This window comes from Antechinus flavipes, chromosome 1 (genome assembly GCF_016432865.1).
Source record: "Antechinus flavipes isolate AdamAnt ecotype Samford, QLD, Australia chromosome 1, AdamAnt_v2, whole genome shotgun sequence".
Classification (NCBI taxonomy): Eukaryota; Metazoa; Chordata; class Mammalia; order Dasyuromorphia; family Dasyuridae; genus Antechinus; species Antechinus flavipes.
The window spans coordinates 448,713,230-448,857,408 of NC_067398.1; the positions used below are offsets into that span (position 1 = coordinate 448,713,230).

Here is a 144,179-nt window from a genome sequence, read left to right on the forward strand (position 1 = left end):
ACATAAGTTCAAACTGATTTTGACATTTACTTTGCCATATTGAGTAAATCATTTAACTTCTCAATCTCAGTCTCTTTATCTACATGATAGAAAGACAATACTTATAACACTAACCTTTTAGTCTTACTATGAGGAAAATACTTTGAAAGCCTTATTGTGTGTTGTGTGTGTGTGTGTGTGTGTGTATCTATATATAGAGAGAGATGTTTAATCCATATGAGATTTATATATGCACATATAAGAAATATAGAACTATATGCAAATATATATGCATATCTAGAAAAATGGTTATAGTATAATATTGTACTATAAGCTATTTACTATGTACTAAAATATGTGGAATGCAAATATAAGCAAAAATATAGTTCCTGACCTCAAGGAAGTAGAAGGCATAGAACGTGTATACAGATATATGATAATAAAAGGAAGTGATAGTGGAAAACATATTTATATATATATATATATGTATATGATTGTGGTTATATAGAGATCTAGAGAACTATATATAGATATAATTGCAAAAGCATCCATATATATATATATATATAACCATATAGGTGCATATATATGTGTATATTTTATATGTGTATATATGAATTTTTATCATTTGATTCCTCTACCACTTTCTAGTTTATATTATTGTATAGCTGTGCATATTGTATGCCCCTAATAGATGGTTACAATTGTATCATTTTTCACATTTTCATTCCCAGTGTGTAATACAAAGAAAATTATCATTATTCCTCGGAGAAATTTAATTGAAGTAAATATTCAACCAAACAAAGAAGCTGAAAGAGTCCAGAAACCATCATGATTGCCAAATTTCTGATTTTCTTACCAGAGAACATGACAATCAGATATCAGCATAAAGTGGAAACTCTTTTTGTAAAATTTTAGAGAGGAAAATGATGGAAGATATTGAATAGAAGAGAATCACAAAACATCAAAAGCAGACGATAAAGTCTCTAAAAAGCTTTGTATGAGACATAATTAAGCAGATAGATCATCATTAGAGCAGCTGTAACTGGAATTAGAAGAAGCACAGCAAATAGACACAAAATGGAGCAGATATGCCAACATTTCTATGATAATCTTTTCTCATCACTGATGACAGTAGAACTACCAAACCTGTATTCTATCACCTCAGTACATGCCTCAGTATACGTGTTGTATGAAATGACATTGGAACAGAAGACGATGTGAATTGGAAGAGTGATTATATTCAGGCAATATCATGTAGAAGTCCATGCTGGAAATGACACAATTTTAAAAGCATTCAATTTTTTTTGTTTTAATTTTTTATTTTTTAAAGCTGCTTATTTTCAAAGCATATGCATAGTTTTCAACATTCATCCTTGCAAAATCCTGTGTTCGAAAATTTTCTCTCCCTGTCTTTCCCTCCTCCCTTCCCTGGACAACAAGTAATCCAGTAACAACTACAATTCTTCTATACATATTTCCACAATTATCATGCTGCACAAGAAAAATCAGATAAAAAAATGAGAAAGAAAAGAAAATGCAAGCAAACAACAAAAAAGGTGAAAATACTATGTTGTGATCCACACCCAGTCTCCACAGTTCTCTCTCTGGGTGCAGATGACTCTCTCCTTCATGAGATCATTGGAACTGGCCTGAATCACTCTGCTGTTGAAAAGAGCCATGTCATCAGAACTGATCATTGTATAATCTTGTTGCTGTGCATAATGTTCTACTCACTTCACATAGCATCAGCTAATGTAAGTCTCTCCAGATCTTTCTGTAATCATCCTGCTGATTGTTTCTTATAGAACAATAATATTCCATAACATTCATATACCATAACTTATTCAGTCATACTCCAACTGATGGGCATCCACTCAGTTTCCAGTTTCTTGCCACTACAGAAAAGGCTGCTACAAACATTTTTGCACATGTGAATCTTTCCCCCCTTTTTATGATCTTTTTGGGATACAGGTCCAGTAGAGACACTGCTAGATCAAAAAGCACTCTATTTTTAAAGAGATTTCAAATAGAGGAAAATTCTAAAGGAATCTAACCATTGTAGAAAATGTTGCCAGTATAAAAAACGATCAAGAAAATTTCAACAGTTACTGTTCTAAATGCATTTTTCTTATCTTTAGAAAGTATGAAAATAAAACTAATGCATTAACATTATACTTGGAAACAAGCATTTATTAGTCAATAATACATGCCAGATATTTTTTGAATGTTTTACAGATATTGTCTCATTTGATTCTCACAACAACCCTGGGAAGTAGGTACCATTATTATCACAATTTTGGAGCTGAAGAAACTAAAGGAAAAAGAGGTTAGGATATTGTCCAAGATCACATAGCTAATAAAAGTGATTGAGGCCGTACTGGAACTTTGATCCCCTTGATTCCAGGTCTAGTACTCTATCCATTGTGCTACTGAGTTTTTTGTAGACTATCTCCCATAGTAGACAGCATTTTCATAGTCATTCAGACATATCAAGATAATCAGATCTTTCTGTGTCAATTATTTATTCGTTTTTTTAAAAAAACATTTGATGCAAATTAAGACAACTTGGAAGTACCATTTCACACCTCTCAAACTGATTAAGATGATAGGAAAAGAGAATGATAAATGTTGGAGAGGCTGTGGGAAAACTGGGACATTAATACATTGTTCATGGAGGATCCAACCATCCTGGAGAGCAATTTGGAACTATGCCCAAAGGTTTATAAAACTTTTGATCCAGCGGTGTCTCTATTGGGTCTATATCCCAAAGAGATCATAAAAGAGGGGAAAGGACCCAAGTGTGCAAAAATCTTTATAGCAGCTCTTTTTGAAGTGGCAAGGAATGGCTGAATAAGTTATGAATGTGAATGTAATGGAATATTATTGTTCTATAAGAAATGATGAGTCAGTTGATTTTAGAAAAGCCTGGAAAGACTTATGTGAACTGATGCTGGTTGAGGTAAGCAGAACGAAGAGAATATCATACACAATATCAGTAAGATTATGTAATGATCAACTATGATAGACTTAGCTCTTCTCAGCAATACAATGATTCAATACAATTCCAAAAACTTGGGATAAAAAGTGCTACCTACATCCAAAGAAAGAACCATGGAGACTAAATGTGAACTAAAACACTGTATTTTTACCTTTTTTATTTGTTTTTCTTCCTCATGTGTTTTTTCCCTTTTGGTCTCTTTTTTCCCCCCTAAAGCTATTGGGGTTAAATGATTTGCCCAGAGTCACACAGCTAGGAAGTATTAAGTGTCTAAGACCAGATTTGAACTCAGGTCTTCCTGACTTCAGGGCTGGTGTTTATCTACTGTGCCACCAAGCTGCCTCCCGGTCTCATTTTTCTTGCACAATGTGACAAATATGGAAATATGTTTAAAAGGATTGCATTTATTTAACTTAGATCAGATTGCTTGATGTCTTAGAGAAGGAGAAAAATTTGGAACACAAAGACTTACAAAAATAAGTGTTGAAAATATCTTTACATGTGTTTGGAAAAATAATATATTAAAAAAGCTTTTGACTCTATAGAACACTACACATATGTAAAGATCATATAAGATTCTAGCACATATAAATACATATATGAATGTCTATATCATTTCTGAATAATTTTTGTTCAATTATAGGCATCAAGCAAGGTATAAGACAAACAAATGCTTAACAAAATTATTTTCCAGTATCATAGGCAATGTCTTGTGCAAAGTACAAATAAGAGTGATTCTCTATAAATTTTGGGCAAGATAGGATGTTGCCAGATGCTCCAGTTTTCAGACAATAGATCATACCAACCCAGAACTCTTCAGGACCTACTCAGTGAGATTTGTGATTACAATTACAAGTACAATTTATAATTACAAGGTTTGGTTGGCAATTCACAGAAAAAAATGATACAAAAGGATATTTATTGCACATTATCCAAATTATGACATTAATATTTGTGTTAATTCTTCATAGAATCTGAGTCACAGATTTGATTTGAGACTACCAAATTTATCTCTTCACAGCTTGTACCTAAACAGAAAAAATTTCCAGTGAAATCCTTAAACAATGCTCCTGATAATTGATTATCCAGTTTCTATTTGAGGGGCTCCATTATAAGTGGCCCACTTCTTCCTAAAGAAACTTCATCCTACTTTTGAACAGATCCAATTAGTGGGAAATTTTTCCTTACATCAAACCAAATACTACCTGGAAGTTGTTAGGTTATTTTTCTAACAAAGCTATTTAGCTAAAAATGATAGAATATCTCAGTCTCAGAAAATCTAAATTATAGATGCAAATACATGGAATATATAATTAGCTTCAACATATTAATAATGGTTAGAAATGACACAAAAGATATGCTCAAGATATGTATGACTGATGGACTTGTAGCTGTGAAATATTCAAAAGAACAAAAAGAAAGAGTAAAATAGATTTTCTTTAGAGGGTGTATGGAAAGATAAATTCAAGTAAGAAAGGAATGATATGGGATGGACAAACTAATATCTTCTCTTGGCAGGGAATACCCACTTCAAAGACAACATGGGTACACTGAATTATCAAAGTCTTATTACCCAAATGTTGCCAAACTTTGATGGGAAGATCAGAACTTAGCAAGAAACTTGGTTCTTATGTACCAAGAAACAGGGGAGAAAGGGAGGGAAGTAAGTGTTTTCAAAAGATAATGTTAGAAATCAAAAAATAAAAAGATGATATAATTCAGAAAAGCTGATAATAGAGACTATTATGGACACGCGCTAAAATTCAAGTTCTGTGTAATATAACTTACTGATGTAAATATATTTGCTTCTGCCTTATACCTAGCAATACACAATAAGAACTTGCCTTCCATACATGTTAATTTTTTTTAAATTCAGCTCAGCTCTAACATCAATATTAAAGGATATGATCAGATATTGAAAAGGGCAACAGCTGGGAAAAGAATAACTCATAGTTAAGAAACAGGAAAGGGCTGATTAATCACATAAGGAGAGTAGTAGAGGAAATAATTCTACCACTTGAAGTCTAATGGGACTGCTCTATGGGCATAGCACTGGATCCAAGAGAGAGAGTGCTCACTTTCTTACTAGAAGTTAACAAAAGGTAAAGGACATCTTTTTTGGCTTTGGGTTCCAGAGTTTAATCTACTTTCTAGTAGATTACATTACTTAATTCTACCTGCCTAGGATCATTTTAAATTCTCCAGTACCCCAGTTTTAAGATCATGAAGGGGGAAAATATCTTTAATCAAATTCTGAAATTTTTTTCTGGGAAACAATGTAATAATATTTTTAAAAATTGGATTTTTAAAAGATCGTACTACTATTTCCTGGCCTGATATATTTGTTCTAACAGTAAATATTTATGATCTCAGTATTCACTTGAGACTGAAGTTAGCTCACAGTGAAGGATTATATTTTCCAAACAAATGAAACAAATGGGACTTTGGGAAGAAAATTCCAAAACTAGCAATGATTCAGTGAATCACACCCTTTGACTTGACCATTTTTTACTTGCATGTGCAAAACCTCTGATCTCAAAGACTTCTATTTCTGACTATCTTTGTTTTTAAAATAGGTGGATTGCTAAAGAGTAAATAGATATTCATAAGAAAATATGAAGGAAATGAGGGGTGGGGGAAAAGTAAAGTTCAGAAAAGGAGAATGTTTGAAGTCTCCCCATCTTGATGCCATCAGTTAAATCCCTTTTGAGAACAAACAAAAATGAACTGTGTGTGTTTGTGCAAGTTAGGGCCTTGGGTGGGGTTTACTGGTGTGGAGGTGGAGGTGTGGAATGCTCTCCTGTGACAGATAATACATCTCAACTCTACTTTGAAGTTGACCTGAATGATCCTTTCATCGAGTCTTCAATATTACTGTGGCTATAATTTAAGCTTGAAACAGGAACAAAGTGGTTTGGTTTTTTTCCCCCTCCTTATTGAATAAATCCTCTGTTGGGAAACCAAATTTCTCCTCATTGCAAATGCTTTTCTCCTCAATTCCCCTTGTGTGTTGCAATTATCTATCCACAGTAACTCATCTACAATTTCTACAGTATATCTACTTTAGGCAAACAAGAGTGAATAGATAGAAATAACTGTTGTTTAAACAACAACCCTGATATTTCTTTAAAGGCCCACACCAAAAGAGATAATAGCTTTGGAAAATATTTCCAAAGATAAACAAAGTTCAAATAATGTAATCCCAGTACATGTATGCCTAGCTTGAATTCTTATTATTCTTTTTTTCCCCCTGAGGCAATTGGGGTTAAATGACTGGACCAGGGTCATAAGCTAGGAAATTTTAAGTGTCTGAGGCTGGCTCAGGTTCTTCTGATTTCAGGACTGGTTCTCTATCCACTGTGCTATCTAGTTGCCCCCTTGAATTCATATTATTCCTTCCTCTGTTTGATTACTCCTTCCAAGTTTTCTTATAAAATTTTGGACCTATTAACTGCAGCATGATTTATATTTTGCAAGAAGGGAGATAAGTATAGTTTGTATCAGCTAAATATAGCACAATCAGTTGTTTTTTTGTTTGTAGATATTCATAATAAAGGTAGAAATGTGGAGCAGGGCTGATGGATGCAGCTGTGGATCGGTTCTGATGGTCCTGCTTGCTTCCTTTTGTTTGTCTCTAAACTTAATTTGCACGACAAAGTAGGAGGTTCTTGAGAGTGAGGAGACTCAGAAGATAAAACGAATAATAATTCATAATTTAAAAAAATCTGTACAAATGAAAACAATGTAGCTAAAAAAAGAAACAAGTAATTGGGAGAAAATATGGCAACAAATTTCTCTGTTAAATGTCTTAGTTCAAAGATATGTAAGAAATTGATTCAAATTTCTAAGAATAAGATCCATTTCCCTTTGAACAAATGAACACAAGATATAAAAAGGCAGTTCTCAAAAGAAGATATCCAAGCTATCATCAGAAACAAACAAAAAAATGCTTCAAATCATTAATTATTAAATTAAATGAAAATGAAAATAACTTCAAGGTTTTCTACTTATATTCTTCACATTGTCAAATATGAATAAAGGAAACTGACAAATGTTGAAGGAGTTACAGGAGAAAGACGCATTATGCAATGTTGGTGGAGTTGCATTTTGGTCTACTCATTTTGGAAAACAGTTTGGAACTATTTCTCAGTAATTACTATATTGTACATACCTTTTGACCCAGCATTACCACTACTAAGCCTATACTTAAAAGATATTTTTAAAAAGGTAAAAGGGCAAATAATCTACAAAAATATAAAGAACTGAAAACTAAGGGTATTTATCAATTAGCGAATGACCAAACAAATTATGGTATATGAATGTAATAAATATTAATTTCATTATAAGAAATGACAAATGAGATGAGTCCACAGATATCTTGGAAGGATTGTATGAAATGATATACAGTGAAGTGAGCAGAATCAGAATGATTTACACTATAACAGTAAGATTGTAAAGGCAAACAACTTTAAGACTTAAGATCTCTATTAAATGTAATGACTGACCAAGATTCCAGAGGATTATTAATGATCCATGCTACCTATCTTCTGACAGTGATGGATTCAAGATACCTAATGAAACTTTTTTTTACTTTTTTTACACATGGACAAAATAGGAATTTGTTTTTCTTGAATATTGTTGCAAAAATTTTGATTTTCTTTTAAATTTGAGAAGCAAAAGAGAAAATAATTGCTGGATAATTGAAAAATAAAGTAAAATAAAAAATTGAATAAGGTGAGTCACATCACATTAGTTGCCATATAATTATGGTTGCCATATAATTAAATCCAGGCAAGGATTTAACAGAAGATAAAGGGAATTTTGTAACCTTAAATCAATAATTGATCTGGACCAAAGATTTTGAGTCTGTACTAGAAGAAAGATTATCTAAAAAATAAATTTAATCTTAGCCTGCAGCATTCTGCTACCTTTTATTGGTTTCCTGACTGGATATTATGGCTTGTAACTTTTGGCTATGCCAAAATATAGCTGAAGTTTTCATCTTTCTTTCTCTTCTTCCTCTTTCTTCTTTTGGTGATGCTATTGAGGTTAAGTAGCTTGTCCAGGATCACACAGCTAGTAAGTGTTAAGTGTCTGAAGTTAAATTTGAACTCAGGTCAGGCCAGTACTTTATCTACTGCTCCATCTAGCTGCTCCTGAAGTTCTCTCCTAGGGGAAAGCTTTCTAGCTACGATATGTTAGTAGACAGTAAGAAAGTAGTTCATGGCTCTGAAGAAGCCAAATAGGTGAAGCCCAGAAAATATCAGCAGAAAAAAGCTTGACAATCTTGTTAACACTAGAGACATCCAACAGAAATAACACAAAGTAAAGAAAAGGAAAACTAATAGAGAGAAAAGTCATCTTGCTATAACTGAAGGACATTGGCAAATATGCAATGTGGAAGGTATGAATTGCTTTGGACATTTATGTCCAAATGCCTTGTGGACTTTTGCTGTGTACCTCTTCATTCATTTTCCCTTTGTGTTTATCCTTTCACATTAGTGATATAATACCCTATAGAAGAATATAGATCCCATGAATGCATGGGGAATCTTTTCTTATACTTGATTTGTTATGCTGTTTGTCTAAATTTCTTTTTCATTGAATTAATACATCTGATTGTTTGTTAAAACTGAACACATCAGCATGGGCCTATAAATAATGATGTTGAGTGGGTGCTGCTGATCTACGGAGTGTTTTGGTAACTTTTGTAGGAGTCCAAGCATGAATGGAATTAGTTCCACTGATTACTACCTTTTTTTTTTTTTTCTATTTCATGAAAGGGAATTATGGTAAAGTGATTTAGAGGATGATGGGCTCAAAGTTTTGGGCAAAGCTAGAGTGATTCTGGCAAAGGCTCTCCCTGTTTCTTTTACTCCTCCCCCTCATCTGCTTTCAGTGTCTCAAATGTTCAAATTAGCTATTTTGAAGGGAACAGTATTAAAGGGATGCAAATAGCAAAATATAGATGATATCTAATATTAGATAAAATGTTAAATCATAATCAGCCATGACTAGCTTACTTTGAATAGTATATTCATTCCTCAGGACACAGGACAATAGATAGAAATAGAACAGAAGACAGATAAATTTGAAGTTGACAGAAAAAGAACAAAATCCTGTGTAGGTGGCACTTTTTATGGGTAACTGTATCTGTGGTTCCTTCACTAGATTAATGGGAATCTAAAGAGCTTGAAGTACATAAAAAGGGATAGAGGAATGCTAAATACAGATTACTCTTCTGCATAATTTTGCTTGGAGCTTGGGTAATGTGGGGATCAAAATCATCCCACTTACAACAAAAGAGGCTAAGGCAGAGCTCTGAGCCAATGACATTTTATTAAAGGGTCTTCTTTAATGAAATGAAACTCAGATCTTCCCCATTATCTAAGATGCCTCCTCTTTCTAGGGCTCTATTTTTATAGGGCTAGTTTTCCAGTCATTCTGGAACAGCTATATCAAATACAGAATAATTCCACTGATTGACATGTGATGCATAAGTTAGAATAAGCAAAATAATAAAGCAGCAGAATCACAAGTTGGGTGAAGTAAAGAATATTTCCACACAAGATGGATAGGCTTCTTCTTAGGTTGGGCAAGAGGAAATGGTACAAGCTATCATAGTCAATGACCTAAATAGTCATAAGATGGTTATCTACTCCTCTTGGACAAGAGATTGGTCCAGAGGTACAAAAATATTTGGAGGGGATTTCTATGTAGTTGTCATCTCTTGCCACACTGGACTTGGTCACTATGAAAAGGAAAAACAAGGGTGGAGAGCCTTTAGTTAACTTCTTATAGTTAAGCAAGGGAACTTAGAATCTCTTTCTCACAGCTCTAGAGCCTTATACACAGAACTTTAATATGATTCTATCAAATTGATTAATATTGATTGGAATAGAGTAGGGGACAATAATTCATTATTTCTTATAGTAGAGTGACATAGACTTTGAGATGATTCAATCTTGGCAATGATTATGAAATTATTCTCTATTGTCCAAAGATAATGGTTCCCAACTTATGTTCTATGAACTCATCCAAAGACTGCAGAGATTTTGCAAAAGCTTCAGAAATATATACGTAATTCAATAAATAGAACAAAAGACAAAAAACCCCCACAACCCTGAAACCAAGGAAAAACATCTAAATATGAAAAAAATCATAGGTATGTAAGAAAGGTTTGATATCCAAGCAGAAAAAGGAATAAATTTCTGAAGACTGAATAAAAATGCATCAGACCTATTTATATTAATATTGGTCAAGTAAATGCAATTTGCATATTAAATAAAATATAATTTCATTAAAAATTGTTTATGTCTTCACAATAGCTCTTTGTATTTATATATTCTCTTAATCAATGAATACAACTACTGTTTATAGGAATTTGTAAAACAATGTTCAGATCACTTTCCCCACCCCAAAAGAATAATTTAATGAACTTGGTTAAAAAAGCAGGTGACTCTTTAGTCTTATGAGTACAAAGTATATATTAAAATAATATAACCTCAACTTAATGATGAAAATCCATTTAAGTAGAAATGATAAGAAATTACCTACCAGGAGAATATTAAAACCCTAAATGGATGACTGGCTATATTGAAGTTTATGAAGGATGTCCATCTGACAGATGAAATAATGTGTCAGCAGTTTATTGGTTGGATGATTACACTAACTGTATTTTAAATTGATGAGGCTTAAATTGCAACATTTGGAGCAAGATGAGATAGTTATTCATTCCTAAAGGGGGTAAGCTTGTGTCACCTAAGGTCAAAGGTATTCATCACTTTTTTAAAAATACCCAAACCATCAATTAAATCAAATTAATCAACAGCAGAGTAGATTGAGGCCTTGAGGAAGATACCTCAAAACTCCTTTCATGTGATCATTCCTCGCCAATCATTTCCCCTTCCCCCACTTTTATATTGCATCTTATGCCCAGAAAGTTCTTGCTACCTTGTTGAGTAAATTATCACTCTCTCATTATTTAAAATGCTTCTGAAATTTCACCCTACTAAAATGGCTCAGTGGACTCTATGAAAAAAGCCACTGTTTACTTTCCTATTCCCCTTAAATATCCTCACCATATATGTAGTGGTATTCACTTTTTATGTAGACCCTCAAACACTTTTAAAGTTATTTGGATATGACATAAGCTTATAAAAGTTAATATTAAACAATAAAAGATATAATAGAAGACTGGGGGCAGTGTTAGGAAGACCTGAATTCAAGTGCTATTTCTGAAACATCTTAACTGTGAGTTTGAACAGGTCACTTAATTTTTCAGTATCCTTAGGAAACTTCTAAAATTGTAAGCTGAAAAAAAGTTTGATTTGAATTGCTATATGGAGATCTCTGCATTGACAAATCATTTCTCCCCATAAAAGACTCCAAAAATGTAAATATTAGTTGTAACATATTTCAAAATTTCAAGGATACATGATTTTATTAGAGAAAAAAAGGTGGGGGAGAGAGAGACAAGAGTGAAGGAGATACACACAGAGAGTGAATGAGAGAGATAGTGAGAAAGAAAGATACACACAGAGATAGAGAGACATACATAGAGAGATAGAGTGTGAGACATATGGAAACAAAGATACAGAGACAGAGACACACAGAAAGATAAAACACAAACACAGAGAGAGGGGAGGAGGAAAAGAGAAAAAGACAGAGACAGAAAGACAGAGACAGAGAAAGAAAAAAAAACACATAGAGACACAGACACACACACACACACACACAGAGAGAGAAACAGAGAGAGAGAAAGAGAAAGAGAGACAGAGAGAGAGAAACTGAGAGACAGAGAGAGAGAGAGAGTGAGAGACATATGAAAACAAAGATACAGAGACAGAGACACATAGAAAGATACAAACACAAACACAGAGAGAGGGGGGAGGAGGAAAAGAGAAAAAGAGAGAGACACAGAGAGAAACACACACACACACACACACACACACACACACACACACATACACACACAGAAACCGAGAGAGAGACAGAGAGACAGAGAGAGAGAGACAGCGAGACAGTGAGATAGAGACAGAGACAGAGAGATAGAGACAGAGAATAAGCTCCTAGAACATGTAGGGCTCTCCTCAGTTTTAGGGACCTGGGGAATGACTGGAAATTACTCTCTCATCCTCAAGTGAGACACAAATTTCATAGGTTAAAAAAAATCTTCCATGATTCCCTTTAGTATTATGAATGCTCTAAAAAGAGATCCAGACAAATGTCTTCAGGTGTTCTTTCCACAAAGGCAGAGTCAGGAAATGAAATGTTACGAGTGATGAAGAGTAAGAAGGCCCATTGGCCCACATCAGTTCTATCGCTGTCATAATGTGGGGAGTGTCTTTTAAGTTCTTTATTTAGAGGTATACAGAGTTTGCAGTGCTTGGGGGGCCCATGAAAGGAGGTCTATCAAGGGTGTTTCTTAATTTGTAACGTTAAAAGAGTGCATAATTGAAAGATTTGACTTGGGGGCTTAGAATTTGACTTTTCAGCACTGCTTAAGTCAATCATTTCATTAACAAGCATTATTTAAATTCCTACTATGTACCAGGCACTGGGATAGGCACTGGGTCAGTTGTTTATCTAGGATTACAAGTTTCCATGGGACTCAGGGCTGTGTTTATGCAGCTTTCATTGTCCCACAATGCAGAAATTTCAAAGTCTTTGAGGCTAAGAATGGTCTCATTTTAAGTCTGATGAAAACAAGGAAAAAGCATCAGAAATTGGTTGAACTTTTTTTTTTTTTAACCACACTTGTGATCTCATTAGTATAGAGAAGAAATTTCCAAACTTTTCCCACTCAGGTCTATACACACACACACACACACACACACACACACACGTATATAAATCAACCATTGCTGATAATACATTATAATTTTGTGATCCCCACATTCAGTTACATGATAATATATGGGATCACAAACCACAGTTTTAAGAAGCTGGGGATAAAGAAGTCCTAGAAGAAGAAATCTCCATCAAAAGGTCAGTACCTGTTCTGAAACTTAAAGCATTAATTATCTTTGAACTTGAAATATTAAAATTTCAACATAAATTAAAATCAAGATAAGAAATCTAATAACTTCAAAGAGGAACTAGTTATAATACAGTAATAAATTCAATAGAAAATCAGGATTAGAAACATGCAAGAATTTAAGGAATTCTGTGAATGGAAAAACTGACATCTGGTATCTGGCTCTTTTTTTTTTTTTTTTTTTTTTTTAAATAGCTTAACTGTGGCCTATACCTCAGAATTAAGTTGATATTAATACAAAAAAGTTCTTGCTTACTTGTGGCTGATCACAAAGTTGGCACTGATAATACAAGCAAATAGAGGTCCTGCTCCACATGGAGTGGAAGAAAGTGTTTGCATCTTTGTATATTCCCATTATTGAGGCCAAAGTCATCTTAGATACATAACTGCTGAGCTTTGCTACAAAACTGCATTCACACCCACCTAGAACTCCCATGCAAAGCCACAGATGCACTTCCCACTTCTTTCTTAGAACTGAATAGAATGTGAACATTCCTGCCCCTTGGAGGCCCATTTCCTCCATGACTGCAATGTAATTCTTTACAGGGCTTTTTATGCTCCCCCAGAGAAATTTCCTGGGTCACATTGGGAATTTCACACGTAGGAAGAGAACCCAGAGTACAGTGTACTATAAAGATCTATTTTGTGGATCAGAGGCATCATTTTGCCCTAAAAAAATGCAAATTGTATAACTTTTAAAAATGTCATCCAGATGTCATTAAAAAAATATACAGCTTCTAATTCCATTGCACTCAGGATCAGTGGGGCCAGATTTTTATCTTCACTGAAAGACCAGTCTTGGCACTTCCATAACCTTACCCATTGTAGATTTTTTATGAGGAAATTAGACATATATTTTGTTATTGTACCTTGCTGGCTAAATTCCATTTTGTGACCAAGATTTATTCAGTATTCTGGTATGACTCTTTATGCATCCATGTAAGGTAAACTGTGTGATTTCAACTTTTATCTTTATCTCTAAATTTCACCCTAATCCATTTCTCTCTGAAGAAATTTTCAGTCTCTCCACAAATCCTGGCCAGGTAAAGCTATCTCTGTCACATTATAAAGTTACTTGCAAATATCTATAAAGATAAAAGGGGGAAAATGTAAAATCATATCCAGCTTGTGTGTTGCTATAATTTACTGCATCCTAAGCAGACCAAAAGAATTTTAAGAGCTGGAAAACATTCTCCAGCAAAGTCTTACTCTGATGGCTCATGATGACATGTATTCTTGGATTCTTGAAGGCAACAATTTATTCTAATAAGTTGGAAAGACAGACTTTCCTGATAATAACCTATGTTTGCTGTCTGAGAGCCAGCATAAAGGTTCATGGCCAGAAATTTGACCATTGGGTGGTCAACATTTTTTAGTAAAGATGACATGTGAAATAAAGGGGGATAGAGTACCCTTCTACTTCTACAGTAACAGTGGTGGAGGTAGGGGCAGAAGTCACAAATAGAACAAAGTTCTTATATCATCAATGAATATCAATTTAATTGTCAGTCTTCCTATAATTCTTTATCCAATGATCAACAAAATTTTAATTCAAGACCCCACTCTACAGCAGTAAGTGAACCACATTCAAATCGACATTTTCCCTGTAAATGAAATAAAAATATAAAAAAAGTTAAATAGGATAAAAACTTGAGTAGCTTTGGAATCATTCAAAGGCACCAAGAAATAGAATTTCAAGAGAAGTTGAAGTAATGGGTGTAATCAAGGGAACCTTTGCCTCCCCATTGGCTCAGGCAATGAGGAGAGTAAATTCTAGAAGATGAAGCTTCTCCTTCATGTTTTACTAAATGAATGACTTTTTTCTTAATTGATGGTAATTCTGTTCTTAAGTAGCCACCTAGAAACAATTCAGGGTTTGCCAGGTCATCCTAATGTACCAAGTATTTCAGCACCAAGTTAGCACATGTGAACCACATGTGCAGACCAAGATATATGTTATTAGAAAGGGCCAAGCTCTAGGCATGCTTTATGGGGAGTACTTTAACCAGAGCCAATGTGGGAGACTATTGATTCTTCCTGATTATACACATTACATTGGTTATCTCACAGTGCAGTGCTCACAGTGAGTATAAACATGCAGACCACCATGAAAACAATTGCAGTTTTTCTGCCAACATTCATTGCTGAGGATAAAGTAGAGAAATTATATGAAGAATTTAATAAGATCTTTCAAATTAAGTCCTTGCTACTCAGTAATTTTAATATGAAAGTGAATACAGAGAAGGATGATGAAAACTGGAAAATGTGGTTCAGAATAAAAAACCGAGAGTATTCAAAGGACTATGGACCATCCAGAGGACCTCATCTCTACATAGTATGACTGTTTTCTTCAAGATGACTCAGGATTCACTAAACTTCGCAAGCATCAAATCATATATTTACATTTTTACATGAGATTATATTTTAAAAAGCAGTAAGTGGCTCACTAGTGGAACAGAATTCACTTCAGAGTGAATTATATGCAGTCTGCACTGGTTAAAAAAAAGAGCCAGAATAAGTACAAATGTAACTCTTGTTTGAAGAAATTTCATACTGCACCCGTTTTTCTCCTGCATTTTCCAGATTTATAGGTTACATAGAGAAAAGGCAATAAAAACACATTGTCTGCATTGTTGATGGAACTATGAAATGATTCAACCATTCTTGATGGCAATTTGGAACTATGCTTAAAGGACTATAAAATTGTGCATATCTTTTGATCCAGCAGTGTTGCTACTGAGTCTGTATCTCAAAGAAATTATAAAAGAAGGAAAAGGACCCACACATATAAAATTGTTTTTTAACATCAGTGGCAAGGAATTAGAAATTGAATGGATACCCATCAGTTGGGGAATGGCTGAATAAGTCATGGTATAAGAATGTAATGGAATATTATTTTTCTATTTGAAATTATGAGAAGGCTGATTTCAGAAAAGCCTGGAAAGACTTGTATGAACTGATTCTGAGTGAGGAAATCAGAATAAAAAAAATTGCACACAGATATTGCCTAAAGAGATGACTTTAGAGCCAAGAAAATATGGGTTCAAGTCCTGCCTGTGGTATATACTGTCTTTGTAACCATGGGAAATTTGCTTAACATTAATAATGCCTTTCAACCTTCAAAATTATATGACCATCAACTGTAATGGGCTTGGCTCTTCTCAACAATGCAGTGATTCAAGGTACTTCCAATAGACTTGTGATGGAAAGTACTATGCACATCCAGAGAGAGAAAAAACTATGGAAACTGAATATGGATCAAAGGAGAGTATTTTTACTTTTGTTGTTGGTGGCTTTTTTTTTCTTTCTCGTGTCTTTTTCCCTTTTGGTCTGGGATTTTTCTTGCACAACATGTCAAATATAGACATATGTTTAAAAGAATTGTACGTATTTAAACTATATCAGATTACTTGTCTTACGGAAAGGGGAGGAAAAAAAGGAAGGGAGAAAAATTTGGAATACAAAATCTTACAGAAATGAAAGTTGAAAACTATCTATACATGAGTTTGTAAAATAAAATAATATTAAAAATTAAAAAAAAACATTATCTTTAGAGATGACTTCAGACCAAGAAAATATGGGTTCAAGTCCTACCTGTGGAATATTTTGTCTTTATAACCCTAGGCAAACTATTTAATATTAGTGACCCCAATCAACTTTTAAAAACTGTAAGTTGCAGAGAAGGCCCTAACTTGTGGAGACTCCTCATTTGGAAATTTCCTAAACAAATGAAATCACATGTTTACTCCTCTCCTTCTTAGGTCCCAGGGACAAAAATGCAAAGCTGAAATAGTTTCTGGAGCGGCTTGGTCCTATTCATCTACTAAAAAGACTTTTTTTGAGTGCATCTACAATTTACTGTCCATTTTCCTTCCACTTTTACCATTAAACAAAGGGGCAGGATGCAGAAGCCAGAAGGGAATTAGAACAACAGACTGTGAGCCTTGATGATGATTATTTATTTTTGGTCATTTGGCTGCCAGAGAAGTGGTAGGTTCTTCCTCACTGGAAATTTCAAACAGAGACTTAATGGAAATGTTAAAGTGGAGATTCCATTTCAGCTATAGGATAGTCTTGATGACTGCTGATTATACCTTCTATAAAATCCCATGATTGTTTGAAGAACCTAAGAGTCTTGAAAAAGTCACTGCCAATGCTTTTGAAAGTCTGAAGCTTCAATTCTTCCCAAGTCCTCTTCTATATGCTGGCTAATTGCTTTAGACTGAATTCCAAATGGTCTACTGGATATAGTAATTTTTCCTCTCTCCTCCCCATTAAAGATTTTTGGGCCGAGGCTGGATGACAATTAATAGGGATATTACATTGGAAATTTAGAGCTTTCTCCAAAGCTAAGGATCACCCCCCCCCTTCACACTTTATTGAGAAAATAGAGGTAAATTGCTATAAGCTTTTTCTCTCTTCTTTATCTCACAATTTCCTGATACCACCACTCATCCTTTCCCTACTTATTCCAGGGTCTGATGAAGAGGTGGTCTTTCTCACCAAGGATAAATCCTCTTCACATATTCTTGATTCCAATGAAACTGAAAATGAAAGCTGTCATTTCCCAGTTTTATGGTGATGTTCTACCATTTTGGGCAAGTTCCTTTGAATCACAGAATCCACTTCACATCCCTCAAAGTGGTCTGTATACAAGCACAGATATTCTGGTAATCTTTATCTAATTACCAGATTACCAAGGATGGATAACTTCTAAGGAAATTTGAATCATAGTCTGTTAGATGGAAAAACCTATTCTTTTCTTCAGGGTTGCTGAGGGAAATGATGTCATTCCACTTTTGAATGTCATCAATCTCATATAAAATTATAAGAATTATCCAAATGAATCTGATGCATGATTCAACTTAGTCCTTTCATAGAGGAGAATATAGATTTGCATTAATATTGACCTCAAAAGTTGTAGGATATAGTTCTCCTCCACCCAAAAAAATCAATTTAAATTTATTTCATTTGTCAAGGATGTGTATTTCACCAAAGTATCTAAATATGTCTATATTTTAAAAAGTTTATTTACAATATATTATCTCTCTCTCTTTTTCAGGTATGAAATAGCAATCTGCTGCTACCATCCTTGCTGCTACAGCTGCTCTAGTAGCAGACACCCACTGTTCTGTTCCCAGGAAGGGGGCAAGATACCAGCTGCCTTTTGAGAGGCACTGTAGCATAGGAATAAGGTTAAGAATAAGATAAGGCATTGTAGCATAGAAAACAAGACCAGCGTGTGTTGGGCTCATTCTAGACTCAAACTCACCAGGGAGCTATAAGTTGATGGCTGGTAGGTGGGTAGAATACTGCCTTTTTTGGAAAGAGTTTCAAAGATGTACTACCTGTGATGGTAAGTAGTATTAAGTAAAAATCTACACTACAATTTAATTCAATAAACATTTAGTAAAGAACCTACTATGATTTTCAATATAGAGACATATACTAATTTGTTTGTTTGCTTATTTATTTTCTATACATTTTTCCTCTAAATTCAATAGTATTTTTTTTATACATAAAGATGGTTTTCAACATTCATCACTGAAAGACATTGAGTTCCAAATTCTCTTCTCCTTCCCTCCCCACCTCCAACCTCCCCAATCTGATATAGGTTATGCACGTATTTATCATAAGATAATTTTTTTCCTTTCAATTTTAGGAGATAAGGGGAGGAGCTAGGAATAGGATAACATCCTATCCCCAAAAAAGGGAGAAAAAAGAAAAAGGGTGTTTAAAGTATTTTTAACACAAAGAAGAGGATAGAAGGAAGTCTAGAAAAAAATCACACAGGATAATTCTGAAAGTTACATGTTGAATTTATTATTTAAAAGTAAGATATACAAAGACATAATTTCATTACAATCCTGTTTAGGTAGGCCTATGTATATATAATGTTCATTATATTTAATATTTGATTAAGTTTAGCATAAAAATTATTCATACTTAGGTACCCATTATATGCCAAATAGAATTTCAGGCAGTGCGAATACAAAGTCAAAATCAAATTCCTTGTTCTAAAGGAGCTTCTATTCTATTGAATTTCATTTGTCTTACAATAAGGCCATGTGCTATGGAAAGCATAGAAAAGAATAGGCTAAGAAGTCTGGGTTTTAGCCCCAGCTTTGTCATTAGCTAGTGCCATGACTTTGACCATGTTTCTTAACTCCTTTATGTCTTGTGCTTTGTTTTGTTTAATCTGCAAAATGGAATGCTTCCTTTCTTCAACTCTCCCTTTTAGACTCTATAGTTTCCTTTTATGGATCAGATCAGATGTCACCTGCTTCAACACCTGTGTGTGTGTGTGTGTGTGTGTGTGTGTGTGTGTGTGTGAGAGAGAGAGAGAGAGAGAGAGAGAGAGAGAGAGAGAGAGAGAGAGAGAGAGAGAGAGAGAGAAAGAGAAAGAGGTTCTAATCAAAGGCTGGAGAGGGATAGGTCCTACAGGGAGTTTTGGTCTGAGATTAAGAACACCAAGTTTAGTCTTGTAGGAAAGACTAACCCCCAAAAGAGTCAGGCTTTCCCTCAAACTCTATAACTCATTGTCTCCCCTCTAGAGTTCCAGGAAAATATTAAGCAAAGATATGGTCCATGTCTAAAGTCTAAGAGAGACTTTCTAGAATGGTATTCATTGTACAAAGTAATAGGACAGCTTGTACAAGTATAGGACAGCTATTTATTTCTCTGTACAGATGGAATGCTTAAAATGAAGCACACATTAATATAGCAAACATGGAACAGTAACCCATAACTCCTGTTATACTCTTTTGAGAGGTAAAGATAACTTTGTAGGAGTGCAGAATAGACATTTCACTTTCATTTCTGATGTCTTTTTTTGGAGGTTTACAAGTCTGAAATCTGACAAGCCAAGGCATAGCTTTGGTTTTCTTAGTCTTTAAGGTAGTTATCTCTTCCAAGAAATTATTTTGGAAATCACCCCCTGCTCAGCAACCAATATTCAGCTCAAGGAAACCTCAACTGCTAAATTCACAAAGTAGCTGCCAGGATTGGAGGCTTCCATCTCTCAAAATCTCTGTTTGGTCACTTTGCTTAGTGGAAAAAACACAAGGTGAAAGAGACAATCAAGGCCTTGATATCCAGTTTGAGGCTTGTATAAGCAAACACATGTTCTCACTTTCACATGTCTAGTAGCCATTGCTTCTAGATCAGAAAGAACCCTTAGGTAGAGCAGTGGATAGAGTATTGTAGAGGGCCAGAACTCTGGAGAAATATACTTGAAACAAGGGTACTTACAACAAGGTGTTAACTCAGTGGAATTGATGAGATAATGGTTCTCTAGTTTACATATATCTAGTATGATATAATGATATAATCACTCTAAATTGCATATAATTGCTGTAATGATTTAATTGTAATAGGATATTTAAGGGCTGAGAAAATTGGGAACAGGGTCAGTCAGAGTGAACAGATTAGGAAGGAGACAGACTGTGAAGGAGACAATTAAAGACTTTACACTCTATTCCTGTCTATCCTCGTGGTGACTATCCTGCTGAGACCAAGATCTTTCTGGAGGACCTCCAGTAAGCTAGCCTGAACATTACCAGCCCTGAAGTTAGGAGAACCTGAGTTCAAATCTGATCTCAGACACTTAACATTTCCTAGTTGTGTGACCCTGGGCAAGTCACTTAATCCCAATTGCCTCAGCAAAAACCAAACAAATAACCCCCCCCAAAACAACAACAACAAACAAACAAACAAAACCCAGAAAGAACCCCCCTCCTTTCTTACTGGAATTTCAAGGGAAAGCTCTGCTTCAATGTGTTTCAATAATGAGAGTTCCTCAAAGGAAACATAAAGCCATCCCTCCTTGATCCCTAAATCCCATCAAAAGACCTAAAGCTCACAGGTAGCTTTTCTCAACTAATCCTAATCTTCTTCAACTCAGCCACAGATTATGGGAGCATGAGGACCAACAAATTGCTGCTGGTGGCATATATCCTTTAGAAAGATTACAGACCCTGTGGTCCACCAGAATTGAGTCAATATACAAGCTCAGCCCTATTATCCTGTACAACTGCATATATTCCCTTTGCTGTTAGGCATGGTTTATCTCTGTTTTCAATGTAATACAAAATTTAATATATAGCATTAAAGCTGAAAGAGTTCTTAAAGATCTGATCCAGTGATGTCTAAATCAAATAGAAATATATTCCTTATGCTGCATATTGACTGAGAACACCACAATTGTGCTTTTATTTATTTTGTTAAATTTTTTTTCAATTACATTTTAATCTGGTATGGCAGCACTGGAAGTTTTGCAGCAAGAGACATGATGAATTTGGCATGATGAATTTGGCATCTCTGATTTAGTCTAATTATTTTACAGATAAAGAAACTGAAGCCCAGGCAGGGAAAATCACTTGCCCAAGATCATACAGTGAACAAATATGAATCCAGCTCCACACTGCCATTAGTTAACTTCAATTCTGAGTTATCAAATGGGCTAATTATGAAAATTTACCTGGAAAACCATAAAGTAGTATTCAAATGCATCAAATTATTAGATCAGGATTAAGGTATTTGGAGTCACATCATTAGTGGCTCTTCTCTCCATGGTTGTCTTCTTCAAAGAAACAAATCTTTACAAGGAGTTTCTTTTATGGAGCAAGTCACACTCCCTTATTCAGTCATTGGAATTAGTCTCTCTTCTTCAATTTTCTTGTCTTCAATTTGCTTCAAAACATAGAATACAAAGTGTCTAATTGTTATATTAAACTGCATATACTGTTTCCAGCAAGGATGTGAACTCTATGATTTGAAATGTCAGTTGTCCTGCTGACTTTGCCTGTTCCTGCAGAAACTGCTTTTTTTGCTAGTGGCTACTAGGAGTGGTTAATCTTGATGTTTGCTATAGAGTACAAGCTTTAACATGAGTTTAATATGAGCTTCACTGTTTCTTACCAAACAAACTCTTTTATTTTATCTCTTTAAAATAGTGTTCATTTATTTTTGTCTAAAAATTTAAAATGTTTGAGAACATCCACATTTCAGATGTAAAGAAAAAGAGTGGTTTTTCTTTCATTTGTTTCTGGGTCAATATTGGATAGGACCATCTAAATAATTTACCTTCTGAGGGTAAATATAGAAAATTTGGCCATAGTAGAGTTCTCTCTCTCTCTCTCTCTCTCTCTCTCTCTCTGTGTGTGTGTGTGTGTGTGTGTGTGTGTGTTGAGGGGAGGTGTCTTTCTCTTAGTTTATGTGGTGGTGAAATGGTATGCATATTTCAATCTATTGAAGTACATCTACTAAAACCCTTAGCTCATTTTTTTCCACTTAACTTTATCACTTCTTTGACACAATTTTCCAAACCTACATTGAAGTTAATTCATGAAATAAATTCACCAGTGTTGCATCTTCCTTTGGAATTTTTCCAGATTCCAAGGTGTTCTGCAGAGCAAGGAACCTTTTGGAAGGTGTGGAGGAAAAACTGCATTTGTGTTTGTCATCAGACAGTCTCTCATATAAAAAATGGCTTATGGATATAACATATGGTGTTATTAAAGTTCTTATTTGGGAGTGTATTATGGAAATGAGAATTAATAATTACTTTTTTTTGAAGTTTTCATATGAATCATATACGCCATGGGAGAAGTTTTAAAAAAGATAAAATTATTAGATTAGATAGAAATAAAGCATTTAATAAGTGCTTATTATATGCCAGACACTGTGCTATCCCTGAAAATACAAATACAAACAAAAAGATACTCCCTGATCTCAAGAAGTTGACATTCTTATGTGGGAAGACAATATATAAAAGCAAGCAGAAAAGGGATTGGAACAAAGTGGAGAAATATAGTCAGGGCTGAAATAGATTACAAGTGAGCATGGCTAAAGTGGATACTTCCTCAAAGGAGATTTCAGAGGAGGAATTCTTCAGTTGGAGAAAGAGACTACAAGAGTGGACAAGAGTTATTTGAGGGATGGGGGTGTCAAGGACAATCAGATTTGGAGCTGGATTAAAGTAATTTATCCTGGAAACCTCATTGTTCAGTCACTCAAAGAAATAAATCCCCCTGAATCATAGGATTCAGGGGGTATAAGAGAGCTTAGAGGCCATCAAGTAAAATGAGCTTCCTCCACCCCATTTTTACAACAGATGAGGAAACTAAGACACAGAGATATATGATTTTCTTAGAGTATATAATCTTTTGCCACTCTAATAGTAATTCCCTGAGGCAAAATTTGAATCTATCTTCTGACTTTGAGGCCAGTACCATGCAGATTTTTCAGCCCATTGATTTCTTTTTTATTTTTTCTTTCTTTTTTTAATTTAAATTTTATTTTATTTAATAATAACTTTGTATTGACAGAATCCATGCCAGGGTAATTTTTTACAACATTATCCCTTGCACTTGCTTATGTTTCGTTTTTTCCCCTCCCTCCCTCCACCCCCCCCCCCCAAGATGGCAAGCAGTCCTATATATGTTAAGTATGTTGCAGTATATCCTAGATATAATACATATTTGCAGAACCGAACAGTTCTCCTGTTGCACAGCAGCCCATTGATTTCAAAGGGAATTCTGCTTGGATAAAAAGTATGGAATCAATCTGCAAACTAAAGTTTATTCATCAGGATTTATGGGTGAAGAAATCATGTGTCTGAAATTTTCTGGGACAGTTCTGATTTCAATAAATGAAAGCATGCTATGAAAAAGGTTTTGTAAAAGCCTTATCTTTCTATAATATCTATATTCTTATAAGATATGAATATCATATCAAGTTATGTGCCTAATTTTAGATCTGATAGTCTAACTGCTATATTCTTAGGGTATAATACAATTTATCAGTAGAAGAATATTCCCATGATGCAGTCTATTCACCTTCACCTGCTGGCATTCCTCAATGCCCAGCTAATATGACGCTCACTGTACCACTTCAATTATCTTTCTCATTTGTTTGGAGAGAATTATTCTTCATGTCATCATATATTTCCATCTTTTTCCATATACCTTCTTAAAGGAGAAATGATATATTTCATTTCATCTTTGTATCCCCTGCACCAAGACAGAACTTGATATATAGTAGGTGCTTAATAAGTACTTATTGGATTGGATTGGAATGGAGGAGAGGGAAGTCACTTAATTTATAATATGAAGAATTCATTACATTTTATTTTGGTGCATTTTATTGATGCTTTTCTTTAGAAATGAAAGTGCTACTGAAAAAAAAAAAAAGCTTCTCTTGAAGAAATTAATTGGGTAGCAGCATCTCCACAACCAGAAACTTTGTGGATTCAGTTTTACACAAGAACCCATATAGTCAGCTTATTGAGAGAAGTTAAACCGAATGGAATCTTGCACAATTTCAGGTCTAGTATCTTTTTTGGTTAGTATGAGGAGCTGGGAAATGCGTTCTATGCATGCATAGTTGAATTGTTGTGGGAGAGAAAGTTTATCTAAAAAACTATTCTATTTTTTAAAGTTTCATTAGATATGGAAAATCTACTTGGAAATCGACTTCAGACACAAAGAGGAACTAACTTTTCTCTTTTATTCACCCACTCATTGAATCACAGTCATTCATTCCGGTTTCTGCTATCAAATTTTGCTCCAAAGTTTGAAGGAAGTTCCACACCCCATTCCACCTATCCACACCCCTAGCTCACACACCTCGCTCTGGCTTCCAACTCTCCGTACAACCTTCCTAAAGTGACTGTCTGGGCAGATCTTGTGCTCCAGAGCATTCGTGAACTTAGCTCCCAGATATAGGGAATTCGTGAATGGGGGCGGGCTGGGAACCTCCGGTTTTCATAACTGGTAGCGGTAATTCCTGATACTTCTCCGCATCCGGGTCCCCATTAATCCTGAACATTCAGAGCTGGTTTTAACAATTTTGAATAGATCCTTGCTAAAGACGCCAGAGTCTACAGGTGCTTGTGGACCGCCACTACTGGCCTGGATTCCACTAGGGAACTGCTCTCCCGGCTCTTTCTCCGATCTTTTCTCCTATCCATTCCCCTCCCCGAGCTGGGATTTTCTTATCTTCGGGTTAGTGCACTCCCTACCCTGAGGGACAGCCCAAATTGAGAATAGAGAAGGGCGGAAGGAGAACACCGGGGGAAAGCGGCTTTCTGGCCCCTTCCTTGCTAAGGGTAGTAAAGTAAGGAAGAGAGGGAGATGAAAGGCCGGCTGTTGCCCCAGAGGGGCGAGGCGCTGGGAAAAGGGCGAAATTGGCGTCCCTCTTCCTAACCCGGGAAGCGCTCCGGCGGGGTGCCCCCCTCGGGCAGAAACCCCCTTCCCCCCTCCTCCCCCCGGTCTGTTGTCCAAATGCAAAAGGCTCAGGCTGTGAGGTCTCCAGAAAGCCAAGGGCAGCGGCAGATGGGGAGGGACTGCGTCCGAGAAGGGCGGGGGCTGGCAGGAGGGGCGCGCCTTGCCTCTCTGGCGGTTTGGGGGCCGCCTCCTCCACGCTCTTCGCAGAGGAGCCCGCTCACTCTCCCAGGGGACCAAGTCAAGTCACCGTCGCTGTCTCTTTTGGCACCGTTACCATGGCTGTTTCCTTCTGGCGGGGAGAAGCCTTCGCGATGCAGACCCTTCCGAGTGCCCTTTGGATGGCACTTTGGGGGTTAGCGCGCCTTTGGGCTGGGGCCCAAGCGGGCTGTTCAGAAGTGGGGCGGTGCTGCCCTGGGCGGGACCCCACCTGCTTCGGCCGGGGCTGGAGGCTGGACAGGGTTTATGGGACGTGCTATTGTGATCAAGCGTGTCGGCTCACTGGGGACTGCTGCTTCGACTACTCCAGGGCGTGCCCAGGTAGGGAGGTGGGCGAAATCTGGACAGGAGTGTGATGCGACTGAACAGGGCAGCCCGCACCCCGGGAGCGTTAGTCTTTCCACTCTCCCCAAGGTGGACATGGTGTGCCCCCATTTGACCCTTTCAAGGCTGGCAATCTCGCAGCTCTGCCTTAAGTTTTGCAGAGCTGCCAGCGCTGGGGCCCTTCTCCTTAGAGGCCAAAAGAATTCTCGGATGTGACTCAGGCTCAGATGAGAGCCCGGGCAGCGCTTTTTTGGAGAAATTCCATGCAACCACTTGGGGAGAAGTTAGTGACCACCTGGTGGGGCAATAGTCCAGTAGAACTTTCTGGGGTGATGGTTTGGAGGGCTTGGAGCCAGAGGACAGTGGAGGGAGGAACAGTAGGAGAGGTGATAAGAATTAAAAAAAAAAATCCTGCCTACATAGGAACACCTGGCTGGCTTTTGTAGGTGTAGCATCATTCTCCTAAAGATTTTCTTTCTTCAAATATCCCCAGTAGGTACCTGCCCGAGAAATACAGAGGGTGGGAAGTTCTCTTTTCAATCAGAATAGATTTAGAGCTGGAAGGAATCTTAAAGGTCACCTATTGCTTAGACTATACTAGAGTCAGTATGGTGAGGGAAAAGGATGCTAGAAGGGAGTTATGAGATACAGGCAGGCATTCAGAATGAAATAGCTCTTCCACTAACATTTTACTGTGATATCATGGGCAAATTATTTTTTGAGCCTCAGCTTCCTTAACCTAAAAAAAAAAGGACAAAATACTTTCAAGACCTATCTCTCAAGAGCTATTTAAATGTAACATAATTCATAGCAATAGCCAGTTTGTTATATTCTAAGTGGAGTCACATTTAAAATACTTTTCATCTTATTCCCGTTGAATTAAAAAAGTAATATAATTGATGACACTTTTCCTCTGAAAATGAGGAGTTGAACTAGACTTTTGAGGTTCCTTCCAGCTCTAGTCCTATGGTTCTATAAATCATTAACCTGCGATGAGCCACACCACTTTTCTGGGTTGTACTGGCCTAGTACACACCTCACAATGCAATGCAGGAATGTAGATTGGAGGAGATGAGGCATGGTTTCCCACTGTCTTACTTTTCCCCTTTCCCTTCCTCCCAAGCAGGCAAGAATCAGGTTCAACATCTACCTCATGTCATTAAGTAATTCACTGAACTTATCTACTATGTGCAAAGTAGGATTCTAACTAGGTTTTAGGTGGTTATATGATAGGCTGTAGGCTCCACTCTCAAAGGCTTTATGGCCAAATAGGGAAACATACACGAATATCATCACACAAGAAAGAAAGGTAAAAGCAAAGGAGAGTTCTAGTCAAAATGCTCTAAGAAATTTGAAGCTTGAAAGACTTCCTGGAAGAGGTATTTTGAGGTATATTCTTAAAGGAAAAAAAGAATTTCAATACACAGAAGAGTAATATGTTCCAGAAATGCAGAATAGCCCCAAAAGGGAGAATAGGAAGGGAACAGAAAAAAATCTCAGAGAGGAGCTTAAAAGTTAACATTGTTAAACTATATATATATATATATATATATATATATATATACATATACACATATATGAAACTCAAAAGTTTCATATATAATCCCATTTCCTGTTTTTTGTTTGTATATGAAAACATTCATGTACATTGATATTTAAAATCTAATTGAAAATAATAATAATAATAAGTACTAGGCAATGTGATGACAAGCACTTGACAAATATGTCATTTGATTTTCACAGCAACCCTGGGAGGTAGGTGAAATTATTACCCCCATTTTATAGTTGAGGAAACTGAGTCAAACATGCTGGGCCCTGTGAGAAGTGCTTTACAAATATCATCTCATTTTATCCTCACAGCAACCTTGTGTGAGGAACATCATTTCAGAGTTAAGAAAAGTGAATCAAACTGAGGTTAGAAGACTTTTCCAGCATCACAGAGTTAGTAATTGTCTGAGACCACATTTGAACTTGGGTCTTCCTGATGTCAGACCCAAGGCTCTCTCCACTACACAATCTAACTGCTTCTGATAAGTGATCTTCTTGCTCAAAATACAGGTTGCAAGAGTAAAATTATAAATGGCAAGGGAAAAAATGACATTCTTTCTGGTTTACTATTTTGGAAATTAACGGTTCTCAGAAAAGTGTCAATAGGAGTAGAAGTAAACACTGTTGTGATATAATACCCTGATGTATATTTTACCAATTCCTACACTTGATTCATCTTCCAGATTTCCCCATTTCTGTTGAGTATATCATGATTCTTCCAGTCATCCGGATTTGAAACCTTGGAATTATCTTTGACTCTTTCCTTCCCTTCCCTTTTCATATCCAATCAATTGTTAAGTCTTATCAGTTCTACCTCCATACTATCTCTTGGGTCTATTCTTTTTACTTATATGATTATTGTTCTAATTCAGTCATCTTGCATTAGGATTGTTGCAATGAACTACAATTTGATTCCTCCTGGTTTTAGGTTCTAACCAATCTACCACACAACTGTCAAATTAATATTCCTCAGGTACAGTTAAGACTATGTCATCCCCTTGCTCAAGAAGTTTCAAGGGTTCTCTTTTGCTTCTACAATAAAATTAAATCTCTTCACCTTGATATTTAAAATTACCCCTTCTTCATTATGTTTCCATTTATCTTTCCAGATGTATTTCATATTATTCCTCTTTCACATACTCTGTTTTCCAGTCATCAGTGATCTCTTTGCTGAATTCAATATTTCATCTCTTATTTCTGTATCTTTACATAAGGTGACCCCATTGTCCACAACTATATTTTAACCATTATCTCTTAGAATTCTTAGCTTTCATGGCTCATAGGATCATAAATTAGAATTGGGAAAAAGTTTAGATTCTACTTTGTCCAGCTTCCTCATTAAACAGATGAGGAATTGAGGCAAATAAAGATTGACTTGTCCAGCATCTCATAACTAATAAATGTTGGAGGTAGAATGTCAATCCCTGATTTCTGGTTCCCATACCCCAAATCCTGCCTACCACAGCTCAGTCCAAGTGCCATCTCCTGTATAAGGGATTTCCTGAACCAACAGGTTCAAGTTGTTTTTAATGTTCTAACGATTTAAGATTATCCTGTATTTACTGATATACATCTTGTCTCCTGCCTCCTCCTAATTCCTCCCAAAGCAGAATGTAAATTCATTGAGGACTTGCTTGTTTTTATTTTTGTTTTTGCTTTGTATCTTGTGGCTACCACAGTGCCTTGCAAATAGTAAATATTTAATGCTTGTTGAAGTGAATGGTTTTGATGGAGCTTGACGCATATTCAGCTATTTCTCCTTAGTCATCTATTTTATCTGTTTCTTTTTTGGAAGTGTAATTAGATAGTGGCTATCTCAGGCAGATTCCTGAATCTGTGAATTTTGCAGATTCAAAATCAAAGGAAACCATTCAATTAAATAACATCAGTAATCAGAGAAGAAAAAGTAACCTCAAAAATCTCATGATTGTAGTTTGAGATTTTGCCATACAAATTCAAAAGATCAGTTTTTTTTTCAAGTATCAAAATTCTATGGGCAATTAATTCATTTTAAGATCAATGCACAAAATGATGTATATTTCCTTTAGTTACTTTCATAACTCAGGAAAATAGAGAAGAAAGCTATGTTCATGGAAGGGAGTTCGAAGTTCTACAATGGGAGTTATACTCTTCTCTATTTTCTTTTGCCACTGACCTAAAACTGACCCCTAAGGAAATCTGCCTTTTTTTCAGCTGGATGTTTGCAAGTTTTCCTTTCCTTAATTCAACAATGAAAAATTCAGGGTTAAAGGATTTACTAAAGAATTAATGAAACTAACTGAAAAAAAAAGTAATGTGAAAAAGTATTGAACTATGGTATGTTAAAGAAATAATCTTTGATTTAATCCATCTAATTCTATTTTGGTTGAATAAAAGGAAAGAAGATTTAATTGACAGCTGAAATTGAGGGGAGCAGAAGTGTGATTACCTTGTAGAGAGGATCATATTTAGGCTGAAGAGAGAAGATATGAGAAAGTCTTTGAAAATGAGGCTTTAGGTTTCAGTTCAATTCACCTAACATTAATATTTGTGTAGGGCTATGTTTGGTGTTAGGGATACCAAGGAAAAAAAAACCAGAACCTTCCACTGGGCAAAAATAACATTCACATGGATATTTTAATGCGAAATATATATGGTGTAAATTAATTTTGGTGGAAACACAGACAACTAGTGGGATAGGTCTTGGTGGGAGGTAGACATTCCAAGAAGTAGAGGTGAAGAGGGAGAGAACTTAGTTAAGGAAGCTGTTTTTGGCTTGCTAAAGAGAAATTCTTTACAAGAATCTAGTTACAGAACTCCCACCGTCTCCATATGGTTAACATACAATCCTCATTTTAAGTCTAGGAAGGTGGAAAAGTTAGAACAAAGAGCAAACTCACAATTCCCAATTTCAGTGTAGAACTTTGAGATAAGTAGTAAAGGAGATGACCCTGCCATCTGGAAGTACTCAAATAAACTCAAGTTCTTAGAGAAAAAATTCCTAACAACTCTATGCAGGAGAAAATTCTTATTAGTGGTGGATAAGAGGAAAGCAAGCCAGAAAAGGGATATGTATTTTCTAGGATTTTTGTTTTAAGCATATCCAGAATCCCTAAACATTCTCTCTTAATATTTTCAAGTGTTTCAGAAATCTTTGTTGACTTGAAGAGAAAAAGAAAAGAAAGTAGATTTTAGAAGACTTTAAAATAATTTTTTCTTAAACTTGACTGTTATATGAACATTTTCAAATAAAAAAAGAACCAAAAGAGGATTGCAGTTGACACTGCTAAGCTACTATACACAGCTTGGGTTTTTGAAAGTATACTTCAACTTTAACATGGTTGTACCATCACTTCCCTTTCTGTTTCCCCTTCTGAGAAAACAGACATTTAGGAAGATTTCTCATCAGCATGTTCTCTGGATGCACAGATAAAAGACTCACTATGGCTTTTCTGATGAAGGTCATCAGGAAGATGGTAATTGTAGAGTACTGATTTGCCTACATTGATTTATATTTTTCATTATGGCTTTAGATAGTATACATAAGTAATATTGTATAGTATGCAACAGAATACCTGGATAGAAAGAATATAGATGAGGAGTCTGGGAAATGGATCAGAAGCCTGAAAAAGAAGGATGCTATAGTAATGATAGGGGACTCCACTTATCTGTATATCTGGAGGTCTCTATCTGCCAAAAGCACAGCTAATGATTTCTTGACTCATCTTAATGATCATTTATCCATCATAGGAGTTAGAAAAAGAAATAGCTATTTTGCCTTGATTTCATCTATGAGGAAATGGTTGCTAAAGTGGAAATGACAAAAGCTTGGGGGTAATGAGTGGGAAGTGGCCATTTTATCTTAGAATTTGTAAAACAGAACAAGAGGAAATTTGAGCAAAGTTTGATATCCACCTTACATGTTTGGACAGCAGTCATCAGAACTTTTAGAGAAAGGATAGTTAGATCCCATGGATTAAAACTATAGAGTTAACTATAGAGTTAAAACTATAAGCCCAGGAGGGATGGGTTAGAGATTTCAAGAATCAAATTCTGAAGATACAAAGAAGAACAATTCTGATGTGGAGGATAGAGGAAACCAGTTTAAAAACATTGAAGATGAACAATTTAAAATTGTAAAGGTCATATAGGAAAAAAAAACAAAGGGAATGGAAAATGAAGACAAAAGGGTGGCATAGTGTCAGGAACTTTAAAGATGAAGAAGTGCTGTTGTTGAGTTGTGTCCAACTCTTCATGGCCTATTTGGAGTTTTCTTGTCAAAGAAACTAGAGTGACTTGTCATTTTCTTCTCAAGCTTATTTTATAGATCAGGAAACTGAGGCCAGTAGGGTAGGTCTTAGTATTAATTTAAGTTGAATTTGAACTCAAGACTTCCTTACTCCTGATCTGGAGTTCTATTCACTTAGCAACCCTAAGAGATTCCCTAAAAGAGGTAAATTCAAAAAAAGAGACATATTTATTTATTGGTATATTGGGGACAAGAGAAGATTAAAAAATCATAGGACAGCATGCAAATTGGGGATAGATTAGATAATGAATGATGGGACAATGGAAAGAAAGTTGAGCTATTTCTGCTCCTTTTCTATCTATTTTTGCTGTTAAGAAGAATAATTTTTGGACTGGAAAGGACAGAACAACAACAACAAAATGGCTAGTAAAGAGTTGAAACTCAAGATAGTAAAAGTACCTATCTGCTTTTGAAGGTTTGTCAACAGGGAAGCACATCCCAGGTACTAAAAGAACTAGTGGGTGTGATTATTGAATAATGATATTTGAACAATTATGAATAATGGGAAAAAGACTGCAGGACTGGTAAAAGGTAAAGGTTGTACCAATTTTTAAAAAGAAGAGAATGAAGCCATTGAGATTTAGATCAGTGGACTTCACTTTTGATTTCTTGTAAAATTCTAGCATATGATAAATGACTGTCTAGGAAAAGGAAACTAGCATCATAAAAAATTAGCATCACTTCAGCAAGAACAGGTGAGGAGACTGACTTCATTTTCTTTGTGGACATTGTAGTTGTCATGATAAAGTTGTTGGTGTAGACGTAGTTTATATAGATTTTAATAAGGAATTTGAAGATGTTTCTCACATTGATGGGATACAAGAAGTCATGAAGGTGGGGGAGTTGTCTGGAAAGAATTCACAGACTTAGACCATCTTCCAGGCAAGGGGAAAAAAAAAGCTTTATTATGATACCATAAGGTAAGCAAAGTTCCCAAGCAGAATTCACAATTTATAAGGGGAAAGATGGAATCTTTTATAATAAAGGACTCAAGCAAAGTATCCTGGAGTTTACGTTTATAGTTTGGTCTCCCGATTGTATATAGTAAATGTGGGCTTTAGTTCTAGGTAACTCTATTTGTACAAGGTGATCCTGTCAGTATTTAATCCTTGTGGTTAAAATAGAGGTCAGGATTTCTTAAACTTTTTCAATTTGTGATTCCTTTTTGTCTGAGAAATTTTTATGTAATCCTGGGTATATAGATATATAAAATAGGCATCCAAATCAAGCATTTATTGATAATAAATCATAATTTCACAACTCTCATTCAGTTATGAGATTGCATATGGGATCATGAATCACAGTTTAAGAAGCTGGGGGTTAGAATATAGTTGGATGAATTTGGATATGATTGGATACTTGGACCCAGTCATTAATTCCCACTGTCAGTTTAGACATATCTCTAGAGTAGAACAACTCAAGTATTTTTACCTGGTCTTGTGTTGTTAATTTTTTTTTAAATTAATAACTTAGAAGAAGATAGCATGGATTTACAGAATTTGCATGACACAAAATTAAGAGCAATAGTTAACTCCTGAATTAGATGAGAAAAACTCTCCAAAGACTTCAATAGGAATACAATATAATAATAATGATAATTATTATTATAACAGTAATAATAATAATAATAATAGAAGGCCCTCAAGACATTTTATCTAGAGAAATAGAATATAGTTTTGCACCTGTTTTTACAAATGAATTTGATTAGTTCAATGTGGAAGAGGCAGGGTTAGAAATCAGATTGTCTGAAAAACAGCTGGTGTTTTTAGTGGATGGAAATCACAATGTAAATCAGCATTGGGAGAGCTCAGCTCCAACCAATAATGCTACTGAAAATCATCTTGGTTAAGCCTCTTCTTGAGTATTATATTCAGTTTTGGGAGATATATTCGAGGGATGACATTGAGAAGCTAGAGAGTTTACAGAGTAATGATAAAATTCCTGAGATCATATGCTATCAGGATTGAATGAAAGTTAGAAGAAAATGAGGAGTATTGGCTTCAGGTGGAAAAGGAATTAGATTTGTTCATCCTCCAGGGCAGAGGGGAGCAAAAGGTTGGAAGTTACAAAGGGGACATATTTAATTGTTAATTCAATTCAATCAGCATTTATTAAGCATCTACTATGTACCAGGCTACTACACACTAGGCTTAGGGATAAAAAAATGAAAACAATTTTGTTTTCAGGGCAGCTGGATGGAGTGCCAGCTCAGGAGTCAGAAAGACTTATTTTGCTAAGTTTAAATCTGGCCTCAGACATTTACTAGCTGTGTGGCTCTAGGGAAGTCAAACCTGTTTGCCTCAGTTTCCTCATCCATAAAAATGAGCTAGAGTAAGAAATGACAAACCACTCCAGCCTCTTTGCCAAGAAAATTCCAATTGGGTTGGAGGGGATGTGGGAAAACTAGGACACTTATACATTGTTGATGGAGTTGTAAACTGATTCAACCATTCTGGAGAGCAATTTGGAACTATGCCCAAAGGACTATAAAACTGCATATCCTTTGAGCCAGCAGGGTTTCTAATGCGATTATTAAGAAGGGAAAGGGATCCACATATGCAAAAATGTTTGTGGCAGCCCTTTTTTATAGTGGCAAAAAACTGGAAACTGAGTGGATGCCCATTAGTTGAGTATGGCTGAATAAATTTTAGGATTTGAATGTTATGGAATATTATAAGAAATGATAATCAGGATGATTTTAGAGAGACCTGGAAAGACTTACATGAACTGATGCTAAGATGCTAAGTGAGCAGAATCAGGAGATTATTGTACATGGCAACAACAAGATTATGTGATGATCAATTCTGATGACATGTCTCTTTTCAGCAATGAGATGATTCAGGCCAGTTCCAATGGTTTTGTGAAGGAGAGAGACATCTGCACTCAGCGTGAATTACAACCTAGAATTTTCAATCTTTTTGTTGTTCTTTGCTTGCATTTTGTTGTCTTTCTCATTTTATTTTCCTTTCTGATCTTATTTTTGTTGTGCAGAATGGTAAGAGAGGGAAAAATTTGGAATACAAGGTTTTACAAGGGTGAATGTTGAAAATTATCCATTTATATGTTTTGAAAATAAAAAGTTTTAATAAAAAAAAAGAAAACTTCAGTTGGGGTCATGAAGAGCTGTACACTTCTAAATAACAATCCCTATCCTCAAAGAGCTTATATTTTTCTGGGGGAGGAAATATTACCAAAGATAAGTAACTATAAAATATATGTAAACATAAGGTAATTTGGGGGGCTTGATAGAGAGAACAACTGTGGAAATTAGGAAAGGTTTTAAGTAGGGGGAACTAGAATTGACCATTTTTTTAAAATAACTTTTTATTGATAGAACTCATGCCAGGGTAATTTTTTACAACATTATCCCTTGCATTCACTTCTGTTCTGATTTTTCCCCTCTCTTCCTCCACCCCCTCCCCCAGATGGCAAGCAAATCCTTTACATGTTGAATAGGTTACAGTATATCCTGGACACAATATACGTGTGCAGAACCGAACAGTTTTCTTGTTGCACAGGGAGAATTGGATTCAGAAGGTATAAATAATCTGGGAAGAAAAACACAAATGCAAGCAGTTTATATTCATCTCCCAGTGTTCTTTCTTTGGGTGTAGCTGCTTCTGCCCATCTTTGATCAATTGAAACTGAATTAGCTCTCTTTATCGAAGAAATCCACTTCCATCAGACTACATCCTCAAACAGTATCATTGTTGAGGTATATAATGATCTCCTGGTTCTGCTCATTTCACTTAGCATCAGTTCATGTAAGTCTCACCAGTCCTCTCTGTATTCATCCTGCTGGTCATTCCTTACAGAACAATAATATTCCATAACGTTCATATACCACAATTTACTCAACCATTCTCCAATTGATGGGCATCCATTCATTTTGCAGCTTCTAGCCACTACAAACAGGGCTGCCACAAACATTTTGGCACATACAGGTCCCTTTCCTTTCTTTACTATCTCTTTGGGGTATAAGCCCAGTAGAAACACTGCTGGATCAAAGGGTATGCACAGTTTGATAACTTTTTGAGCATAGTTCCAAATTGCTCTCCAGAATGGCTGAATGTGTTCGCAATTCCACCAACAATGTATCAGTGTCTCTGTTTTCTCACATCCCCTCCAACATAGAATTGACCATTGAAAGAAACTAGGGTTTCTAGAGGCAGAGGTGAGGAGAGAGGTCATCCCAGGCATGAGGGATAGATGGCATAGGTGCAGGACGTGAAGGGGGAAATGAATTACCTTGTATGGAGAACATCAAATGAGACCATTGGACTTGTAGTTAGAGTACTTGGAGTTGACAGGAGGGATAGAGTGGGGAGGAAGAATAATGGAAATGTGTCTGGAAAGATAGTTTGGAGCCACAATGTGAAAGGTTTTAAATGCTAAATGTATTATTTTCTAAGAGACAATAGGGAGTCACCAAACCTTCTTGAGCAGAAGAATGTCACAATCAAACTTGTGTTTTACAGAAGTATCAATATGCTATCTATGTGGAAGATGTATTGGAAAGGGTGAGGTCAGGAAAAAATACTGAGTAGAATTAGGAAGGTGTTGCAATAGTCTAAGTGAAAGATTGTAGGTTTCTAAACAATGGTGATGGCCATGTGAGTGAAGAGAAATTTTGGACATAGAATTTACAAGGGATGCATTGCAAGGGAATGCAAGGGAAAACTTCCTAACAAGGTAAACTCTCCCAAATGCAGAATGGCTCCTTTTCAGGAGAGACCTTTAAGGAAACGATGTATAATTATTTATATAGCACTTAGTAGGGAGAGTTCTGTTCTAGGAGTCTCTGAATGCTTCCCACTCTGAGATTGGGGAATTTATGAGTCTGGATCTACTCAGTTAGGTAGTCTGAAGTCAGGAAAACCTGAGTTCAAGTTTTGAACACTTGGTAGCTCTAGCTAGCTTTTATCTGCCTTAATTTGTTCAATGATAAAGCAGGGCTATAATAGCATGTCTGTCCCAGAGTCCTGAGGACCAGATGAGAGAAGATTTGTAAAGTGCTTAGCACAGTGCCTAGCACTTAGTAAGTGCTTAAGAAATATTTCTTTACTTCCTTTCCTTCCTATGATCTAGCCAAGGAGAAAAGAAACAGGGATAAGTCTGATTTGGGAGAATCAACCCAAAAGTCCTGGTTTTACTGAAGGGGAAATTGAGCCTTTGAGAGAGTGAAGTGTCTTATTCAAGGTCTTGTAGCTAGTAAATGGCAGAATCAAGATGGTAACTCAGGTCTTATCACACCAGAGCGAAGCTCCCTGGCTTTGGGGTTTGTTTTGCTTCTGTTTTTTTCTTTTCCTACTTGATCTTTTCTCAAACAGGTGTTTCTCCCTTCCTCAAACATATGGAGAGGGCTGTGTGTGTGTATGTGTGCTCACGCACGTGTGCCGCATGGTTGTGCACTGCTAGTTGAGATTTTTATTTTCATTTGCAACTTTGCAGCATTGCAACTTTGGAGCGTTTAAAAAAATCAACCTCTCCTACAAAATAACTTGCCTTTATTTCTGAAAACTCTATCTTAAAAAAAGTCTCACAAATATTTTTTATTTGAATTTGCAGTTTTTGAGAATGCAATCAGTCAGCCTTTAGTATTATAGACCAGAAGAGAGACTTGCTCTGAACCCAACTGGCACCTTCATGTCTGGGCTTTTAAGTGAACTCAACATTTATACAATAATTCATAATGTCAATTTATAATTTTTCTTAGTCATTCTGCCCAATAAGTCTTAGTGGTAACTCATCATTATTAATTATAGCCTAATTTACTTAGACAATAGAACCAAAGTTAAGGAAGTCAACGTGGAAGGTAAGGCTTATTTTGTAGGCTATGTGACCACACATTTCTGAATGCAGAACACAATGGTATGAATTCTCCTATTTCAGGTCCAACAAATTACTATCTAAAGAAAAGGCAGAAAATTGTTCATTTGCTCCTGATCATAGTTGGGAGAAACAGAAGAATAAAATAATAATAGATCATATTTCTCTAGTACTGTGTTTTACTTTCCTCACAACAAGCCTGTGAGGTGTGGCAAGTCAGCGATCTGTATAGTTTGAAGGAGCATCATTGATTCTGAGAATCATTCAGAATATCAGAAGGTTTTGAACTCAGGATGCTTTGATTTGAAGGTTTTTCCCTGTTGCAAATAGAGCTGACTTGAAAACAACTGGGGCAGAAAAAAAGTAATGGTCTTATTTAGTCTAGTTCTTAGCAATATTTGCTTTTAGTAGGAGTTTAATAAATGGTTTACCTTTTTGCATGTTTTTGTCTAAGTAGATCCTTTATTATCTGCTGATAAGGCATTTCTTATATCTTCCTAATTCTTCTTTCCTTTGGTACTTTCCTTCCTTTATTATCCCTGATAAATTAGAAAAGCCTTGAGGGCAACTAGATGGCCACAATGGTTAAGGCACCAGTTCTGAAGTCAAAAGGACTTGAGTTCAAATGTGCCTCAGAAACTTAACACTTCCTAGTTGTGTGACCCTGGGCAAGTTAAGTGACTATTACATACACACATATACACACACACACAAAATTAGTTTAAAAAAAAAGAAAGGAAGTAAGAAAGAAGGAAGGAAGGAAGGAAGAAGAAAAAAAGAAAAGAAAAAGAAAGAGTCGGGTTTGGAGTCAAAAGATTTGATTTCAAATCCCAACTCTGCTACCACCCTTGCTCTTCAGTAAGTCTTAACCTATTTAGGTCTTAGTTTTCTCATCTTTAAAATGAAGCATTGGACTAGATTATTTCTTCAATAGGTAGCTTTCAACCTTAAATCAATCCAATAAACTTTACTCTCCCTAGTCTTTACAATTTTTTTAAAATGCTGAATGATTAAAGTTTATTTATCATTAAATTCTTCATACTCTTAAAGGCACTAAATCTTCTTTATCTTTTTTGAAGTGAAATCCATAGGTGAATAGCAACTTCATTTCTTCTTTTATTTTTTCCTCAATTTCCCTCAAGGCTCAAAAGGGGTACATGCCCTTCCTGGAATTTTATCTCTTCCTTCTACTGGAAGAGATTGTTCTCATTTCAGGCTTGTCATAGAACTTCGGATCTCTACTTGTTATTGAACATATTTTACCTTATGTCCTAATTTCCCCTCTTCTGTGTGTGTGTGTGTGTTCATTTTATTCCACTGGAAAACTGTTAAGTTCCTGTTGTCCAGGACTATTCGCATTTGCTCTTTTTATTCCTATTGCTGAACATAATACCTTGCACCAAGTTACCACTTAACAGATATTGACTGAAATGAATTTTTATAAAAACTGGTGTTTGCTTTTCAATATTTGTTTAATCTATAATCTTGACTTTTAGCAAAGTAACCTAAATTCCTAGGATAGCCCAAAGGGATCAAATTTTAACTGAGTTTTCAGAAACTTTGACATTGCAGTTAAGTTGTAGTGATGACTATTCAGAATATTATGGAACAGCAGAATGTTTTATCAGGTTTCATTTGTAACTAGTGAAAAAAAATGGATACAAAAAATGCTGAATTTTAAGAGAACTGTTGGAGAAATTTGTGGAGATATGAGTTAAATTAAATGGAATAAGCATCAAAGGAAAAGAGCATTGAACAATAATGCATCAGTTTTAAAATGAGATGGTTGTCATGCAGCTGTAATTATGTATGATCCTTATTTAATATTCAATGTAGCTAGAATTTCTATTCTTTCTCTCTAGCTCCTCCCCCAAAACTAGTCCTTATTTAGCAAAAACAAATTGCAGTCAAAATAATCAAAAACACAAAAATAAATCAAGAATAAATCATTTTATTTTATTATATGCAGAAAGGGAACAAACATTGTATACAAATCTTTCAACTTGATGTTTTCGGGATTACCTTTTTATTTGTAACTATTTTCAGATGAATATATTCAACTTGTATCTCCCTTAAATCTCCCAAATAACTGTATTTCAAAGTCCTCAAACTCTTTGATGGGTCTTTTAAAGTTGTGGATTTTAAACAAAACAGGAAGCCTCATTCTGCCAAGCTCAAATCTGAACCAATAGTAATAATGATAGAAAACACTAACTTGCAGCTTAGATAGCCTTTTCATTCAGGGACTTTAAATAGCTTTGAAACAATCAGATGAAATAAACTAAAATTTAAATATGAGCCAAATTTTTTGAAGGAGTTTAGGATCTTAAATATACTCAAAAAGCTATTTTCATTTTCATTTTATCTGGGAACTTATCCCATGTGCCTTTGTAATAAAAATGGTAGGCTGAGGGAAAAGAAAAAGAATGGTGAAGATCTAGAGAATTTTTTAACTTTGAAAGATTTAAGTTGGAGAATAAAGTGAGAGAAGATGAAGTTGAATTTGTTCCTCAGGGTGCCAATGATAAGTAAAGGGAGTGATGGTTTTCATGTTGAGGACTCCCAAGTAGATGCAACAAGAAAGTGGAAGAACTGAAATTCTTGATTCTGGAAAATATGGTGAAAAGGAAGAGTTGTATAGTGAGGTCTTTGAAGTAGGTGTTGATTTTCTTTCTGCCAGGGCCAAGTAGTTGTTATCTGTTCACAAAGTTCAGGTTGGCCTCCCTCCCAGAACATTTGTCTACTTTCTAGGTTATCAGGAAAATGAAGTGTTCCTTGAAAATACCAGAATGTGAGAGGTCATTTGGTAAGGGAAGAGATAAATAGTGATAGTTAGTGATTCCATGCTCCAAAATAGTTCTTTGCCAAGGATCTCCCTAAATATCCCATTGTATAGACATTCACTCCCCAGACATAGTGCTTCATATACATGAAAGTAATAGCTTTCGAAGTATAAGATAGGAGAGGCTTGGCTAGACTGCAGTTTACATGAAATAAGAATGAACACTGCAGATTTAGTAATGATGTGACATTCAAAAAAATAATAGCAATCTTTGCTTTGCAAGTCTTAAAACACTGTATAACTGATAGTGACCATTATTGCTGTTGTCATCATCATTGTCATTATTATTGTCCTTTATCTCATTCCAAATCCTGAAGGAATTAAATCTAAAAACTAATGAGACCTCTTACTCTTACTTAGATCTCAAACTTCCTTGGAAATGAGAAGATTGAGATATAGCACACTAAATGATGAAATTGAGTATAAGCATCAAATGATGACTTTGAAGAGAACAATTGGCACCAAATGTTGGGATTTGATCATGTGACAAAATCAGTGTTCTTGTTCTTTGGCAAAAGAGAAATTTGGTAAATTACTTATGAGAAGCTACAGATAAAAGAAAAGGTAAAATATACACCAGGAGTAGTAAATATGAAATAGATTTAGGAGAGCATATAGGTAGTAAAGAAAGGTGTTTTTTTGTTTTTTTTTAAATTAATGATGGAAAAGACAAGTTTCCTAGTAGAACTCACAATTAACCAGGAGAAAGGAATACATCATGAGATGGGAGAATTCCATTGACTGGCAGGAATTCTAAAAGAGTTAGTTAGCTGTAATAAGAGACATGGGGAAAGGATGAGTGGAAAAATACCGTGGAGTATGGGGGAGGGATGAGGAAAAAAAACACCATCCCAAGGGGTTTCAGACTCAAAGGGGCTTCAACAAAGATGGCCATGGACAGATTTACAAGGGAAATTTAACTTCTGGGCATTTGATACTTGGTCAGATATAGTAAGGTGGGGTTAGCCATGATCTCTACTGGGATTAGGATTGTAAAATTGAATTTCCCTTCCTTCAATGCCCTTCCTTACTAACCTCAGGGAGTAATTTTATCAGTACTTCAGGCTTTCTCTATCAACCTCAAATAGCAATCCTTTACCTCATCAAAAAGTCTTATCTTCGGCAGACAAAATCCACAGGCATTTCTAAAAGTCAAGGTTGTAGTCTGAGATTCTTGTTATGTATGAAGAAAGCTCTGGACTAGGAAGGCATGGGTATTCATGTTTGGGCTATGCTAATAACTTTGTGATCTCACTGACTCTCAGTTTTCTCATCTGTAAAATGAGGGAGTCATACTAAATAATCTCTAAGGTTTTTTCAGCTCCATATAGTTTTAGCGATGGGAATTTTGGACAACTTGTGGACTGAACCAGCTTATTCTCAGGAATTATTAAAAATAGCCCATCCAGTTCCTATTGTCAATCATGGTGGGAACTCAAGTTTTCCCAGACTATCTTGATTAGCATATTTGAGACAGCCTTGATGGAAACTCAGTTTTCTCAGACTGTCTTTAAGACAGTCTCAACATCTCAGTTTACACCCTTGTTACTCCCTAGATTCCATCTTTATTTCCCCCTTTTCCCCTGAGACCTTAAAAACTGTCTTCTGAAAGAAAATTACTCAAATAACCTATGACTGCCTTGCTTAGTTCTGGTTAGTTTGAACCCATGTGCTATTCACATATTTCTGTGGTGGGCTCTATGTCATGGTTGCTCCATGTTACATACCAAATCTAATGTTCTTTTGCAATTATGCTCTCCCAAATCTATTTTATATTTCTACTTCATATTACTACTTCTGGTACCTTTATTATCACTTCATTACTTCTCAGTGATAGGTACTGAGTATTCTGGGTCGGCCCTACTCTTGGATAGGTTTTCTTCAATTTATTTGATACATATTAAGGTGGGACCTTTTCTAGGACCCCAATGGATCCCAAAATCCATTTTGGAGTTTTGAGAAAAGGGCTTCTGAAAGTTCATCATCTATCATTAATGAAAAGAGCAGGTTTACCAAGCTGGTGCATTGTGATATTCTGATATCTAGTATGTATTGCAATATTAGACAACCATAGTTCCTGAAAGTAATTGTAGAGGGAAGATAAATTGAAACAATCTGAAGATTTGTACGTTACCTTTTCAGTTGGATATCAGTTAAAAACAAATTTAGATGCTTAACTACATTATAAAAGATGGGGTGTAAGCATGATCCACTGGAGAAGTTCTCTACTGTAAATGTTATATCATTTTACTTTTTAGCTCGCCCATGCATTGTGGGAGAATGGAGTTCCTGGAGCAGTTGTGCAGATCAATGTAAACCTGCAACACGTGTGCGGAGACGTTATGTGCATCAGGAACCTCAGAATGGTGGGGAGGCTTGCCCACACCTTGAAGAGAAAGCTGGCTGTCTGGAATACACAACTTCCCATGGACAGGATTGTGGGCATTCATATGGTATTTTTGTTTGTCATTGCTTTCTTCCTATAATAGTACTCTTTATTATTTCATATAAAAATTTAAAAAATTCATATTTCAAAAAAATTATTTATTGTTGTCAGAAAAAGGGAAAATCCTCCTGGGCAAGGTAGGGAAATGGGGAGGAGAAAAGAGGAATGGGGTGTTGACATTTACATATGGGAGGCATTCTAAAAATGTGCTTCTGAGAATTCCATAGGTTTCACCAGACTGGTCATGATAACAACCCCCATGCTTAAGGAATGATAGACTAGTCAATGTCTTCCTCCCCACCAATTTCTCTCACATAGTCTATTAGACATATTTCTTCAAGTTTTCTGACCCATTTATGCAGAATAACAGAAAAATCAATCATACTACATACAGTGATGCAATGATGCCCCCAAATGGCTTGTGCTGTTATCATAAGCTATAGTGTTTAAGACTAATTTTGATGACAAAGTACATAGCACAAAGTATGGCAATTTTTCATATGAGGAAACAGGCTGACTCTGCATCTCACTTTGTAATAAAAATAAATGTAGCACATAATAAACATTTATAAAGTGTCTAATATGTTTCAGGCACCATGATACATTTTCATAGGAATATTTTCTCCATTTTGAAAATACAGACATAAGGGAAATTTTCCTTTAAATGGTATGAAAACACTATAAATAACAAAGCCTTATTTTAATTATAAGGGTAGCAATACCAAGATCATAATTACATAGTCTATATTCTTAGCAACCTGAAAGATAGTTGGCTGGAAAAAAGGAGAGAATTGAAAACTGAGGGTTCAGAATTAGTGAGTTCTTGCACAGTGTCTCTTTTGAAAAAGGGAAGGGATAAATGGGCTTTTTAGGAAATATCAGTTTATTCCTTTAAAGCATATTTTTCATTCTCTGAATTAAAAAAAAAGCCTAGCCTTTGGCTGCTACAATGAACTGGACAATTAAAGCTTTTGTTTGTAAATCCTTTAATAAGAACCCACGGTATGGTCCTATGATACAATGCATTACTACTGTTATGGCTTTCTTTACCACTGGGCACAGGAAATGCATAGAAATTCTAGATTTAGTGCTGGCAATATATTTAGAGATGATCGAATCTCATCTCCTCCTTTTACAGTGGAATAAACTGATACCCATGGAAATACAGTGTTTAAAATGAAATTAATTCTTTCTCCCATCTTTTCCCCCTTCTCCCTTGCTTAATATTATACAGGGCAACACCTTCCTCGTAGTCCCTTGATATCCAACCTAAATGTTATCCTGGACTCTTCAACGTCTCTCACAACCATCCAACCCATTCTTCCCCTGCCATCCAAGTTGTTGCCAATGCCTGTTGAATTCACCTTTGCAATATCTCTTTAATATGCTTCTTTCTCTCCTTTGATACTACCTTTATTTTAGTTCAGGCCTCCATCATCTTATGTCTGCACTGTTGCAATAGTTTGCAGGTGAATCTGTCTGCTTCAAGTTTTCCCACTTAAATACATCCTCCATTTAGCCAACAAAAGTAATTTACCTGAAGTTTAGGTCCAATCATGTTACCCCCTACTCAGTAAACTCTTTATTGCCTGTAGGGTCAAATACAAAATGTTCTATTTGGCATTCAAAATCCATTGCAACCTAGTCCCCTCCTACCTCTCTTGTCTTATACCTTTCCTATCATGTACACTGTGACACTGGCATCCTGGCTTGTACCTAACAAGATACTCCATCTCTTGGTTCTGGGCATTCTTTGTAGCTGTTCCCTATATCTAGAATGCTCTCCCTCTTCAAATGACTACTTACCTCCCTTGCTTCCTTCAAGTCTCAGCCAAAATTCTGCCTTCTAGAGGAAGTCTTTCCTAACCCCAGTTAATTCCAACACCTGTTCTCTAGCGATTATATCCTGAATATAGTTTGCTTTGTTCTTTTTTGCTTGTATGTTGTAATTCCTATTTGATTGTAAGCTCTTTGAGGGCAGGAGTTGTCTTTTGCTCCTTTTGTATCCCCAGCACTTAAGATAGTTCCTAGAACATATTAGGTACTTAATAAATGTTTATTTATTGATTGCCTAAGAGAGCGCAGCTAGTAAATGGCCTTGATGGAAAATGAACTCAGGTCTTCAGATTTTAAATCAAATGACCTTTTTTATTCCTCCACCTTTAAGAACATATATGATGCTCACACATCTAAATCAGATACAACTATTTCAGAGTATGCTGTGAAATGTGTGTCAAAGGCAGCAGAAAAAATTATAAAAAAAAATACACATTGGCTGGCTAGATAGAAGGAATTTGTCCCAAGGCCTATTCCACTTTTTTTGTTCCTATACTTGCTCTTACCTCCTAGCATTCCTTGTTTCTGGTTCTCAGATTCCCATTGCCCTCCTTTGCCCTCTGATTCTCCAGAGGGCTATAATATGGCACCCTGCCTAGACTGCCTTTCTCATTAGTGCTCTTCCTCTTCTTCTTTCCCTAAGATGGAAGAAAAGCAATCTGGTTAGCTGATTGAAGTGCCTTATGCTAAGGACAGGGTTAACTTTTAAGGAAGTTTTTGTACTTTATTTTATTTTACAATTTTATTTATTTAGTTTAATATACATTGCTTTATGAATCATTTTGGAAGAGAAAAATCAGAACAAAAGGGAAAAACCATGGGAAAAGAAAAATAACAGAAAAAAGAAGTGAACACAGCATGTGTTGATTTACATTCAATCTTTATAGTTTTTTTTCTGGATGCAGATAGCATTTTTTGTCCAAAGTTTGTTGGAATTGCTTTGGATCACTGAACCACTGAGAAGGACCAAGTTTTTCATAATTGATCATCATACATTCTTGATGTTATTGTGTACAATGTATTGCTAGTTCTACTCACTTCACTCAGCATCAGTTCATGTAAATCTTTTCAGGCCTTTCTAAAATCAGCTTGTTAATCATTTTTTAATCGAACAATAATATTCCTTTATCTTCACATACCACAGCTTATTCAGTCATTCCCCAATTGATGGGCATCTACTTCTTTTTTTTTGCTGAGACAATTGGGGTTAAGTGATGTGCTTAGGGTCACACAGCTAGGAAGTGTTAAGTGATTGAGACCAGATTTGAACTCAGGTCTTCCTGAATTCAGGGCTGGTGCTCTATTCACTGTACCACCTAGCTGCCCCCATCTACTTATTTTCTAATTTTTTCTTACTATAAGAGGGAGTTGTTATAAACATTTTTGCACATGTGGGTTCTTTTCCCTCCTTTATGATTTCCTTGGGATACAGACCCAGTAGTGGCACTACTGTGTCAAAAGGTACACATAATTTAATAGCCCTTTGGACATAGTTCCACATTGCTCTCCAGAATGGTTGAATCATTTTACAACTCTACCAATGATGCATTAGTGTCCCAATTTTCCCACCTCCCTTCCAACATTTATCATTATCTTTTCCTGTCATCTTAGCCAACCTGGAAGGTGTGAGATGGTATCTCAGTGTTGATTAATTTGCATTTCTCTATATATCTAAGTCAATAGTGATTTAAAGCATTTTTTCATTTGTCTACAGATGGCTTTAATTTTGTCATCTGAAAATTGTCCATTTGTATCCTTTGACCATTTATCAATTGGGAAATGACTTGTATTCTTATAAATTTGATGTAGTTCTTTATATATTTTAGAAATGAGACCTTTATAAGGAATACTGGTTGTAAAGATTTTTTCCACAACTTTGTACATCCCTTTTAATCTTGTTTCTGTTGGTTTTGTTTGTATAAAAACAGGTTAGATAGAAGGCATCTGAATGATGAGAAGGAGAAAGGGAGAAGAGAGAACTCTCAATGAAAGGCCTCAATATTTTTTATCAGTAAAATAGGAGTCAATGTTCTCAGCTCAGAAGCTAGGGTGGCTAGATAAGTAGATCATGGGAAATGAAGAAATTGAGGAACTGGGAAATTAGGGTTTCAGTAAATGAAGAGAAGTATCTTGGAAATCTGTAAACAAAAGCTTCCAGGATATTAGTGCTCTTTCACTCCTTACCTAGGAGGAACAAAGGACATCAACTTGGTACTCAACTTCTGCAGTTTTGTTGGTTCTAGGGCTAATCAGTCAACAATCATTTTAATAAGGGATTATTATGTTTAAGGCACTATGTTCATTGCTGAGGATACAAAAAAGGGGCAAAAACCAGTGTTCTCAAGGAGCTTATCTCTTTATGGATGAGGAAATACCTAGATAGATAAAAAATATGACAGATTAGTTCCTATCCCTTTTATTATGGTTAGGATATTATTAAGAATTATGATACTTTAGGATGCTTTGATTTCTTGACCTTCCTCTAATCTTCAGAGTTCTTTATTCGCATCAACAAACACATACTTTTGCTTTTAAATTTTGCTTTAAGAATCTTAAAAACTTTAATGATACTCCTTAAGATATTGGAAGTATTTAGAAATACCCAATTGGGGCAGAACCACAGTAACAATCATTGTATCTAAGGTCTCTAGTAGAACAGCTAGATCCATTCTGTATCTGTAGTAAGAATAATGAATCCACCAAAATAGTCACATTGAAATTTGTTCTATTTAATTGTATTAAAATATGCTCATCGATTTCAATCCAATGAAAATATGTCATAGAAATTGTGGTAGTATGACTACTTCAGGGGATAAATTATTCTCACTAATCAGGACTTGTTTTTATTAGTTGGGATAAATCAATAATCCAATCAAAAAGAATGTACTATTTGTTATGTGCCAGGCAGTGTACTGAGCAAAAAATAGCAAAAATAGTCCCTTCTCTGAAGAAACTCCTTTTCTAATGCAGGAGACAAAATGTAGATAACTAGGTACGTACATATATATGTGTAAGACATGCAGAATTGAAAGAAGATCATTTGGAGAAGTTTCTTGACTCTAGTATGACAAGGAAAAATCTAATAGACTAGTGACCTGGAAGGGGCTTTTGACATCATCTAATCCAATGCCTTTTTCATAAATAAAAAAGTGAAGTTCTGAGAAGTCACATGTTCAGAGCTTAAACTTAAGCTCTTATAGCTAATAAATTAGGGGAGACAGTTTGAACTCAGATTTTTTTTATTTGCATGTCTCATTTTCCCACCCACTGTGTCATGAAACTTCCAAGATTCATAGATTTTAGAGTTGGATGGAATTTTAGAAATCTCCTAACCTAACCATCTCATTTTGCAGATGAAGTAATTAAATCCACCAAAGGTAAAGTGATTTGCTTTATTTTGTGAAATCAGTTAATGACAGAACCAGCACGAGAACCCAGATTTTCAGACTTCCTGTCTAATATAGATTTCCTTAGCTCTTATAGTTTGCTAATTCCCTCAGATTGCATGTAAAGAAGGACTTATTTTTTTTTGAAGATCTCATTCCTCTTCTCCTTTTCCCCTGCCTCATATTGTTACCACAAGTTAATGATTCACAGTCCTGATAAATTCAATTGGGGCAGAAAAAGAACCTCACCCTGACACTGTACCACACACAACTTTCTTCTTCTTCCTGCATACCTCCTTGCTTGTCACATTCCAGAACACTTTAAGTTCATATTTCTTAAAGATATCTCTATTAGCATCCATCATTTATACTAAAACAGTATTAGTGAATTCCAATATTGGAGAGCTTCAGTTTAAATAAGATTAAGATTAGAACATTTGGGGCAAGTTGTATTTTCCCTTTCTATTGTATGTTGTGCTTTATAAACTTCAGGTTACCAGGTGGATATTAACTTTTATATTTCCATTTGTCTTCTGTTTCCATATTATTTTTGTAGACCATTTATGAATAATTAGCTTTTGTGCTCAAAGAGCACCAAAAACTTCAAAATAAATTTATTTTACTGTAATTTTGTAAGTAAAATATATATTACATATTTTAACAATTGTAGTTTTTTTTGCAAAATAATAATAGATTGTTGCACATCCCTCAAAAAAGAAATTATTCAACAAATAATTAAGTATATTATCTATGAATGCTAATGGTCACTAGCACAGAGAAATATGGAATAGTAGAAAAGGATTTCTAAAATAAAATGATAAGCTTATTTGTTGTTTTTTAAGTAAAATAGGATAAACTATAATAATTATAATCAATGTGGAACTGTCTCTCTCTTGGAAGCCTGGTCTTTCCACAAAATCAGAGGAACTAAAACTTTGGAGAAATCTTAGTGGTTTTTATCTGGTTACGTTGGACTTGGGGGTGAGGAAATAATCAAACTGGTAAGTCATAGCTGCCTAGTTTCCAAATTTTACAATTATACTTAGGTGATAAATAATGATAATGAATCAAAGGAGTGGAGGATCCAGAGCTGAAAAAATTTTTTAGGGATCATTTAACCTTACCCCCTCATTTTTCAGAGGCAGAAACTGATATCTATAGAGGTGAAATATGTTACTCAAGTCACACAAGTGACTGAGTAGAGTCAAGTTTTATATCTAGTTTTCTTTCCATTATACCATGATAAGTTATTAGATGTACATTTTATAGTCTCAGATCCTGTAACCTTCTCTAGTGAAAGTTTTTTATTTCCCTTTTTTATTTTCTTACATATTATATATTATAGCAGGATGGATATTTCCTTGCATATTATATATTATAGCAGGATGGATAGAAAGGACTTATATATTACATATTATAGATATGAATGGATGGATAGATAGGACTTGAATTTGGATAGCCTGCCCCCTTTCTGTGAATGGCTACCATGTCCTCCTGGGCTGAATCTAACTAATCTAAGTGATTCTTGCTTCTAAGCTGCTGAATAAGAGCAATTTATTTAAAGATTTGTATGAACTTGTCAACCACTCATTAGAAGGCATTGTACTTTAAAAAAATATCAAAATAAATCTAGGTAACATGGAAAAATTCATGGGCCACTTGTATTTTTTATGCTTTTTTCTCAAAAGTATTTCATTTTTTCAAATGCATATAAAGATTCAACATTTATTTTTGTAAGATTTTGTGTTCCAAATTTTTTCTCTTTCCCTCCCTTTCTTCCCCCACCCTCCAAGAAGGCAATAATATGATATAGCTTTTACATCTTGGTCACTTTTAATATGATGCATGTTTTTAGTAGTTGATTATTCCCCTCCTTCCCCATTTAAGCTAATAAAAACATGATCATTCAAGTAACTAGAAATGGAGAAATAATTATGAACACAAAATCCTTTAGGTGTGCTTGTTATTGGAGGCCACATCTCAAATGAAAGAAGAAAGAATGTCAGTGTAGAACAGCTTTAGACAGCTAGATCTTTAGCATATATTTATGGATATGTACACATATATAGACATGAATATATATATATATGTATATGTCTAATATATGTATGTGATATATATATATATATATATATTTGTTATATATGTAAGTATAAATGAGGAGTGGAAATGATAGAGGGGACAGTCTGCTGGAGAAGAAGGGAAGAAATAAGATCATCTATAGGAAGGCATTTAGGTGATGGGAAGATAGAAAAGAAAGGAAGGAAAATTTAAAAAGGATGTAGAAGAAAACCTCTTAACTTAGGTATCATTCCTGACTCTTCATTCTCTCATCCCTTATATCCAATCATGTACCAAATCTTTCTGATTCTTTATTCTAACATCTTTTCTTTATGCCTCTTTTTTTCTGGCAATGTAACAAACTTGGATCAGGCCCTCATTACAAACACCTGGATTATTACAACACACTACTACAAGATTGGTCATGTTGCCCCAAGTCTTTCCCCATTTCAGTCTATCCTTCAATCAGTCATCAAACTGATCTTCTGAAAGCAGGCTTGACCATGTTATCCCACTCCTCCTTCCCAACTCATTCAATAAATTTCAGTGGCTCCTTATTTTTTGTACATAATTATTTAAATGTCATCTCTCTCATTAAAGCGTAAATTCTTTGAAGATATGAACTGTTTTTGTATTTATTTCTATACCCACACTTAGCATGGTTTCTGGTACATAATAAGTGCTTAATCAGTATTCATTAACTTGACCTATCTCCTTTTAAACATATCCCTTTTGTACTTGACGTTGTGTTTCTCCTCTTTTCTTTTTCCCTTTATAGTATATTTTATTTTTGAGGCTGGATTTCTCTATCTTTCCTAGACTGGAAGTGCAGAAACCACTTATAAATCCAAAACCAATGCTAATCATCATGGAAAATACCTGGGCTAGTTTGCCCCTATTTACTTAGACATCTCAATTTCTTTCTCCTCATAGTTATTCCATTCAGGGATTGGCTATAATGCTTTTAGACTTAGTTCAGACACAGTCTGCATTAATTCTACTATAGCTTAGAACTCCTGAACTCAAGTAATCCACTAAACTTAGACTTCCCAGTAATATGGACTAATATGGGTCATCCTACTTTGAAGTCATTGAAGGATGTCCTTTCTTCCCATAAAGTATGTGTGCAAACTTCTCTTAAATATAACTAAGGAGATATTTCCTCTTATCTTCTCATAATCAAGCTTGATGGTCATGGGAAACTTAGAACTTTTTAAGATATGTGTCACAAAGCCAAAGAGCTGGAAATGCTACTGAAAGTATTTTATTTTTTTTAGATTGTATGTTTTAATATGATACTCTCCTTTGCAGTTCCTGCTTTTATCACTACCTCTGCATATAACAAGGAAAGAAAAAGACAAGTGGTATCTCCACAGTGGTCTGCAGATACAGAGGATGCTGGGTAATTATGCTTTTGATTTAAAATTTGAAGGTTGAGTATTGGATCAGTAATAAAAGAGACAATCCTGTGCACATAAGCACAATCTAAGTTGGGTAATTGAATTTCCTTTTTATCTACTTGTATTATGCTTTCATTCTTTCTGAATTTAGTATCTCTACCACCACCATCATAGAGTAGGGAATATATGTTTTCTTCCTAGTTTTACAAATGCCATAAAAATTAAATTAGGTTTGAATTCTGAGTTGTTTGGAGCAAGGTTCTCTATAAAAATGAAATTGCAGGATCATATAGTTAGAACTGTATGACCTTAGATCATCTAGTCCAATCTCTTCACTTTATGGAAGAAGAAAATGAGACCTAGAGTGGTGATTTGCTCAAGGTGGTACAGATAATAATGATTATATCACTTTCAGAATTAGTGCAACGTGATATAATAGAAAAAAAGCTGGAATTGATATTGGGAATTCTCAACTCCTTACTTATTAGCTGTATCACAATAGGCAAATTATTTAAATTCTTATATCCTTAGGTTGTTCATCTATAAAATAGGGAAAATGATATTTATTTTCTCTATCCACCTAACAAGATGACTTAATACGAACTTACAACATTATTGATATGTATAGCATCTAGGTAGGTTTTACAGACCAAAGCTTCTTAAATTGTGGGTCACATAACTGAATATGAGGGTGATGAAAAATTTAGCAACAGTAAAAGGTATCAAATATTCTACTTATATCTCTTTATATAAATATATATTATATTATTATATATATCATATATATGATATAAAATATTTATATCTATAAAAAATAAATAATTCATCTTAGTATGCAAATTTGCTCTCATTTTCAATAAATAGAAAAATTATGTTTACTAAAGAATTATATTAAAATAAATTTCTTTATGATTTATTATTAGTAAATATTTGATTTGTCTAAGAAGTCCTGCTGTACTGCTCTTTTTATAGTGTCAAGGAACTAGAAATTGCTATAGATAACAGCATAACCTCTGCTAAGTGTAAATACTGTAAATACTTCAGATTTGTATAATGTTACCCATAGACAAAAGAAACTAAAATTTCTTCTTAAACATGATTTAAGAACTGTGTCCAGGAAATAAGATATTAGGTTTTCTGCTTTGTAGGAGTAAGTGAATCATGGATTAGGAAGAGAAAAGATGATAAGGATCAATCAATCAAATAAGCCACCAATCTAAAAATGGAGAGATCACCAAAAAAACTGCTTATTTTACTACATTTTCCAAATATGAAATATTATGATGGTACTAAAAGTTGTATGTGTAATATTTTGTACTTGGATGAGCAGTTCTGAAAAAGGCTTGGCAAGTCCATCTTCACCCAACTCTCACCTGTGTCTTCAAGAAGTTGTAACATGCATAGCAGCCACACCCCAGTAAAAGTGTCATGGAAGATGGGTTAAACTAGCTTGAGACCTCAGATCTGTTGGTGAATAAGAGAGACTTCCTTCATTGAAATGTGTGAATGAAGGGCGCTAAAGCAGATGCTGTGGAGCACTTAGATTTTGGTGCTACATTGAAGATATCCAAGTAATCTACTGCATCTTGGACCATTGCCAGTTGTCTTAATTTTTGTCCTGTCACTGGACTTTGATGACTTTGGAAGAGAGTGAGCCTGATGACTTTGTGTAGCTCTACTTCACTTAAATCTAATTCACAGGCAAGTCAAGATATCACTCCATGAGGTCATTGGACAAACATCAATTTTATTACTTAATAAAGCACTTTCCTCATAACAATCCTATAGGACAGATAATCCTAAGAGTTAGAGGTGGTCTCCCCCTTTTTTTGATAAAGAAACTGAGAATGAGAAAACTTAAGTGCCCAAAGTGTTGGGGCTTGGTTTCTGGTTGTTTTTGAGGCTGACAATAAAAAACTTCTTATTAACAGGGTGCTTCCAAGGAGTAGAACAGGTACAAAATTGGGTCCGATGCTTCTGATGCCAAGTTAGACATGCTTTCTTGTTATGCTATAATTACTTTGGGGAATTGTATCCTTAAAGTTCCCTATGAGTCTACTATAGCTTATGCAATTGTTTTTAACTTTTTTCTCTTGTAGATATTGTATGGAGTTCAAGACAGAGTCCTTGACTCATTATTGTGCTATGGAAAATCGTCCTCTGACCCGCTGGATGCAGTACCTTCGAGAGGGTTATACTGTGTGTGTAGATTGCCAACCTCCAGCCATGAATACTGTGAATCTACGTTGTTCTGGAGATGGTCTGGATTCTGATGGGTAAGAGAGGTAGATTAGTTTGTACAAGAAAGTATTCTGTTACAGAGTAGAATAATCTTTTGCCCCATCTACCACCTTATTTATGATAAAAAATTTTTTGATATGGAGAGTTCTATTTTCTTTCTCAATGAGAAAGATATAATGTATCTTTATATAGACAGAGTAACAATACTCTGTAACAATATATATCAAGTCCTGAACACTGTATATTATATAAAAGCAGAGATCCTGCTTTCTCTGTTTTTTAAAATTTTATTTTATTTTCAATGAATAAAAATCCATTTTCTCTTCCTCACACTATCTCACTCTATTGAAAAAGAAAGAAAAGCAAAAAAGTAAGTAAAAATATGCACAATGAAGCAAAAGAAATTTCTGCATTGGCCATGTGCAAATATATATATATATATATATATATATATATATATATCTCAATATCAAAAAGAATCTTGCATTCATCACTTGTAAGGAAGTGGGTTGCATGTTTTACGATGAATCCTCTGGAATTGTGGTTAATCATTTCAATGATTAGAGTTTTTATGTCTTTCAAAATTGTTTATTTTTACAATGTTGCTTTATGTATCTAAATAGATATCTCTGTCTATGTTTGTATAGATAGAGATATAGTTCTAGTTTTGCTCAATTGACTATCAGTTCATACAAGTCTTTTCAGGTTTCTCTAAAACTGTCTCCTTTTATCACTTCTTAGAGCACAGTTCACATTCATATAACCATAATTTGTTCAACCATTCCTTCATTGATGAGAACCTCCTTAGTTTCAAGTTCTTAGCCAGTAAGAAAAGTGCTATTTTAAATGCTTTTACTTACATAGGTCCTTTTTCTCTTTCTTTGATCCATTTTGGGTACAGATATAGTAGTGGTATGTCTGGGTCAAAGGATATGCACAAATGTTTTCAAGAGTGGCTGGGAGCAGCTAGATGGCATAGTGGATAGCATGCCAGTCCCCAAATCAGGAGAATCCGAGTTTAAATCTGGTCTTAGACACTTAACACTCACTATCTCTGTGATCCCGGTAAGTCACTTAATCCCAAAAAAAAGAAAAAAAAAAAGAAGGGCTGGGACCACCTCTCAGCTCCTGTACCAATTCATTATTCTTAGTTGTCAGTTTTGCAAATCTAATAGATATGAAGGAACTCCATAACAATTCTAATACGCAATTCTTTTAATTATAATGTCTTGCAGCATTATTTATATGGTTATAGTTTTAAGTTTCTTCACTTGAGTTCCATCTCTTCATAATCTTTGATGATTTATCAGTTGGGTAATGACTCCTGTTCTTATAAATTTGAACCAGTTCTCTCTGTAGCTTAAAAATGAGATCTTTGTCAGAGAAGTTTGCTTTCCACTCTTTCCTCATCTAATTTTAGTTGCTTTGGTTTTGTGAAAACAGCCTTTTAATTTTTTTTGCAGTCAAAATAGTTTATTTTCCATTCTTGTGTACACTTTTCCCTTTTTGGATTATGAACTCTTTCCTCATCATCATATCTGAAAAAAATTATTGCTACCTTGATCCTCTAATTTGTTTATGATGTCATCTTTTATATCTAAGTCATATACCCATTTGTATCTTATCTTCATATATAGATGAAGTTTATCTATATCTATTTTATCTATCTAGTTTATACAAAACTGCTTTGTAGTTTTTGTAGGAGTTTTTGTTGAGTATTGAGATCTTGCTTTAATATTTGGGATCTTTGGGTTTATCAAATATAAGATTACTGGGTTTATTTTTTTCTGTATATCATATACCTAATGTATTTCACTAATTGACCTTTCTATTTTCTAATCAGTATTAAATCAAGCCATCTAGGTGGTGCATTGGATAGAGTGTCAGGCTTGAGTTAAGAAGACTGATTTTTTTTTCTGAGTTCAAATCTGGCCTCAGGCAATTACTAGCTATGTGAATTTGGATAAGCTACATAATCTTATTTACTTAAATTTCTCAACTGTAAGATAGGTTGAATAAGTATCTTTGACAAGAAAACCTCAAATAGGATTATGGAGAGTCCAACATGACTACATAACAATCAAATGTTTTTGATCATTACTACTTTGTAACATAGTTTGAGATCTGTTCTGCTAGATCCTATTCCTTTTCACTTCATTCATGATTTCTCTTAAGATTCTTGAGCTTTTATTTCTCCAGATGAATTTCATTATTTTTTTTTTTTACCTCTGTGAAGTAAACTTTTGGTAGTTTGGTATGGCCCCAAATAAGTAAATAAATTTAGATAGTGCTGTCATTTATTATATTGTGTTGGTCTATCCACAAGTAATTAATATTTCTCCAATTATTTGTGTCTGCATTTGTATTTAAAATGTTTTGAAGTTGTATTCAAATAGTTCTTATATATATATATCTCAGCAGGTTGGCTTCCAAATATTTTGTATAATCTATAGTTATTTTAAACAGAATTCATCTTTTTTTTTTTTATGCCTAATGATTTTACTGGTAATTACAGAAATGTTGATGATTTATATGGGTGTATTTATGTTCTAAAACATTGTTTTATTTAGTTATTTAATAGACTTATCATCTGCAAAAAGTGATAATTTTTTCTCTCTTTGCCTATGCTTATTCTTTTGTTCTTATTGCTAAGCTAGCTTTTCTAGCACAATGATAAACAGGAATAATGATAATTGATATCTTTGCTTTTACTGCTGACTTTATTAAAAAGACTTTTAATATTTTTATTGTATATAATGCTGGCTCACAATTTTAGATAGATAGTACTTGTTATGGTTTTTAATTTAAATTTTATTTTTTATAATAATAAAATTTTATTTTTATAATATTTTATTTTTCAAAATACATGCAAAGATAATTTTCAGCGTTCACCCTTGCAAGACCTTGTGTTCCAAAGAAAACTTTTCCCCTCCCTTTCCACCTCCCCCTCCCCTAGACATCAAGTAATCTAAAATAGATTATACACATTTCCATACTGCATAAGAAAAATAAGATCAAAAGGCAAAAAAAGGAGAAAGAAAAAACCAAACAAGCAAACAGCAACAACAAAAAGGTGAAGATATTATATTATGATTCACATTCAGTTTCCATAGTCCTCTCCATGGATGCAGATGGCTTGCTCCATCAGCCATTGGAATTGGCCAAATCACCCCATTATTGGAAAGAACCAAATTCATCACTGTTGATCATCACATAACTTTGTTGTTGCTGTGTAGTACTTGTTATGTTAAAGAAAATTTTGTTTACTTCTTTACTTTTTATTTTTTCAAAATAGGAATGGGTATTACATATTTTCAAGTTTTTTCTGCCTTGATTGAGATAATCATATGATTCTTGTGGTTTGAAAAAATAGGAAAAGAAGGGACATACTACCAATTTTTTCTATGTTATAAACATCATTTAAATACACAACTCAGAGAGATTAAAAATAAAAAAGAAAATTATAAAATTATGTTCCTAATGAATATTGATGGATAAGATATTAACAAGGATATCATAACAATGTGTCCCAAAGATTACACACACACACACACACACACACACACACACACACACACACACAGAGGAGAGATACAGAGATAGAGAGAGAAGGAGAAGAGAGAGAGATAGAGAGAGAAGAAGAAGAGAGACAGAGGAGATAAGAGAGAGAGAGAGAGAGAGAGAGAGAGAGAGAGAGAGAGAGAGAAGAGAGAGAGAGAGAGAGAGAGAGAGAATTGTAAACATAGTTGGTAGAAGTAGCTAAGTGGTACAGTGTCCTGGAATCTGGAAGATTCATCTTCTTTAATTCAAATCTGGCCTTAGGCACTCATTATATGACCCTGGCAAGTCATTAAGCATGTTTGCTCAGTTTTCTCATTTGTAAAATGAAGTGGGGAAAGAAATGGCAAACTAGTCCAACATCTTTTCCAAGAAAACTCCAAATGGAGTTCCAAAGGATGGAACATGACTGAAAAACTGAACAATAGTATCAACATAGTAGACTGTATCAATAACAAGAGCCACAAAATCACCTAATTATGCCAAGATATAACCAAGCAAATGGCTTGCTTAATACAGAAATAAATTGTTCTTTAAATGTTTGATAGAATTTACTTGTAATTTAATCTGATCCTGGTATTTATTTCATCCTCTGGAAGATGATTTATGATTTGTTTAATGTCTTTTCCTCTGAGATTGGTTTAAAGTCCTTTATCCTTTATTGTTGAATATGGGCTTTTAAATATTTTTGTAAATTCTCATATATTTCATTTAGATTGTCATATTTATTGGTATATAATTGGGTAAATAATTTTTAATGATTTTTTTGTGAATTTTTAAAATTTTTGATATTGATAATTTAAGTTTCTTCTTTCTTTTTTAAAAAAAATCTAATCTGCTAAAAATGCATATCTATTTTTTTAAGCTCCAAGTTTTAGTTATTAATTAAATGTGCTTAAATTTTTTTGCTTTTGATTTTGTCAATTTCTTTTTTGATTTCCTGGATTATTATATAATATATTATATCATTATATAATTACTGCCAACTAACTAAAAACTCCAGTTAAACACCAAAATAGCAATCCAGACTTTCTCTACCACATGCCAGGGGCCTTGGTCTCTCCTCTGCTCTCCTCTTCCCCAGCTTCACTTTATATGTCATTATTCTGCATTAGACTATAAGCTTATTTGCATTTGTTCCCCATATGCTTTCTATTGACAAGTCTTCTTGTTTTTATCTTCACAATATCTTATCCTCTTTTCATCACTTACATAACTCCTGCTCTAGTGTAGGCCTTAATTACTTCATGCTTGGACAGTTGCAGAAACTTTCTGCTCTTTCTTACTACTCTAGTACATATTGCACTTGGTGAGCAAAGTGATTTTTGTAAAGTCCAGTTCTGAACATGTCAACCTCCCTCCCCACCCAATAAATTCCAGTTGTTCTCTATTACTTTCAGGATCAAATATAAATCCTCTCACTGCCTTTTTTCTTCCCTCTTTTACCATTTTCTTAAATGTTACTCTTCTCCATCCTGTTACAATGATCTTTTTGCTGTTCTTCACACATGACTGTATTTTCTGATTCTGGGTCATTTCATTGATTCCCGTGACTAGATATTCTCCCTCTTTGCCTGCACCTCCTAGCTTCCTTTAAGACTCAAACCAAATCTTGTTTTCTGCCAGTCCTTTCCCTCTTGCTCAGTGCCTTGCACTAAGGTTATTTTTCATGTATGCTGTGTGTGTATAAACACATTTATGTTGTATGTTGTCTCTTGAGCTCCCTAAGGGTAGGGGTTATGTTTTTGTCTTTCTTTGTATACTTTGTATTTAGCATAGTACCAGGTACATTTTTTTAAGTGGTGTCTGATCTGACCTATTTGGGTTTTCTTGGCAAAGATACTATAATGGTTTGCCATTTCCTTCAGAAGCTCATTTGACAGATGATGAGGAAATTGAGGCAGGCAGGGTTAAGTAATTTGACCAGTGTCTGGGCCAGATTTGAACTCAGGAAAATGAGTCTTTTTGACTTCAGATTTGGCACTCAATTCACTATCACCTAGTTATCTGGCACACAGTCAGTACCTAATAAATGCTTACTAATTGATGTAGATAGTTTTAGAACAAGTAGAACTCTGTAGGAAAAAGGTCAGATGTGACAGATGTTGAGTTGGTGAGACCAAGAAGACTGGCAAGAGGGAGTGAGAGAGTGAAGAATCCAGGGTGATTCCTAGAAGAATGACAATGTGATGACAGAATTATATGTTATGAGAAAGGATGGCTTTTGGGGGAATAATAATGAGTTTTGTTTTGGGCATGTGAGTTTGAGATGTGTATGTGATTTTCAAATAGAAATGTCCAGCTTATAGCTGGGGCTGTAGAACTCAAATTCAGGAGAAAAAAATGGGAAGTGGATAGATTCTTCTCTGGTCTCCCTAACTTTTCACTGATCATCTCCCAAGCTTAGAACACTTTTCCTCCTTTATTATGAATCTAGCATTTCCTTCAAGACTCAGTTACAAAGCTGGAGGCTTTTCTTGGTCACTCCTATGCTTAAATCTTTTCCTTCTAACTTTCCTTTTGATTACTTTTCTTTTTGTCTGAAGGTATCAGAAAAATATATTATATTATAATGGGGACAAATATTTATCTATATGTACATATGTATATATATACATATATTTGCATATATATGTATGTGTATGTATATATACATATATGTGTATGTATTTTTGTATATGCATGTGTCTATATACAGAGATAGAGAGACAGAGACAGACAGAAACAGACACGTGGAAAGAGATAGAGACACAGAGACAGAGAGGAGACAGAGACACACATAGAATACAGAGAGAGAGAGAGAGAGAGAGAAGAGAGAGAGAGAGAGAGAGAGAGAGAGAGAGAGAGAAAGATAGACAGGGACACAGACACAAAGTGACAGAAAGGCAGAGAAAGAGAAAGAGAGACACATAGAGAGAGAGACAAAAAAGAGTGCACTAGCTTATAATGGAGTGATTCACTTATTCCTGCAAAATATAACAAATTTTTCTGCTAGGAGGCAACAGTAGGTTTGACTGGTTTGGGAAGAATAGAGTGCTTAAAAATAGCCATTGCAGAGACCTTATCCCAAGTCTCTAAAACTGGAAGTGATATGGTTGATGCAGACACCAGATGATGGTAGGCAGCAAATATTAAGGTTTGGTCATGTGAAGAATTCATATTAGGACAATAGTTTAAAAAACCTGAACCTGCCTAACATTTTATCATTCTGGCAAGTTAATCCAGTACTTTCTACTCTTAACCAGTGCTATATCTGATAAATTTTTCAAAATCACAGAGACCTGAATCAGTACTTGGCCTCAGATGACAGAGTCAGGTAGAACTAGTTTTTTTAAAAAATGGATTAAAAAGCATTTTTAAAGCATGGTGTGAACCCTCCCAAGTTCTTTTAGTCAATTATTATTTCTACATTGTTGTTTTATTCAATAACTTGAATTAAATTTTAGTAGGCACTTGAGCCTAGAGGCCTCAATATAAGTTTTCTACATAAATTAAAAATATTAAAGCAACTCACAAAATGGACAGATATACATAGGGAATCTGTTTCAAATAGATATTATATTTAGATTTAATATGTTTTTTAGAATGTCTCATTTGCATTTGTGGTTCAAATGAATTTTAAATAAATTTTAATTTGACTCTTATTCATAAAATATCCTAGCTTCTGGCTGAGGAACTGAGGAGCTAGCGACTTTTAAAAAATTTATATTTTTAATAATCTGGTTTTTTCATTACTCACACTTTTATTACGAAATTATAGTATTATAAGGGAACCTGACATCATTTAGCTCAGAACTTATGTAATTTAACACTATGGGAAATAACAAACCTTTTCCCCTTCATAGATCATTTCATACTTTCTAATTAAGGGAATAATTGAAAATTTGCATTACAGATTGAGAAGTATTTTCTGGGTAGACAATTTGGTAGAGTGATAGATTGATGGCCCTGGAATCAGAGGACCTGAGTTCAAAACAGTGTGTGTGACTGAGCAAGTCACTTAAAATTCTGTTTGCTTCAGTTCCTAAAATGAGCTGAAGAAGAAAATGTCAAACCATTCCAGTATCTTTCCCAAGAAAACCTTAAAAGGTATCGTGAAGAGTCAGACATGACTAAAAAATAACTAAAATGATAGTTGATAATAATTGAACAATTGCACAGGATGTTTTTTTTGTGGGAATGAAAAGGGAAGGGAAGGCAGAGATCCTGATCTGTCGTTTCTTTATCATAAAGAATTCAAAGTATGGAAATTCTCACCACCAATGTAGATCAAGAATTCATCTGCAGTGTATATGCTTAAATGATGTGGTAGGGGCCATGAGAAGTTAAATGGTTTGTCCAGAGTCACAGAGTTAGTATGTTGGAAATAAGATCTGAACTCTAAACAGTAGTCTCTCTCTTATACTATAATGCTTCTCACTGTTGTGAAGAACCTTTGTTTTCCAAAGGCAATTCAATTCATTTTCTTCTTTTCTCTGCAATTCTAGCACAAGCTCATTGTTTATTTACAGTGTTTTAACAAAATGTATCTTTTTGTAAACAACTTCTATGTTTTGACCCTCCAAAGGCTTATCATAGTGTAAGCAGTAGGCATTCCTCATTCATTTTTTCCTGTGTAAATGTGTGAATGAATGAACTTTTGAATGATCATGGATCTCATTTGGGAAGCTCTGCAATATTACTAGGGCTCAGTGAAATCATCTCAATGCCATTTGTAACCAGCGGTATCTGGAGGGCCTTGTCTGACAATTCTTCATTTTTGGACTATGCACTGGACATCCACCATGTTAGTGTTTAGAACTTTGGCCCAGCACTTGCCTCTCTGTTTTATGCCTTAACTTAACATTGGTAATGGAGAAGGGATGAGTAATTGAGCCTTGTCAAGGAGAAAATATGACTCAGCACAGTCATGACATTTCGGTTAATGAAGTTTGTTTATTGATCTGAGAGCCAGGGTTTATATATTCTCTGTGCTAGTGTTGCAATAACACCAGATGTCTCTAAGTTACTTAGTGTACATTCCATTGTTACATTTTTGCTAGATATTATCATTAAACAGTAACTAGCAATAACAATCTGTGTATTGCAATATAATCATAAATCATCTAGTTTGTGATGCCTTGTTCCTGTTCCATGCATTCATCACCAAACTTATTTTGAATTTATACCAAACATTTTCCTGATGCTTACTTGTTCACCCTGAAAATGGGAGACACTGTGTTAGGAGAAAGTCTTGAGATGATACTTGGCTCTAGTGATAAAAAAAATAGCTCCTGTTCTCAGAGCAAGGAGGAGATAGATAATCTATATCTATCTGTCTATCTAAAATAACAATGAGAAGAACTTTTATAGTAGGGGGGAATAATAACAATACATTATATATTTTTATATAACTCTTTACATTTCGATATCTTCACAATAATCTGCTGAGGTAGGTATTATTATTATACCTGCATTTTATAGATGAATAAATTGCCGCAGAGAAATATTGTTATGCTTAGGGTCACATAGCTAGTAAGTTCTGTTCTTTACTATGCTACTTCGTTGCATTATTCAAGATCAAGAAAGAACTGCGTAGATGGCAGCGTTAGATATGACATTTGAAGGAAGAAAGGTGATTCAAAGAGGCACAGGTGAAGAGGAAGTGTATTTAAGGCATGGGAGATAGCCAGGTCAAAGATATGGAATTTGGACATAAAATATCATATGTGAGGAACAGAAAGTGATTTTAATTGGACTACAGGATAAAAGTGGGAGACAAATTGGAAAAGTAAATTGGGGCCAGATTATATTTTAAAGCCAGAGGAGTTTATATTGAATCTTAAAGGCAGTCAGAAGATAGAGGGATATATATATATATGTATATATATTTTTGTATATATATAAATATATATTATATATATAACAGTAAACTAATACAGAATGAAGGGAGCAGAATCAGTTGAACAATTTGTGAAGTTAATATTAAAAGTATCAAGTATATCAAATGACATTTTTGTTATTTTATGTATTTAAATTGAACGCATTATAATTTTATTTTACTTTGAAATAAAAATGTTCATCTTATCTGTTTTTTGCTTATAAATATTAAAAAATTCAATATGGCAATTGATGTGATTTGATACTTCTAGGTATTCTTAAATTCTGGTCTTTTTATATTTAAAAAAAGTAAATTAAAATCATATTTGAAAATGTTAGGAATTGTAATCATAATGATTAACCCACAATTTCTGAGGACTCATGATAAAACAGACTATTTATTTCCTAATAGAGAAGTAATAAATTCAGTGTAGATTGAACTACATAAATGCATATTTATTGTTGTTGCTATTGTTCTTCAGAACAGCCCAAAGAAGGAAATTCTTTTGTTTCACTCTACATGTTTATAATTGGGATTTTGCTTTTCTTTTTTTCTTAATGGGAGAGAGGAGTAAGTGGAAGAGAAGACAGATCTTTTATTTGAAAAAAAATTAAGTAAAGTGAAGATAATACAGAATAACTTTCGTTAGTAAAGTAATTGACAAGACTAGACCTCTCCTTTAGAAAATCACTTTGGGAATTGTGTGACGGATTGATTGAAAAAGGAAGAAACTTGAGGCTGGGAGACTAAAAAGGAGGTTATTGTAGTTGTCTGGGCAAGAAATGCTAAGAGCCTGAATGAAAGTGGTAGCCAGGTGATGTGGAAGGGAGAAAGATGATGATAGGAATGATAAGAGCTGGCAACTAATGAGAGATGAGAACTGAGAAAGAATGAGTAGTTGAGCATAATGTCAAGGATGCATGGTTCCTGATGTTCTTGGTCACTTTTTTTCCAAGGTAATAAGATTCACTTTGATATCCTTTCCCACTTTATTAGAAAACTTGATCAGTCAGTCAGGAATTTCTTAAGTGTCTACTATCTGATAAGAATTATTCCACTAAGTAGGGATAAAAAGAGAAAAGCAAAATGACCTCTGCCTTCAAAGAGTTTCCATTCTCATTTAAGTTAACATGTACATATGCTGGCATATACAAATTCAGATATAAAATATCTCTCCGAGCAAATACAAAGCGTAACCTTGTATGGCAGGACACTTACAGAGGAGGTTGGAGGAGCGTGGGATGGCTAGAAAAGACCTCATGGAAGAGATGAAGCTTGAGCCTAGCAGTCTTGAAGGGAACTGGACATTCCAGGAAGTAAAGAGAACATTCCAACATGAATGACAGCCAATGTGAAAGCAAGGAGACAGGCGATAAAATGCTATGTGTAAGCAACACTAAATGGACTTGTAAGGTTGGACTGTAGAACGTATTCCCTAGAATGGAAGTCATGAGTGAGACACCTCAATGGAACCAGGTTATGAAGAATTGTAAATGCTAAGCCGAAGAATTTAGATTCAGTCCTACAGATAATAAGAAGACACTGGAGTGATGCAATGAAACTTAGACTGTAGGAAAGTCATTTCACTAGTTATATGGAGAATGAATTAGTGTGGAAAGACTTTGGGCTAGGAGACTGTTACAATTTTATAGATGAAAGATGTTGAAGGCCAGAACAAATGAGTGGCCATTTGACAAAAGATGAAGGACAGGGAAGATATCATAAAGAAAGAAATAACAAGATTTGGTAATGGTTTAAAAATGGGTGGTTATTTGAGGAAGTGAAGAGTTTAGAATGACACAGAAAATGACAAAATTGCATTGTTAGCTTCACTTTTTCTTAGTCCTTATTCTTCTTGACATCTATTATTTTTCACACTATTGTTCACTGTCATCTCTTTGATATTTTCTTTTCTCTAGGTTTTCAGGACATCTGGCTTTCCTCCCCTGCTTTTTAGTATCTTTTACTGGATCTTCATGCCTGGTAACCATGGATGTCCCACAGTTCTCTGTCCTGGGCTCTTCACTCTTTTCCCTCTATACTGTTTCACTTGGTGATGTTATTAGCTCCCATGGTTTCAATATCATCTCTATACTGATTACTTTCCAATCCAGCCCTAAAATCTCTACTCGCCTCCAATTTCAAATTTCCAGTTACCTCTTTTTTAGATGTCTTTAACTGGATGTTCTCTAGATATCTTATATACAACATACCCAAAATTGAACTAATTATCTTTCTCCCCAAATCCTGCCTCCACTTCTAAACTTCTAGATTACTGTCAAAGGCACCTCCATCCCCCTAGTCCTTCATGCTTGAAACCTCTCAATCCATCATACTTGCTGCAAACAATCTATTGTAAAGGCCTATCATTTTCACCTTCTCAACATCTCTCAAATCCATGCCCTTGTCTCCTTTAATACTGCCATCATTCTAGTTACAGCCCTCATCTTCTTACTAATGTAATGCTGGTTGATCTATTCAGTTAGAAGTGATTTTTCCTTTTTTTAAATTTTATTTTTTTACATCTTTATTTTATTTTTAAAAGCTTTATTTTCAAAACAGATGCATATAGTTTTCAACATTTGCCCTTCAAAACCTTATGTTCCAAATTTTTTATCGCCCCCCCTTCCTCTCACCTTTTCCCCTAGACAGCAAGTAATTCAATATATTAAAATGTTCATTTTTCTATACATATTTCCATAATTATCTTGCTGCACAAGAAAAAGCAGATCAAAAAAGAAAAAAGAGAAAGAAAACAAAATTTAAGCAAACAACAACAGAAAATTGAAAATACTATGTTGTGATCTATACACAGTACTCTCTCTGGTTGTGAATGGTTTTCTCCATCTCAAGACCATGGGAACTGGCTTATAATAAGTGATTTTTCTTAACACACAAATCTGACTATGTTACCACCTCATTCAATAAACTCTATTGGCTCCATTAAAAGTCCAGAGCTAAATATAAAATTCTCTGGTGTTCAAAGACTCCCATAACTTAGCTTTCTGGTCATTTTACATCTTATGCCTCACCATGTACTTTTTGACCCAGTGACACTGGCATCTTTATATTTATGAATGCTATTTCTATTTCTTAATTTAGTACATCCAGGACTGTGATGCTATACTTTGATGTAGGGACTTTAGCATCTTAAGTGGGAAAAGAATTTGTTATAAAACTCTTCACCTATCTTTTCTCTATCTACATCTTTGCAAGCTCTTATATCTTTAAATGCCTTCATGATAATTTGTTTAATTGTGTCTTTTGCCAAGCTTATTTCTCTGTCCCATACTTTTTTCCTGTTTTATGAGATGGTATTACTCAAAGCCTTTCATCATCAGTCCATGTAAACTTGTACATGGAAATATGTTTATTATATTTATTAAAAATATGTTTATATCCTAATTCATTATTGCCCTTGGATACCATGTCTCTTTCTCAATAAGATCAAACCTTCACTGGTTAAAGCAGTTTCCAAGTTGTTTTTTTCCCTTATTATGGCCATTAATGTACACTAGTAAAATGTCTGTATGAAATTGTTTTAATTGGTATTGGTGTCTATATATATATTGCCACCTTTAAGCACCAATAAATTTTTTAAATAGGTGAAGTTGGAGGTGTTTTTAATTTATATTTATAGATTTTTGCTCATTTTCATTCTAGTTTTGCAATTATTTTGGTTTTTGTTCTAAAATCTGACTGCACTGTTAACTCAGGAATAGTTTCCATATCAGTAACAAGTAGTTTCTGTCTTTTAAAAGATAATTGGACCCAATATTTGTAATAATATTCAGTGTTCACAATGTCCAACACCTCTTACTTCTTGAAATATTCATGAATTATACCTCCTTCCTGTAATTAGAGATGGGAGAAACTCTGGGATAGGAAAAAAGTATATATTGCTAGATCAAGACAAGTATCAACTGTTTTTAGTGAAATGCATTTTTTTTTTGTTCTTCCAAATCTTTTGGATAAAATTAGCTGGATAGGCAAAGAAGATATATAAAAATTAATGTGAAGTAAGAAAAGGTATTGATGAAATGAAGAAAATTAAAGTATAATATATAAACATATTAACTTATCTTGATCTTTAGGCATTAAACATTTTCTAACTTTTAAAAAACTTTAATATAGTCCCCAATTCGTATCTTTTCTGTGAGGTCATTGATTATAAAAGTATTTGTTCATGTCATTTATAGGGAATTTTAGCAAATTCTTTATAAAATTTCTCTTTCTTTCCCTAAATTTGACCAAGTCAAAGTGCAGGTATTATTTTCATATCCTTAATCCTAGATAGACTACTTCTTTTAATGAAGTTTATGGTAGTCAGTTTGCATTATTGTCTCATATTTAATTTACGATCCACTAAAACTCCAGATTTTTTTTTTTTCATCCAAAACTGCTGTCTACCATACTTTCTTCATTGGCACTGTGTATGGAACACTGATATTAAAGTTAGGGAAACCCGAATCCAAGTCCTGCCTCAGGCAACTTATTAACTGTGAAATTCTTAAGCAAGATGCTTATCTTCTCTCAAGTTCCTCATTTGTGAAATGAAGTAATACTTATTTTACAAGGTTGTTGTGAGGATCAAATAGGATAATGCAGCACTTCACAAATCTTAAATAAATAACTACATATTGTTAGCTATTATTATTAGCAATAGGGTCTGGACCTGTAAATTCATTGGTATAGAGAATTCCCAGTTGAAGAAATTCTATTAATGAAACTTTTTAAAGCGATACCTGGAATACTGTGGTTAAGTGATTTGTTCAAGGTCATAGAGTTGGCACATGTCAGAGAAAAAGACTTGAACTCTAGTGTTGGCATTGAGCCCAACTCTACTGTGTTATGATGCTGATTATCATCATTATTTTATTCTTGATTACTCATAAAGTTATTTTAAAAACTCAAATTAGGAATTTTTTCAGCCCAAATATATGGACATGTGGGATGGGCTATTGAAGTTTATTGTTACATTTGTCCAGTGTACTTAAAAATATCATACATTAAACACTGCTTTCAGAACTGTCCAGCTTATCTCTATTTCTCTCTGTTCTCCTGTTTTTATTTAAAAATGTTTAAATGGTTTATCTTTTCTTTTTAGAGAGGGATTTCACAATTGCCACACTATTTTCCCTTCTGATCACCCTCATCCCCATTAAAACCAACCAACCAAACCAACAAACCAAAGTAACTGTGTAGATTAAAATAAATCCACAGGCTAGCTAGGTCCAAAATTTGTCTTTCTCTCTTGATACTTAAGAGTCGAATCTTTCTTTATATGTAAATTGGGTAAGCAAAATGCTTGATCAGGAGATTCATTGAAACGTACTTCTTCATTGCTTTAATCAGTTCTTAAATCTTTCAAAGTTGTTTTTCTTTACAAGGTTGCCATTATATAAAATTTCCTGCCAATTCTGTTTACTTCACTCTATATCACTTCCTACTTCCCAGGATTTTCTTGAAATCATCTTTCTTCATTAAAGTGAAAATTCATTATATTCATATACTTTTTTCAGCCCTTCGCCAAATAATTAGAAACCCTCTTAGTTTCCACTTATTTTCCTTTTCATTTTAATCATCCCTTTAGAATAAAATTTATTTTGTTTGCAACTATTATCTTTCCCTCTTCAAAACCTCCTGCCCCACCATCTTCTCTTATTTCCTCCTTTGGGTTTGATATATTTTTATACTTTATTTGTATTTCTGTGTTCAATCCAAATTTGTCAGATTCAGGTAAGAGTGAAGTCCCTCTGATGCCCACTCTTCCCAACTTCTTTCATGTCTTTTCTCAGGTCTGTACTGCTGAAGTAGCCATGGAATTTAACAGCCCCATGGCTATCTGAAGAGCCTTTTTTAAAGGACTGCATTGTTCACTGCCTAGCATGAGAAAAGGGCTAGAGAAGGTGCCCTAAAAGTTGTTTGCTTCATCCAACTTTGGCTGGCTTGCCATGGCAGGTGGGGATCCCATCTTGTGATCAAAAACACACAAAAAATGTACAAAAACTTTTGCAAAGATAATTCCACTCATCACTGGTACATGGAATGTGTGTACATACACCATGGACAATAATAGAAGTCAGTACACCTTAATGACAAAACAGTTCTTGTGAAAGAACTCAGCAGATAATGTATCCAAATAGTAGCTCTGAGTTAAACAAGGCTGGCAAATGAAGTCCAGTTACCCAAATGGGAGCTGCACACATGTTTTTGGGTATGGTCACAGTGAAAGGGAGTATTATGAAGATGGTCTAGATTTTGCAATCAAAACTAATCTAGTCAACAAGCTTGTATGTCTACCAAGAGAAGTAATGACAGACTCATGAAAATAGATTGCCACTTGCAGGAAAGTGCCATGCTACCAAAATCAATGCATATGCTTCCACCATGACAAACCTGAATGAAGTTAAAGAAAAAAATTTATGAAGCTCTAGAAACTCTATTATCAATGTACCTAAAGAGGAAAAGCTTATAATTCTAGGTGGCTTTAATGCAAGAGTCGGCACAGACTATCAGAGAGTCTTTTAGAGGAATGGAGTCTGTTTTCTGTTTAATAAATGCAACAAAATGTCATGGATTCACTATCACAGCAAACATTGGCATTTAATAGTTTATGTCACTGTAAGGAGAAGAGATAGATAGGAAGTGAGAGTGACAAAGGCAGTGTGTGGTGCAGAGTGCTGGATTGATTAAGCTTAAATATTTGCATTCAACTAAAGTGGTAGTTCCAAGACACAAGAAGACTTAATGCCAACAGATTAGAGGGATTTTCCACAAGTTGTTAACTTGGAGCAAAGTTGAGTCAACACATAATTGGCAACAGTGAAAGAAAATGAGTGGGCAACTTTCAGAGATTTGGTGCACAGTATTGCATTTATTCATCTGGGCCAGAACAAACATCTAGATTAGTTTGTGAATGATGGGGAAATTCAGAAGCTGCTGAATGAAAAATGAAAATTCCACAGAACTTACCAGCAGAAGAATTCATCTATCTCTAATAAAGCAGCGTTTAACTCCATCAAAAGTAAAGTATATATGAAGCTTAGAGAGATGCAAAATTCACTAAGAAGGCAGCTGAAATTCAGTTTTATGCTGGCAATAACAATCCAAAGTGCTTTTATGATGCCCTGAAAGGTACTTATGACCCAAAGACCTATGGTGTACCTCAGTAGCTCAGTTCTGATGGAACCACACTGATTATCTGATAAGGAAACGATATGGGTGAGCTAGCTGAATACTTCCATGGTGTTCTTAACAGACTACCATCAGTCAATGCTAAAGTTACTGACTGTATAGCTCAGGTTGAAGTCAATCCTTCTCTAGCCAAATTTCCATGTGAAAAAGATATTCTGAATGATATTTGCCTCTTCTTGGTGCTGGTTTTATTCCAGGTGAGCTTTACAACAGGGGGGGGGTCCTCTGCTCACACAAAAGCTGACTAAAATTTCTTGGTTTATATGGCAAGAGGTCATCCCCCAGGAGTTCAAGGATGCCTCTATTGTCCATCAATACAAAGGTAAAGGAAGCAGGTAGTCCTGTGATAATTATGGGGTGTGTGTCTTTCTCAATCATTGCTGGCAGGATTCTTGACAGAGTCCTCCTTAATAGGTTGATTAAAGGATGAATCTGGAAGATGGTCATCTACCCAAGGGCCAGTGTGACTTCAGAAAGGGCCAAGGAATGATTGATATGGTGTGAGCTGCCCCTCCAACTCCAGAAGAAATGCCAGGAACAGAACAGGGTTCTATATACAACATTCATCGATCTGACCAAGGCCTTGGATACTGCCAGTCATGAGGCACTGGGGGGAAATTATGGCAAAATCTGGATGCTCAGATAAGTTCATCTGTATGGCATGATGTCAGTCTCATGATGGCATGTTTACCAGGTTCTGCATAATGGGCAATACTCTTGCATTTCCCCTGTCACCAATGAAATGAAGTAGGGATGTAGTAGGCTTGCTCCCACGCTTTTTGGCATGTTGTTCTCAGCAATGCTGTCAGATTCCTTCAGTGAGGATGAAAGCAGTATCACTATCAACTACCACACTGATGGTAAATTATTAAACTTGGAAAGACTAAAAGCCAAGACTAAAGTGGAGGAAAAGTTGGTTCGTGGATGTCTATGAAATCTGGACATTATAAAGGTGTCCTGCCTGGAAATTAAACTGTTTCCTTTTGATTGGTTTAGAAGACTCAGAAGATCACCTGGCAAGATAAGTTACCAGACACCGAGGTCTTTATCAAGCTAAACTGCCAAGCATTCAAACTCTACTGCAGGGAACACAACTCCAATGTGCTGGCCATATTATTCAGATGCCAAACACACTTGCCTAAGACTTTTCTAGAGAACTCATGCAAGGCAAACATTTATATGGTACTACAAGGAAATTCTCAAGGTCTCTCTCTGAAGAACTTTGGAATCAATTGCACAACCAAGCAACATGGTATACCTTCATCAAACAGGTGCTGTACTCTGTGAGCAAAGCAGAATTTCAGTAGCTCAGAAGAAATAGATGTGCAAATTTGGAGACATTTCCACTCCAAATATTCATGTGGACTCTTTGTGCCTGACCTGTGCTAGAACCTCTTCCAAGCTCATATTGGTCTACTCAGTCAAACACACTGTACCTTGCGTAGTAATATAATTTTAGTCTTTGAGAAGGAAGAATAATCAACCAACCAATCTCCCGTCTGAGTTCTGTAAGTTCTTGCCGAGTTTAATTCTGAGAACGATAGATTGCTGCTTGACTCAGCCATTTGGGACCTGCTGGTTCAGTGACAAAACAGAAATCTTCTTTTTGGCCTAGAAATATTATCCTGGTTATTGTTTTGTAAGCTTTAGACAGGCCTGAAAGCTGGAACGAAGACTCTGCTCTCCTCCTGAGTTCTGAGCTGTACCACTGCTGCTTGGCTCAGTTCACTTTGAATCTGTGACCAGGTACTTCATAGTGAGCAACAAAGCTGCTACTTGGCCTCTTTTCCTTTTTGAAGTGCTCTTCTTGTCCTGGTACACAGCTTTATCTAGCAGTGGGGTATTTCCCCACATACAGCTTCTGGAAAGATACCTTCCCCAGTATCTGGTTTCCATATAGAGATCTGGACTGGAAAAAATGACTCATGGATTTCTCCATCAGATTTTGGTTTGATCTATTTTTGACATTCTTTTATATCCTTAATATTTTTTTTGGGGGGAGGGGAGGATTGTTCACCATGTTCTTGTTACTCTACCATCTTGGTTCCATCTCTTTGGCAGTGTTTTATTTCAATATTTCCTACTATATATAGTAAATTACACTACTTTTGTGATTTTCTGGACTCAAATTCCTTTCCTTTTGCATGCTGTATTTTTTTGATGTGGATTTGGCTGGCATTCCTGAGGCTTTTTCTTTTGGGATTTTTCAAAGGAAGAAAAAGGTATAGTCTTTCTATTTTTCCATTTTGGTTTCTAGTTACAATAGAGTTGGATAATTTTGTCATTTATTTCTTAAAATACAATGTCCAGGCTCTCATTAAAAAAAAAAGTTTTTAGTAAATCCAGTGATTCTGAAATCTATCCATCTGACAAGATTTCCCTGAGTTATTTTTGTCAGATATGTTTTCTATTTTTTCAGTCTTTAAATCTTGTTCTATTTCTTACTCTCATGGAGTCATTGGTTTTGTTGGCCAGTTCTAATTTTGAGAGAGTCCATTACTTGTATACTATTTTCTTTTCTAAGCCCTTTCCTTCTTATTCTTTCTCCAAGATTTTATTTCATTATGCCATGCTTCATTTCTTCTAGGTATTCATATAGTCATTAGAGACTACAATTTCCCCCCACATGAATCCTTGCTTTCAGTTGTTAGCAAGTCACTATCCTTTTAGATTGGATTTTTGAGTATCTTTAGGTATTTGGGCATTTATTATAATTTTTAGTGATCTGTATTTTTTTTCCAGTTTATTCAAACTGAACTGAGCTTGTGCTAGGACCAGGCTTTGCTCTCTGCTATGGTTGATGGCTAGGTCTGAACTTTTCCAGGATCACTATTACCCCCAAGTTAGGTCCTTCTGGATCTTTGAAACTTGTGGTATTGGTTCTTCAGAGTCCTTTGTGGTGGCTTAGAACTGAGTCCCAGGAAGCTTGGGGCCCAGTCCTGAGATGTCCAAGGCTGACTGAAGCTATGCATGGCCACAGTCACTGGTCCATTGCTTTCTTCCTCCTCATCTTTGTACAATACCCCTATTCCTGGATGCAACAAAATCAACTTAAGCAAAAATTTTGTTTAGGCTACTTCTAATGTTAATTTGTAATTCTTGTACCCAGAGGTCAGATTTGGAAGGAATGAAGGACTACTTACTGTATTCAATGAATGTGCTAAGAAGTATGGAGAAATCAAGGCATGGAATAGATTTTTTTTTTCCCTTAGTGATACTACTAAGTATAAAATTTATATGTGAATGTTTAAAAAGTCAGCTCTCAATCAACAAAAATAGCAACTTTGTAAGTAATATATATTCATTAACATCAAATTTTATCTGGTTTAGTGACACATTTTAAAAAAATATTGTTTCAGAAATCAGACTCTTCATTGGCAAGCAATTGGTAATCCTCGATGTCAAGGAACATGGAAAAAAGTTCGGCGAATGGACCACTGCTCCTGTCCAGCTGTGCACAGTTTCATTTTTATTTAAAGCATAAGCAATTTTTTAAAACATGTAAATACTTTTAATATCATAAGGAACATTTAATACATTTCACAAATCTTTAAAAATTATTTGCTATGTGCTAAACACTTGTCATGCTTTGATGAGAATAAAGAATAAAGAAGGGAATTGTGGCATAGAATCCATGTCTTAAAAGTAAGGGACTATCCCACATGACCACTATGAGGTCTGTCTATACTAGATACTTCTATAGACTCTCCTTATAGGAAGTCTATGAGACACACATGATGCATATTTGTATTGCATTGAAGTTATTGTCCCACATCCAATAAGAGTATTTACACTTCATGTTAAGATTTTTTTTTCCATGTCAAAAATCTCCTTTGAGTTTCCTAAATCATCAGGAATAATGAAGTCCTGAATAACTAGATGTGGATAGCAGAGAAAGAATGAAATATTGATGGAATTGCTCTCTGAAGCAAGCAGGAAGGGCACTGGATGGGATCAACTTAACCTTATGGCCCCTGTCTTGCTTTGTACAGTCAAGATATCCAAGTTATGTCAAACCCCTGTGATTAAATTTCCCCTATAAAACTCTCCATGGTTTATGTCATCTTAGCTTAATCTACCTTGGAGTTATAGCTCTCTGCCTAGTGTTATCTTTCCTCTGATCCCCCCACCATGCTTCATGGTGTCTCTCCTCTGATTCCCCAGTATAGATCATGTGTCTTTCTCCTTACAGTTAACTCTTTTAGGGTACTAAACTCGATGGATTTAGGGCATGCTCCAACTTCATGGAATGTTCCCCTTCTCTTGGTTAATTGTGAGTTCTACTAGGGAACTTGTCTTTTCCATTAATTGTTAAACCTTTTCTTGTTACCTACATGCTCTCCCAATTCTATTTCATATTTACCACTCCTGGTGTCTACTGTATCTCTTCTCTTAAATAAACCTACCTTTTGCTTAAGAGAATGATTATTGTGAATTCTTCACATGAGTGAACCCTAACATTTAGTGCTTACATCGATCTCAACATTTGATACTCCCCTTGATCACATTTAGGCACATTGGTGCCTAAAACCACATCAAGGAATATTTCCTACTGATTATTGGTCCTTACTCTCAAAAACTTTTCAGACAGGTTAAATTATTTAATTTTTCATAAGCATTTCATAACATTTAATGCGCTTCTAAAGTTTTTATTGGAGGGAGCAAATGGATATTGATGTTTATGACAGACAAGAACAGTCCAATGTTAAATTGAGTGTTGATATAACTTACTTTTAATATAATCATGAAGGAAACTTAGGAGTAGAGCAATTGTGTAAGTCATAGAATTTCACTTCCATTAGCATTCAAGAAACATTTTAACTCTAAGAATTTTAAAGTGCCTCAAAAATATCTGAGAACTCCCCGAGGGAGAGTTTTAACCATGGGACCTTGCTTAATGATGTAATTATATTTTTATCTTTAAGAAACTTTTGAAAAGATTCTATTTAAAAGTTGAAATAAAAATACTACTTTTTTTCTTGTGTATGGTTTTCTTTGAGACGAAAAGGGAGAAAGAGTTGAGACTAAAGAGGGCTGCCATTCATTTGCTGTTACTATTATTTCAAAATAAAGGAATAAAATATTACTGCCTTGTTTAGTCAGATCAGTTATAAATATACTAGGCACCTATAGTTTGCCAAGGCATGTGGTGAGGAGCTGGGCCTAAAAAAAAGAAAAATTCCTTCAAGGAGAACCTACAACATGCACCCGAGGAAAGTAAATATTGCCTGGAAAATTAAGTATTGAAGAAGTTAATTTATATAAGACCATAGAGTAAAATGGCAGGATATTCGAGTGCTGTACTCTGCTAGTGACTTGTCCTGGTGGGGATTCTTATCATTAGATCTCTGCACTTAATATTTCATTATTAATTGGCTTCTTTTGCAATCCTATGCATTTTAGAAATGTAATTCAGAAAAGGGTTTGATAGACTTCACCCAATAACCATAAAGAAGTCTTATGACAAAAAAAAAAATAAGTTAAAACTCTTTATGACCCTGGGCAATGCAAATTTTCCAACATCCAATTTATCAGCTGTAAAATTAATATCTCTAGAAAGATTATGTAAGAATTAGAATTTCAGAAAGCAAACAAAGCAAAGAAATCCTTAAGAAAAGGTGAAGGAAATGCCCATCTGTTTAGGGAATGGCTAGACAAATTGTGGTACATGAATATAATGGAATATTATATTATAAAAATAACTAGTACTATGAATATAGAGAATAAAAACATATACTTGAACTAAAGCAGAGTAAAATCAATACATATATACAATATACATTTGTGATGACCGTGTATTTAAAATCATCCTGAGTCAGGAATTCAGGTTAAGGGAAAAATCTTCAATCTTTATTGAAGTGAAGAGATGAAAAAGGATTGTGATAGCAATATGGGTATCGCAAATCTGGGCAGCTACGACAGGAAGCCAGCTAGCAGGGAGAGATCTGAGCTGAAGGGCTGTTGCAATGGCAATGCAAGCAGCTATGTCAAGACCCCAGCCAGCAGTCTCTCCTTCCACTTCCCTTTCCACTCCCCTGCCTCCACCCACCAAAATCGTCATTTCCTATATAACACATCAGGACTTGCACAAAGAGTGGGCAGAGGCCATTCTTTCTCCAAGCATAAATATTAGTAGAGTATGGTCCAATTACTATTTAGCCTCATGTGCTTGGAACCTCAGTGCATCAACTCAAGCCTCAGCTCATTACATACATTGACTACAACAATGCAAACAGGAAAGAACAATTTGGAGCAAATGTTGCATAATTACAATGAAAATGCATGGCCCTCAAGAGAAGTTTAAGACATTCCACCCCATTCTTTTTGCAGAAGTATTAGGTCTCTAGGTATAAAACACTGCATAATTTTCAGGCTTTTAGGGTTTTTTTTTTTTTTTTTTTTTTTTTTTTCCTTTTCTTCATTTAAAACTGTTATATGAAATGGCTGGGTGGGGGAGGGAAGAGAAGGATCTTGAGGAAAATTCTGGCAATATAAAAACAAGATGTGAATAAAAAGGCATAGAAAAAAAGATACTAAAAAGGTGGAGAAGACATGAGAGGAATTTTGAATTAACCACTTAAACAGGAAAAATAGGAAAGAATTATGTCAGATGGAACTTTTGATTACATAATTCTTCCCTTTTTTCCCTTTATGTTGTCAATTTTAGCATGATTGCAACTTTCTATTTTTTAAAAAAAATTCACACAGTGCATAATGGAAAATTTTTGATCCAGCCTCTCATTTTTAGCATATATTTTTGAGGTGTTTTTTAATAAACAATAAGTTGTAAAGTTTTGTCTTTGCTCCATTCTGTCACTTGCTTTAAATTATTTGCATGAATCCACTTGTATTTCAAATTGTTTTTAGTATTAGAGTGGTTGTTGCTTTTTTTGTTTTTCTCTTCTCTCGTCTCCATGATTATTTTTGCTTAATCTAGGCCAACTCCTCACAGATTTTTTTGCGCTTACCCTCAAACTGACACCCCTTCTCTATTTGCCATCCATTTCCTAATTTTATTTGTTCATAAAGGGAAGGGAATGAACATTTATTAAAATCATTCTATGTGCCAAGGACTATGGGAAATGATTAAAAATAATTTTATTTGATTACCACATTTAATTCTGAGACGGGTGCTATTTTACAGTTGAAGAAACTAAGAAAGAAAAAGCTTAAGTGACTTGCCCAGAATCACACACCATGTGTCTTAAGGCTGGATTTGAATTCAGAAACTCAAGTGTTTTTGACTCTGGCCAGGCCCAGTGCTCTTTCCACTGTGCTATATTATATATATACACATAAAGAAAACTACTTTATGCTGAGTGGACATCTCAAACTGATGTTCTGTGTTGTTTCCATCTGACCATTGCCAATCATTTTGACCTATGTCTTACCATTAGACTCTGAAGAATGGAATAAGGCTGATGACTTTATACAACCCTCCCTTACTTAAATCCAATTCACTTGAAAGTGAAGACATCTTCCTGATATCAAAGAGAATAAAGGATGACCAATGAACAAATCAGTTTGTCTTTCAGAGATGATGTCGTCCCAAAATCTTTATTGTAGAAATTGTTCTTCTAGTTTTGTTCACTTAACATGATTTCTTGCAAATCCTTGTTTTTCTGAAACTATCCCCTTCATTATTTCTTGTAAAATGTGGTTTATTACTTAACCCTGAGCAGTCACTTAATTTGTGAATGCACTAGCATTACTAGGTATTTTACATTGCCAGTCTCTCCTAATTCCCAGGGTGTCGGAGAATCCTCTGGCCACTGACCTTTGCAGTGTCAACTATTTCTTGAATCGTAGTTTATTAACAGATAACTTAAAGCCTTTATTATTCTTGCTTACATAATGCCCTGACTTGTTAACTCCCAGATGAACACCTGGTCTGCGAGATACCCACGTGTTCACTATCAAGCTCTTTACCTCTCTTGGCTAAGCTACTCCAGGATACAGTGTGATCTCCTGCTGCAGTGGGTTTAAAAAGGGTCTGTGAGGTCATACAAGCAGCTAATCAGAGAGGGAGCCATCTCCCGTTAGGAAGCTATCTCGATATGGCTGGGATCCTGCCCATGGGGCAGTCCCTAGCTATAGAAATTACTTTCTGGCTGCTCAAACCTCCTCTTTGCTCTGGGCTTGACTCATAAAAGTACCTTTACAATTTCTTACACTAGAGTATTCCATCACATTCATATATATCATAACTAGTTCATTCATTTCTCCAAATAATAAACATCCCCTCAAATTCCAATTCTCTGCCACCATAAAAGAAGTTGCTTCACTACATATGGAGGTGGGTACTTTTTATTCATTCTTTGGTTTCAGACCTAGTAGTAGTATTGCTTGGTTAAGGGGTATGCAGTTTATTAGTTTATTGGATATAGTTCAAAGTTGCTAGAAAATAAAAAGGTGAAAAGTCAGTTCCTACCAAAGAAAAAAAAAGTTAAGAACTCTTGTGCTGTACTACTAAGTTGACTGAAGCAAAGCATGTTAAGAAGTCAGTTTCAATCAGGCAACAGAGTTCTGGTAACTATTTGAATTTCTGCACATTCATATACTTGGCAACAATATGTGAATTTGAATCTTTTATTTAGTAATACACAATTCCAATACACAATTCCAACAGTAGAAGAGTCGACTCAATTTTTAAACAAAAAATGGAAAAAACACACAACTACTCTAATATTTCTTACATCCAATTTACAAACTCCAATCCCTAATAACTTGCAATGCAATTCTAGAATTACCATAAATTTAACATGTTATTTTTTCCTGGTTTGATAGTTTAACAAAGAAGAACATTCTAGCTAGCCCAACTAACTTGATGCATTCATCATGCATACAATTAAATGATTCTATATATTCACTGACCATGACATGAAGATAATGCTTGAGGTGAACAACTGATGGTGATTCTAAGAGTTTATTCTAATCAGTTTTCACCTAAGTGATATTAAAATTACTAATTTTATCTATCAGAATTCAAATACTTCTAGGACAAATTAATACACTTTACTGGTCCTATGTTAAATAAAATCAAAGATTTGATATTTATGATGTATATTTTCATATAGAATATTACATAAGTCAAGCTTAGCATTTAAGTTAAAAGTCTAGCATAACAAAGTCAAAACAATGTTATAGAAAATTTATTAGCCAATATTATGTTACTTTAAATAATTTGTTACCTTCAACCTTCCTCCTTATGCAACCTCTCTCCTTATGTGAAAACATACAATGAACAGAAGTAAACATTGTATATTTTATGAATGAGGTTTTGAAAATTAAGTGACACACTAATGCCCTAAAGTCAAGCAATTGTATCTTAGCAGAACATAATTGTTTAGTGACTCAAAACATCCAAATTTTGTTTGGAGGTTTTTTCCTCAGACTATTCTACATTAAAATGAACAGGATGACAGTATGCGGCCTGGTACAAAAAAGACAAAGTACTAAGAAGCCTGTCCAATAACTTTGTTCTACAGAAAAATATACTATCACACCAAAACATTTAAAAAAGTTTCAAAATACATCAACAGCTAATGTTTAAAGCAAACCAATTGATTTAGGTGCTTTTCCACATTTAACCCATCTTTTATAAACACATTCAGTCTTCACTGCCTTAAGAAACTATTTCTAACCTCTTCAAAGTCCGCCACCTGTCCTTTAACATAACATTTGTCCGACTGCAGAATGTGTAACTTGTGAGAATTTTCTGCCAACGTCCCTCTCCATATTTTTTCACTCCTGATTTCAGTTTCTGATCTTCATCCGAACTCCATGCCTTTTGACAAAAATAAGAGAAAGTAAGTTCACATTATTGTTTTTGGTTCCTTATTATGTCTATTTCTAGATTCTTTGATGTACCATTGCTGTCTAATTCCAACAATTTGGGTAATTAAAAATAAATTTTTTGGATTAAATGTATGTAAACTATAATTCTTTCAGCATAGAGTGCTATTGGAAGAATTACGACTGTTATTGTAATAAAGAGACCACAGCACTAATATATTAAAAAGATTCAGAAATCTGCATTTAAAATTCTTTGAAAACAAAGCCCAAAAAACTATGGCTACAGATCCCTAAAACTAAGGATTTTTCCTTTTCTGAGCAATAAAATGGGTTTAGGAAATTAAACAACCACAAACAATTACCACATCATAGTCAGATATGTACAAATTTTTTGTACAGTATAGTTACTTTCAATATCCAAAACAATTATAGGATTCATTCATTACAATAAACAATACTTATTTTCCAGTAGTGGCATATTTTCTACTACTGTTAATCAAGTCATTCCTCCTTTTTCTCCCTCTCTTCACTCCCGTGTGATAAAATTTTCATATCAAAGAAAAATTAGCAATCTATGTTAATATCAAACATTTAAAAAGTATTACCAAAAGCAGCTTATCAAATATGGGTACACTACATTTTTAATAAGAACAAACTTTTCTGCAGATGGACATAATTAGCTTATGATCAGTTTCTAAAAATATTTACCTCTAAGATTACACACATTTCGGTTAAGAGGCTATTTTCTCTGATAGAAAGAGGGATTATAAAATATTCTTTGATCACATTCTTGGTTAAATGGACTTGGTTAAGTCCAGATTTATGATAATCCCTTGACATATATTTTGATCTGGAAACACCAAACATATTTACAAAGAACAGGTGGCTAGTGTTATAACAGAGCCTATGAGTATGGACTAGAAAAAAAAATCTAACCAGATAACAGAGAAACTAAAATATTACCTTATTAAAATGGTGCTTTAATCAAATGAACCAGTAAGCAAGCACTTTACTATTTTCAAAGAGGCTAATAAATAAAGAGAGGAATTCTATAACTTCTAAGGAAAGAGGTTTCAAGCAGAGGAAAAAAAAAGACATTTTAAAGATATCTAGAACATTAAAAATTACTGATTTGGCCATTTTTTGCCTCAATATTTTTATTAGAATCAATGGCATTCAGGAAGGATGAAATGGGAGCAAGAAAGTGTTCATAAATATTGTACAGCAGACTTTTGCAGACAGAAAAATGTAAAGTATAAAGAACATTATATTCTAATAGTTATTCTTTGTTGGCTATTTAAAATTTTTTGATACAACAGAACAAAATGTTGCCCTAAACTCTCTCTCACACACAAAAAAATTCCAAGGATGTAATAAACATAAGATGAAGTAAGGCATAAAAGGAGGAAATCCATGCTTGAGCAATGTCTTTGCCATCATCCTGGAAAACTGTGTCACATCATAACATCAAAATTAAAGAAATATACCCTTACAGATGGCTATCCAGAAGCGCCTATTTGTGGATGACATTGTGCAGACTACACCAATCCTAGAATACAACAAAGCTTCATAAAGAGATCAATAATCACTTGTGAATTATAGATATAAAGTTATATTGGAAAAAAACAAATGGAGGAAGAATTTCTTTATTCAGACTATAATAGATGATTGAATGAACTATTCACAGAACTTTGTCCATTAGGACATATCTTTAACAATGAGCAGAACCCCACAACCAAAGGAGAGAAAAACACAGCTCTTGTACTCTTAATTGATAAGTGCAGCCACACTGATTAGCACAGATTATTTGTTTTAAAAATGGGTTCTTGTCATTGATAGCATAAAATATTTGGGAATCTATCTACCAAAGAAAATCAGGAATTATATGAGCAAAATTACAAAACACTTTTCACACAAATAAAGTCAGAGTTAAATAATTGGAAAAATATCAAGTGCTCTTGGATAGGCAGAGCGAATATAATAAAGATGACAATACTACTTTATCTATTTATTTAGTGCTATACCAATTAGATTCCCAAGAAACTATTTTAATGACCTAGATAAAATAACACTAAAATTCATCTGGAAGAACAAAAGGTCAAGAATTTCAAGGGAATTAATTAAAAAAAAATAAAGGTGGTCTTGCATTTGTTTTTTTTCCCCCAGGTTATTTTTACTGTGTGAATCCAATTTTTCTTGTGCAACAAGGGAACTGTATAGATCTGCACACATATATTGCATTAAGATATACTTTAACATGTTTAATGTATATGAGACTGTCTGCCATCTAGAGGAGAGGATGGAGGAAAGAAAGGGAAAAGTTGGAAAACAAATGAGTGCAAGGGACAATGTTGTAAAAATTACCCATGCATATGTTGTCAATAAAACACTGTAATTTAAAAAAATGGGTTGTTTAATTGAAATATTTAATTCAGTCAGTATTCAAAAGATGCCATCAAAAAGATAAATAAGCAAGATGAACTGATCATTTGACAAATGCAAGATAAATGAATAGATGGCTTGCGTGTTCCATGCAATGTCAAGAAAATGAAGAAAAATGCCAGTGGCAAGCTAGGTGGGCCTATTATGATGGATACATGGGATGACATAAATAAATATTATAGAGGATTAAAAATGTAAAGAAATTCATTCTGAGAATGTAGCTATGTTGATGAAACCATAGATTTTCTAAAGAAAATAAGGCCTTTTGTTTTTAGGAAATAGAGCAATAATATATGGACTTTACCAAAAATTAAAATTTTATTCTGAAAGTCATTTAAATAAAAATTTTCTTAATGAAAAAACAATATTTATTAAGCAGCAGATGAATTTGATGAATTCTACAAATTGTCAACTAACACAATTCTGTTATAACAAAAACTATCACAATGGTGTCATTTTGAGTGTTTTATTCCTGATCTTTGGGATTATTTTAATACTGCTACCAAAGGAGATTCTAACAAGTATATGAAAACAACTGTCAGATTTCTTAAGTCTTTTCTTTATACTAAGAAGATTCAGTTTCTCCAACCATTTTTCAAAAAAAATTTTGAACATTTAAGATGTTTCTTTAGAATAAGGATTTGTAACCTTTTTTGTGTGTGTAGTAGATCTCTTTGGATAGTCTGGTGAAACCTACTGATGCCTCCTAAAACAGTATTTTTTCCCTCCATAAAAGTCTATTTTATTATTGATAGGTAACACCATATAACAGTTAAGCTATATTTAAATAATGTTTAGGTGACCACCATGACTAAACTATTACAGCAATGATAACTAGATAGACAAAGAATTTAAATAGAAACCAACAAGTAACTGTCTAAATATTGAAAATATAAGTCTTGTTTTAATCATCCTTCTTAGGAAAAAAAAAAAGCCTGCTGGCCACATGGGAAATGTATTTTAAGCCAAATCTGCTAGCTATCCCTTCCCCACAAGTTTCTTCGATTGTACTAAGCTTCTAATTCCAGGCAAGCCCAAGTTTGTGACTTCCAGCATAAAATGTTTTAAAATGCTTTGTTACAAAGGGAATAAATTACATTGAAAAACCTAATTTTTTCCCATCTAAATTCATGGACTTGCTGAAAGCTATTCATGGATCCCATTACTTCTGAAAGCCTTCCACCCACAACTCTATAAACCATGAATAGTAAGTATAACATACTAAAGAGATGTGCAGATGTTCTTTTTTGTTTTGAAATTTATGACTTTTCCCCAAATTTTAAAAAAACATTAAAAAAAATTGAGTTCCAAATTTTCTTTCAAAGTTCCCCCACAGGATGCGGGAAAACTGGGACACTAATGCATTGTTGGTGGAGTTGTGAACGAATCCAACCATTCTGGAGAGCAATCTGGAATTATGCCCCAAAAATTATCAAATTGTGCATACCCTTTGATCCAGCAGTGTTTCTATTGGGCTTATATCCCAAAGAAATACTAAAGAAGGGAAAGGGACCTGTATGTGCCAAAATGTTTGTAGCAGCCCTGTTTGTAGTGGCTAGAAACTGGAAAATGAATGGATGCCCATCAATTGGAGAATGGCTGGGTAAATTGTGGTATATGAATGTTATGGAATATTATTGTTCTGTAAGAAATGACCAGCAGGATGAATACAGAGAGGACTGGCGAGACTTACATGAACTGATGCTAAGTGAAATGAGCAGAACCAGGAGATCATTATACACTTCGACAACGATGTTGTATGAGGACATATTTTGATGGAAGTGGATTTCTTTGACAAAGAGACCTGAGTTTCAATTGATAAATGACGGACAAAAGCAGCTACACCCAAAGAAAGAACACTGGGAAACGAATGTAAACTATCTGCATTTTTGTTTTTCTTCCCGGGTTATTTAGACCTTCTGAATCCAATTCTCCCTAAGCAACAAGAGAACTGTTCGGTTCTGCAAACATATATTGTATCTAGGATATACTGCAACATATCCAACATATAAAGGACTGCTTGCCATCTAGGGGAGGGGGTGGAGGGAGGAAGGGAAAAAAAATTGGAACAGAAACGAGTGTCAATATAATTATTAAATAAAAAATTTAAAAAATAAAAAAAATAAAAAAACAAAGTTCCCCCACATCTGAGACAGTAAACAGAGATAGATTTATACATGTATAATTATGTAAAATATTTCCATATTGTCATTTCCAAGACTCAAAAAATGAAAGAAAGCAAAAAACAACATGCTTTATTTAATTTGTTTTCATTCAATATCAGTTCCTTCTCAGCAAGGGGATAGCAGGTTTCATCATTAGTTCTTTGTCTTGGATTGCTATTTTGCTGAGAATAGCTAAGTCATTCACAATTCTTCATCTAAACTGTTCACTATTTTATTCATTTCACTATTCATCTCTTCATGTAAGTCCAGGTTTTTCCGAAATTATTCTGCTTATCATTTTTTATAGCAAAATAGTACTTTATTACAATCATATACCACAGCTTGTTTAACTATTTCCTAATTGTTGGGCATCCCTTTGATTTCCAATTCTTAGCCACAGGTTATATAACTAAGAAAATGTACCAAATTAAAAAAAAATTAGTTTTGAATTAAAACTTATTGGTAAACTGGAGGACTGTGGGTAATCTCTTCAAATATTCTTTGTTTTTAGATTTCTATTATAGCATTAAAAGAATATTTTTCTAGGGACAGCTAGTTGGTGAGGTGGATAGAGCAACAGCTCTAAAGTCAGAAGGACTTGAGCTCAAATCTGACCTCACACAAGTTAACATTTCCTGGCTGTGTGACCCTGGGCAAGTCACAACCCCAATTGCCTCAGTAAACAAACAAATAAAATAATAAAAAAACAATATTTTTCTACATAATTTAGAAGATTAAAACCCCCAATTTTTCATTCTAAACAAATTAGAAACCCTTGTCTCTCAGAACCTTGTATTTCAATGGCACTGACTTGTTCAAACTTTACCATGTAAGAATGACTATTAAGTTTTAAAAAGTATTATAAAACTAAATATGGCTTAAATACTGAGAATTGTTATAACAGGCTAAGCTTTGCATAATTTTTCTAGTATTTAAATTGAAAGGAAAATAAAGACTATTACAGATTACTAGTATCAAAATGAATCAGAAATTTTTATATTTTATTCATATTATTTTCAGCATTAGAAAATTATGTGATAGTAATTACTAAAGGTGCTGGAATGATATACAGAAATTTTTTTAAAATTACATTTATAACAAATTACACAAGACCGTGATAATTTGGAGATAGCAAATCCTGATTTGTACCAAACAATAAGTTTTGAGCACAAGCTTAGCAAGAGAATGATCTATTGGAGTTATAACCAACTACAAAAAGGTTCTTGGCAGAAGGACGTACAAGGGGTAACTGAATCCTTTAGACATGGGAACCCAATGGGGGGAAAACTGCTTTTCAATCCAGTGTAACAAACTTAATCAGTGAAGATAGTGGAAGGGAGAAAACTGGTGCTAAAAATCACCATGTTCAAATTGGCTAAAGACATTAATTTATCTGCTGATACTCAACAAGTTGATATAGTGAGAGGAAATAAACTACAGCTATATTTATCATTTTTGTTATAAGTCAGAACACATGTAGCAATAAAAGAATAGGTCAGAGCATTCCTCGGGTGAATAAATTAGTGAAGTTGATAAGGAAACATTTCACAGACAAGCTGATGTTCTCACCTTGCAGATCTGTTGCATATGATGATTGCCAGGACCATTAGGAAAAAGACAACCATAAAGATAGTTATCATTTTACATCAACATAAGGATAAAAGATTATATGAAGTCCAACACAAGGGAGAATAGTGAACAAGTCATGGCTCAAAAGTACTAAATCAGTTACAAGTGAAAGCAAGTTATCACATCCCAAAATTCTGACTGTATTTTTGGAAAATAGTTTGTATTTATCTATTTTTCCATCAGTGCATTAGCAGAATGAAAAGGAAAACTCTGTATAGAAACTACATATAAAGCTTTGCCTTAATGTATCTGTTGATGAGAACAGACTGACCCATACAGGCAAAGTATTGGGTCAAGTTATAGGCCAAATACTATTGTTCTCTGAAACTCTGTAAGTATACTGTCAAAGGCCTTGAACTATAATTAAGATCACAGTTCATTATACAATTCATGAAGACAAAACTCAAAAATTCTAGAGAAGGGACTGAAGATGGGGCAATATGACATAAGAAGAAGCAAATTCTTAAGAGAATAGCCAATAACCTAAACATTGGCACCTACAGCTTTGATTTCTATGTGGTATTAATAAGTACAAGCCAGGATGCCCTGGGACCAAACAGTTTCAGCAAAGAAGAATTATGACATCATTACTCTCAGCAAATATAGTTAAAAAGTCAATAAAAATGTTCTAAGTGATTTGTTTTTTAAAGTCAGAAGATTCTAGATATGGAAAACCCTGAATAGCATACAAAAACATCATTGCCAAAATCTCAGCAGAATGAAAAAAAAGATTATTAGTTATCTTAATAAATCCTAGGTGTATCAAAGTTCAATAGTGGCACCAAATTAGAAGACAAAATGAAAAAACTATACTGTTTGCAACCGTAACTTCAACCTAAAAAGTGCCAACTGTTGTCTATGAACAATTAGAAATGGCTGAAAGAGTAAATTATAACCAGGTATTTAATTGATATAAAACTGACACAAAGATGAAGCTAAGAAAATGTTTCTGTCAGTAAATGCAATGTCCTTGCTGATTTGAGAGCAACGGCAGAATTTTCTTTTAGGGTACAAATTCCATTAAGAAACAGAGAATGACAAATTATGAGCAAAATTGTCTGCTTGAATACGAAATCCAATTTTCTTAGGGAAAATGGGATGTAAACAAATATCCTCCAGAATTAAAAGACAGAATTATGAATTAAATAGAGTATTTAAATAAATTCTGGCTTCCTTAACATTATTCCCAATACGAGAATATGCAGTATCAATGCATGGAAAGAAAAACTGGAAAGCAATAATTTTTAAGATCTACAATACATTTGGATTCCGTCTTTTGATGAATGATATTGATAAGTCACAAAAGGTGAGATAAAACATCTACTGAACCAAATACCTATTTAATCTTTTAAATCTTTATGATCTATGCACAGAGGTTATCCAGCCTTCACAAAGGATATTCTTGCTGACTATATTTTAGCAGTCATATAAGATCCTGCCTTTCTTCTTCTTTTTTTTTTTTTTGATTACTCTTCCAGAAAATGTTTCAGCAGAACAAAACTGAACCTTTAAATTGTATCACAAAGATAATTCTTCCAATGATATTTTGATCAACAGGAAACAAAGTGAAGAAAAAATAAATATATATTCACCAATTTAAAGTGTTTACTACTATCATAGCAAAGAAATGGTAGAAATTTCAAATGGAAGAAATCATAACATTCTCCAGAAGTTTCTTTTTGTTCAAAATATTTTGCATACCAGGTATTCATTAGAAAATAATAGAACCTCTTTACCAAGGTCTATAACTATTTGCAATCTATATAATTAGCATTTCCTCATTTCCAATGTGGCTAAACTACTGTGGGGCTTCTCTATTATGCCATGATTTTAGGTATCTCCCCTCATCCACCTCATGCTTTTTAAGCTTCCTTTTGTGTATTATTACCCCTATGCCCCTCTTGGTAAGACTGTAAACTCCTTGACATTAGGGATTGCCTTTTTTCAATTTGTATCATGAAGATTCAGCACAGTGCTTGGCACATACTACGTGCTTATCAAATGTTTATGGATTATTATCGGATTATAGATTATTTTTGAGACTGTTAATCTATTAATATTCCGTATCTTAGATAGTTATCACAGATGGATATTGTACTGGGCTTAGAACTGAAGAAGAGTAAGGCAGTAGAATGAACATTTGAGAAACATCTCAACATTTCCCAAAATTCAACTTGCTTGTCTCCAAAAGTCCAGGTTTTTTAAAAAGTTGTGAATCATGGAACAGAATGATCACAAATAAAAAAAAAAAAGCTGGCAACCCAAAAAGTTACATGTAGGTACATTACTTGTTCTATCTTGTGTAGTTTAAAAGGCATTATATCATTATATCAAAGACATTTCCTATTAGAAGATGAGGTAAGCTGTTTAAGTAGGGAACACAAAAACTAAGGAAGACAGGTATTCCAATTATTAAAAAATAGTATTATTTTATAAATTATGAAAATATCCAAAAGGCGGCAATAGTACCTTTGGTAGACCTGTAAAGGATTATTATACATAATAATAATGGTGGATAATAACTACATAAAATTAAAAGATACAGATCGATTGTTATTGCCTCTATCATACTTGTATCTTTTTAATGTGTTCTTTTTTCCTTTTTGCCCTTTCTTTATATCTCCAGCACTTAGGATAGTGGCTGGCACATAGAGGTTGCTTAATAAATGTTTATTGACTTGATACTATTGGTGCTAGCTTAGGTGTTTATTAAACTAAACTAGTTTCTTTCTCTGAGTGCTGATATGTGAAGATTTAATTTAAAGGTTTACGATTCCAAAGCAGGACTTTGTGAAAACATGTTTGGTTCATCATATTAATTTGGGTAAATCACAAATTAAATTTGGAATCACCAAATATAACAAACTAGGAGACTAAATAGTACGATAGGTTGAGTGGTATACCCACATTCAAATTTAGCCTCAGTCTCAGCTAATTAATTAAGTGATTCTGGCCAAGTAACTAATCCTCTTATTTGCCTCAATTTCTCATCTGCAAAATGGAAACAATAACAGTACCTACCTTCCCCAGCGTTGTCATGAGGAAAAAATTCTCCTGTTTGTGAAACACTGAAAATTTAAAAGTGCTATATAAAATTGTTAAAATTTGAGGCAGCTGGTGATAGAAAGAATATTAGATCTGAAGTTAATAGCTGTTGTTTAGTTGTGTCTGACTACATTATCCTATTTAGGGTTTTCTTGGCAAAGATACTGGAATGGTTTGCCATTTCCTTCTCTAGTTTATTTTATGTATAAGGAAACCAAAGCAACAAGAGTTAAGTAATCATCCAGGGTCACAAAGTTAGGAAGTGTCTGAGACCAGATTTGAACTCAGGAAAACAAGTCCTCTTCACTCCAGATCTGGCACTTTATCCACTGTACCACCAAGCTACTCCAAATGATCTCAGACACTGCCAAGACTGTCAGTCAGGAGACCTAAATTAAAATATGGTTTCAGATACTTATAACTATTTGATCTCAGAGGTAAGTCACTTAACCTCTGGTCTGCCTCAGTTTCTTTAAGTGTAAAATGGAAACAATAATAGCAACTATCACCTCCCAGGATTGTTGCAAAAATTAAATGAAATATTTCACATTTTGGTACTACATAAATGTTTATTCCTTTTCATTCATCCTTATTATCTATGTAATGGAAGTTTTGCACAACGTCTTTATTCACTAGCTTAATTTCACAATAATAAAGATAGAGATACCATGCTAAAGTTTAAACTATCACAATAAGGCCAAACTGTTACTTCAAATAGGACTCAAGTTTATTAAGTATAATACAGGCTTTCTCATTTCTACTTATCAAACCCTAACCTTTCTCTAAATGTTCAGGATGTCATTTCCATCTGACTGTTGGGACAGCTTAAGCCGTTTGTCACAAAAACCAATTTAAATCCCAAAATGTCCAAAACCGAACTATTACCCTCCCTCCCACCCAGCTTTTCTCTTTTCATGACTTTCTTATTAATGTTAAGGTTAAGTTTACAATATAAGCTTATTATCTTATCTATTTTGATGCCAAGGCTTGTCAGTTTAACTTTTGTACCATCTCTTACATATTTACTTTTTTCTGACACTGCTACCAGGTTGGTAGAGACCCTCTTCAACTCATCCTTGAATTACTCTAAGAAATTGGCCACTCAGTCTGTCTCAAATTTCTCCTCATGCTATTCTATGTTCAATTTTCTAAAAATCAAGTCCCTCCTACTTTTTCAAGTCTTCTACTTTACTTACCTCCACTTATTTTGGATCTAGTGACACTTAATGGTTCTCCTTACTGCTCCTCATACGTTTCTCCCAACTCCATTCATTTTCACTGGGTGTTCTCCATATCTGGCTCCTGCCCTCCCTGATTTCTTGCAAGTCTCAGTTAAAAACCTACCTTCTGTAGAAGTCATTCCTCATCCTTCCCTTAATGCTTGTGCCTTCCTCTATATATCAAGTTTGTATATAAATGTTTTCATGTTATTTCCCTTATGAAACTGTGAGCTTCTTGAGATTAGGGTTTGCTTTGTGCCTTTCTTTGTATATCCCCCAAATTAAAAGTGCATGTTATAGTACTTAACAAATGTTTTTTGAATACTTTAAAAGGTAATTTACTCAGTTTTCTCTCTTTTTCTTTTGAGGGCCATACATTAAGATGTGTATATTTGAAAGCAGTAATTTTTATCTTACCTATTTACAATGTCCATAAATATTTTTTATTTAATTTTAATTAAGAAACACCTACCCTCCTTTTCCATCGTCTAGGTCTTTCAGAAGTGTTTGTTTCATTGTTTGCCTTGTTTTTGTTACTGTCTTTAGTGGTTATTATATGTTTTATAGTGCTTTTGCTACTTTTTTTAAGACTTTGCGTGATCCTTTTACCTAAAAGAAGAAATATTCTTATTAAACAAAAATGGATAATATTAAAGATGAATTCCCAGATTTTTTCCTCACCATTGTGCAAAAGCACAAAACTTACTTATTTATTATTTTTCTAATTATTAAATTATTTTAAGAATATTTAAAGAAGATAGAAATATGTAAGCTTTAAAAAGAGATAGGGATATTTCAAAATTTTACAAACACATAAATTACATTGTCCCAGCCAACTCCCCCTCCCCTTCCTGGGGATTAATCAATTACCTTTCAGAAGTTATTGTTCCATTTTTATAATGGACATAAAATTTGAGCAAAGGACAATAAAATCTACCAGCACAAACATTTCCTTCACTAATAAATACTGAGACCGCAATTCCTCTACATCCTAGTTGTGGCCACCAAAAAAAAAAAAAAAATTAATTTGTACCTACTGATAGCTTAAGCTTCTCCCAACTTACTTGGGTCATTCCTCAGATGAGTCCATCACTATATTTGTACTCAAAGTGCTGCATTTGTCTTATTAAAACTTGTGCTCTACTGGTAAAATTTTCAAGAACCCAAAGTCACTTTCACACAATAATAAAAACACTCAGATAGGGCTTTAGTAGAAGTATAGGAAAATTTTAAAAAGCATTTTGTAAAAGCAATAACAAGCTTAATAATTTTCTATAGATTTAAATTAAATTAAAATTATTTCAATGGTAAAGAATGTAAAAAAAATGGAGGCACCATGTCATAGCAGAGAAAAAGTGCAGTATTAAGTATCAGGAAACCTGGGTTTTAAAAGTTGAAGTTCAGCCAATCTGGGCCACGTTTTGTTTTTCTGTACAATACAGGAGGTGGAATAAGAAGATCTCCAAGGTCTCTTCTAGTTCTGAAATTTTATGATATTAGAAAATCATACTCACTTCCTCGACTCCTTATTTTTATTCTTGTTTCCTCAATATCTTGGTGCTCTGAGTTCTCAAGTTTATTTTGTGACAAAGATAAGGGAGTTTCATGAGACCTAAATAAGATAAAATGTTGAATCTTATTGAATCTATTCCTGCATAAGATATAGGTAAAATTATGGAGTCATAGCTTTATCAAATCTTATTTATAGTGATACTCTCCCTTTACCTCAAAGTATTGACTCGAACACTCACACTCACTACTTTGGCTAAGATAACTAGCCAATACCAGGGACACTGTTGCTGTCACGTCTCCCTCCCTCCAGTTCTTTCTCACCAACCCCTCCTAGATTCTTTGTGGCTTATTTTCTATAACTACAACAAACTTCCAAACTTAATTGTGATAATTCAAATATTTAAATAGCTAATTCAAAAAATCTATAATACTTACTCCCAGTAATATTCAGGCAGTCTTCTTCTGGTGACAAGTATTTCCTGTGCTCAAAGATTATTTCTATTAGTTTGCTTCCTGATGATCTCCAAATAAGCCTTCCTCTAGTCCTTAGCCTCACTCTGGACTACTGCCACAACTTCTTCCCCCTCTTCCACTCCACTACAGGATTTTTTACTGCTTGGCTCCCTTGGGCCAGCACCAATACAACTCTATTCTGGAAGTTCTTGAAACATAACATACTGAGAAAATAGGGGAGCAAAGCAGTGTATGGAATTGCGATAGAATAATGTGATTGATTTTGAGGTGTGTTATTTCCTACAATAAGAAAAGTTCCAAAAATGTTGAGTGATGGCACAATAATGTGAATAGACACATAGCCTTCCAAAGGGATTATTTTCAAAGAAAACATTCATTTAAAAGTTTTGTCTTATTTAAATAATAAAAAAGTCACAAATAGTTATAACCCATTGTTAGATCACAATGGAAAAATGTGATTAAAATGCAGACACTGAATTAAAGAAATTTATGATCTAAATTTATATAGCACTTTGAATTAGTTTATATTCAAGGCAAGGCTATAAGGCTTCTTTCTTAACATTATAAAGCAACACTATAGCGAAGGAACAAAAAATGAAAAACTCAGGTGTTAGTGCTTGCAGTTCCATTATAGAGGCAAGATTTAAAATATATTTCTCTTTATATATATTTTTTTCATTTATTTATTTATCAGGGCTAAATAAGAATAGCAAAGAATATACTGATTCTCAGGAATGCTATTTTGCTTCAAAAGAAACAAAAAGACAAAAAAAAGATGCTTATAGACTGAATTAAGGAAAAATGTGTAATAAGGAAAAATAAATCAGTGAAAGGCTTTAATAGATCACTCTTGACAATGTATTATGTATTAAGTGGCCCTAAGGCTACCCAAATCTTCTCAAGAGATACTTGTAAAAATCTACTGCAAGAAGTTCTTCCAACAATCCTGATAAAGCTGTTTCATTTCTTCAACTCCTTAATTGTAACAGTAAAAATAAAGCAGGGATTATTAAAAAGATAAGCACTTAAGACTATGAAATTGTATAGTTAGATATATCTTATGTGTCTACTGAACTGGCATTTATTAAGTGCCTACTATGTGCCAGGTACTCTTCAAATCATTAGAGAACACAAAGAAAATTATTAGACAGTCCCTGCTCTCAAGGAGCTTACACTCTAATGGAAGACAACAAGCAAGCAGCTTTGTACAAACAAATTAAATATATACTAGATAGATTGGAGATAATTTCAGAGGGAAGGTACTAAGATTAAGGAGAATCAGGAAAGAATTCTTATAGAAGATAAGATTTTAGCTGGGATTTGAAGAATATCATGAAACAGAGATGACACAAGAATTTCCAGTATGGGGAAAAGTTAGTGAAGATATAAGAAAGCTAATAGATAGATCTTGTGCAAGGATGAACAAGGAGTCCAGCGTCAGTGACCAAAATAGTATCTCAGGATTAGGATAGTGATGCTGGGTGGATGGAGGGAGATGGAGGGAAAAAGAAGGAGACAGTAAGCTTTAGGAAGACTAGAAAAATAGAATGGGCAGGTTATGGAGAGCTTACATAAGACTTTATCCAGATTTTTGTTCCAGATGGCAATAGGGAACCATTGGATTTGACTGAATATGGACATGGGATACAGGTGGACATGGTTAGATTTATACAAGATTAATTTAACAGTTGAATGGAGGATGATGAGTGGACTAAAAAAGATGGGAAAATCACCAGTAAGCTTTTGCAATTTTCTAGCTACTATACTATTATAGCATAGTAGGTTTAATAGATTTATACTTTTAGAAAGCTTTACGTTACCTTGGTGTGCCAATTGTAGTTACTAAATATAGTGGTTGTCAAAATTTCTATAAAAATCATATCAGAAACTTAATTCATATTTATGTCATTGTTTCTATGGGAAAATCAGATTCTACTTAAGGGCATCCAATCTAAGATTTTTCATTTCTCATTTTTCTAGAGACAATTTTTGTCTTTTAGGAAGTTAAAAAGCAAATACTTTTTAAAATCTCAGATTTATCTTATCTTGAGATTATTCTTAAGCATGTAAACAAATGAATGAGGGCACAGTAAACAGTGTTGAACAGATTTACTCTGACATGATTTAATTTTATAATACTAAAGTGTTGAAAAGAATCCTAACATATCTAGTTCTAATTTCCCACCAAATGTGGGACTCCATTTGACAACATGATCAAACTAATTTCATTAACTGACTCTCCATAAACAAATCTGATGACACAATTCAATGTATTTTTGAAAATATGACAACTTAAAATCATATTAATTTGCTTAATTTTAGTCTTGACTTTATTGACTGAGAAGATATGATGTAGTGGGACTATTAATTAAGGAAGCCTCGATTCAAATCCTGAGTAGGCTATTTGCTAATTATGTAATTGTATATATTCATCCATTAACTGAGGACTATACTTATACTACCTACCTCATAGTTATTGTGCAGGTTTTAGAAGCTTAAAGCCTAAATAAACAAGAATTATTATTATTATTATTATTTAAAATCACTCTCTGATTACTTACCGTATTTAAATGTAGGACCAGGACCTGGTTGGTTCATTCAATGATTTTAAAATTAAAAAACAGAAAACCTAATTTCATTTTACCTGGTTATGGATGTTGAACTCGCAGGAGATTCCGGTTTTGAATTCTGTTTTTCACTAATTTTTAAAGAAAAAGAATCAAGAAATTAAAAGGTTTTCATAAGTACTATCCAAATTATATAGTAGATTTTTATTTTAATTGATGAAACACAAACTTCTTGAATGCAGCTTTGGCATGCCAGCAGGTGTCACTTAACAGAAAATATTTATAAGCCCCATTATTATTTAGATCTATTTGAGCAAATAAATTTCACTTCAAAATAAACCAAATATAGCATAACAGATATAAAGTCTTAGTTCATGCCTATTTTGAATATTATCACTTCCTACTATTCAGTTATATTGTTTTCATTCAATCATTTGTTTATACATTCACCCAAACTTGAGGAGTTCCTATCTTTGTTCTCAAGTTTTCAAATCCTTTAAAATTGAGCCCCATTGTACCTGTAAGCCAACTTTTTCAATTGCTCTTCAGTATGCACCTTATCATCTTGTCAGGGCAGGTTTTAATGGCTATTCATTTATTTTCTTCCCCTAGCATGCAAAGGGCTTTTCATTTCCCCCTAAAAATCAAGTTCATCTCTCAACATAAAGTTCATGACTCACTTCTTTTTGTTGTTTTAGTGACTAAGGGTAAAGGTTATTTATATTTTGTCCTTGAACTCTGTCCTTGAACTGCCTGGCAAACACCTGACACACAGTAAGTACTTACTAAATGTGACTCAACTGAATTTAATGAAGACAGATAGCACTGTGATTATTAAAATTTTGGTTTTTTTGGGAAACAATGCTAGAAGGAATATCCAACATGCATAATAGAATTGATATTCAACAACACACAAGGGTGATAAGCTAAAGCTATCAAAAATAACACTGAATAAGGATGTAAAAATGCAGAGTTGAAATCCAGTACCTAATACATGATAGTTTGATACTTAAAAAAGCAATCCATGCTAAAGACTCCACAAGTAGGTTAAAGCCAAAAAGGATGTATACATATATGCTAACATTCATAGCAGCAATTTTTGTGGTAGGGGAAAAAAGGACAAATAAGAATCTGTGGGTTGGAGTGTGTTTGAAGAAATCAAATCACATGATCCTAATGGAATAACATAGTTTTAAGAAATAAAAGGAGAAATTCAGAGGAAACACCAAAAAAACCAAGATTTGTATGAATAGTGGAAACTAGAAATCAATTCCTAATGAATAATGGAAATAAACTAAAGAATAAATGAATTCTTGTGAAAAGATGATGTTTTTCTCCTATAATCATCAAGAGGTTCATTATAAAGGTTCCAATAGAACATATAATGAAATATACTCTGCAGAGATGGAATAGGACAGACATGAAATGATATATACCCTATTGTTACAGTTTTGCTCAAAAACTTTTTTTTTTTTGGTGGTTATAAAAGGGAGGTTAGATGTTTGTATATTCCTGTGCATGTATATGTCAGGAAATAGTTGTTTTTAAAGTCAGAGTCAATAAAAACTTTTTTATTAATACATAGTGGTTAGAGTTTAATCTTTATCTTGATAAAGTGAATAGTGTGTCAATGAAATCTTTTTTCATATGCATATTTAAGGAACAGAAGAAAAAACAGGAGCTGAAAAACAGTAAGGGAAGGTAAACACAAAAGATGACAAAGAGACACCTTTATCATGAAAGAAGGAAATGTCAACAATACAGAAAAGTTAAGGAAAAAGAGTAATAATAATAATAATAATAATAATAATAATAGATATAGCACAGCTACTATTTCTTTTGGAAAAGTTTCAACAGAAGATGGTGAAGCAAGTCAAATATCAAAAGGAATGGGGACTATAAACTGTTGTAGAATAAAAGACAGCATATGTAGTTTATTTTTTTAAGATCATGGCAAAGAAAAGGAGGAAAGAAATGGGATAAGGACTTCTTGCGAGTAGCAAGGTAAAAGAGAAGGGATTTTTGTGTTTTTGTTTTCATGAAGAGGTATGTAGGAAAAGTGAAAGATTCAGTGGAAACAGAAGAGAATAAAAATGAATGAGGATAACTGAAGGAGCAAGTAAGATTAAGACATTAATATGAAAATTGATAAATTTGGTTAGAGTACAAAAGAATGTTTTCAGATGTGTCCTAAATTCTGGAAAGTGTTACTTTGGCCTGGGGTTTGAGGGCTATAAGATCCAGTTCCCTTTTCAGAGTAAAAACTCTAACCCAATATATTTTTAAGATTACACTTCTTATCCCAGAACAAACTATCTCACAGCAAATACGTTTTGTTGGTCAGAAGGAAATATAAGTGAGTGGATAGAGAGTTAAATAAATTCATCACTGTTTTTCACTTAATATAATTTCTCTTATGTTAAGTATGTCAAATAATAGTTTCAAACCTATTTTCTGTTTCGCTGCTTGGACTTTCAACAAAGGGACCGAAAATTTCTTCATCTTTTTTGCTTTCCACTACTTTTAATGCTGCCTAAGGGGAAAAAAAGGAAAGATTAAATAAAACCAAAGAACATTAAAAATAATATAAAGTAATTTTAAAATTTGAGTCATGCTTAATTCAGTAAGTTTTAACAAATGAAATTTCTTTTTTATATGTATATAAATAGATAAGTATAACATATACATATATACTTTTTCCCAATTACACAAAAACAATTTTTTTTTTTTTTTAACAAATGAAACTTCAAAGAAGTTATGCTGCTTTGATTACAGCAGAAGATCCAGAGTTCTAACTATTTCAGGTTCTTTCATGGTTCTTTGTTCTTTTAATGTTTAGATAATTTCTCTGTAGAATAAACCATTGGGGTTATCTTGTAAACATGGCAACATTTCAGTCCTCCCCAAAGCCAACTAGAAAGAGAGACTTTAGTTTTGTGCTCTCCCACTCACTGAATAATGACCCAGAACATACTACAAAAAGTAAAAGTACAACTTAAGTCAATTTGCTGGTACATGCATATTATGCATCACCTTCTGACAGAAATCAATTAACATTAACACCCATTTTATAGATGCAATATTACAAAGTATGGATCATTTTAGGCTAAATTTATATGTAATCTTTCAGCAACAGATTTAACCTGTCATCTCCGGAAAGATGATAAGAGAGTCTTATCACTATTAGACTGTCCAAAAGGTAATGAATTCTCGATCAATGACCAAGTCATGTCTAGTCATTAGCAAGTAGATATCAAAGCAATGATGGCCATTACAAAAAAAGGAAATACAGGTCTGATGCAAGAGAAAAACTTTCTAACAATTAGAACTATCCAAAAATGAAATGGTCTGCCTCAAGAGATAGCAGATTGCAAGACAATTCCAAAAGACTCATAATGAAAAATTCCTCCAAAGAAAAGAACTGATGTCATCTGAATACAGATGAAAGTGTGCTATATTTTCACTTTTTAAAAAAAAATTTGAATTTCACTCCATAAAATGGCTAATATGGAAATGTACATGATTGTACAGAGGTATAATCTATATCAGATTATTTATCATCTGAGGGAAAGGGGGTAAGATAGAATTTAAAATTCAAAACTTAAAAAAAAGTTAATTGTTTTTACATGTAATTGGGGAAAACATTTTAAAAAGATTGTTAAACAAGGTTTTGCAAAAATGAATTTTGAAAACAAAAAAAAAAGAAAGGAACAGAAAAAAAAAACTTAAATGTAATTGGGAAACATTTAATGAGATTACAAAAGAGAGACAGTGGATTGCTCCCTTTCATTAGAGATAGTACAAGTATGTTAGTTACACTACAGATTTGACATCTCTTCACAATCTGAATTTCAAAAAGCTGGATCTAACGCAGTAATATGAAATTTAAAAAAAAGGAAGACTTGCTAGAATTAATGCAGATTAAAGTGAGCAGAACCCAGATAATAATGAATACAACAATAAATCTGTAGAGAAAAACAATTTTGGATCACAACATAGTTTTTTCATCTTTTTTTGCTGTTTGCTTACTTTCTGGTTTTCGCACTTTTTCCCCTTTTTGATCTGATTTTCCTCGTGCAGCATAATAAGTGTGGAAATATGTACAGTACAACTGTACAAGAAAAATAACTTTGAAAGCCTTAAGTATTCTGACAGAGAACAAAAGACAACTAGAACTCCAGAGGTCTAATGATAGAGTATGCGGGCCATGTCTTGAAAGAGGGGTGAAAAATTTGTGATTCATAATGAGATTATAGTTTTTTAAGACATGTGAATTTGTTTGACTTATTTTTACAAGGAAAACTTTTTTTTTTCAAGGCAGCAGTAGCCACAATTTATATTACAAATGTGTGATCTTTGCCATAAACAATGATGTGGCATATTCTTTACTCTATCAAGAACTAAAGCCCGTGACACTGATATTCATATATTGATTAAAGTTAGTTTCCAAATATTCACAAAGATCAGGTTTTTAACTTCATCCTTCTATTTTAATAAAATGATACAACACAACATGATTAAATTTCATACATACCTTCATTAGAAAGCTTGATGATTTTTCAGTTAACACCTGATTAGCATAAATCTTGACTCTGTCTATCATGCATTTATAAGTGAAGCGTTGAAAAAAAGGATGGTATGGATCTTTCTTATTGATTATCATCAACAACTTCATTTTTAGAGGCTACAGAAAAGATAAAGAGAAGAGTGCTAATTCACAAAAGACATTAATTTACAATTTTCCGAATAAAAATCTTATATGTATGTAGTTTAGTTAAGAAAAATTCATTGGCTACGTATGTGAAAACTTTATTAAGATGCATCCTTATTAAGTTCCCAGGCCAAAACAAGTTCAAAGGAGGATTAAAAGAATTAGCACCAGTATAATTATTTAAAATTACTTTGCAATTTTTTACATTTAAGTAAATTAGATTCATTCCCCAAAAAGGAAACATAAGTTTCAATCACGATTCATTGTTCATTCATCTCCATTTCTTTTTTCATACATCTAAAATAAATTGGGATATAATTTGTTTTGGTTCTGCTTTTTCGCTCTGCACATTTCATAAAATTCTTTCCTATATTTTATATTCCTCATTCATCCAAACTAATTACATTGTGGTATTTCATTATGTTATTGTATCCCCAAAATCTGTCTTGATACTTTACTTACATTTTCTATTTGGAAGACCCTTCCCTTCCCATAACTCCCTTCATCCTATAAAAGACATCTCATTTAAAGTCTACCTTAAATTTCACTTTTTTGCTGAAGACTACCCCAGCCACACTAATCTCTCCTTTCCTCTGAAGGAATACAGTACTTTTTGCCTGCAAAAAGCATTTTGAAATTTAGTATATTACTTTGTAGTATTAACATTTTACAATTCATCTGTTCAACTAAAAAATGATCTTTCAAAAAATCATTGTGTCCCAACATTTAATTTTACACATAAGGAAATGCATACCAAGAAAGCTAGAGTTGTCTATTATGTGGCAGAGGCAGAGTTTTAAACATCCGTGTCCTCTTACTCTAAATTCAATGCATTTTGGGGTACCATATTGTTAATCTTCCTCCATCATTTTAAGAGATAGCCAAGCTACATATGAACTTCAATAATCCCTATTTAATTGCCATCGTTTTAAGTCAGACTCTGCTCTAGCTAGTTTTTTAAGACTGGAATAGTACTGCTTACCACATCACCAACTACTTAAGAGAGAATAGGCTGCTGAAGATAGGCCGATAACAATGGTCATCTTTCCATCCAACCTGTGCTGGAAGATATATCAAATGAGGGGAAGCTACTTCCTTCAGGGGCAGCACATTCTCATTTTCTAATAGTTCTCACAGCAATTAAGCTTTGCTTTTCTTAGTCAAAAATCAATCTTTCTTCAATTTCTACCCATTATTCAGTAATTCAGTCAACAGGGGCTCAGAATGACAAAGGTTAATCCATCTCCTTATTTTTTTTTATTATAGCTTTTTATTTACAAGTTATATGCATGGGTAATTTTACAGCATTGACAATTGCCAAACCTTTTGTTCCAATTTTTCCCATCCTATCCTCGACCCCCTCCCCTGGAATCCATCTTCCTTATGAAAGCCCTTCAAGCCAGTTTTTTTTTTAAACACCTCCCTTCCACTACACCCACCTCCTATAAAGCTAAAACATTGCCACTTCCTTCAAAAGAGCTGTAGAACTAAGGATTTTGCCTATAGTAATTTGTCACCTACCTCAAAGGCATTCCAGTTAAAACCCTTATCCAAACACAAGGCACCAGAATTGAATACAATACTCTTAGAGATTTTTATCTGAGTAGATTTATGTTTTCCATTTAAACAGAAAACATTCTTTTGCATTTTAATACCAAGAAATTTAAGTATACAAAAGAAATTTAAATTGTTACATATCCCAGTGGTTACAAGTCTTCATTGCTCTAGTACCTATTTTAAGAAACTAAACTTGAAGCTAGTTGATGGAGGATGCAGTTTGATGTAAATGGAAAGACTCATTAAGGAAGGAAAAGACCAAGATTCAAATGAGAACAAAAGAGAAATCACAATCATAAAAGTTATGAGTAAATTTAGATTAAGAAAACAATTTTCAAGGTATATTTTAAAAATAGACTAAATAAAAACAAAATTGAATACATGATGGATAAACTTAAAGAATTCAAATTCTTTGAGAACAAAAGATTTAAAAAACAAAAATATTAAATCAGAGAAAATATGGCAGAATGAGAAAGCAAACAGCAGCAACATTCAAAAAAGTTCATAATTTTTATACTAGGTAAATCATCTGACCCCCTAATAAAGAGATTCAACTATGCAAAGAAAAGTCAGTAATTCTATGTATTCCAGAGGAACGTAATGAATTAACAAAAACTAAATATCACAATGCAACCCCCCCCAAACTTTAGAATATAGACAAGAAAACTACTAAAAAAATCCATTAATCATCAGAAAATTCTAATACTTTAAATTTGATTGCTGGTAGTGCTTCAACAGTAAACAATCTTCCAGTTACCTTATCATCCTCTGTGTCTCCAAATATTCTTTCGAAGACTCCTTCTGCTTCTTTATAACTTGCTTTCTCCATACAAACTGCTACAGCCTAAGACAACATAAAAATGTTAAAGACAGTAGCAAATACATTGCTTAATTTTCTAAAAGCAATAAGATCTTTAAGATGGCATTTGAAAAATTGTACATTTTACATACCTTTATAAAAAAATTAATTAAGAAACAATTTTTCCCTTAATGATAAAACACCTGACTTGAGAATGCCAGAAAATTTCACTTTGGTTAAATTCCTGCTTAATAAATAGCCAAATTACAGTTCAGTTCTTGAGGAAAGATTGTGACAATTGCCAAGGTCATGGGAAGGTATCAAATTTACAACATCCAAGACAAATGGTTATTTCAACTTCTCTTAACAAATTTTTAGTACATTGAATTTAAATCTGACTCCCTGGCAGCAGATAGCGAACCCACTCTGAGTTCAAATTTAATACTTCCAAGCTGTGATCCTAGGCAAGTTACTTAACTTCAACTGCCTCACCAAATGAACGAATGAATGAGTCTGCCACCACATATCCCTTAACTCACTGGAGCCAAATATCAGGAACAGTAAAAATAAAATTTCTGATGGTTCCTCTATATTCAAGTCAATCCACTTTTAGACAGTATCACCATAGCATTTGAGAAAATTGTGGCAAATGAAAGAAAATTCTTGTTAGGCAAACTAGAATCTTTAATAAATTCCATTTCTGAATATCAGGCAGCTGACTCTAATGATGTAATGGGAATGTCACTACCTCACTATAACAGTTATATTTCTTATGATACAGGTTAACCTTTCCAATAACAAAAAGCACTTTAAAAAAATAGACTAAGCAATCTTTGACACTCTGGGAGCTTTGAAGAAGTTATATTTCCTTTTTCTAGTTTAAGTCTTACTTCAACTGTTTCTCATTCATAATGGCACTTACCACTAACTCCTTGATATTCCTGAGAAAAAAAATTTTTAGCTTTTGTCACATCTTATTTTTTATTATAGCTTTTTATTTACAAAACATATGCATGGGTAATTTTTAACACTAACCTTTGCAAAACCTTCTGTTCCAAATTTTCCCCTCCCCCCCCACTCCCCTTCCCTAGATGGCAGTATTCCAATACATGTTAAAACATATGTTAAATCCAATATATGTATACATATCCATGGTTATCTTGCTGAACAAGAAAAATTGGATTTAGAAAGAAAAAAAAACCTGAGAGGGAAAACAAAAATGCAAGCTGTTGGAATCTTTACAAACTGCTAACTCATTAGAGTTGATAGATTATTGATCTGATCTTACAAGAAGATGTTTTGGGCCAGAACTTGAAACAAGGTACTAAGTAGAACTAATTGATACAATGCCTGTGTTCACACCTTTACTCATTGAAGTTCACAAGTATGGGAGAGTCACAAAGTTAACTGTGTAACTTTGTGAATTCACACCTCCCTTGAAGCTCTTAGAGCCAGAGAACAATATGGGAGAAAACCCATAATCCCTCTCTCTCTTGTATCCCACAATTCCTCTCTCATATATAAAATACAGACAGAGGCTCTCAGAGAGAATTCAGCCAAATTACATGAAGAGAAGAGCATCAAGTCAGAAGAAGCCACGAGTCGGAGCTGAGCTGAAGATTGAGAAGGCTCTCTCAGAGGCAAGACAGATTCAACTTGGTGCTGGCTCTGGAGGCTGAAGAAAGCAGAGGCCGAAGCAAAGGACAAAGCAGCAAGAGCTTTTGGAACCAAGCAGAGAGAGAGGCCTCCAAGAATCTAGCTATTCAGGCCCAAGGAAAGAGACAAGACTTGGAAGGAGAAATAAACATTTGTATTTTTGCCAGCTGGCTGCATTTGGAGTAATTATTGATCTGAACTGAAACTAAGGCTGCCTCCAGAAAACCTCCCCAAGAAACCTGCTTTCTCCCAGAAAGAACCTTCTTATATTATTTTAAAGAAGAAAAAGAACATCACATTTTTCAATTAGTTCTACTTAGTACCTTGTTTCAGGTTCTGGTCCAAAATATCTTCTTGTAAGATCAGCTCAATAATCTGTCAACTCTAATGAGTTAGCAGTTTGTAAAGATTCTTAACATCAAGCAACAACAGAAAGAGTGAAAATGCTATGTTGTAGTCCACACTCAATTGCCATAGTTCTCTCTCTGGGTATAGACCGCTCTTCTTCATTGCTGAACGATTGGAACTGATCTGAATCAATTCATTTTTGAAGAGAGCCCCGTCCATCAGAATTGATCATCATATAGTCTTCTTGTTGCCGTGTACAATGATCTCCTGGTTCTGCTCATTTCACTTAGCATCAATTCATGCTAAGTCTCTCCACGCCTCTCTGAAATCATCTTGTTGTGGTCATTTCTTACACAACAATAATATTCCATTTTTGTTACATATTTTAGAAGTGTGAAGCATTTGTATTTATGCTATAATTCACACTTGTATCCTACAATGATTTATCTTGGATTAACAACTTTTTAATATTTTGTATCTAAAATTCTTGTTACTTTGCAAAATGACTTTTTTTTTGGTGTAAACACAACGAAGTATATTGTTTTCAGTATTTACTACATCTAAACACAAACTATTTAGCCTTTAGCAGAGAAATCTAAAGATAAAGATAAATAAAGATAAACAAATTCCTAAAAATGTTAACTGTCTTATTTCCATTATGTTAATGGCAATTTAAAAAAAAGTTTTCAAGATCATATCTTTTTTCACTACATATATTAAAAACACATGTACATAGGTATAATGTGCAGACCTGAATTTCAAGTAAATCACGGATTTGGTCATGAAGTGGTTCTTTTTCCTTTCTAATTTTATTCCAGATCATCAAGGCTGATTCCAATGGAGTAAGTCGTGCATCACTTTCAAACTGTGCATCTTAAGAAAAAAGAAAAAAATATAAATAATTTTTGGGGTTAAAAAGAAAACAACCACTAACTTATTTAACATAGTACAATGATAAACAAATGATTATGTGTTTTTGACAATTTCCACTTTAAAATTTAAAATCAAATTTTTATATGAAACACCTGGTTTTACCTAAGGAAAACATTTTGGAAATAGACTACGCTAAATTGTAATGAGATCACACAAAACTACAAATTAATAAATTCATTAGGTTAAAACTGTTTTCAACAAAACTCAAAGGACAGTCTTAAAAATTTTTTGCTAGACCGACAAAAATACTGTAGTGTTATATATCCTCTGATACTGTGTAATTCTGGCTTCCCTGAGAGAAGAGGAAAATCTGAGCTAAATACAAAGAAAATTCTAAATGTGAATTGGAAGAAGTTGGGGATAATTTGAAGGAGAAAAAATGATATGATCTAAAGGGGAAGGGCTCACTTCAAAGAAAAAGATTAAAAATTAAATGAAAAAGTAAATACAACTAAAAAGAAAAATAAAAGGAAATGATAAGTTGACAAAGGGATGCAGAAAAAAGTTAAGTAAAACAAATTACTAAATTGGTAAGCAAAATATATTGGTAGAATAAAAAGAACTTAGTTAATGAGAATGAGTGTCACAGACATAGTAAGTTTTAAGTGGCTTAGAAAATAATGTGTAAAGACCTACAAACAGTTCATAAAGAAAGCTAATAATAACAATCATTCTGGAGAATAGGAAGAATACTAATAATGTCTTGTATTTCAGGGTGAAGATGTTAATAATTCTGCCACAGCGAAGTAACTTGCAATGTATCATTCAAGAGTAGAATTGTCTTCCTAGAAGAAAAAGTGAACATATTTTCAGGAAACCAAGTGATCACCAGAAACAGATAATTAATTGTGCCTTAGAGGGGAAAAAAATGGAAGTGGGGATCAATGAAAGACCCAAATGAGAAAACAAGTAAAATGCTTTGCTATATAAATACTTGTTATATATTAGTATTGAAATAAAGAAGGGGAGGTAGATGGTATAATGGATAACAGTATTGGCCTTGGAATCAGGAAAACATGAATCCAAATCCAAATTAGCAATATGACCCTGGACAAGTCACTTAAACTCAAGTGCCTCAAAAGATAAGACAAAAAAGAAAAATTAACTTTCTTCTCAGTTAAATTCACATATTCCTTGAAATCTATGTAGAAACCCATTTGGAATCTATGACTCTTGGATTAAATATAGGGGGAGGGGGAAGAACAAAAATTTAAGAGTGGAAATTAGCTTTTGTCAAGTTAAAGATTAGAAGATTATTATTGTACAGAGGATAAAGGGTAGAATAACTTAGCCTTCAAGGTGAGAAAATAGCCTCCCAGAAGTCATCTAGAAGAGATGAGCAATTATTTGCCAACCTCAAAACTGAGAAGTTTGTTGTTCTTCCTGTGATATAATAGGGAGCCTGTAAATAGTTATCAGAATGGATGACTACAGCCCAATTTTGGCAATCTGCATGTGTAGAAACGCCACAAGGAAATCTGGAAAGTATTGGAAAAACTAGAGAATTGGACAAAATAACAAAATTCATTTGGAGAAACAAAAGATCAAACACCCACCAAAAAAGTAGAAGTTGCAGGGAGAATAACACTTGTAGATTCCAAACTATTATAAAGAAGGAATCAGAACTATTTGATACTTTAATGATTTTATATATAAATGTATAAAATATCTGATTGAGAAAGGCAGATCAATGAACAAAATTAGACAAGGAAGAATCTGAAATAATGGAACTCGGTAGGGTTCAATAAACCATAGCCATAACATATTGAAGAAAAATTAAAATGGAAATATCTGAACTTTTGCCTCATATACAATTATAAAACAAGAGGGATATAAATGATTTGCTCAAACACTCTGTAATGCAATTTAGAATTATGCAAAGAGAACTTTTAAATAATTATCCATACTCTCAAAAGGTATCTCCAGGTCAGACTGAGAGATTTCATTGCTAGGAGGCTTATACCCTGAGGTGGTCAATGGCAAAAAGAAAGGCTTTATATACAAATCTAGATATATGCAGAAAAGCACTTTTTTCTGGTAAAGTTAAGAACTGCAAAGTACTTGCCCATCAACTGGGTAACACTGGAATAGTTTTGGAATATCAATGTATAAGATTATGGTGCTATAAGAAATGACTTTATATGAACACAAAGAAGTCTAGGAAGAGCTAGATACAGATCTTCCTTGAATGGTTACCAAGTAAGCAAAATCTCAAAACACAACATGCCCATTCATTACAATATAAAAAGAACAAATCAATCAAAACTGAACACCTGGAACACAGATAGGTGGATAGCAGATGGGAGTGTTTACTTACAGTCAGAAAGATATGAGTTCAAATCCTGACTCAAATAGTTATCAACTTTGTCCCTCTGGACAACCTGTTTAATTAGATGAAGAAACTAAACTTGCAAAGTTAATGTTTAACATCTCAGGCTTCCTCAAGTCAAAGAATATTGTGCTGTGAATAAAGTCTGAAAGTGGTTCTAACCAGTCATTATTTGATTCCATAAACAACCAATAGAAAATTACATCATTACTCCAATGAAAATTACAATGTTTTTAAATAGCCTTTTGCATTCAATTTTTGTAATACAGTACCTTTTAACTATCATTCTGAGAAAATATTCAATATGAACTGGTGAGGTTTCTTAGTAAGGTCCAAGTCCCTGTTGGGTCATGTTTTTATTGTAAACTATAGCTACCAATATAATTTTCATCCTTTTAAAATTAATTAACTAATAATTATTGTTTTTAAAAACACACATTGCTTTATGAATCATGTTGGGAGAGAAAAAATCAGAACAAAAGGGAAAAAACTATGGGAGAGAGAAAAAAAATAGAAAAAAGAAGTGAACATATAGCATGTGTTGATTTACATTCTGTCTCCTTAGTTCTTTTCCTGGATGCAAATGGCAATTTCTGTCCAAAGTCTATTGGGACTGCTTTGAATCACTGAATCACTGAAAAGAATCAAGTCTTTCATAGTTGATCATCACACATTCTCTTGCTATTATTGTGTACAATGTATTCCTAGTTCTGCTTGTTTTGCTTAGTATCAGTTCATGTAAAACTTTACAGGCCTTTCTAAAATCAGCTTGTTCAAATTTTTTTATAGAATAATATTCCATACCTTCATATAACTTAACCTGGTTAGCTATTCCCCAATTGATGGGCATTATTCATTTTCCAATTTTTTTCTACCACAAAAAGAGCTGCTACAAACATTTTTGGACATGTGGGTCCTTTTCCCTCCTTTATGATTTCCTTGGGATATAGACCCAGAAATGGCACTGTTGGGTCAAAGGGTTCCTTTGGGCATTGTTCCATATCTCCAGAATGGTTGGATCATTTCACAATTCCAACATTGCATTAGTGTTCCAATTTTTCCACACTCCCTCCAGCATTTATCCTTATCTTTTCCTGTCATTTTAGCCAATCTGAGAGGTGTGAGGTGTTATCTCAAAAGTTGTTTTAATTTGCATTTCTCTAATCAATAGTGATTTAGAGCATTTTTTCATATAACTACAGATGGTTTTAATTTCATCATCTGAAAACTGTCTGTTCATATCCTTTGACCATTTGTCAATTGGGAAATGACTTGTATTCTCACAAATTTGATACAGCTCTTTATATATTTTAGAAATGAGACTTTATCAGAAATATTAGCTGTAAGATTTTTCCCAGCTTTGTATTTCCTTTTTAATCTTGTTTCTGTTGGTTTTGTTTGTACAAAAACTTTTTAAGTTAATGTAATCAAAGTTGTCTATTTTACCTTTTGTAATGTTCTCCAGTTCTTTTTTTGTTCATAAATTCTTCCCTTCTCTAAAGATAGATTATTGTGTTGTGTGTATCTAACCTATTCCACTAATCCACCGCTTTATTTCTTAGGCAGTACTAAATGATTTTGAAAACTGCTGCTTTAGGTTTGGTACTGCTAAGCCACCATCCTTTGTTTTTTTTTTCCCCCATTAATTTCCTTGATATTATTGACCTTTTGTCCTCTCCTAGATGAATTTCATTATTGTTTAGGCAGAACTGGCATTTACCAATATAATTTTCTAACTTTTCTCCTATGTACCTTTTATTAAAATTACCAAATTATTAAGGAGTATGTATGTGTGTGTGTGTGTGTGTGTGTGTGTGTGTGTGTGTGTATGTTCAGGTGCATGCAAATGGCATTTGTTAGAGAATTAAAGTTAGACAAATTTTGTCAAGCTCTTCACTGAAATGTCTTCATCTTCCTCAATGTTCTTTAAGAAATCTGGCTATAACCTTTATGTAGTGTAATGTGCTACATGTGATAATTAGCCAATGAAAAGGAAATAAATGCTTCATAGCAGTTTTTGAAGAGGGAAATCATAAGACTTGAACCAGGAGAAAACACCACAAAATTTAAAGTCTTATATTGGTTTGCTATAGCTTGTAAATTCCTAAAAAGGTATTTGTGAAACGACTAATATGTCAAGTATACATCAATAAAACAAATTTTCAAATGATAGCTTCTATTTGGTTGTTATTCTAATTGACATAACTTTCAAGAGGCTGTGTCGTAAGTATTTTAAAACTAAGAAAAGACTGAAAAAATATTTACCCAGTGTTTTTCCTTCCACGATTCTTGTTAAAAACTGGCACACATATATAGTTCTTAGATGATGTGCTGTTAGTCTGGTGAGTCCATGAATAATAGCTGAAACAAAGAATGAATTAAATTAAAACAAAAAAGTGATCCAACAGGGTCACTGTGTAGCTAGTTAAAAAAAAAGAAGCATTTTTTCTGATCATAATTCAGAAGTATTTTCCTACTCATTTATACAGAAAATATAATTAGGTTGAAGTAGCACATTAATGATTTCAATGGAAAACTTAAATTCAGTTATACTTAAAATTTGACAAGTATATATTTCATAAAATATATTTATAATTAAGTTTACAGACAGCTGCTATTGTGATGAAAAGTGCTCTAATCTTGATAAAAAATAATCTTATGTGAATGTATAAAACCAGTATGGAATTCTTTACTGTCATCTACTCTTCAATTCCTTGGTTCCTTGATCTATAATCATTCTTTTTTTGCTAAGTTCCAATCTTGAATTACTACAGATTTCTCTGCTGTTGGAGAAAGCTAAAGAAGTCTCTCTAATTTCACTGAGGTTTTACTACAGCAAGGAAATATTTTTACTCCTCAACTTATTCTAACTTTACAGTATTTATTCCAAACCTTCAATCTCCTCAAATCTCCCATTTCTTCTATTCTCAGCTATGCAACTTTGTTGCATATTTTTCTGAAAAAAATAAAAGACCATTCATTACTCATGAATCTCTTCTTCCCTTTTCTGCATTTTATATGCATACCACATTATTTACAAATAATTATTTGCACATTGTTTCCCTTATTGGGTTGTGAGCTCTTTAAGAGCAGAGACCGTTTTTTTTTGCTTTTCTTTGTATCCTGGCATTTTGTACATGATGGATACTTAATAAATGCTGACTTGCCACTTTCTATATAGCATCTGCAGATAATGACCTCTCCTCTTTATTTTACTGCTCTCTCTTAGATTTCATCTCACCAAGGTGAAGAATCAGCCATTAACTTTTTGGTTTATTATAAGGTTGTCCTAGGTCTCTTTTTCTTTCGTGATCTCATCAGCTCCCTAATTTAACTAATATCTCTATGCTATAACATACATACATATGCATATATATATGTTAAGGAAATATATACCAAAAAAAAAAAAATCACTTTGGACATGTCACCCAAATAGAATTCAATTCTTTAAAAATCCACTCATCTTTGGAACTCTTCTGTTTGTTAAGGGCATTTCCTTCTAGTCACACAGGATCATAATCTTGCCAGTATCCTTCACCCTCAACCACTGGCCCCAATGTATCCCTCCATCCACCTCCCTCAATTCCCGAATGCTCATCATTATGTTCTTCCATACTCATTCTACTTAGTTCTGGATTCTCTCTCATGGAGAATCTTAACAATGGATAATTTGAATCTTTCAGAGCATATTCCCATGACAGGTTCCATTCCCCTAAGTCTTGGGTATATTACTATTCAATTCAAATCCACTACCTTGTATTACTTTTTGTTTATTATCTAAACTTTGTCACATTCCTATATATCAACTTCAACTATGGCTTTTATTGTTGATTCCTTTCTTGTATTTTGTTTTCTGTTAACTATTATCTAGAACTATTCTTCTTGCTGTATTAGATATGCTAACTATTCTTTATGGTACCCAGTTTGGTAGAGATGTGTAAGACAGTTTTTCCCCTCATCTCTTCAGTTTAAAGCCCTTTGAACCAGATTTTTAAGATTCTAATGTGCCACAGTTCTCTTTAATTGTCCTGACTCAGTTTCCCTGCACTAGTTTCCCTTATTGTCCTGAGTTTCCCTAATTGTTCTGCCTCAATCTCCTTAACTGTTCTGCTTCAATCCTCTTAGTTGTAAAATCCTTCTCTGGTACATTAAGACTGAGGACCATTCTCTCTAAGGTTATAAACTGTTAATGTGAGACTCAAGATGAGGGGAAGATCAGACTTCCTGACTCCTAACTTCTTTTGCCCTCAATAATTTATGACACTACCCCCTCTAAAATATTCCAAAAGATAAGACTATCCCGGATACCTCATTGACATCTTTACTTCTGTTTATTCAGACATCCTGACTCTGGCTTTTAGTAAGAATTTATAACCTCTCCACATCGTGCCAGAACCAAATGGGTCTGTAAAGAAATTTCCTGCTTCTTTTCCCCCTCTTTGTCTGAAAAGGGTATATAAAGATTTGGGATTCTCCCATTCATCACTGGATACTTTGAGAGGAGAGTCCCCTCCAGTCAATTATACTCTCCAATTAATGAAATATTAAAAACTCTCTAATCTCTATCTTATCTCAGTTTCTCTGGCATTACACTAAGGATTTTTTTTTTTTTTGACTAGATCTTATTAGATCATTCTATTTTTGGATGATTACTCATAGCTTCATTCAAGACGATCCAAATCTTTTTCTTAAAACACCACTGTTTAAACCAGCTGTTCTTTTTTCTTTCCAACACCTCTGTTTTAAATCAGCAACAGAAATAGAAACCTGTTGTATGTCTAAGTTCTTTGATTTCTTGTTTAGGACACTTCAAACCCTAGGAATATTTTCTAGGATCCTTATGGCCGTATCATTTGTTCTCATATCAATCATGAAAGCATGTATTACACTTGACAAATTTAAGGACGAGTTTTGTCAAGTTCCACTTATTTTGATCCAGGAAGTGAGAGAAAGACCTCTTAAATATTGATATCAGATGGACAAAGCAGTACTCCTTTATATATTATATGTATAAAAAACAAAGTCAAAATAAGTAGTTGTATCAGGAGTTCAGATGGTTAAATGTCTTTCATGTAGGGGAGATATGGACACATAGGTAAGTAAAGGAAGGAAAGGATATCATAGAGAAGAAAAAGAACAGATGCAGAAGCAAAAATGGAAACAATTGTTCAGAAGAGAGGAAGAATAGTTTGATAAATGGATTTAACACATAGGGTTATAACTGGGAAGCTAGATGTTGCAGTAGATAGAGCAGCAGACCTAGAGTCAGGAACATTTGAGTTCTAATTCATTCTCAGATACTTAATAACAGAAGACTTTGGGTAACCACTTAACCTCTGACTACCTCTGTTTACTTCACTTTAAAATAGGTAAAATAATAGCACCTACCCCCCAGGCTCATTGTGAAAATTATAATAATAATAGCTCACATTTACATAGCTACTCCTAGAGGGAGAGGGGCAGCCCCCTCTCCCCAGCAATAAGGGAATTATGTGGCCCTCTCCTCTTATCAGAGAAGTATCTAAATTTTTATGGTATTAAAAGACTTTGTCAATATTACGCAATACTATACATATCTTATGCATTTATGAGTTTCTAAACTTTTTCTGTATCATCTCTGGCTTCTCCAAAACTCCCCCCAAAATTATCATTTAATTTCTTATACAGATTTCTGGGGTGCTGCTGAAATGAAAAAGTAATGAGTTTGGCAATCTTTTTTCGTCTAGGATCATTGATTTTATTGGTAAAATAATTCCTTTTTGAAGAAAATCTCCTTTCTGTCAATAAAAATGATTATTCTACAAATTAAAGAATTAAAACAGTTGCCTGAGTAACAGAAAGTTTAAGTGACTTATCCATAATAACACTGGAAGACAGGTTTTCCAAATCAATGCTTTATTTCCTATTATCATCTGTAGATTAATAAGTAATTTTTTTAATAAACTAAAATTTAATGGGATAAAAGTGAATCAACAATGAAAGGGCTCATTCTAATAAAACACATAACTGCAAGAGCAAATTAAAACTTAATTATATCAAAGTCATTTATTCTGACCCAATTCTACTGAATAATGAACTACTGAAACTGAAATCTAGGTTGTTAGGGGGAAAAAATGCTGAAGATCCTTACAGGAACAAAAGATCTTTTTAAAGAATAGAAAAAAAAAAGACTACCACAATTGAAGAAAAACTGAACAGGCAGCTAGGTATTTACCCTTCTCAGAACCAGATTAACACAAAAGCAAGGACACATAATAGAGGATAATTTAAGAATATGATTCAATTTCTTTATAAAAAAGAATGTTAAAGAGGGCTTAAGGCTCAGAATGGATTGAGGGCTGCCAAAAAGGTAAAAAAAGGATTTTTAAAGCTATATGGAGGAAAGAGAAAAATTGAAGGAGGTAGCTCTTGAGTTGTTCATAAGTGGTAAAAGATTAGAATGTAGCTACACAAATTTTTATTTTTTATGCTTACTCTGCCAAGGAAAAATCACATTTGCACTGGAAACAAAAGAACAAAAATGGCTTAAGAGATAGTAAGTGAGCATCTGGCTATCCTTGGATTAATTAGTTAATTAATTAATTTATCCTTGAATTTAAATTAACTGGGTCAGATAAACCACATTTTGAGGAATGGAAAGAAATGGTGCATTTGATTATTAAGACATAGTGACTAGCACAATGCAAAAGCAAAAAAAATGCTCGTTCAACGTATTAAGTTGAATGTTATGCATACATTCAGCATATACAAACTATAAACCATTTAGCTTCATTTCAATTCCTGGAAAATTATATAATGGATCCTTAAGGTGATCATCTTGAAAAGAAAATATTTATTACTAAAATGGTTTCTTAAAAGGACAGATTAAATGCCAGACCAACCTAATTTCCTTTTTTGACAATGTATTACTAAACTGGCAGATCATAAAAACATACTACAGATTATATAGATTTTCTTGATGGAGATGAGGTAAAAGACAGATCTTAAATTGGTTGAATGGCAAATTGTCATTAATAAAGCAACAGCAATGGTTCAGTGTAAAGAATAATAGATTTATACTTTGGGGAAACCAGTTCAAATCCTACCTCTGCCCCAAAATACTTATATGATCTCGGGCAAAGTTCAATTTCTGTGGCCCTTAATTTCTTCACCTGAGTGTTAGTCTACATGTCTCTCAAGTCTTTCTTAGCTTTAAAGCAACAATCCTAATAAATGTCAACTTCAATTTGGTAAGAGGTTCTCAGGGATCTAACATTTTTAGCAATGATTTGGACAAAGGTATAAAGAAAATATATGCTAATAAAATCCACAAATAAAAAAGTTGAGAGGCTTTGTCACAATGAAAGACAGATGAAAAGATCCAAAAAGATCTTGCAAATCTAGAGCAGAGATTCTTAATTTTATTTGGGTTACAGATTAATATCTCTGGCCTTCCATTAAAGACTACAGATTCCTTCTCAAAATACTCTTAAAAACACAGTAAGAAGTTTTTTTAAAATAAATCTCTGACATGGGTTAAGAAAGCCCCTAGGCTACAGTATTTGGCTGAACTACATAAAAATGAAATCTAACAGGGAGACATATAAAATCTTATACTTGAGTGCAAAAAATCCTACAACCTTCTTCAAATAGGAAATGGTACTGGTAGAGGGTGGCTTTGGAGTAGGAGGTGGATAGGGTGAAACTTCTGTAAAATCCCTCTTTTGAGTCACATTAGGCAGGCTATGTTGGACATATTACTTAAGTCTCTCAGAGCTTCCCAGGTAACTCTTTTAAGTGACAAGGATTGAAAGTGCAGAATAAATATAAAGCTGAAACTGACAATATTTTATAAGTAGAAATGACCTGAAAGAAAATGTATTAGCATCTGCTTTGCCACTGGACCCCAAAGAACAACAAACTTTTTCAATGAACTTGCAGCTAAAACCTTTTTAAGTGTACTTGTTGTCTTCCCCCATTAAAATGTGAGCACAAACAGTAAGAACTTAATACGTTTTTCTGATTTTCAGTTTTCTTACACCTTACTGCCTTCCACATATTCTTTATGATTTAGTGATTGGTTCCTTAACAAGGTCCTCCTTTGCCCTACATGACACATTTCACTAGCAATACCTATCACTGGAATTTTCTCTATACTCCCCCTACTGGCCTCTCCACCCTACTCTAGCTGTCAGACAAAAAATTCCATTAGCGTTTCACCATTTCCAATAACAACAATAATAGCTAATACTAACCATCTTAAAGCTAGTGCCTTCCCTCGATTAAATTATGGCTAATTTATTTTTCAGATAGGCATATTTTATATTGGGTTCTGTATGCAATTTTGAATATATTTCTTTGCATGATTTCTCCTCCACTGGATTGTAAGGCACTAGGATTGTTTTTGTTTTTTTGGGGGGGAAGGGAAAGTCAAGGAGTGTTTCAGTCCCTTAATATAATACCTTCCTTTTGTTAAATTCTCTCCAACATATATTACATACATACATATATTAATCGTCCATATGTAGAGGTAGTTTGTACATAATTGTTTGCACGCTCTCTCCCTTTAGACTGAGCCACTAAAATGTTAAGAGTTTGTTTTGTTTTTTGCAGGAGATGCCTTTATATCCCCAGGATTTAGCATAGTGCACAGGTACACAACAAACCCTTAAAAATTGTTAGCAGATTTGACTTGAAAAAGGGAGGATCTTTTGTGTTTGTAACATCCTCAACGTTCAAGACCAAGACAAAAGAAAAAACATAGCTGTCTTTCTCTACTGTGACCCCGGGAAGTAGGGGCTGTAGATGTCGCAAGGAGCAGTCCGGGGACAGAGAAAAGGCAGCCATCAAACCCCCTACAAGCCCACGCCCACCCCAGAAAACTCGAGCTAAACGGGAATGGGAGTAGAAGGGGGAATCAAAAAAGCAACATCTTTTCCTCTCGCCCCGCCCCCCTGGGCCACGCCCGCTCTGCGACAAAACCCAGGGCTCCGCTACAGCCACCAGCGCAAGGCAAGTAGGGGCCCGCGCCGTCTGCTCAGGAACCTCCCGGTATCTGCCGCCCGCCGGCCGCCCCTGGCCCCTCTTACCCTCCGCAATATTGCGGTTGCGCTTGAATTCTTCGATATCGTCCTCACAGAAGGCCTGGCAAAGGTTAAGGCAGAAGAAGTCCAGCATCCATCCACAGGCCAAGGAGTCGGCAGCCGGATCCATGGTGTAGGGCACTGGATCGTCTTCCTCCTCTTCCTCGAAAGGGACTAATTGCCGCTTCATGGCCCGGATATATGCCCTTTCCCGTGACGACTTCGGCGCCATGGCTTCGTCTTTCAATTTCCAGCAGTCAGAAGACCTTCCACTCTCCTCTCTCTCTCCGCAGTATTTTGAAAAGAGGCTGAAGGAAGTGAACAGGTCGACGGGAGAAAGGACAGCCCACTTCCTTTTTTAGTCATCTCCCGCCCTCACGGCTAATTTCTTTGACCAGTCAAAACGCGGAACCGATCAAAGGCGGTTTCTGACTGGCTGAGGGTTGCTTCAATCATTCTGACTCAATGAGACCTGCCCTCTGCAGCAAAGGAAAAATTGAACCCTTTTCTGAAAGCTTTTGCTTCGTTCTTTGGAAAAAAGATGATATGGTGCCAGAATGAAAACAATAACAACAACTACAAAATATTTGCTGCCTACTGTGCTTTGTTATTTATTTTTTTTGCCTCAGGTTATAGAAAAAAAATTTAATCCGGAGTATAATGGCTTTGCTCGTAAATGATAATAAGAGCTACTTGAATCGGTGAGACCACCTGTCCGGGCTCGATGAATGGCAGTTGCGAAACATTTTTATACATACACATACACACACACACACACACACACAAAACATACATATATGTAATATATACGTATATAACATACATATATAATATTTACACATATATGTAATTTACTGCATATATATGTACAGTAAATTCTAGTGGCACATATATATAGATACACACACACGAAAGGGTGATTTTTGGAAGCTCTGAAAAACTGTTTTGGCTATCCTTATAGATCATTAAAGTAATTACTACCTATCTAGTAATCACAGAATCAGAGAATTACAGTTGGAAAAGCCAAGATCAGATAAATTGTGACAGATACCAAAAGTTTATTTTGTAAACTCTGGTTTGTGAGAGCTAAAGGACCTTCCCTTAATGTATATAACAATATAACAATATCTAGAATTCATCATTTTTGGAGGGAATTGTACATTCTTTTTTTAAAAAACATATTTCCATATGAATCATGTTGGGAAAGAAAAATCAGAACACAAGAGAAAAACCATAAGAAAAAAACAAGAAGGAAGACAGTTCTATCTAAATTAATTTACTTATTCAGTGCCATATCAATTAAACTACCAAAATTATTATGTAGCACCGGGAAAAAATAATTAAATTCATCTGGAAGAATGAAAGGTCATCTGAAAGAATGAAAGAATATCAAGGAAATTAAGAGAACTATATGAAGGAAGAAGATGGCCTAGTTATATCACATCTCATAGCAGTAATGTATATGTTATTATATTTATAAAGTAGTAATCATCAAAACAATCTGGTATCTACTAAGAGGCAGAGTGATGGATCAATGAAATAGATTAGGTACATAGTATGCAGTACTAAATGACCATAATAAAATTATATTTGATAAACCCCCAAAATCCAACCTTTTGGAACAAGAACTTATTATTTGACAAAAACTGGGAAAACTGGAAAATAGTATGGCATAAATTAGGTATAGGTCAATATCTTATCCTATACACCAAGATAAAGTTAAAATAGGTGAATGAGTTAGACATATAGGGAGACACCATAAGCAAATTAGGGGAGCATGAAATTTTATTTGTCAGATCTATGGATAATGAAAGAATTTATGACCAAACAAGAAACAGAGCATTCTAAGATGTAAAATGGATAATTTTGATTATATCAAATTTAATAAGTTTTTGCACCAACAAAAGCAATAAAATCAGAATTAGAAGAAAAGCTGAGAGTTGGAAAAATTTTATAACAAATGATCTAATAAAGACTTCATTTCTCAAATATGTAGAACATCAAATATATGAGTCAAATTTATAAGAATACAAGTCATTCCTCAATTGATAAATATTCAAAAAATATGAATAAGCAGCTTTCAAATGAAGAAATCAAAACTACCTATAGTCATATAAAATGCTCTAAATCATTACTGATGAGAGAAATGCAAATTAAAACAACTCTGAAATAACACTTCACAACTCTCAGATTGGCTAGGATGATAGAAAAGATAATGATAAATGTTGGAAGGCATGTGCATAGAATGGAATATCACTCCGCCACTGATGGAGTTGTGAACTGAGCCATCCATTCTTTCTGTACAGCCATTTAGAATCATGCCCAAAGGGCTATAAAACTGTGCATACTTTTGATCCATAAAAATACTATTAAATCTATATCTCAAAAAGATTAAAAATAAAGCAAAAAAGGCCCATTTATACAAAAATATAACAGCTCTTTTTTATGGTGACAAGGAATTATCAATACTATATGATGATCAATTGTGAATGACTTAGCTATTCTCAGCAGTACAAAAATCCAAGACAGTTTCAAAGGACTCATGATGGAAACTGCTATCCACCATCGGGAAAAGAACTGATGGAGTCTGAATGCAGAGCAAAGCTTACTTTTTTTTTTTTACTTTCTTTATACTTTTTGTAAAAGTGCTTTTAAAAAACACTATTGTGTTTTCTTTTACAATATAACTAATATGGTAATATATTTTACATGATTGAAGAGGAAAGAAGAGAATTTGGAACTCAAAAAGTAAAAAAAAAAGAGAATGTTAAAAATGTTTTTACATGTAATTGGGAAAAAATAAAATATTAAAAATAAATGTATGAGGATTGAATTGTTTCAAATGTATGCCATATATTTTTTCATTTTCATTTTTTCTTTTAGCTTTGTACTGATTTTGATGTTTGCTTTAATAAATATACAGATAATTCAGAAATAAACTCAAACAGTAACACATTTCCTGTTGTTTTTGTTGTTTTTAAGACATTTTTTGGTGCTCACAATATCTATTCCTTACTAACTTACCTTTGCAAAAAAGTATTCGTGACATATAATCAACCAAACTGTCCTTTCTTATTTGTATATTTTCTCTGATAGCTGTTTGATATCAGCTTGGATAAATTGTTTTGTCACTTGGTACATCTTCTTTTGTGGAAATGGCCTTTCCTGCCCAGAATATATAGTTTGGGATGTTCCTTTTCCATTAAGGGGTAGTGAATAGAAACTCAGCTTGAACCTAACAGTTCCTCCAGACTAACAAAATTTAAAGGACTGAAAAGATATAAATCTATCCTGGTAGCCTTCTCTGAAGAGAGTAGAATAGCTAGTCTCTGGCCCTGACCTTTTGTTCTTTTCCTAGGAGGAATCAAAATATCACTTGGAAAAAGGTGGGCAGGAGAGACTCATATTTTTTTTCTCATTCTTCCCTTTGAGCCATATCTGGACAGACTCATTTAGATACATGTAACTGACAAGAGCAAAACACACTACTGTGACTGAGAAAGTATTTTCCCAATTCTAAAAATAATTACTTTATATATGTGTCCATCTCAATCCCACATGAAACATTGTTTATGAAACCTATACCATCTAGATTCGTAAATAAAAGAAATTCCATCTTCTTATTAAGTGGCGTGGAGCAGAAGTGAGGGAAATGAGAATTCTAATCCTTTGGCCATCCCAACATTTCCTTTAAACACTTAACAACACTTAAAAAAATTAAATCATAGATTTGGTTGTGGGAGTAGAAGCATATAGCTCCTTACTTCTCCATGAATTACTTACTGCCTTAGAGTCCCTGAAAATTAAAAAGTCAAGATAATATCCTTAATGCACATCAGAGATAGGGCTCATTGTGTATAAAAAGGATGGAGAGGGAATAATTTATTCCTAGATGCTAATTGGATATTGTTACAATTAGTGGAGGCAATCCCAAAATGCAAACTTGAAGACTTTCAGCATCCCTTATTTCAGCCTTCTTAAGGCTTCAGTTGACTATATAGAATATCCTATAATAAATCTAATTTGATTAAGTAAACTGATTTGTGTGTGGGCTCTCATTTTTGTTTAATATTATGGATATCAATTTAAAATCATTCATTAAGAGAACCATTTCAATAGGAAGTGAGATAGGTAGGAAAGATCAATTATCTCTTCATTTATTCTCATGTAATTAAAATTATCTTAATTAATGAAAAATAGATCAGAAGGATCTTCAGAGTCCATCAAGTCCAACCTCTAGCTCAAAAAGATTATCCCCTACAACATATCATAAATAACCATTAATTACTCAGAAAGCATCTTTTGAGCACCTCTGTATTTCAGGAACTATATTAGATATCAAAGATATAAAAATATTATGGAAGCTTTCTCTTGGAAATATAGCATATCATTGAACCTTACATTCTCCTTGGGAACTATGTGTTCACAGATAAATATATAAGGAGTAAGGATAATAGCTGGACCTATGATTTCACTGAAAGGAATTCTTGAATGAAGAAATTCTACTAATGCAAATTATATAGTCATGGCCTATACAAGATTTATTTAATCTCGGGGGGGGGGAGGAGATTATGAGATAAATCAGAACTGAAAATAAAATAAAATTGAATTAAAAAAAAGAAAGTCATGCAACAAAAATTTCTTAAAAGTGTATTATATGTCAGAACAGTACTAAACTGGGGTTACCAAAAGATGCAAAAGATAGTTCCTGCTCTCAAGGAACTCACAATCTAATGGGAGAAGGGGAGAGTAGGGAACAGCAGACAAATGAATTTATACAAACTATATATAAAATAAATAGGAAGTCCATCAGAGAAGGCACTGGAATTAAAAGAGGTTGAAAAAATCTTCCTGTATAATATAAAATTTTGTTGGGACTTGAAGGAAACCATATGGATGAGATGAAAAGGAAAAGCATTCCATGAATGGGGGAATAACCGGAGAAAACACCTGGAGCAAGAGATGGAGTGTCTTGTTCATGGAGTAGCAAGGAGGTCAGTGTTACTGGATTGAAAAATCCATGGAGGAGATTAAGGTATAAGAATACTGGAAAGGTGTGTGTCTAGGGGAGTAAGTGAAGAAGGGTTTTGAATTGCAAACAGGATTTTATACTTGATTCTGGAACTGATAGAGACCCACTGGAGTTCATTAAGTGGGAAGTGACATGGTTGCATCTGTGCTTTAAGAAAATCTCTGTAGTTGTTAAATAGAGGATGGAGTAGAGTGAAGAATGACTTGGGCAATAGGCAGACTCAATAAGCATCAGGTTATTGCAATACTCCAAGATAAGGTGATGAGGGCCTGCACCAATATAGTGGTAGTTATCAGAAGAGAGATGTAGAAAAGGTACAATTGTTAAGCCTCAGCAACAGATTAAATATAGGTGATGTGAGATAGTGAGGACTTAAAGATGACACCTTAGATTTATAAATTGAGGATTGTAAGGGGTATCAAAGTCTAAATCTATCATTTATCTTAAGCTAAAAAAATAGGGAAAGGTAAACCTTGTTTATTAAAAATATTCCCTTTCTAGTAAAAGAGATATAAAACCTGAAAAGACTTTGTAGCAATATACACATAAGAAAAGGGAGGACCATATCCAGATTAGGGGGAGATTAGGAATTTGGGCCAAAGAGATTTTGTTTCCATGCCACAATACCATGTCCTACTCATCTGCATAGAAGAACAAGAATGATTTTGCATTTGAGAAACTGGATGACTCTAAATTTAAAAAGTATTTGCCAACTTTTTTTTTTTTTTTTTTGAGAAAGCTGCTTTTAGATCAGGGGACAACATTTTAACTGGAGGTATACTGACCTCTAAGGGGTCTATGCAATATTTCAGGGGGTACATGTACTTCCATAGGAAAATATGTCTTTTTTTGTGGGAGGGATACAACTTTATTTTTACAAACTTCTAACTGAAATTTAACATTTCTTTAAATTATTTAAAAACATGATTTGGAGAAGGGCCCATAGATATCACCAGACTGCTAAAGTAATTCATGACACAAAAAAGGTTAAAAACTGTTGCTCTAGAGAGAATGCTGATCAAGGGTAGCATGACTATCTGAACATTTCAAAGAATTTCCAACCCAAACAAGAAGAGGAAAGCTTTAGTTAAGTTTGAAAGTACAGATATATGGGAGTGGTTCTGTTCTGTTTTGGAAAGAGCTTGACAATCTCTTTGTTTCAACCAGCCCAACCACTGGCCTAATGGTGGTTGAAAATAAGGAGATGGGGATAATTCAACAGAGCCATTTATTATGAGAAATTATGCTGCTTATGTATCTTAAAACGATATGTTATATGGGCAGCTAGGTGGTGCAGTGGATAGAGCACTAGCCCTGAAGTCAGGAGGACCTAGTTCAAATCTGATCTCAGACACTTAACACTTCCTAGCTATGTGATCCTGGGCAAGTCACTTAACCCCAATTTGCCTCAGCAAAACACAAAAACAAAACCCCCAATATGTTACTATAAAAAGTGATGTTCTGTAACCAACCCTGGTTTCTCTTTTCTATGATGTGAAGCATGTTGTTAGTTTCTAGGGACGTAATCTTATTTAAAGTTCACAATGTCCCAGTAATTGGCCAAGGCCTTCTGTTTTCTCATGATTTCAAGCTTAAATGCACTCTTGATTAATCTTAAGAGGAGGGGAATATTCCAGTTACTGAAGTCTCTAGCTTCCTGGGAGTTCTCTGCATCTCTTGTTGAGATGAGAAGACCGTTTGAATTAAAACTGAAACAAAAAGACAAATGACTCTTTGACTATCTGGAAAGGTCATTTTCCTTCATAGAAAGGAATTTCACTTGTCTGATAGCTGACTTTTAAGAAATGATTCTTTGTAAAAGAGTTATAGCAAAAAAAAAAAAAAAAGCGTCTACTGGTTTTAAGCTGAAATTCCATGGAAGGAGGACTAGGTGATGCTGTAGATAGAGTGCTGGATCTGGAGTCAGAAGAGTTATCTTAGTTCTGTGACCCTAGAGAAGTCACTTAACCCTGTTTACCTCATTTCTTCATCTGCAAAGTGAGCTGGAGAAAGAAATAGCAAACCATTCCAATATTTTTGCCAAGAAAACCCCAAAAGTCATCATGAAGAGCTGGAAAAACTACTGAACAACCATGCTTGGCAAGAGCAGTGTGACAACACTCTAACATTAGAGAAATGAGTTCTCTTTTCAGGCCCACAAGTGACCTGCATATGACCACTGTTCCATTGATAGACCACTGGATCTATTTGTGAAGACCCAGTTCCCAGATTTATGGGAGGGATGCTTTGCTGCTATTTTTTCCCCTAAGCTATTGCCTTATATGCTTTTACTTTGAACTAATTGTGTCCTTCACTTTACTGATAAAGGTAAACATATTGTTAGGGGTGTGAACCATGGTTTTGAGTGGATTGAACCCTGAGACATACTGAATTTTAGTTATTCTTTTTTTCATTTTCATAGTATTTTATTTTTCCAATTGCATGTAAAAATAGTTTTTAACATTCACTTTTGTAAGATTTTGAGTTCTAAATTTTTCCCTCTCTACCTTACTTCCCCCTAAGACAAGTAATCTATTCTATACAGTCATTTTTTAACATAGTTCTATATGTCATATTATAAAAGAAAAGTCAGAACAAAAGAGAAAAACCATGAGGAAAAATTAGGAAACAAATTTTAAAAAAGAGTGAAAATTGTATGCATTCAATTTCCATACTTCTCTTTCTGGTGCAGATGGCATTTTGCATCCCAAGTCTAATTGTTTTGGATCACTGTATTGCCAAAAAGAACCATACCTATAATAATTGATCATCACATAATCTTGCTGTTACTGTATACGGTGTTCTCCTGGTTGTGATCACTTCACTCACCCTTAATTCATGTAAGTCTTTCAAGGCTTTTCTGAAATCAACCTGTTCATCATTTGCTACAGAAAAATATATTTCATTACATTCATATACCATTACTCATTCAAACATTCCCCAACTGAGGAGCATCCACTTAATTTCTTCTTGCCACTACAATTTCCTTGCCACTACAAAAAGGGTTACTACAAACATTTTTGCACATGTCAGTCCTTTTCCCTCTTTTATAATATCTTTGGGATACAGACCCAAGACACTGCTGGATCAAAGGGTATGCACAGTTTAATAACCCTTTGGGCATAATTCCAAATTGTTCTCCAGAATGGTTATATTATTTTACAATTCCACCAATAATACTTTAGTTTCCTAGTTTTCCCACATCCCCTCCAATACTCAACTTTATCTTTTCCTTTATCTTAGTCAATAATTAGATCTGTTTTTGCTTTTGTTTTGTCTGAGATTGCTACCCCCTCTTTGAGCCAAATTGATGAGATGAAGCTTCAGACAATATTCATCTCTCTCCCTTCTGTCCCTCTATTGTAATAGGTCTTTTATGCCTCTTCATGTGATTTAATTTACCTCATTTAAACTCCCCTTTCCTCTTCTCCCAGTACAATCCTTTTCCCATCCTTAAGATCTTTTTTATGTCATCACATCAAAGTCAACTATACACATATGTATGTGTGTATATCCCTTCTAACCACCCTAATAAAAGATATAGTTCTCAAGAGTTACAAGTATCATCCTCCCATGTAGATAGTTTAAATTTTAAATAACATTTTTTTTCCTTTCTTACTTATCTTTTTGTGCTTCTCTTTGAGTCTTATATTTGAAAATTGAATTTTCTGTTTAGTTCTTGTCTTTCCACTGGAAATTGATTGAAAATCCCCTATTTCATTGAAAGTTCATCTCTTCCCTGTAAAATTATGCTCATTTTAGGGTAGTTAATTTTTAGTTGTAATCCAAGCTTCTTTGCCCTCCAGAACCTGATATTCCAGTTTCTCCAGTCTTTTAATATAGAAGCTGCTAAATCCTGAGTATGACTGTGGCACCTCAATATCTGAATTGTTTCTTAATGGCAGCTTGCAGTATTTTCTCCTTGACCTTATAGTTGTACAATTTAGCTACAATATTTTTTTTGGAATTTTTCTTTTGAGATTTCTTTTAGGAGGTGATTGATGGATTCTTTCAATTACTATTTTGCTCTCTGGTTCTAGGATACCAGGACAATTTTCTTTGATGATTTCTTGAAGGCCACGTTGAGCTTTGCTTTGAGCACTGGGCCTCTGGTGTTTGGCGACTTGCTCACAGAGCTGGGGGTAGGCTGACCTACTTTCACCTGTTGCCTGGCTTCCAGAGCTGGCATTTTGCCTTCTATATTGGGATTGGAGGCTCTACCACAGATGTGCTATGCTACTGTGTGTTGAGCTAGGACTGAGGGGTTTTGGCTATTAATCTGTGCTATGGCTAAGATCTGCTGGCTTGCTCAGATATCATCTGTTGTAGGCTGCACTGTCACCTTTTCTGAAATCCTTGAGCTGGAAATTTGTTTCAAACAACTTCCTGGCTTCAAATAACTGAAAGCCCCTTTAGTTATTCTTGTTGGTAAATTGAAGGTATTTGAAGGAACTATAAGCAGATATAATGCAGAGTAGAGGAATCTTTTTTTTTTTTTTTTGCTGAAGAAATTGGGAAGGAATCACTAGAAAGAAATTATATTTGTACTATGGAAGTAAAACTCTCTAGACACAATTATTTGGATTTTAAAAATGTTTTCAAGAAGTTTTATATAATTGTTTGAAAACATTCTGTAATAGTTTTTTGGAAATTATCATTATGTCACATTAGTTGATGGTAGGAACTATGATTAGATTGTAGTAAATTAAAAGATATGTAGGGGATATTGAGCTACAAACTCAATATAAGTTCAGTTGGTTGTATTAGGCAAACAATGATAATGATGATGACAACAATAATGATAATGACATTCTATATTTCTCTACTTTAAGAATAAGTGATAACTCCATTATATTCTACTTTCAACAGTCTCATCAAAATATTACTTTCAGGTCTAAATCCCATAATTTAAGAAGAACAATTGTTAAGCTGATGAGCTTTAAGGGGAGGATATCTGGGAAATGAATCCTTGAATCCACATCATTTGAAGACTGTTTGAAGAAATTAAGACTATTTAGTGTGAAGAGGACAAGATTCAGAGGAAAACAATGAAGCAGGTTATAATAAGTATTCATTTGGCATATGGATTGAACTACATAAGGATGAACTGAATTCAAATTCTGTAATTCTGTGTAATGAGGTATAAGTGGGGATCATGGTGAGAGTAATGGAGGAAACATAAGGAATAATGTTAAATGATGAGGTCTTTGTTTTGACTTGGAGATATTTCCTGATATAAAGAGTGGACATCTTGCCTACTATACTTTGATTGTATTTCCTTGATGAGATATAGTCTAGTATCCTTGTATTAGGTTGCAGTATCTTCCTTGTCTTCCCCTTTCCCTCCCCTTTTAATACCAACGTAAAGATACTATTGGCTAAAGTTAGGTGAATAAATGCTATTGTGTAACCTAAATTGTTGTTGAACTCTATGATTGAACATCTAGACTATTATATTTTATATAGCTTTATTTAAAAGATTACACATTCTAGTGTTTACTTTGAAAAATAATCACTAACCACTTCTGACATTAGATGGCACTATCTGTCAAGGTTTGGAGTTCAGATAGCAAAGAAACCGTGAAAGAAGTCCTCAATATCCTACACTTATCCTTCAAGCTAGTCAGAATCTTTCCTGACCACATTATTTTCCTTTCATCAGGTGGCTCAGGGAGCATGATCTTTATTTGATCCATGTCTCTATTCTGCCTATCACTCAGGCAGCCAGAAGCTTTACTGAGATGCTTTCTGCTATTTGCCAGTGTTATCAAACTCAAATAGAATGGATCTCTGTAGCTTCATATTGACTCAGAAAACTTCAAATTAATGTTATTTATGATTTGTTGTATTTAAATTTATTTTGTTTTATATTTACCAATTATATTTTAATCTGGTGGCTACAATAGCCTGGAAATTTTATACATCTGCTATATATCACCTGGACTGAATAAGTAAGATGATCAAATTTTGACTAATAAGCAGTATTATTAAATAAGTTTTCTGTAAAGTATTTAACAGAGCTATATAGTGGTAAGCTCCTGAATAATGTGTTGGACAGAGAGAAACCAAAAAAATTGATATCTGAGGTAGGCAGAGAGAAGACACTAATAGAGATGAATTTAACTCTCTGGTTTCAATATCTGGGGAAGTCATCTAGTCAGAAATTCAAGATATTTCAAACCCCTGAGACCCACCTTCTGTAGAGGTCTGGACTTATTTCACTTTGCCATATCCTGTCAGAAAGCTCAGGATGTCATGTCCCTGAAGTTAATTTTTTCCTTTAAAATCTACTTATGGGCCATGACTTCACTTCTGTCTGCCTTTGGGTCAGTCTGCCATTCTGCCTCGTGATGTCTTTCTCTTTACCTCTCTCCCATGCTATGTGATATATCTCCTAACTCCGCTATGATTCTCAATTCCATTTCTCCTTATAGTTAACTATTTCAGGGAGCTGAGTCTCTGTCAGGATTTAGTTTGCCAGCTAAGGACATATCCCAGTCTCATGGAGTACTCTCTTTATATGGGGAAATTGTCAGTTCTACTAAGAAATTTGTCTTTCTAAGCTCTCCCAACTGTAGCTCTCCCAACTGTATTTCATATTTATCATTTCTTATATCTATTGTATTCCTTCATTTTATCTGCAACCTTTTCCTTAAATAAACCTACCTTTTACCAAATAGAATGGCCATTATGAATTCTTCACATGACTGAATCCCAACTTTTGCTCCCTCTCCTTCCCACCCCTTACTCTGTGTAAGTAGTCAGTATCTTTACTATTTAAAAATTTATCTACTCACACTAATTTCTTTTTTTCTTTTTTTTCCTTTTTTTGCTGAGGCAATTGGGGTTAAGTGACTTGCCCAGGGTCACACAGTTAGGAAGGGTTAAGTGTCTGACACTAGATTTGAACTCAGGTCCTCTTGACTTCCTGGTGCTCTATCTACTGTGCCACTTAGCTGCCCCTACTCAAACTAATTTCTGATGATTATAGCTCAGGTTGAAACAATGTTAGTTTAGAACAAAGTTGAAACATATCTCTTGTTTAGTTCTGTGTATTCTCTTTGTTCCCACCAAATTTAAAGAAATGAATGAGAGAAGTTATAAATTATCATTTTAAATGAAACAAGATCAAGAATTAGAAATTACTTAAAGAAATAGAAAAATCATGTAGGAAATGCTTTAAGACTTTAACATGGGGAAAGGTGGGATGGAGTTAAATCTTCATGGTCATTTCACTTATCTCAAGGAGGTATGACTGCTATCCCTTCTTAGGAGTTTGAGTAAGAGCAGTAGAAGTGATGAGGTTGATGAGTCAAGGAACCAAAATATGATGAGGTGAAGTCTAGTTTGGGGAGTTCTTGTTGGAGTTCAAATGTTGGGTTCTTGTTCTTCTTTAAAATATTATAAAAGTTCTCTCTGGGTGCCTTCCCTGGAATCAGGATTTTGTCGGTCCCTGTTCGGGCGCCAAAATGTGGTGAACTTTTTCTTCTCAAAATGCAGCCAGGTGATAAAAGTTCAGATCTTTTATTATCTCCAATATAGCCCGGTTAGTTTGGAGGTCTATCTCTTTGCTCGGTTCCAAGAGCTCCCTCCGAATGTCGCCAAATCCAAAGGTTTTGTCCTTCAGCCTCTGCCTCTGCTTTCTTCAGCCTCCAACCAGCACAGAGATGGAATGAATCTCTTGTTTCCTTCACTTGGGGCTCCGCTAGCTTTCTGGTGAGTCTTTCAGACCAGCTTGGTCTCAGTGGGGGAAGTGCAGGAGCCCAGCCACCAACTCCTCTCCAATGCAGCTGAACTCTCTTCTGCGACCAGCCAGCCAAGTGGAATATATCTCTCTTGCCTTGCCTCGGAGAGAGGGCTTTTGGCGTAATTCCGCTGAAATATCGACTTGTAGCTTCTTCACTCTGAAAAACTTCTTTGACTGGCCCATTGAAGCTCTATTTAAGCTCCTTCAAGAGAGGGATTGTGGGTTTTCTCCCATAGTGCTCTCTGGCCCAAAGAGCTTCAAGGGAGGTGTGAACTCATAAAGTTACAAAGTTTACTTTGTGAAACTCTCACAATTGTGAATTCCAATGAGTAAAGGTGTGAATACAAGCCTTGTATTAATTAGTTCTACTTAGTACTTTGTTTCAGGTTCTGGCCCAAAACATCTTCTTGTAAGATTAGATCAACTCTAATTAGTTAGCAGTTTGTAAAGATTCCAACAGGTTCCCAACATGGGAACCAAAAATATGATGAGGTTTAGGTTTTGGGGTTCCCTTTAGTAGGGAACCAAATGATAAGGTCTAGATTTAGGGAACCAAAATGAGATTAGGGTTTCTGGTGGTCAGGAAGTTAAATGATAAGGTCTAGTGGCAGGTTCAGGGTTCAGGAAACCAAATGGAGAGGTTTGGCTCCCCTGCACTCCCTTAGGATTAGGCATAAGGGTAGGGAGTTTTGGGAAACCCCCCTTTTGGCGGCATAGGGATTCTCTGCAAAGGAATTTACAAACCCGAAAACCTAGATTGATAAAAGAGGTTTATTATAGGGATTGGGAAGTAAGGTTAGAAATCCTGACAGAGAGGCATAAAGTCTTGTTAGGGAAATAGTTGAAGGTAAAGAGAGGGTAACACTGGAAGAGAATATTATTCCAGTGGGCAGAGATTTCCTTGGCATAGCATGACATGTTTAGAACCTCTGCAAAGAGAGGATTTTAGATTGGCTCTTTTATAATAGGAGATTTGGCTACAAGCTGAAGGGGGCTAGTGGGTGGAGTCCCAAGTTGGCTCATCTTATAGCTGGGTTTCAGCCTCAGCTGGAATTTGAATAGAATTGAGTTTCTTTAACTGAACCACCCCCGTCCCCCAGATAACCAAAAGAAACTGTCTGTCTTGTTTCCCTCTGAGCCGGGTCCCTCACTGAGTCAGAGTTGAAGATTTTCTCCTTCAAGGAGTTTTAGAGTTTAGGGTCCCCTCTTAAGAAGGCATGGAAGGCTCTAAGTATATCATCACTTCCAGTTTCAGTCTGTATTCATGGTGCCTATTAAAACACTATGTTTTCTCTACTTAGTACTTAGTACTAAGTACTTCCCCACTGCACTTGGTTCTCTCCTAACCTGGAGTCTGTGCTGCCAGGTCACAGAGCCATTCTTTGCACAGAAGAGAAGTCCGAATATATGACTACATTATGAATAAAATAAGTTAGGAGAAGGAGGGAAGGAGAGAAAAAGAGGAGGGGGAGGAAGATTAGTTTGCATCAACTCTTATGAAAAGGCAGTTTTATCTTTTTATTTGAAATTCTATTTTTCTAGAAAAATTTCAGTTATGCTATATGACATACAATCTTATTATAAGTAAAAATTTAGTTAAAAGGTTTAGTTTGGGTGAGTAAGGGTTTATAAAATTCTATTGGTTGATTAATTTCTATTTTCCTGAATTGATCAAGACCATTTTTTAGGGCTATATTATATGTTATATTTATTCTGCCCAGTAGAGGTCACCATTTAATGATAGATTTCACTAGTTATAAAAAGTAGCGCTCTCTCTCTCTCTCTCTCTCTCTCTCTCTCTCTCTCTCTCTCTCTCTCTCTCTCTCTCTCTCTCTCTCTCTTCTCTAAGTAATGCTGTGAAGGTAAAAGATGGAGAGTAGATCTTTTAACTTAAATTGGGGTAAGTTGGGGGAATAAGGAAATCACCTTTAGAGATTGCTGACACTACTTACACAATTTTAGCAGGTAGAAACAATGGAATTTAGTAAGATGTTAGCAATACGGAAACTGCAAGTGACAATAAAAAAAGCATTTGGGAGAGTTAGTGATGAAGTAGATCGAGCTTTATACAGGAGTTCAGCCTTAAACATTTACTGTATGACCCTGGCAAGTCATTTGACCTTTATCTGCCTCAGTTTCCTCAACTGAAAAATGGGAATTAAAATAGAAGATGTAATGAGGATTTAAGATTCACATCAGATAACTTCTGTAACATCCAGTTAATTGAGAATTAGGGTTGGGACTTGCAGCTTCAGGTTAGAAATGAAGGCTGCTTTTGTAATTTTTTTAATGCCTACTAACCTAGGCACCTGTTCTTGCAAGAATGTAAAATAAAATATTTTCAGCATTCATCAGTGAGTCAGTGAAGTTCTTGGAAAGATATTTTGTTTCTTATAATCAAATCAAACTTACCCAGGGAGGTTAAACAGCTTAACAAATATTACATTGGTTTTAAGTGTCAGAGAACTGATACCACCTTAGGTCCTCGAGAAGGAGGGAGGGAATAAGCATTTATATAATGTCTAACTAAGTGCTAAAAACCATACTAAGAACTTTTTACAAATATTATTTCACTTGAACCTCACTATAATCCCACAGAGGGATTTTCTCTGTGGAAACTAAATCCTCATCCAATTCTCACATAATGAATTAGTTAAAATAGGATAACTCTTGAGTATTAAACTTGTAAGCACCACTTGTTTCTCCCAGCCCTCCCTTTTTAGTATCCCTCCCCCAGCCTTAGAGTTCCTCCTCCTATCTTACTCCTTTCTCTCACAGTTTCTGTATTCCCTTCCACTTAGCTTATTCCTTCCTTTTTCACTTTTCCCGTCTCACTTTTCAATGAGGTGGGAGAAGTTTCACCATAAATTGAATATGTCTAAAACTTTTCTCTTAAAGCCAATTCTGATGGCAGTAAGATACCCACTATATTCATCCCCCTCCATTCTTTCTCTCAGATATAATAGGTTTCCTTTGCTTCTTTGTGAGATGTAGTACCCCCACTTTACCCTTTTTCTGGTACAATGTCCTTTCTACTTCTAGTTTCTAGAACAAGGTATATATGTATTCTTTATACATCTTTATAGCAGAAATATAGTTCCCAAGATTTCTTTTTACCTTTTTAGGTTTCTCTTGAGTTCTATATTTGTAGATCAAACTTTTTGTTAAGTTCTGTTTTTTTCATCAAAAAGAGGTGAAATTTGCTTATTTAGTTGAATGTCCATCTTCTTCCCTGGAAAAAGATGCTCATTCTGGTTGGGTAAGTTATTTTTGGTTGCAAACCGAGTTCCTTAGCCTTTCAGAATATCATATTCCAGGCCCTTCAATCTTTTAATGGGGATGCTGCTAGATCCTGAGTAATCCTTATTGTGGCTCCTCTATATTTGAATTGGGTTTTTCTAGCCACTTGCAGTATTTTTTCTTTCATCTGAGGGTTCTGGCATTTGACCACTATATTTCTTGGTGTTTTGATTTTAGGATCCCTTTCGACCGATGAATTCTTTCAATGTCTATTTTGCCTTCTGTTTCTATGACTTCTGGGCAGTTCTTTTTGATAATTTCCTGGAAAATAGTGTCCAGGCTCTTTTTCATCATGCTTTTCTGGGAGTCCAATGATTCTCAGATTGTCTCTCCTGGATCTGTTTTCCAGGTCTGTTGTTTTCCCAAGAAGGTATTTCACATTCTTTTCCATTGTTTGATTTTTTTGGTTTTACTTGACTGATTCTTGTTGTCTCCTCGAGTCATTCAATTCCATTTGTTTGATTCTGATTTTCAATGAAGTATTTTCTTCACTCACTTTTTAAATATCTTTTTCTAATTGTCCAATTGAGTTGTTTTGTTCTATGGGATTTTTTTTTTTTTTCATTTCACCAATTTTATTTTTTAGAGAGCTGTTTTCTGTTTCCAGTTCACTAATCCTATTTTTCAAGGATTTTATTTCTTTATCCACTCTGTCTTTAAATGAGTGGGATGACTTCTCCAGGCTCTTTTGCCAAGCCTCCCTCTCCTTTTCACATTTTTCTTCTAGCTCTCTTGTGAGAGCCTTTTAAATTTCTTCTATGAGATTCATTTGTGCTGAGGAACAGATGATCTCCTCCTTTGGGGATTCACCTGGAGATAGTCTGTTTTTAGTCTCCTCAGGATTTAGAGTCTGCTCTCTATCCATATAGAAGCTGTCAATGGTTAAGGTCCTTTTCAATTTTTTGCTCATTTTGTCAGAGAAGAATCAAAGACAAACTAGCAAAGAAAAAAAAACCCAAAAGGAATCTGCTTTCTTTTTTGGGCTGGGTGGTGTTACCGAGCTTCCTCTACAGACTGCAGGGGGCAGCAATGAGGCACTACCAGGACAGCAATGGCTGTACTCTGAGACTCCCAGAGCGTGCTGAGACACTGTGGGGGAGAGGTAGCCAGGTCCTGAGAGACTCCAGCTGTTTGGGGTTGTATTCTTCAGCCCTGGTGTTTTTAGTTTCTCTGCTGGACTACTGACTTGCTGCCAGGGCAAAATGTCCAATCCTGCAGCAAAGCTCTCCCTGCAGAAATGGCTGAGATCACACCCCACCCCCTCAGGTCTGCTAGGCGGTGAGCTGACTGATGGGCTCTCACTGCCGCTGCCTGCCCTCAGCCTGCGTCCGATCTAAAACCATCCCCACCCTCAAGCAAAACCAGACCTTTCCTGGCAAATTTCAAGCATGTCTTCTCTTGGTAACTATTTGTGGGGTTTTTTTTTTTTCAGTCAAGCATTAATTCAGAGGCTTGTAATGAAATGGATTCTGAGAGAAAATGCAGAGCTTACACAGCTGTGTGCCTCCTCTCCGCTATCTTGGCTGGAAGTCTCTTAGCTATTATTATTATTATTATTATTATTATTATTATTTTTAATAACTTTTTATTGATAGAACGCATGCCAGGGTAATTTTTTACAGCATTATCCCTTGCATTCACTTCTGTTCCGATTTTTCCCCTCCCTCCCTCCACCCCTTCCCCCAGATGGCAAGAGTCCTTTACCTGTTGAATGGGTTGCAGTATATCCTAGATACAATATATGTGTGCAGAACCGAACAGTTTTCTTGTTGCACAGGGAGAACTGAATTCAGAAGGTATAAATAACCCGGGAAGAAAAACAAAAATGCAAGCAGTTTATATTCATTTCCCAGTGTTCTTTCTCTGGGCGTAGCTGCTTCTGTCCATCTTTGATCAATTAAGGCTCTCTTTATCGAAGAGGTCCACTTCCATCAGAATACATCCTCAAACAGTATTGTTGTTGAGGTATATAATGATCCCTGGTTCTGGTCATTTCACTCAGCATCAGTTCATGTACGTCTTGCCAGTCCTCTCTGTATTCATCCTGCTGGTCATTCCTTACAGAACAATAATATTCCATAACATTCATATACCACAATTTACTCAACCATTCTCCAATTGATGGACATCCTTTCATTTTCCAGCTTCTAGCCACTACAAACAGGGCTGCCACAAACATTTTGGCACATACAGATCCCTTTCCCTTCTTTAGTATCTCTTTGGGGTATAAGCCCAGTAGAAACACTGCTGGATCAAAGGGTATGCACAGTTTGATAACTTTTTGAGCATAGCTCCAAATTGCTCTCCAGAATGGCTGGATGTGTTCACAATTCCACCAACAATGCATCAGTGTCCCTGTTTTCCCACATCCCCTCCAACATTCCCCATTATCTTTCCCTGTCATTCTAGCCAATCTGACCAGTGTGTAGTGGTATCTCAGAGTTGTCTTAAGTTGCATTTCTCTGATTAATAATGATTTGGAGCATATTTTCATATGTCTATAAATAGTTTCAATTTCTTTGTCTGAGAATTGTCTGTTCATATCCTTTGACCATTTATCAATTGGAGAATGGTTTGATTTCTTATAGATTAGAGTCAATTCTCTATATATTTTGGAAATGAGGCCTTTATCAGAACCTTTGATTGTAAAAATGTTTTCCCAGTTTATTGTTTCCCTTCTAATCTTGTTTGCATTTGTTTTGTTTGTACAAAAACTTTTCAATTTGATATAATCAAAATTTTCTATGTTATGGTCAATAGTGATCTCTAGTTCTTCTTTGGTCATAAATTCCTCCCTCTTCCACAGGTCTGAGAGGTAAACTATCCTATGCTCTTCCAATTTATTTATCATCTCATTCTTTATGCCTGGATCATGAACCCATTTTGACCTTATCTTGGTGTATGGTGTTAAGTGTGGGTCAATGCCTAGTTTCTGCCATACTGATTTCCAATTTTCCCAGCAATTTTTGTCAAATAATGCATTCTTATCCCAGAAACTGGTGTCTTTGGGTTTGTCAAACACTATATTATTAAAGTTATTGGTTGTTTTGTCCTTTGAACCTAACCTATTCCATTGATCAACTAGTCTATTTCTTAGCCAATACCAGATGGTTTTAGTAACTTCTTAGCTATTATTATTAATAATTGTTATTGAGCATTGATCTTGCCTTTTCTCCCACATTACATTATTGCTGTTCAGTTGTTCAGTCATTTTTTGAGTCATGTCTGATTCTTCATGACTTCTTATGGGGTTTTCCCAGACACTGGATTGTTTTGCCATTTCCTTCTCCGGTTCATTTTATGGACTGAGAAACTAAGGCAAAAAGGTTAAGTGACTCACTCAGAGACATGTCTGTAATGCCTGAGAAACTGAGGCAAGATAGAGATTAGAGAGTTTTTAATATTTTGTTTGAATTTCTGAGAGGGAGAGATTGTCTGGGGGCAGAGCAGAATCCATTTTGTACCCAGGGCTGAATTAGACTTTTGTCTCAAAGAATTCAGCATCGAATGTGAGATTCCAATGATTTTTTAGGACTCTAGCAATCAGGGAGACAAAGGTGGGGGAAGGGTAGAGTGAGCATTGATGAGTGGGAATTTCCAGGAAGAGGCCATAAATCTGCTTTTGACAGATTAGGGGGTGTGTGTGAAGATCATAACTTGATAACTTAGGAGGACTTAGGAGCCAGGATGTCTAAAATAGAAGATCTCCCTCTTTTCTGACATTAAACATTTACAGTTTATGACCCTAGGATAGCCAGCCCTAAGTTATATCAATCAGTCAGGAAGGGGGGTTTACAATCAGGGAGATTGAGGCAGAACAATTCAGGTAAACTGAAGTAGAACAATTTAGGGAAACTGAGGCAGAACAATAAAAGGAAACTGTGGCACAACAGTCTAGTTAATGTCTGAGGCCAGACTAGAACTCAGGAAGATGAATCTTCCTGATTCTCTTCACTGCACCACCTAGCTCCTCTCTTCTTTCTGCTACCTACCAAACTTCCTCTGGTGTAGACTGCAAAGGCAACTTCCTTCTTAGATTTCTTTTTCTTTCCTCAGATATCTCTTCTTGTACTCAAATGATAGTGTTCTGAGACTTTTCTGAAGCTTTTTCTGCCTTTTAGTTAATTGAGGAACCAACAAAAGGAGAGAAAGAAGACTGTCTATTTGACAGATTGTAAGGGAGAGAAAGCCTGTGGCAGAGAATGGCTGGTAGACTGCATGACAGAGGGCTTTCTTGTTTACAGCCAGCTTTAATATTCACAACTCATTAGTGCCATCTGCCCTTGTGACTTCTCTCAATGAAGGGTGAAAAAGTCCTCCCCAAACTTTCATTTGAGAAGAGTTCCAGGGCAACCAACTTTTCCTTTCTCACTTGGTTGCATTCCTTTGTTCTTCACCAATTCCCCCTCCCCTCCAATTTTTCCTCCTTCATCTTTTCAATTACCTTTCACTTGTTATCTTTCCCCATTAAATTGTAAGCTAGACTGGGAGTCTCTTTTCCATATTGCATACCAAGAACTTCAAAGTAATTGGCAACTTAGCAGGCTCTTAAAGCTTATAGACTGAGTGACAGGAAAAGTAGATATAAAAACAATTCCCACTGTAAAATACTTGGTTAATGGGCAACTATGTCCTCTTGAAGATCTATAAGGGGGAGAGACCAATCAGTACTCTAGGCTTTTCACTGCTTTGGGATAGCTCTCATTGTTAGAAAGTTTTTCTTGGTTTAAAAGCTCCTGTTGGCAATTTCTATTCATTGTTTCTGTTTCTGCTCTGGGGCTAAACAGAACAAATCTATTATAAAACAAGTAATTAGCCATTTATTTATGACAATCTTTCAAATAAGTACTTAAAGGCCATTATTTTATTCCCCCTCCTCCTCCAATCTTCTTTTCTCCAGGCTAAATTTCTTTGAATTTTCCTTAGGTAATGTGAACTCAAAGTCCTCTATTATCCTCTGAGATCTAACTCATCAATGTCTATCATAAATTGTAGTATACTGTATGCCTCATAAAAGAGACAAAAAGACCCACATGTGCTAAAATATTTGTAGCAGCAATTTTGATGGTGACAAAGAATTAGAAAATGAGTGGATACCCATCAGTTAGGGAATGGCTGAACGAATTTATGATATTTGAATGATTATTGTTCTATAAGAAATGATGAGCAGGCTGATTTCAGAAAAGCCTAGAAAAACATGAATTGATAATGAATGAAGTGAGCAGAAATAGGAGAATGTTGTATAGAGTAACAGTGAGATTGTATGATGATCACTATGATAGACTTAACTCTTCTGAGCACTACAGTGATCCAAGGCAATTCTAGTAGGTTTGGGATGGAAAATGTCTCCACATCCAGAAAAAAAAAAAAAAAAAAAAAAAAAACTATAAAGACTGAATGCAGATCAAAGCATACTATCTTCATTTTTTTGTTTTTCATTTTTCATGGTTTTTCCCTTTTGTTCTGCTTTTTTCCCCACAACATGACTAATAGGGAAAAAGTTTAACATTATTATTTCCTCATCTACAAAATGGAGTTAATAATAGTATCCATCCAAGTAGTAACTATCCAAGTTTATTATAAAGATCAAATGAAAATAATTGTAAAGCACTTAGCACAGAGCATAGTGCCTGGCATATATTAAACACTAAATAAATGGTAGCTGTTAATATTATTATTAATAAAACTATCATTAATATTCAATTACATTTTGTCCAGTTATTTCAGTTGTATCAGGTCCTTTATGATCCCATTTGGGATTTTCTTTGCATAAGTAATGGAGTGGTTTGCAATTTTCTTCAGCTCATTTTATAGATGAGGTAAATGAGACAAATAGGGTTTTAAGTGACTTGTCCAGGGTTACATAGCTAATAAGCATCTGAATTTGAACTCAGATCTTCCTGACTCCAGGCCTTCCCCTGTATCTACTGTACTGCCTAGGTACCTTCAAGTAATTGATTCCTTAGGCATTTTCTGATTTCCTAACTTTAAGTATTTATATTGTGTTTACATGTTATATTTATATCATAACTATTTAAGTATTTTCTAGTTTAAATATTCACTATTTTAAGTAGAAGCAAAATACATCCATTTTCAAGATCAACATTTAATTGTAGTCCATAAACATTAATTTCATTTTACATTTGAAAAGCATCATTAATTTCTATATGTCTAAAACATGTCTCCAAATAATATATAAAACAGGAAGTAGCTTATTTAACTAGTCTTAACATTTCAATTGTTTGCTCAAATATTATTAAAATTTTAAAGAACTAGTGATTATTTCTTCCTAGAATCACCCTGAAAGCAAAGGTTTTTATCTAACTATTCTTTCACATAATGAAAAGATCTTTAAAGTTTTGTAATCCATCCAGGTGGATTTCAATATCTGCTAGATATTGGAAGCAATTTTATTATCAATTTCATCAGTGAACATATTTTGAAAATTAGCAAATCATTATGCAAATGTAAGGTGGCATTATTATTCATTGGAATTGTGCTTTATGGATTGTTATTCATTCATTCAATTATCTATTGTCCCATAAGAATTCCTCTTGGGCCAGAAGAGAGAAGACTGGATTGGTAGTCTAAGGACATGAGTCCAGAACCCACTTGGTTTCTTACCACCAGTGTGACCTTGGACAAATTATTTTACCTCTCAATGATGCAAATTTCTTATGTATAAATAATGCCCTCTGAAGTCCATTCTATCTCTAAAGCTATTAATCTGTGAGCAATTAATTATTGAGTGCAATATTTGTCAAATAGGCAAGGCTTTGTCTTATCCATTGTTTTAATTGTTTGGGGGAATACAAAGGAGAAAACATATAGTCTCTGTCCTTTAGGAACTTGAAGTCTAGATACTATAAACATAAATAACTATAATCCAAGGCTGAATAAAACAACTTTTTTGAAAGTGGTACAGAAAATAGGCCCATAATGGTTGTGATAGTGAAGTCTCATTATCCTTACTAAATTATAGGTCCTTGGTTCTAGAGTGTAGGAAATATGTATTATATTTATATTTGTATTTGCCCTGATGCCTAGTACATTGTAGGTGCTAAACACATTTGTTGATAAAACATTAAAAAAGATGCCGTCAAAGGTATTTTATTTTTTAAAGTAGATTTGCATACTTCATAAAAACCTTAGTATATATTTAAAAGGAATCACGAATTTTATATAATAGATGGGCAATTTCATGTGCAAGTCTTTTTTATTCTACTTTGTTATAGAAATGCTTGTTTTATATCTTAAATTGGTAATTTTTAAAAATCCCAAACTTTAGTACATGGAATCTGAATGTTATTCAATAAATTCTGACAAGTGAATTCACAAACTAATGACTGAAATTTTCTTAGACTTCATTTCTTTTAGTGATGAAATGAATTGTGATGATCCAATGTCTTTATTTATGTCTTTTTTTTAATGGGGGGAATCTTTCTTTTTTTATTAGATGTTTTGTTTTTATCTTCCAAGGTTTAAGCAGATACTTTTATTCCTTGTTCTTTCCACTCCTTCTCTCTGAGATCCAGCTTTATAAAATAATTTTATAAGAACAGGAAGAAAAAAGTTATCAGAACAAATTAACATATTGAAAACAATTTGATGTTAATATGAGATGCTCCAAACATATGAACCTTTACTTCTTCAAAGAGACATGGGGAGGACCTGTATCTTAATGTTTCTTTATTGTTACAAAGTTGGTCTTTATAATTTCACAAATAATTTAGAGTTCACTGGGATTTTCTTCTTTTAATTTACATTATTGTAGTCATTTTGTGTTTTGTTTTCTTGGTCTTACTTCATTTTGCATCAATTCATATCTTTCAATGTTTCTTTGTATTCATCATGTTCATTATAACATTGATCTACCACATTTCATTTAGCAATTCACTACTTAGCTCCTACTTCTTTGTTTTACCATTTTTGTCAATGACGTCTCAAGGTATGTGCCTTGTAATGTAATCTCTAGGTGAAATGGTATGGGTATTTTAGATACTGCATAATTCCAAATTGTTTCCAGAATGTTTGTACCAACATACATCAATGTATCTCTCTTTCTATAACCTCTTGAATATTGATTATACTTAATTTTTGTCATCTTTAGCAATTTAACAGCTGTAAGGTGAACATTGAGATTTTTGTTTTTTGTTTTCTTGATTTTCATTTCTCTTATTGGAGACAAGTAGATGGTACAACAGATAGAACAGTGGACCTAGAATGATGAAGATCTGGGATCAAAACTGACCTCAAATACTTTATAGCTCTGTGACTTTGAACTTAACCTCTTTCTATTTTAATTCCCTCAACTGTGAAATGAGGATAATAACAGCACTTGCCTTCCAGGGTTGTTGTGAGACTCAAATGAGATAATATTTGGGAAGTCTTAGCACAGTGCCTCCTGCCACATAGCAGACAGTTAAATGCTTGTTCCTTCTTGCTTCTTAGTGATTCTGAACATGTCTTCATTTGGTAATTAATGATCTCAGATTCTGATAATTATTTGTTAATTTCCTTTGACAACTTATCTATGTTTATATCTATAGTTTATTTTTTTTTATTTAATAATAACTTTGCATTGACAGAATCCATGCCAGGGTAATTTTTTACAACATTATCCCTTGCCCTCGCTTATGTTTCGTTTTTTCCCCTCCCTCCCTCCATCCCCCCCCCCCAAGATGGCAAGCAGTCCTATATATGTTAAATATGTTGCAGTATATCCTAGATACAAAACATATTTGCAGAACCGAACAGTTCTCCTGTTGCACAGGGAGAATTGGATTCAGAAGGTAAAAATAACTCGGGAAGAAAATCAAAAATGCAAATAGTTCACATTCGTTTCCCAGTGTTCTTTCTTTGGGTGTAGCTGTTTCTGTTCATCATTTATCCATTGAAACTCAGTTAGGTCTCTTTGTCATAGAAATCCACTTCCATCAGAATACATCCTCATACAATATCGTTGTCGAAGTGTATAATGATCTCCTGGTTCTGCTCATCTCACTTAGCATCAGTCCATGTAGGTCTCTCCAAGCCTCTCTGTATTCATCCTGCTGGTCATTCCTTACAGAGCAATAATATTCCATAACATTCATATACCACAATTTACCTAGCCATTCTCCAATTGATGGGCATCCCTTCATTTTCCAGTTTCTAGCCACTACAAACAGGGCTGCTACAAACATTTTGGCACATACCTTTTTTAGTATCTCTTTGGGGTATAAGCCCAATAGAAACACTGCTGGATCAAAGGGTATGCACAGTTTGATAACTTTTTGGGCATAATTCCAGATTGCTCTCCAGAATGGTTGGATTCGTTCACAACTCCACCAACAATACATCAGTGTCCCCGTTTTCCCGCATCCCCTCCAACATTCATCATTATTTTTTCCTATCATCTTAGCCAATCTGACAGGTGTGTAGTGATATCTCAGAATTGTCTTAATTTGCATTTCTCTGATCAATAGTGATTTGGAACACTCTTTGATGTGAGTGGTAATAGTTTCAATTTCATCATCTGAAAATTGTCTGTTCATATCCTTTGACCATTTATCAATTGGAGAATGGCTTGATTTTTTATAAATTTGAGTCAGTTCTCTATATATTTTGGAAATGAGGCCTTTATCAGAACCTTTAATTGTAAAGATGTTTTCCCAGTTTGTTGCTTCCCTACTAATCTTGTTTGCATTCGTTTTGTTTGTACAAAGACTTTTTAATTTGATATAATCAAAATTTTCTATTTTGTGATCAGTAATAGTCTCTAGTTCATCTTTGGTCACAAATTTCTTTCTCCTCCTCAGGTCTGAGAGATAAACTATCCTATGTTCCTCTAATTTATTTATAATCTCGTTCTTTATGCCTAGGTCATGGACCCATTTTGATCTTATCTTGGTACATGGTGTTAAGTGTGGGTCCATGCCTAATTTCTGCCATACTAATTTCCAATTATCCCAGCAGTTTTTATCAAATAATGAATTCTTATCCCAGAAGTTAGGGTCTTTGGGTTTGTCAAACACTAGATTGCTATAGTTGACTATTCTGTCTTGTGAACCTAACCTTTTCCACTGATCCACTAATCTATTTCTTAGCTAATACCAAATGGTTTTGGTGACTGATGCTTTATAATATAATTTTAGATCAGGTACAGCTAGACCACCTTCATTTGATTTTTTTTTCATTAATTCCCTTGAGATTCTCGACTTTTTATTGTTCCATATGAATTATATCTATAGTTTAGATATTGAAATTTCAGCCTAAAATTTAATATAAATAAATTTATTAATTTTAAAGTATATAATTCAAAAATTATTTAATAATTTAAAATAAATTATATAAAAACAAGCAAACTGCTAATAAATAATGAATTAAATAATAAACTAATAAATTAAATAACAAATTGATCTAAGTTATACAATTTAATTAATTTAATTTAGTATTATTCAACTTAAAGCATTTTCTGAAATAAACTTACATTTTAAGGTGGGATTTATTTCCTTCCTCTAAATGTCTCATATTTCCCTGGGTTTTAGTAGGAATAAATAGAAAAGAAGATAGTTGTTCTACTTTCACAATTCTTGATTTGCTTATTTTTCAACTCTGAATAAGAACTCTTATTCATTTTCTTTGCTTCTATACCTAGACTGCTGCACATCACTGGATAAAGTTAAGAAATCGAGATAATTTTATGGATTATACATTTATAGACTATGATCTTGACTATCTCCTCATTGCTTTTTAGAAATCTTCTGACTTTTATTATAAACCCTTCTAGATAGCACTTATTCAGGCTTAATATTTTAATTTTCAATCCCAACAATAACTGTTACAAAAGTATCCTGTAATAGACTTTACTACTAGACTTCTTCCTTTTCGGTTGAAAGCAAGCTCCTTGAGGTAACTGGGTTAACATTTATTTTCATTTTGTTCTAGTAGTTCTTGTGCCTGGCATACAGTAGGTATATAACAAATTCTTATTGAATTTAATTCAATTGAGTTCAAGGATGGTGTTTCATATGAAATTTTAAACTCCCTTGGAATCTACCACAGTATCTTGCAGAGAATACATGTTCAAGAAACATTTATTGTTGTTAGTTTTCTACGTCATTGGGAAAATGGAAGCCTTTTAGTGAAAATATTTTAATTTCTCATGTCTTTTATCCTGTCTAAGATGAAGAGATATCCTTATTCTTTGTTGAAGTTCATCCTTCTATATGTGTCCTTGATCTCATTCTTGTTTTGTCTCCTTCAGGATCTTGCTACAGGGATCATCCCTCCTTGCATTTATCTTCCATCTTTCTCTTTAGTACATCCACTGATTCAAAATCAAACATAAAAAAAAATCAAAACAAACAAATGATACCCTGCCACCAGAATCCTTTCTTGATCTTTTGATCACATCTAATTACAATTACTTCTCTTCTTTACTGTACTGCCAATTTAAAAAAAATTTCTACAATTGATGTCACTTCTTCCTTACCTACTAATTTTGAACTTAACTCTCTGTAGTATGGATTCTAATTCTACTATGCTCCTAAAACTACTTTTCTTAAAGTCACTGGTTAACTTCTAATAGCAAGAT

The 144,179-nt window shown here is 34.3% G+C and overlaps 2 protein-coding genes across 2 annotated transcripts; one reads left to right on the top strand and one right to left on the bottom strand.

The window, feature by feature from the left end:
* Window positions 1-25,342: 25,342 nt before the first annotated feature.
* SBSPON (somatomedin B and thrombospondin type 1 domain containing) lies at window positions 25,343-74,700 on the top strand. Its single transcript, XM_051970051.1, has 5 exons — window positions 25,343-25,783; window positions 42,552-42,746; window positions 51,334-51,424; window positions 53,522-53,698; window positions 73,638-74,700. The coding sequence occupies exons 1-5, from the start codon at window positions 25,522-25,524 to the stop codon at window positions 73,753-73,755; spliced, it is 843 nt and encodes a 280-aa protein (XP_051826011.1). The 5' UTR covers window positions 25,343-25,521; the 3' UTR covers window positions 73,756-74,700.
* Window positions 74,701-78,853: 4,153 nt separating this feature from the next.
* Window positions 78,854-116,895, bottom strand: TERF1 (telomeric repeat binding factor 1). The gene is made up of 10 exons (XM_051970049.1): window positions 116,529-116,895; window positions 109,726-109,821; window positions 104,950-105,071; window positions 102,153-102,239; window positions 99,662-99,811; window positions 97,575-97,660; window positions 95,205-95,258; window positions 92,089-92,186; window positions 91,047-91,183; window positions 78,854-80,065 (listed from the first exon to the last, which is right to left on the bottom strand). The coding sequence occupies exons 1-10, from the start codon at window positions 116,752-116,754 to the stop codon at window positions 79,904-79,906; spliced, it is 1,218 nt and encodes a 405-aa protein (XP_051826009.1). The 5' UTR covers window positions 116,755-116,895; the 3' UTR covers window positions 78,854-79,903.
* Between the last annotated feature and the right edge of the window lie 27,284 nt (window positions 116,896-144,179).

Bases quoted from the DNA above. Each gene is read 5' to 3' on its own strand.
- SBSPON (XM_051970051.1), top strand. From the start codon at position 25,522: ATGGCTGTTTCCTTCTGGCGGGGAGAAGCCTTCGCGATGCAGACCCTT. The intron at 25,784-42,551 runs GTAGGGAGGTGG...TTTACTTTTTAG, and splicing joins CTACTCCAGGGCGTGCCCAG to CTCGCCCATGCATTGTGGGA. The intron at 53,699-73,637 runs GTAAGAGAGGTA...ATATTGTTTCAG, and splicing joins GATGGTCTGGATTCTGATGG to AAATCAGACTCTTCATTGGC.
- TERF1 (XM_051970049.1), bottom strand. From the start codon at position 116,754: ATGGCGCCGAAGTCGTCACGGGAAAGGGCATATATCCGGGCCATGAAG. The intron at 105,072-109,725 runs GTAAATATTTTT...TTTTTTCTTAAG, and splicing joins CGTGGAAGGAAAAACACTGG to ATGCACAGTTTGAAAGTGAT. The intron at 97,661-99,661 runs GTATGTATGAAA...TTTTCCCCTTAG, and splicing joins CATCAAGCTTTCTAATGAAG to GCAGCATTAAAAGTAGTGGA.